Raw genomic sequence first — 144,179 nt, 5'->3', positions numbered from 1 at the left:
GATATGGGGCAAATGTCGGCTATGAGTACCATCGAAGACAAGGTAGAGGAAGCAAATATGAAGTCGATCCGTGAGTATGATTTGTATCTAGCTGAAAAATTTGCATATGTTTTCTTAGATGGGTTGAGTGAACGCCATGCATCTACTAATGAAAATATACATTGTCTGAGTTTTTCAGTAGCAATACTTTGGGAGTGTAAAACATTGTCTCCAGATCTATCAAGACTGTGTGACATTACAGTGTTCATATCTGCTCCCATCACTACTTCGAAATCTGCCATATTAATGAGATGGGTTGATAGCACAGAGGAAAAAAATGAGTCCGGACTACATGGTGCATAAACTGAGAAAAACGCTATTTTACTATTCTTTATCATAGCCTTTATATAGGTCATTCTGCTATCTGAATCACAGTGTTTGTCTAATATATAGATGTTTAAATTTCACCGTATTATTATTAAAACATTATTCGTTTTGTTATCTGCAGCAGAATAAGAAATCACCTCATAAAATTTATTGTTGCATCTGTGGACATCTTCTTTCTGTAAATGGGATTCCTGGATTAAACCATATTAGTAATTCCATAAAACTTGTACGTTTATGGGGGCCATTTAAACCATTTATATTGCAGCTTAATATGTTCAATTCATTCATTGGTGTCAAACAAATAAATAACTTGAGTAAAAGAGTCAAAGTAATACCACTGCAAATATTTTGTCATAAGTCTACCGTTAACCCACCCCTCGCCCTCAGAACAACCCCATAGCAGCCAACAAACCCACCCCACTGAATTTATGCAGGCTGGGGTAAGAACAAGCCCCAGTCCTCCACCCTCCCCTATCAAAATCCATGACATCAGCATCGGCCTGGACAACATTAAAACACTGACATTAACCTTCATTCTGAGAAAGAATAAGTGACTTAAATCACATCAGTGATAAAGCAGGGATAAAGAAAATATAAATTAAACCTTTTGATCTCCTTGTAGTGAGGGAACAAATACAGTAAATTGTACATTAATCCTGTAAGTCTTTAGGTTAGTAGAACATCACCTGTTTGCCTGCATAAAAGAGCTACCAGCAGTCATCCATCACATATTATTCACGTTACACAAGTTAACTGACTATGACGGCCTCTTCTTCCATGTCGACATTTGAAGAATGAGGTCAGGCAGTCGAATTTAGGAATTTCCGCACTTCCTCCGGGGAATACAGCAGCTTGGGCTTGCCGCGTTTCGTGACAACCTTCAGCGTGGCTGGGTATAGGAGAAAGTTCTGCATCCCTGCCTCTCTCATTTCTTTCCTTATCAAAGCAAAGGAGCTCAGTTGCTTTGCCATCACCGGAGAGAAGTTAGGGGAAAAGCTCAGCATTGCACTGTTGCTTGCTTTTATGAGGCCGTGCTGTCTTGTCGCCTTAGTGTAGGAGCTTGAAAAGAAACACTTGTGTTTAGAGTGGTCCGCTAAAGTTCTGAAGTAGATTCGGTGTGCTCGCTCCACTGCTATCTCTTTGCCCGCTAGCGATGGAATCCAGATGGGCAATGATCTCTTTAGGAAGCCGATTGGATCATCTTTCTTGACCCCTTCAGGTAGCCCTATCAGCCGAAGATTGCTGCGCCTGCTGAGGTCTTATAGATCTACCACCTGTTGTTCAAGTGTATCTATACGTCTAGCATGTTTGTTGATCACTTTTTTCTGCTCCTTCTGTTCCACAGTAAGAAAGTCAATTTTGGAGCACATGGTTAGGAGGAAAATTTGCTGCGCATTACTGCTAGTTCGGTTCTCAAAATATCCTCAAACCGAGCAATGGTAACCTGTATTAATGTTTAAGACGTCAGTCGTACTCTCCTCCACCCCCCTTTTTTAAATGAAAAGATAAACAGTTAAGCCAGTTGCATTCATGTTCCTTAAATGCAGTGATTGATTGCTACAAGGTGGCTTGTTTCTCAATGATGAAATACAGTACACTCAAAAGTTAGATGTTCCTCTTCTCAGTACGTAATTCCATTAAAAATAAGATTTTTGTGTTGCACTGTTTATATTGTGCAATTTTGTGTTGATTGATGAAATGTTAGTGCCTTGTATTCATATGCTCTCATGCATGCATTATTAATGTATACTGTAAAGGCAATAAACATGTTAACCATAATGTGTTAAGTCTTGTTACTCCTGGAGTTTTTGTATTTGTTGACCACTGGTTCCCTGTCTGTCACTCACTCGACGTTGTGTCAATGTAGTGACACAAGGGGTCACTCTTGGGAGCCCGAGACACCTCTGGTCTTTGATGAAAGGCCAATGAAAATTGGCGAGTGGTATTTGCATGCCACTCCCCCGGACATATGGGTATAAAAGGAGCTGGTATTCATCCACTCATTCAGATTTTCTCTTCAGAGCCGAACGGTCATGCTCACTGAGTTGAATTCCCATAACTGTTCATTCACCTCTGCTGGATCTGACGGTGCATTTCAGCGGCTTCTCCCTCCTCTTCACTGGTGCACTGCAGAGAAAGCCCCTGGGTGCTTCGGCAGAAAAAAAGAGTATATTTCTCTAAAAGAGTATATTTCTCTAAAAGAGCGACACACACAGAACGTCTTTTTAAAGATGCCTTTCCTTTGTTATTCCTGGTTGCACTCGTTATCTCTCACCTTCTGACGGTCATGATCACTGTCTTTCGTGTCTGGGCACTGCTCACACGGAGACAGCGTTCGTGGATGGGTCATGTACTCATTGCGAGAACATGTTCATGGCAACGATGCGGCCATGGCTTAACTTTGTAAGAAAGCAAGACACCCCAGAGGCTCCCTACCTCGGTCCTTCTACCCACGGGTATAAGGCCAGCGCAGCTAGCACTGCGGGCAATTTGGGGACGATTTGGGGACCCCAATGGGACCGCCTCTGCCGGGTATCCCCCCGCGGACCTCACATTCCCCAGCACGCTTGTCTGCCCCGATCGGGCTTCCGGATGAGTCCGCCAGCTCGTCTCACAGCGAGTTCGACCTCTTATTCGTCCAGTCGGACATGGAAGCCTCAGCTGGGCTCCTCCCTTCGGGTGCGGTTGCCCAGTCACAGGCTGACGCGGAGATGACGACATGCCTTCCCGGGCAGCCACGAGCATCAGGTTAGAGTGGAACCCTCTGCTCTCCCCTGAACCCTTGCGGCACGATGATTGGTTCCTGGGCTCGCAGCAACGCTCAAAGCCACGCCACACCCCCATTCCTTTCTTCCCGGAAGTGCATGAAGAGCTGACAAGGTCGTGGGAGGCACTTTTTACTGCCCGGTCCCAATCTTTCAGCTTCCCCGCCCTCACTACCCTCGATGGTGGGGCGGCCAAGGGCTATTCGACAATCCCCCGGTGGATAAAGGCGCTCGCGGTGCACCTATGCTCACAGAGTGCCGCCACCTGGCGCGGGCGCCCAAAGCTCCCGTCCAAGGCCTGTAGGTTTACGTTGTCTCTGATGGCCAAGGCCTACGGTGCTGCTGGACAAGCTGCCTCCGCCCTGCACACCATGGCTCTCCTGCAAGTCCGCCAAGGTACTAAAGGAACTGTACGAGGGTAGTTCCGCCCCGGGATTGATGCAGGAGCTGCGCTCAGCGACCGACCTCACTCCCCGGGCGACGAAGGTCATGGCGTGGTCTCTGGGGCGGGCGATGTCCACCTTGGTGGTCCAGGAGCGCCACCTTTGGCTCAACTTGGTCGAGATGGGAGAGGCCCACAAGGCACGGATCCTTGCTGCCCCCATTTCCCAAGTTGGCCAGTCCGGCGACACCGAGGGCTTTGCCCAGCAGTTCTCAGCAGTGAAGCAGCAGACGGAGGTTAAACGGCAAATCCTGCCCCGGCGCGGCTCAAGAACCCGCACCTCGTCTGCTCGTCGCCAAGGGCGTACTCCTGCGGTGACTGCACCGGCTCCGCTGCAGCTCGCCCCTGCGGCCCGGCCCCGGCATGGAGCCCACTGCAGGAAGCAGACGCCACCCATCTCGTGGCTGCCAGGAACCAGTGAAAGGCTTCAAAGCGCCCCTGAAACGGGCGACCCAGGGACAACGAAACCCACTGCTCTGGAGCTGGTAAGCAGACCACTCCATCCCCTGGTCAAGGGCTGGGAGGAGAATCTTTTGTTACCTTTGCATTTAATTGTGCTGCATGCCCAAGTGGCTGCAGTACCCAAGTTTCCTTGTTCCCTGTGTCACGTATCCGCTGTGCACGGCCATCATCACGACCACCGTCCACCACTCTATTTGGCAGGTTTGGCGCTCCAGCGGCGGTCTTCCCACCCCTGAGCGCCCAGCTGTGGCACAAATCCGCCCCCGATGTGACAGTCTCCACAGGTCATGAGGACAGGCCTCTTCCTCCCCCGTACCAGGCTGTTCTGGGGGTGGTCACAAGGAGTCAGGTAAGTACTTTGATGTCCCTGAACTCAGCACGGCCACGACATGGTGTGGCACCTTGAGCTCCGCCCCGCTGCGAGGCCCCACCCGCCGGTACGTACGACGAGATTGTCCCTTTGGTCCCCCTCACACGGAGCTTGGATGCGTGGCTTGCGCTTTCCAATCTGTCGCGATGGCTGATCCGGACCGTCCGACTTGGCTACGCGATTCAGTTTGCAAGGTGTCCGCTCAGGTTCAGCAGTATCCACTTCACCTTGGTGAAGGATGAAAACGCTGCTACCTTGCGCGCGGAGATCGTCACCCTCCTACGGAAGGGTGCAATAGAACCTGTCCCTCCGGCTGAGATGAAGAAGGGGTTTTACAGCCCCTACTTCATCATACCGAAAAAGGCAGTGGGTTGTGGCCTATATGCCCTAGGTTCCCACGACCCCTTTTAGGGACCAGGTGGTGAACCTGCGAGCGCTGCCCCAGGAGGAGGCAGACCCAGCCCTGTCATTGTTGTGTCCAATGTGCGCTTTACGCATCTATTTGGATCGCACACAGAGCTTTAGGATCTCTGAGCAGCTCTTTGTCTGCTTTGGTGCACAGCGGAAAGGAAGCGCTGTCTCCAAGCAGAGGATCACCCACTGGCTCATTGACGCCATAGCTATGGCATATCACGCCCAGGACGTGCCGCCCCCGGTAGGGCTATGAGCCCATTCTACCAGGGGTGTAGTGGCCTCCTGGGCCCTGGCCAGGGGTGCCTCTCTAACAGACATTTGCAGAGCAGCGGGCTGGGCAACACCCAACACCTTTGCAAGGTTCTACAACCTCCGGGTGGAACTGGTTTCGTCCCAGGTAGTGGCACGCAATACAAGAGGATTGACATCGACACAACGTCGAGTGAGCGACAGATAGGGAACATCGTGGTTACTTGCGTAACCTCCGTTCCCTGATGGAGGGAACGAGATGTTGTGTCCCTCCTGCCACAACGCTGAACTACCCGCTGAAATGGCCGGACCTTGTCTCAGCTCCTCAGCATAAAACCTGAATGAGTGGTTGCATACCAGCTCCTTTTATACCCGTATGTCCAGGGGAGTGGCATGCAAATACCACTCGCCAATTTTCATTGGCCTTTTATCAAAGACCAGAGGTGTCTCGGGCTCCCAAGAGTGACCCCTAGTGTCACTACATCCACGACGTTTTATTTAACAAATTAATTTAATTATTTTAACATTAACCCTTTCATTTATAAGGGTTAGTATAAATAAAAAGCATAAATGAAAGGGTTTTGGATCAACTGGTGCCATAAAGAACCTTTTTTTGAGTGGTTCAACAAAGAACCTTTGGTTCTTTGTAGCACCTGAAAAGGTTCTTTGTGGCACTAAGGGAAAAAATGGTTCTTCAAAGTCACAGGTTCTTCAAAGGTTCTTTGTGGAACCAAAAAAGTTTCTTCTATGGCATCGTGGCAAAACACCCTTTTTGGTTCTTGGTGGCACTTTTCTTTTTAAGAGTGAAGGGTTGTCACCATTCAGAGTGCAAAAAATATTGTGCTGGCTATGACAAAAAAAAAATTATCTCTTTCCTTTTCCTTTCTCCCTCTCTCTCTCTCTCTCTCTCTCTCTCTCTCTCTCTCTGTAAGTTACTCTTTTTTTTTCTTCTCTGCAGTTGATACAACCCATAAGGTTACTCCTTTGTACTGGGACGTGAGCTTTTGGTGTGCCTTTATATGATATTAGCAATTATGCCCAATTTATTCCTAGTATTTATCCTCATTGAAATGTGTTTAGAGGAAGTGTGTGCCGAATGAGGCTTTTAGGAAGTACAATCAGATGGATAGAAATTCATATAACATGCCCCTGACTCATGCAGTATATTGCCTGGAAATCACTTTATAGGGGCTTAAGGAATCAAGCATACATCAGCCAAAGTTTATTAGAATATGTCTTATGATATATTTTAGTTTGCAACTGATCATAAAAAGCAGTGATTAATTAATGACTGCAAATGAGCAAGTGGGGTGAGGAAAACTGTGTTGCTAAAACAGGCTGTAAGTGTATGTGTGTGTCACTTACAGGGCGCATTTTGTAATAGGTAACACATTAACTCATTAACAAAGAAAACACTTGAGGATTGTAATGAAATGCCTTGAGACACAACATTAACAGTCAGATAGATAAAGCTGTCACTGATTTTTATTTAACTTAATTAATTTCCCCAAAGGCTGCAACACATAGATTCTTTTTTTTATTTCTTTATTTTATTTTTGCTAATCTGTGGAAATAACCACAATCAACTCTGCAATATGAAGCATAATACAACAGTTAGCTGCACTCCTTTCATCTGATTGGAAAAGCAGTGATCCAAGAGTGCTAATATTTAGTATATCAGCAGTTGAATGTTTTACTGATCTAGACTTGTTGACATGGTTAAGACCTCTTTTTTTCATCGTGGTACTGCAAATTCAGGATTAGAATGGACTGACTGGACAAGTGACCAATGGTGAGTCTCCATATAACTAAATTTGTTCCACATAATTTAAACTCAAATCAATAATTCATGTAAATGTATTTATTTATCCAATAAGCAACTGTGTAATAAGCAGGATAATGTACAGTCAGCTGGTCACTGCTGCAAAATAAACCCTGTCAGAGTCATATGAGTCCTGATCACCCTCTCGGGATTATTTTGTGATAATGAACGACTGACTGTCTATTTTACTTTACTTAAATATGCTATTTGTGGACAACAGACCTCAAGTTTATTGATGGAAATGAGTTAAATGGCTTGCAGCTGCTTGCTGTTGTTTTGGGGGACTCCATTTCCCTCTGCAATAATTCTGTAATATCTCTCCATAATAAATTCAAAATATCTGTTCAACTCAGTTCAATATATGTTGAACCTTTTAGAGAGCAAAGCACAGGTGATCCTTTTTGTCCATGATACTGGGGTGAAATCATATTCGCAAGCCAAATCTTGTTTTCACTAGATGGATCAATAGCTGTAGGAAAATGTCAAGACCCGAAATGGTAGAGAGACCATTACCATAACATGCCAGTCCATAAGCTGCATCAGAATCCTTCATATTAATACATGCATTTTGATTTATTGCGATCTCTGCAATATACTGTACAGCCTTTCAACAAATGAAGATATTGTATTCTTAAAAAAGGTCTGAACAAGTAAGAAACTTCCCACATACCTTTGTCAAGAGTCCATTACATCCATTACTTTTGGCTAACTGGACTAAATTGTGATCCATGCATATGAATTTGAGGCCAAAGGTCATGTGATGATCCAGAGGGCGGATCCCACTGGGAGAACCGATAAGACGCAGCTCTTGTTTGGGGCATGATTATAACTTCCAAAGCTCTCAAACAAAAACAGAATCAATAATTAATGAGTAGATATAACAGTGCAGGGGTGAACTTGCCTCCACTTCTGACCCCAGTTAAATGTAAGATAACTTTTAAATGTGAGATAAAACTTGCTTTTCCACTGGCTAACAGTGCCATGAGGAATTTTGGATTAACAGGGCTGATAAACATGGATGATCTGGGACTAAACAACAGCCAGGGACCTATAGCAGCCCATCACAACCTTTAGCAGATAATAACCTATTGGGTTAATCACTTTTCATACAATACAAACCAGTAGCGACCCGTGCATTTTAAGTCTAGGCCTATAATGCGATTCATGCTGTTAAGAAAATACAGATTCACAATGAATAGCCCTTCGAAAAATCGAGAGTTCATGGCCAATTTGCTGCAAACTTGCTGTAAATTCACCACTGATTATTTTCAAATGTAAATGAGCTTTGCAGCAAACTTGCGGCAAATTATCCATTGTTGCCAAAGGTTTGCTGCAGCTTTACCACTACCGGTGAAGAGCTGCAAACTTCTGGAAAACATTAGCAGTGAATCACAAGTTCATTTGCATGTGAAAATAATAAGTGGCAAATTTGTTGCAAGTTTGCGGCTAGTTAAGATTATTTTGTAAGGGTGACACACTGATCCGACAAAACCCAACAGCATTTAAAATACCACAAAGGTTACTGACATTTCAAAAAATGCTCACAAACTTATACAGACATGAAAGCCAACAATAAAAACATGACATGATGCTAAATGATTAAGCCAGCTTAGTTTAAACTTCAATAAACCCACTGTAAGCAATTGACAAATTAGAAAATTAGTGAAAACCCTTTAAAAATAAAGCACAACCAATCCCTCCTAGATAAAGTAAATAGCATTTCTGCTCATTTTTAAACAGTGGCAACTTGTAGTACCTAAATTGCATAGGGCAGCCTACAGGCTAGCAGGCTAATCAGTTAGCCGTATGCTAAACTAGCAGGCTAATCAACTGGCAGCATGTTAAGATAGCAGGCAATTACACTAGTGGCATGCTAAGCTATCAGGATATTTGCTAGTGGCATGCTAAGCTAGCAGGCTTATATGTTAGCGGTGTGCTTAGCTATTATACTAACTGGCTAGCTTGTGACCTAACTGAAAAACCATTGAATGAGAAATGTTTCATTTGGACACTGGCATGACAATGTCAGAACCTTTAAATATTTATTTAGGTTGTATATTTGGTTTTGACAGCCATCCCAGAAGTCGACCAACCCACTAGGAAAAGCTCCCTTTGGCCAGTCCATCCCTGCTGATGGTCTTTTTACTGTTCTTCTGTTGTTTGCATCATGCTTGATGTTGTTCGATGGTTCTTAGGTACTTATGTTGAGATGGTGTGATTGTATTAAAGAAGTGTTAGACCATTACTTCTTGACTTAATAAGGTGCATTCCCATGCTTAGAGGGAAAAGGATAAAATACAACCTTAATTTGTGCCTTCATAATTAAACTGCATATCAGGTAAGCAATCTCTATGGGACTAGTTACAGTACAATTGTGTTTAATCTACAGTAGTCTCATTTTAATTCCTGCAGACTTGTAAAAGCTGGCCTCTGCAAATATGAGCGGAAATGTGCCTTTTTTTTATGTAATTTTGGGCACTTTTTATAGGATCATAGAGAGAAGGGAAATAATGGGGACAAGAAGGGGGGGGAAATGACGTGTCAGATTCAAACTCACGTTGCCCACATTAGAACTATGCCTCATTGAGTCAAGGCACATGAACTAATCGTGCACTAGACCACAGCTTTGACATAAAATCAGATTTTAACTATGATTGAGGGTACGTTTACATGACAACGATGTACTAAAAATGGAAAAGTTTTTCCTTTGCGTTTTTTGAAAAGTTTAGCATACAGACGACAATGATGTCAAAACGATCCCTGTTCACATGGATCCGCAAAAACGACTAAAAACGGTGTATTATGCACGCCAGGCCAGTTGTTGGTGATGTCACTTTGTAAAGAAACACCACGCGCCTGCGCACATGAGTCTTCTTCCACGGAGCGGTGAATACAAACGATGAAGATGGTGATCGCTGGTCGTAGTAGTGATGCAGTAAATCTACACTTTGCTGGAGAAGCATCAATAAACTCAAAATCTTGAGCAGCATAAACACAGTCCTGTAGTCCGCCGCTGTTTTGAATTACTCGTGCGCATGCCTATAGACTGAACTCTCATGATTATTCAATAAACTCTGCTCATTTTTACCATCACTTCGTCTCCTGCCTTCTTCTGTATTCCCCTTGCTGATTCTTGGGCTGGTAGGAGAGTAAGTTAATATAAGCTGTTGATGTTGACTGATGAGACAGAACTCTGATATATGGATATCTTCTGATGGAGAGAGGGGTCTTGTGTACACTGGATCTAACATGCATTTTCACTGCCTCATGTTTTCATATTCTAAGCATATCATTGAATACTGTACATAGCATCACATCTCTGTCAATAGGCTATATAAGCGGTGGGTGAATGAATTGCAGGGTAAAGGTACATCACATAAAATTAAGTAAATAAATAAATAACATTTAAAATACAAATACATTTTTCCCATCTGAATCCATACATTAATTTCAAGATTTTCAAATTGCAGGTTCTGCCTACTGTACAATGTTCACACTCCATACAAAACACGCCAAATTAATAAATTGTTGATTATTGTTATTTGCACAGACACCAGTATTCATATTGATAATTATACATCTCAAATTGATGCCTATCAATCCATCATTCTTTATATAACACGTAATACGTGTGCGCACAACGTCATTGTTTTCACAAATTTGCGTTTTTGTATGTTTACACGGAGACGATAATGGCATCGTTTTCAAAAACCTGCACTTTGAAACCCGTTTTCAAAAGTTTGCGTTTTCAGGCCCCAAAACACTGTTGCCGTGTAAACGAACAGCCAAAACGCATAAAAAGTTTTCCGTTTTTAGTTGAAAACTTTGTCGTGTAAACGGCCCCTAAGTCATGAGGTAGTTTCTCCACATGGAATGCATTAAATAATATTCATTAATGATGATAGTTTCTTATGTTACTAATAGATGAAGTTTTGGCTCTACATCCACTGTCAGACACAAACTCTTTTAATCTTACAATCAAAAGCCAGTCTCAACAGTAGTTTTCAGGGAAACTTTTGTACATAAGATTAATTCTGTGGAACTATTAGTTTGGTGTTTTCTAGAACATGCAGTTCATTATGAAGAAGCAAATCATATTTAATTGGGCTTAAACCTCTACCCAAAAAAAGGTGTCAATCTATCTATCTATCTATCTATCTATCTATCTATCTATCTATCTATCTATTTCTGTCTGTCTGTCTGTCTGTCTGTCTGTGAAAATGACTGTGGGATGAGTAATGTGTCACTTTGAATACATAATTTATGTATTAAGTTTCTTCTACCTCACTTTCTCAATGGTTCTGGCACCACTGATCTGACCTGACTTTAATGCTGTTGAACATGTAATTTTGAATTTGCTAAGTAAATAAATTATTCACTTTAGTTGCAAATTTTATAAGGGAGGTGGAAAGAAATGTGCTCTTCTCTCATATATTGTTCAGGCTTGGTGAAAATAAGCACTTCTCTATGTAACTTTGGCTTTGTCAGTGACTAATTTCCTGAGGACTAAAAAGACCCATTTCTAGAAAATAAAAATTAAGTTTTTGGAATTTGAAATGAAGAACAAACATTAAAGATCCTGCACTGTTTGTAGGTCATTAATCAAATAAGCAAATTTGAAACAAACTTCTTTGTACAAAAGGTCAGATTTTCTTGCCTCCACTGAAGCACACAAAATGGTCTTTGTAACATTCTCAAATCATGCTGGATAACATGGATTGTCAGGTTTTCCAAAAGGGGCACATGCCAAATACTTAAAGAAATAATATAATTCATGTACGATTATTTTTTTTATTTATTTTTTTTTATCTATCACACCAATTATTTTGCTGGTAATATAATTTGAAATACAAATAAATAAATCACTAGTGTTCCCAGACTTTTGGACCCCACAGTATGTTTGATCTGTGTTAGTTTTAGACTTGATGAATATGTTGGGTGGGATAAAAACTTTTGTCTGTAAGCACTTCATACAAATAATTGCAATTTAAAGCCATTTTTAAACATGTCAAATGCATATTTAATGCATGATAAAGCCATTTTGTAATAAAACTATGGACTACACTGACTTTGACAACCTGGTCGCATTCACAGTCTACACACTTTTCCTTTACACGTGACTTTCTGTTTCACAATCCGAACGCTGGGCTGTTTCACAATGCACACATTGTTCATTCAGACCATTTACCACAGTGGAGCAATAGACATTACACTTTCAAGTGTGTACCATTGGGTATTTCATGTGTGTGCATGTATCTCTGCATTTATGTGGGTGAGCATGCCTGTCTGTTGAGTAGTCTGGACAAAGGGCAGTTATCATTTAGAAGAATTAAGGACTGTCAGCTGCTATCTGATGGTGTGGGGAAGTCCTTAAATCTCTGTGCCGGTGCCATCTGTCTCTGTCCAGTCTCAGAGAGGGAATAAGATAGATGTGTTCAATAATCGTGGTCTTGAGAAATCTGCAGGAAATGATTAAGAGTGATGAATAGGGTACAGGGGATTTTTGCCGCGTTCCATTTGACATCTATTATGCCTTTGGTGCTACAGAAAAGGACAGAGGGGAGAGAGAGAGAGAGAGATAAAGAGAGTATGAGATGACCAGTTAGGCACAATAAAGGGAGAACAATTATCAGAGGTAACCATTAAAGCTAATCAGCTTTCAGTCAAAATATCGATGGAATAAAAGTGGAAGATCTAATGATGTGAAATACTGAAGAACCTGATCATATATATATTTTAAGATATCAGGGAGAGGATGGGAGCATAATAACGAACAAAAAACATATCGTAATAGCACTACATGATATTTAGACCCACTGCAACCTCATATTGGTTTGATCTTTCGATACTAATTTATACATTTGCCTCATCTGAAAATTCTGTCACGGACCGCAATTGACCCAAAAATGCTATCTAGTTAGGGAGCTCACTAGGTTTTGTGACACATGGTGCATTCAAGTCATGACTGAATTATCATATTTCCAAGTTGAGGGCAAATGAACGGTACCACAAAGTTGTATTTACCAAAGGGTAACTCTTTTTCGAGTTAGGGGCGTCGATTTAGCATGATCGGTAATTCGGCATGCTGTCTCACTGACAAGCAGCATCTCCTATCAGACATTTCTGCATCAGCTCCAAAACGTTTACCATGCTTTGTGGCGCGTTGCATCAGCAGGGTGAGATACCCTGGTTCGGATCCCGTATTGAAACCAGGAAGTAATTGCCTTCCCATAATTAGTGACGAGCATGATTCGGAGGTTACTTACATTACATTTTTACTTCACTGATGGTTAGGTTTAGGTTTGGGTTTGGAGGTACAATTTATAAAATATGCATTCCTCTTCACTGTATTACATCCTGAACAGCTGAAAACAACTCGCTTCACAATGCGCTTTTGGTACCCCTCTGTGGACAATACACCTGGAAAATGGGGCTCACATGTGCCCATACGCTCAACAACACTTACCATTTTGGCCACTGGGGGCAGTGTTTCGAATTTCAGTGAGCAGAGACCGATTTAAGCTAAATAAAATTCAACCTACTGTTTCCCATTTCACTGTGAGATCAGTCAGGGCTGCATTTCACAAAAGCATTGTAAGTCTAAGTAGATTGAGAAACCACTGAATGATAAAATAGATAGATAAAACATCAACTACACACCTAATGTGGGATTTTGCTCTTCATTTTGTTGTATTGTTTTTGTCAGTACGTGGGAAAAAAATAGAGAAATATGTAATAGAAAAACAAGTACATTCTTTCTGACTAAAATCAATTGAACGTACATCCCATCGTATGGGTTGATAAAATGGGTGCTTTTGTGGAAGAACTATTCACTGGGTTTGCCAAAGTTTACCAGTAAGTTGTGATATCTAATCTTTGAAGTTTTTGGTGGTTTCTTCCTGTCAAAGTGGGCATTCTTGATCAAAATAAGCAAAGTTGTCTAGAATTTACAGTGCAAATCAACCTCTAACCTTAACCTAACCCTTTCACAAATCTGTTAGCAATGTAGAACCTAACAGCTCTCGCAGTCAGTGTTATTCCATTGTTTTCTGAGAAAGAGAATTGGCTGTAAAACATCTCATCATGTTGATGGACATGTTGTCTCATATCTTCAAAAACTTTTACACACATATATATACACACACACACACACACACACACACACACACATGTGTATAAATATATATAAATATATATATATAGCTGTGTGCAAAAGTTTGCACACCCTTGGAGAATTGGTAATTGGAATATTGGAAAAAATGAAATGACCCCTGTTCAAAAGTCTGCATACCTTTAGTTCTTAATACTGTGTATTGCCCCCTTTAGCATCAATGATAGCGTGCAGTCTTTTGTAATAGTTGTCTATGAGGCCCCAAATTCTTGCAGGTGGTATAGCTGCCCATTCTTCTTGGCAAAGTCTTTGGTCGTCTTGCATGAATTGCACGTTTGAGATCTCCCCAGAGTGGCTCGATGATATTAAGGTCAGAAGACTGTGATGGCCACTCCAGAACCTTCACCTTTTTCTGCTGCAACCACTGGAGGGTCAACTTGGCCTTGTGCTTAGGGTCATTGTCATGCTGGAAAGTCCAAGAGCGTCCCATGCGCAGCTTTCGTGCAGAATGAAATTACCTGCCAGTATTTTCTGATTACATGCTGCATTCATCTTGCCATCAATTTTCACAAGATTCCCCGTGCCTTTAGAGCTCACACCCCCCAAAACACTAGTGAGCCACAACCATGCTTCACAGTGGGGATGGTATTCTTTTCACTATAGGCCTTGTTGACCCCTCTCCAAACATAGCGCTTATGGTTGTGACCATAACACTCTATTTTGGTCTCGTCACTCCAAATAACAGTGTGCCAGAAGCTGTGAGGCATGTCAAGGTGTCGTTGGGCATATTATAACTGGGCTTTTTGTGGCATTGGCGCAGTAAAGTCTTTCTGGCAACTCGACCATTCAGCTCATTTTTGTTCAAGTATCATCATATTATGCTCCTTGAAACAACCACACCATCTTTTTCCAGAGCAGCCTGTATTTCTCCTGAGGTTACCTGTGGGTTTTTCTTTGTATCCCGAACAATTCTTCTGGCAGTTGTGGCTGAAATCTTTCTTGGTCTACCTGACCTTGGCTTGGTATCAAGAGATCCCCGAATTTTCCACTTCTTAATAAGTGAATTGAACAGTACTGACTGGCATTTTCAAGGCTTTGGATATCTTTTTTTAATCCTTTTCCATCTTTATAAAGTTCCATTACCTTGTTACGCAGGTCTTTTGACAGTTCTTTTCTGCTCCCCATAGCTCAGTATCTAGCCTGCTCAGTGCATCCACGTGAGAGCTAACAAACTCATTGACTATTTATACACAGGCACTAACTGCAATTTAAAAAGCCACAAGTGTGGGAAATTAACCTTTAATTGCCATTTAAACCTGTGTGTGTCACCTTGTGTGTCTGTAACAAGGCCAAACATTCAAGGGTATGTAAACTTTTGATCAGGGCCATTTGGGTGATTTCTGTTATCATTATGATTTAAAAAGGAGCCAAACAACTGTGATGATAAATGGCTTCATATGATCACTATCCTTAAATAAAAGACAATTTCTGCCAGGGTATGCAAACTTTTGAGCACAACTGTATATATATATATATATATATATATATATATATATATATATACACACACAGGGCCATAACCACAATATACACTGAGGGGGACAATAATTTTTATCCTTGTTGCTGTTCTGCTGCAGTTCATTATGCACCTGCTGTTTAATTGTCATTAAGTTGTTGCAGAAATAACAAAATGGTTTAAAAAAGTTAGTTTTTTTTTAAGCGTGCACAGTAGTCTAACACCGCTCATCAATGTCATTTGAGATAGCCAATGAAATTGATGAAGGTGGGACTCAAATTTAAGAAGCTGAGCGGGAACCTTGTGGATTATTCCAGCGCCACGCAGTATGCACACATCCATGTCAGAAGTTCAGGTTAAGTGTTTTAGTGTCATGTAAGATGTCAGTATACAACTAAATATGCAATATTTGCCCACTATTTTATTACTGAAATGTTGTACAGACCAACAGTAATTTCCAGTGGTGCAAACTATTCACCATTTGGCGAAATTTGACATTTTTAATTAAAAAGATGTCATGTACATTACGTGATTGGTATGTCATTCATAATTTTGAATGTGAAAACATTGACAGAGACATTTCAGCATATCAGACTAAAGACAAAGGGTGAATGTGTGTATATTGTAAAGGAATTGAATGAATGTGGTTATCTGGTAAGTTTCTGAAGTAGATTTTTAGAAAATTCACTTGATATTGTCTTAGAAAATGATCTCACAAAGTAGAGAGTTATCACCTCAGATTAAAACTAGAACACGGTAAGACCTGTGACTTGTGGCTTCAATTGAGTTTTTAGGTTGTGGCAAGGACAGTGTCATATATTTTTAATGCAAATATTATTAGGTAATGATTTAAAATCTGTTTAACATTTTCTAAATGTTTTTGTCTTTAATTAATTCTGAATTTTGTATAGCATCTCATAAGAGTCTTCTTTTAAAAGAGACCATTTTATTTTGAGGATGAGCCACCAGTTAAAGGAGTAGTTCACCTAAAAATGGAAAATGTACTTTTACTCACTCATTTGTTCACCCATTTGTTGTTCAAAACCCACATGCTGTTACTTTTTCTTGGAACATAAAAAAAAATACATTTTAAGCAGCTCTATTCCATAGAAGAACAGTTTATAGTGAGCAGGAGCTGTCAAGCTTCAAAAAGGACAAATACTATAAAGCAGGTGCGAGGCCACATAAGGGCCAGAGGGCACTAGTCCACCCAATCAAAACTGCAGGAGTATAAGAACAGTTTGCAAATGGACTGAAATGTGTTGCGGCGCACTTCTTGCAGAGTCGCTCATTTTCTCTGCACTGCGCAGCTCTCTACAGTCATGCCTGTAAACAGATCCGCTTACTGCGCTTAGGACAAAGATAATGTATCCACGCTTTGTCTCACTTAATATATTATTGTTATTATTATTATTTTACGTGGGAGTGTGGTAGATGTTTCTGTAGATGACATAGCAGGGTATGAAATTAGCGACCTTTAAGACTTCCCAGAGTGTCAAATGACTAGAAACGCTGTTAGACACAAAAACGTGCGTTTGAAGAAGCACACTTGATCATATTTTGGAAAACAGATGAAAGAGAAGCCGTCGATGCGTGTTTCTGATTCGCTGTGTGTTTAGAGGTTTATTGGCGCATTAGCGTGTCTTGCGGAACACGCGTTTATGACGAGTTGTCACTATTTCTTCCCTGTTCGTAATCTAGCAACAATTTGCAGGAATAGTGTCATCTATGAGAACACTGAATATGATCTCAGACAGTCTCAGGGTGCAAGGACATTGGGACAACAGGTGAATTGTCATATGTGTCATAATTCAGTAGCTGCAACCTCATAAATGGTTCTTGAACAAGAAGTTTCTCTTCTGTGCTTGTCTACTCTTTAGCCTCCATTTGAATGTAACATTCCCCAACTCTATAGGACAGCTATAAAATAGAACATCTGATTCACCCACGTTTTTCACCAGACCTCTTATTTTACATATAGACTACTAATCAAAAGAAATTTTTTGTGACATTGCAGCAGCTCCATGAAGCCCAGAACGTAAGCCAAAGGAGAGTTGCCAGATTTTAAAGATTCGATCTTTGGGAAAATAGCCAACACTGGGTTTTCCGATAACATTGCAACTTAAGCATTTATGATCATCTTAACTGACGTTGTTCTTTATTTTACGATGGAGTAACACCTGTTTCCCAAACCAGCATGTAGATTGCTCGTTATAAAGTTGAACTTAAGTGCTTCGTTAAGGGAGCTGTACGGTCCAAAGGTGCTGATCACTTTGGCAAATATGTCCAGATGTTTGTCTTCTCAAAATGAAAATAATGTGGAAATACTAACAAATATGGAAGTTGTTTGTAACCTTGTCGAGGCGCTGAAATGTATTAATTCTATTACAGAATTAAATGAAATAAATCGTGAATGTACCCGATGAGCATCACATCATAATAAGGGGATCTCAACAGATGCACAAAGAACAGGATTAAAATGATGGACATCAGTACTGAACTACTAATACACCTTTCTAAACAGAATGAAGGGAATCTCTCATTGCACACTCACTCTAACCTCCTTTGATAAACATATTTTATTTATCTATTTAGGTCTATTTATTTAAGTTTTAAACAGCAGGGTCTCTTTACTCACATGTGTCTAAAGAAATCTTTTTAATAAGATAATCTTTCTATTGTTATTATCAAAAAAGGCCAATCAAACATTATACTGTATTATGTGTTATTTAAATGTTGATTTATCTTTAGACCTAATTTAGGCTTATCACGTTGCATGCGCAGACTGGAGACTGCCAGTTGATTTCAAAGCGATTTTTTCACACTTTTTTATCCTCTAAAACAGTGTACAATGGCTTTCCAATGATCAAAATATATTAATATAATTTATTCAATGTCCATTTGTCTCTGATAAACTGTGAAAAATGCGAGAAAGATACATTTAAGTTGCACATAATGGACTTAAGAGTGGTTCAAAGCTCTCGTTAATTTACAAACGTTTTTATTTAGATAACGATGCTTTTGGGAAATGCACCGTTAGAGAATAAGTACTACTTAAGTGCTACTAACATTCTTCTTAGTGCTTCTGGAAACCTAGCCAACACCTGTGAAAAGCAGGAGGACTGAAAATTGTCTAATAATAATGTTTATTGCAATATCTTTTATTGTAATTTATTGTATTTATTTCTATGGCCATTTCATATTTCATTGTATAACATGGTCAGAAAGGAGCTCCCACTTGCTTTACTTAATTTTGCGTATGACTCTTTAATTATATTTAAGCTGTACTCTCCACCCATTGGCTGGTGCTGTGTAGCGAACTGGTTCCAGTTGGGTCATTAAGATTTGCACCAGCCGAGAGAGTGGTTGTGGTGGGTGAGTGCTCCCACTATTTATTTTTTATCTTATTTTATCTTATTTTTGGGGGGGTTAACATCGACATGTATTTTGTTTTGTCATGTATGAAAGTGTATTGTATGCTCTCTTCTCAAGCTACCATGTTTTATGTGTAGTAATGTTTGATTTAATGTTCATCCTCATTATATAACATGCTTGAGCATGATTATTGGGACTGACCACCGCTTTTCAATGTGTTTAAACAGGTACAGCCTTTATATTTTAAATAATGTGTAATTATTGTATACCTGTACCATATTGTTCATACATAAAGATTAAGATTTGCACCAGCCGTGAGAGTGGTTGTGGTGGAACATGCATGAGCATGATTATTGGGACTGACCACCACTTTTCAATGTGTTTAAACAGAATAAAATCCACCAAATGCATGAGATGGTGTCAATTGAGTGCTTTATTCAACACAACGCAGAGACAAACCCATTACAACTGCATCAATATGACCTATTAAGGTAAATTTCTAAAAATAAACGTAATAATTGTTATATATATATTTATTTATATATATATATTTGTCTACAAAATTAATTTCAAACATTTAAGCATATGCCTTCAGATCAAAAGATTTGTAAGATCATGAGAAACATTTCAGTCAAGTGTTCCAAAACTTTTGACCGGTAGTGTATATATATTTTTATTGTACATTTAATGATTCAATTCTAAGTATTAGGTAAATGAGCGAATATTGACTCATAAAGGCTGATATATATATATATATATATATATATATATATATATATATATATATATATATATATATATATATATATTTATTATTATTATTATTATTATTATTATCTCTGTCTTGGTGCTGTATTGTTTGTGCACTGGAAGCTTCTGTCACCAAGAAAAAAATCCTTGAATGTGTAAGCATACTTGACAATAAAGCTCATTCTGATTCTGATATACTGATGCACAAGTAAATGAGGGAACACACAAATCCCTAAATAGGATGTTTTGGTGTTTCGGTAGGTCTTGATGTTTGAACCTGTGCAGGTTACCCACCTGTGCAGGTTACTCGGTAATCAGCAAAAGAGGCTGGGCCACATTATCCAACAACCTGCACTTTATCAAAATAATAGGTCTGAACCTACATTTTAATTGGACGAGTTTTGCCAATTTTGTGTGACTTTCTTTCTTCTGTAGAGCACAAAATGTGATCTAAGGCAGTATGTTAGCCGCAGTCAGCATACACTTTCCTTGCATCATTTTTTCATACATGACTTTGTCATAATTCAGTGTCGGGGGCTTATACACTTGAAAATGGTGCATAATTTAGAGTTTAGAGTATTAGAATGAGATTATTCTTGAAAATGTGCAGATTGAAAATTCGTCATTGAATCATGTCACCACTAAAAAGATTAAGTAGACTGCATGACTAGGACCCATATTAAAACCACCTGAAAATAAAGCTTGCTTTTAGGTGACGGAGATGACACACAGTAACCCAAGTTTCTTTAATAGATTATTTATCAAAAGATATCTACTCACAGCCCCATTCCCCTTTATAACTATAGTAATAGTGATGCCCACAGTAATATAGCACCCATTTTTAATTTATTAAATCCAGTATTGGCCATTAATTTTTTTATATAGGTCACTCTGGAGAACTGATAAATGGGACTGTCCAGACTGTGTTCATGTAAATGCCTCATTAAGGAGCACTCTGAGAGCTATTGATGGGCTTTGCCTAATTCATAATTTATGTCAGACATTCTTTCCCTAAGATTTTATGCCAGCTGTCTTATTCAGATTTCTAGAAGTGTGACGATCAAGTTAGGATGTACATTTGGACTGAAAGGACAGGTGTAGTAGGGTAAGGAGAAATATTTTTTCTGTTTTTGCTTTTTATTGATATTAATAAAGGACAGGGCAGGATGGGTTGAATATGTTGCAAACTCACGTCACTCTATAGCTTAATGTCTTGAGAGTACTCTAACCACTCTGCCATGCAGCCGCGGCTCATGCATTTTAGGTCTAGGCCTTCAGTGTGATTCATTCCATTAATAAAACACAGTTTCACAATGAATAAGATGCCGTATGCCCATCATACATTACGAGGCAGTCAACTAATAATACCAATTGGCATTTTAAAAACACGTCCACGCACAATCCAAGGAGGTCTAATACCAAGAAAAAGCTCTCTAATAATATTTGCGATTTAAATTTTGCTTGCAATAAATTGTGTTTCGTCAGGGTACACGATTACTTTTCAAAACTTGATCCAACACTGAATGCTCAAACTCCTGATGTTGCTATAACAATGCAAAAAGCACTTACCAATTTGCTTGAAGTGAAAATCAGTCCTCCTTTCCTGTTTAATAAATCAATCGCACGATCATGCAGAACATCTCATGTTATTTAATTCCATAAGGATCTCTTTCTCAACGGCAATACCAGCAGTGATGATAGCCAACTCGTCAGCAAGATCTTGTGCTCTTCGCTTTCAAATTACATACATCACTTAAAGTGTGATTGTGTCACTCAAGGCCAGCTACAAGGCCTGGACTGGGACATATCCTAAAGACCACACCCACAAGAACAAATAAATCAATCTGACTGGCTGATGAATCTGACAATCTGATTTTAGATGCCTATTCACTTACATCGTTGGGGGATTCTGTGGAAATTCTGAAAGCCTGACGGGGTGCAACTCTCACTGCTTCGGCTAAGGAGCATGGCTCGGGAATGTGATTTGTGAAACAGTTGTCACACTTTGCTTGTAAGCATCAAGGAATAAATTCTGATTAGATACATTTTTTTGTTTTTTGCTATTCGTTTGTAGATTAATTAGGAGTGAAAAGCGATTGAAAATACATAGGCAAAAAGGTCAATGAGAATAAAATATTTATTTATTAGGCATGTTACGCCAGCAGAGAAGGCTTTGCTGGCCCTGAGAAATTGCCACTGCTGCCATGACACTAACAAGCTTGTAGTTTTGTTGGAGTCATGCTGTTTTTTCCCTCCTATATAGGAAAAGATTTCCAGTTACTTAAAATGATTCCATATAGCTCTGTTTCATCTATCAGTGTTATTATGCTTATTATGCATTTCATGCTCTTTTGATTCAATTGTGCCTGGCAAAAAAATGACCTTTCGCCCACTAAGAGAGCTTCTTTATGTCCAGGAAGGAAGACTGTGCCTTGCAATTAATTTTGATGAAAATGCTTTTGTTGTATAGTCAGAGTGAAGGCCAAATTTCCGGCTGTGAATGCTATCTCGTGTTTCAGGGCCATATTTTTTGCCTCTGTTTATGTCTCTCTATTTCACTTTCACTTTCTCTCTCTCTCTCTCTCTCTCGTGCATCTCTCGTTCATTTCTCCTCTGTCAATCCACACTTTTGACAATTAGCTTGTTAGCAAGACAAGCTAAAAACATATCTGTGAGAAGCCTTACAACATGTTCCTGAACCTGCAGAACTAATATCTGAACATATATCCTGAACAAATCCTGTTTGCTTTGGCTGAATGATCACATTAGCTCCTAATATTGATGGGAAAATCGGATCCCCCCTCCAGCTAACAGAGGCAACTCTTTGGTCAACAAGCAGAGGTGGGTAGTAACGTGCTACATTTACTCCTATACATTTACTTGAGTAACATTTTGGAAAAAAATTACTTCTAGAGTAGGTTTAAAAGTGGGTACTTCTTACTCTCACTCAAGTAAATTTCTAATGAAAAAATGGGACTTTTACGAAAGCGGAAGTTCACACAGCTGCACGTACTGTCACAGACTGTCACTCAAGCTGAGTCCATCACTGCAGCAGCATCAAGCTCTTCAAAGTAAGTGAATCACTTTCTTCGCTCCACACAGTGAAAAAATAATTGTTTCGTCATGCAATGCATTCACTTAACACCAAGACAAGTGGATATTTCAAGATTAAAATTGCAGATCCAACTTAAGGCAGCACGCTGAGGTAAGTTGTGGATCTAATGATAACGCAGGCTTTTCTGTGTCATGGTGATGGTCATTTTTAGGGTGATTCTGTAAATATGGGCTCTTGTGACATACATTTTTAAGTGTACATTTTTAAATCAGTGCAGCAATATATCAGTGCGCTTTGTCCCACCTACCACATGTCATGAGCAGTATTTACGCATTTACTCTGCGCCCTCGCGGGGATACTGGAAACTATTGCAGCTAATTCGGGCTGATTAACTGTTTAAATCCATGTAAACATCCACGTTAAGTGTAAATGCCTTTTGCTCTACTGAACGTGTGATTGACAACTGGAGCGCGAACAGACGGCATTTCTGCGTGTGGTGCCCTACGCAGGCTGCGTACTCCGTGTTTAGGGAACGGCGGTACTGTGTACAGAACTAATGACCTAAATTCTTTCCACACTGAAAACTGTTACTACACTTAACTAACAACTAAAAGCTATGAAATAGTGAAAGTAGGCATTAATAAAACATGATCATGCTTTGGTTTATATTTCAGCATTATATATAATATCCCTGTGGGACATTGTTCACATTTTCACTGTAATAATTACTAGAAAGGTTTCCAAACCTTATTGACAAATTCATCCAGATCTGACAAGAGCCCTTAAAGGGATAGTTCACCCAAAAATGAAAATTATCTCATCATTTACTCATCCTCATGCCAGATGTGTATGACTTTCTTTCATCTGCAGAACACATATTACGATTTTTAGTAGAATTTCTCAGCTCTTTTTCAAGTCAAAGGGTCCCAACATTTTAAAGCTCAAAAAGTAATCCATAAATCTCCAGTGGTTAAATCAATATCTTTAGAAATGATATGATAGGTGTGGATGAGAAACATATATCTTTCATATTCTTCTTTTTGTTGATTCACATTCTTCTCTGCATATCGCCCTCTGCTGGGCTGGGAGAAGAATTTCTAGCAAAAAAATAACATAAATATTGATCTGTTTCTCACCCACACCTATCATATTACATCTGAAGATATGGATTTAACTACTGGAGCCGTATGGATTACTTTTATAATCCCTTTCTGTGTTTTTTGGAGCATCAAAATTTTGGCACCCATTCACTTGCATTGTACTGAACTTCAGAGCTGAAATATTCTTCTAAAAATCATAATTTGTGTTCTGCAGAAGAAAGCACATCTGGGATGACATGAGGTGAGTAAAAGATTAGAGAATTTTCATTTTTGGGTGAACTATGCCTTTAAAGTGATAGCTCAGCCATAATGTAATATTCTGTCATCATTTCCCTACCCTCATGTTGTTCTAAACCCATGTGACCTACTGTAATCTGTGGAACACAAAATATGTTAGACAGAATGTTAGAGACTGACAGTCTCAGTCACCATTCACTTTCAAAATATATAGGCAAAAAAAAAAAAAACAAAAAAAAAACACATTCACTGAAAGTAAATGGTGACCAAGGCTAACATTCTGTATAAAATCTCTTTATTGTGTTGCATGGAAGAAAGAAAGTCATACAGGTTTGGAACAACATGATGGTGAATGATGACAGAATTTCCATTAATAATAATAATAATAATAATAATAATAATAAAAATAATAATTCTGTAATAAATGTTAAATGTGTATTATGTAATGGAATATATGGGAGTTTTTGTAGCCAATATATACTGGCGGCCAAAAGTTTGGAATAATATACAGATTTTGCTCTTATGGAAAGAAATTGGTACTTTTATTCACCAAAGTGGCATTCAACTGATCACAGTGTATAGTCAGGACATTAATAACATGAAAAATAACTCATACAATTAAAAAAAAAAAAAAAAAAAAAAACTACTTCAAAGAGTTCTAATCAAAAAATCCTCCACAGGCAGTAATGGCAGCTTTGCAGATCCTTGGCATTCTAGCTGTCAGTTTGTCCAGATACTCAAGTGACATTTCACCCCACACTTCCTGTAACACTTGCCATAGATGTGTCTGTCTTGTCGGGCACTTCTCACACACCTTACAGTCTAGCTGATCTCACAAAAGCTCAATGGGGTTAAGATCCATAATACTTTTTTCCAATTATCTGTTGTCCAATGTCTGTGTTTCTTTGTCTACTCTAACCTTTTCTTTTTGTTTTTCTGTTTCAAAAGTGGCTTTTTCTTTGTAATTCTTCCCATAATGCCTGCACCCCTGAGTCTTCTCTTTACTGTTGAACATGAAACTGGTGTTGAGTGGGTAGAATTCAATGAAGCTGTCAGCTGAGGACATGTGAGGCATCTATTTCTCAAACTAGAGACACTGATGTACTTATCCTCTAGTTTAGTTGTACATCTGGTCTTCCACATCTCTTTCAGTCCTTGTTAGGTACAGTTGTCCTTTGCCTTTGAAGACCGTAGTGTACACTTTTGTACGAAATCTTCCATTTTTTGACATTTTCAAGCATTGTATAGCCTATATTCCTCAAAACAATGAGTTTCTAGAGAAAGTTGTTTCTTTTCAGCCATTTTTGACCTAATATTGACCTTAAGACATGCCAGTCTATTGCATACTGTGGCAACTTAAAAACAAACACAAAGACAATGTTAAGCTTCATTTAACGAACCAAATAGCTTTCAACTGTGTTTGATATAGTGGCAAGTGATTTTCTAGTACCGAATTAGCAATTTAAGATAAGGTGTTGGAGTGATGGCTGCTGGAAATGGGGCCTGTCTAGATTTGATCAAAAATTACTTCAAATAGTGATGGTGCTGTTTTTTACATCAATTATATTCCTGACTATACTTTGTGATCAGTTGAATACCACTTTGGTGAATTAAAGTAACAATTTCCTTCTGAAACAGCAAAATCTGTATATTATTCCAAACTTTTGACCACCAGTGTCTGCAGTGTGGTGGAGACTAAAGACAAAATAGGATTAGCGATGACATTCTTCAAAGAGGGGTTTTTGTCAGCAGAAATACAAAGGGAGCAAACAGGATTGAAGTGTTCAGCTGAGGGTTGTGAAAATCAAGGTGGTGTCCACCTCAACAAGAGAAGCAATTGTAATTTGAGCAACAGCTATCATTTTATGCTAATCGAAGTCCTTGTTTACACGTCTTCAGATATTTCTGAAAATGCTGTTTTTTGCCCTCCATTTAAGAAAATATCCAGTCCACACCAACAACATTTTAGGAAATGTCTCTGTCTACACGACAACATAAAAAGACTTTATAAAACTCACTAACCATTCCAGGCCAGGAATTGGTGGCATTATGCTGTAAAGCTTCTAAAGTATGTCAAAAACCACAGAAGAACATAATGAGCATGCATATTGAAGTTCATTTTTTCTTAACGTCAAACAACAGCAGGATGGCGAAGCAAAAAAGAGGTACAGACTCGTTTATCTGGACAGACGAACATTAGTTATAAGATAAACCAACATGATCACCCTTACGAAAATCGAGAGTTCATTGCAAATTTGCCGCAAACTTGCCGCAAGTCCGCCACTGATAATTTTCACATGCAAATGAGCTTTGCAGCAAACTTGTTGCAAACTGTACATTGTTGCCAAAGGTTTGCCAGAGGTTCACCACTAACAGCGAAGAGCTGCAAACTTCTGGCAAACGGTAGCCCACTCGTAGGTAGTGTCAGTGTGTAAACCTCACTCCCCTAGCCTCAAGAGATGCACTAGCGACCAATGCTAGGGGCTGTAGCCTTTAGCCTCCTCTTTAGCACGCCCGCCTCCCATGCCGGAGACACCGGTTCAAATCCCGCTCGAAGTGGGTTGAGCAGGACCGGTTACACGGCTAGTTTAGATTTTTTGTAAGGGCACACAGGAAATCGACATTTTGCTACTAAATGTTAAGGTACCCTGACATCAACCCCATTCTGCCGAGTTACTGACAAGCGGCATCTCTTTTCAGATATTTTTTATCCATTTAAATGTGTTTACCTTTTCCTGTGACACCAATGATATTGCATTATGCTAGCATGCAGCCTCAAAGACACAGGTTCTGGTCCCATGAAAACCAGGATGTAATCACATTCAAATAATCAATGAAAATGTAAAACTAAATTTTACTCCACCGATGGTCAGGTTAAGGATTTATTGTTAAGGCATATGGTTAATACATTATACATTCCTGTTGACTGTATTATATCAGTTACAACTAAAAATAACTCACCATACAACTTGTGTTTGCCTCCAATCTGTAGACATTTTACCCAGAAACTATGTACGTAAGTTCCACAACACTTCCAGCTTCGGCCACTAGGAGCAGTGGTTTGAATTTCAATAAATACCAGCTGATTTCAGATGAAGAACTTTCGTCCTACAGTTGCCGAATTCATAGTGAGATCCCTATATATTATACCTATGACAGCTGACCACAACAAAACGGCATCACTGTCTATCAAATTCCAGCAGGTTGCCAGTATTTAGAAACAACATTGTTAAGTGCAAATTGTGTTCATTTATGTCATTGTATTCCAAAATCTTTTTTACCGGTCCATATGCATCACAGAAAATTGTGTTTTGAAAAGTCTTCACTTTGGAATGTGTTTTAAAAAATTTCAGTTTCAGTGACTTAGAACACTGTTTATGTGTGGATGGGGGGCCAGACAGCGAAAACTCTACATTTTCAGAGATTGTATTCGTGGGGCCGAAAACCAGTTTTGTAGTTCCGCTTTATTTTACTTTAGATACGGGTGTAAATTATGAATAATGCCGCTTTATCATTGAAAAGTGTCCTTTCATGGAATATGTCATGTCTAATTGTATATTCACTGAAAAAAAAACTTCTAAATTGAGAAACTATTAATTAAATAGTTTGTATTTAAACCCATTGGCAAGATGCTGATTTCAAAACTGATATATAACACAATTTTGTTTATTTGACAGTGAAATGTATTCTTGCAGGGTCAACCTACAGTATTTTATCATGAGGAGCTAGGCCATCCACAACACAACAGAAGCTCTCCAAATCATCTCCCCAGAAGTAGTCAGCCATATCAAAGCTATTTGGCGATGTTTTTACAGCAGTGGAGCAGACTAAACCTTTTGCCAAGTTCATAGAGGAGGAGGTAATGTCATTCAGACAGAAGATTGCATTCACGTAGATGCAGATCCACTTGCATGCTGAGAGACCAATGAGAGCAAGTATCCTCACGTTGCCAAACTGGCAAAGCAATACATGTGTGTCTCAGGAACATCTTTTCCAGGAACATCCATGTGAAGTTTTCTCCACTGCGGGGTACCTTGTTACCGCAAGCAGATCTCGCCTTCCAACAGAAAGTGTTAACAGATTTATCTTCTTGCAGAAGAACATGAAGATTGTGTTACATGCCCCTCCTCTTTTGCTTCTGTTTTTCCTGTGTGAGGCTACGAGTTAAATGGGGGCGGAGACTCTAACCAGTTACACCTGAAGTCCTGCCTATTTAAGAGTTGCGGGATGCACTTCGTGGCAGCTGCTGTCCCTGGAAACATGTATTTTTTTTTTTTTTTTTTTTTTTCAGATAGCACACGGACATCTCTGAGATGTCTGTTTCAGATCTTTAATTTAGAAAGCATCTTAAAAAGATCAGATTTACAAACATTCTAAATCATAAGCATCTCAAAGACATCTCCTGAATGTCTTATTGACATCTGAGCAATACTTATTGACATGTGTCTTATAGACGTATTCTAGATAAGCAAAGAATGTGACAGATATGTCTTCCAGATGTAAACACACCCATCAAATAGACGACTGGGTGATGTTCTGTACGTGTGCTATCAGGGTTTGCTGTTTTTTTTTTTTTTTTTAACTTTTAAAAGGATGGTAAATTTGTCTTTGTTTAGTTAACACCATTTACAATAGACAGAGTTTGTAAAGAAGCTGACCCAAAAACATATTTTTTGTGTTTTCCTTTTAAACGGGAGTTAGGAGGATTTGCCAGCTCTTTAGTTAATTGATAGTTAAAATTAGTCAACTCACCTGTCATTGTTTAAGTTTAGTATATTCGTATTTACTGTTTTTTTTTTATTTTCTTCTTTGTTGTAAATAAACTCACCTTTTTACCCTTTACCTTTTTGACTTCTTCTGTTGGTCCCAAACTTGGGTAGTAACATAATTGGGGGCTCATTCGGGATTAAGCCGACTTGGATTAACTGTGTTTTGCATTGCTAATTCATTCTTTGTAGCATGCTTCATTTATGCCGCCAGCCTGCATTTGCTATTTGACTATGAACCGAGTTGCTCTCTTAATACAACTTCTGCATGTTTTTCTATGTTAAGTTGAGGTTGAATATGCACTCTATATTGTATCATGTACAGTAGTATTATAATACAGGTGTTGTTCTAGAAAGAGTTCTAGTATTTTCTTACTTATTTTATAAGGCAACCTGTTAGAGGGTTTCTTGGCAAATGTATGTAAAAAATGTAATTTGGCAAAAATGTATTTGGAACATGTATTGGAAAAGTATTTTGATCCAAAAACCAAAATAAAAAACGGAACCTAATACATACAGAAAACCTTTGTGATGTCTTTAGCCTTCTATGGATTTCTTATTGAATGGCACCCGAAATGTGTAGTTTATCTTCTACATCAAAGTCATAATAATATAAAAAGTATTATTTAACTAGCAACATTATACGGCTCCATATCTTTAATATGAACACATATGTAACAGTTCACTAGTTCTCTCTTTGAAGGAGGAAGTGGGAGCCAGATAAACAATCCACGTAATCTTTTATTCACACTCATTTCAGTCTAAACAGATAAAGCTTTCTTTTCAGCATAAAAAATGCACACACACAAGAACTCGGCTGCGTGCATCTCTCTGGCGGTCTGGGTTGCCTCTTTTATCCCTCTCCAGCTCTCACTGCAACACAGAACATCCTGGTTACTTTCGTAACCACCGTTCCCTGATGGAGGGAATGAGACGTTGTCGATGTAGTGACACTAGGGGTCACTCTTGGGAGCCCCAAACACCTCTGCTTTTTGAAAAAAGTCCAATGGGAATTGGCGAGTGGAATTTGCATGCCTCTCCTCCGGACATACGGGTATAAAAGGAGCTGGTATGCAACCACTCATTCAGGTTTTGTGCTGAGGAGCCGAGACAAGGTCCTGACCATTTCAGCGGGTAGTTCAGTGTCGTGGCACGTCTCGTTCCCTCCATCAGGGAAAGGAGGTTACGAAAGTAACCAGGATTTTCCCTATCTGTCACTCACTCGATGTTGTGTCGATGTAGTGACACTAGGGGTCCCTATAAAAAATGGCACAACTAGCTGAACTGTGTTACGTGGACTGGCGGTTTTGTGCCTCGTAGTCAACGCACCAGGCCATCACATAACCTCCCCCAACACTCTTATGAGTGTCGAATTGTCCTTCAGGAACAAGTCGACTGCCCAACAAATAGGGACAAGCTAGCCCAGCCATGGCCTCTTTTCATCTTTTTTCTCCCCAAAAAGAGTGGAATTTTTTAACCGACTGGGGGCCATAAATGTCTACATTGGGGGGTGTCACTCCCAAGAGGAAGATACCATGGAGACCACACCCCGCCTAGGTGTGTGTGTGGGGGGGGGGGGTATTTTGAGTGGAAATATGTCACGTGGTCTTACCGAGTCTTGTTGGAAGTATGTCATGTGGAGAAGTCGCATGGTAGGTCCTACCCGAGGGAGGAGGAGTTTCTACAAATAAGGTGACCGAGGGCAGAGGGGCCTCTGCCAAAGGAAGATGCAGTTTACCGACAGGTAAACGATTTAGCAGAAGATATATCACATGGGGTCACCTATGGGGAACCAGCACATGTGGAGCACCCTCCCCAGTACAGGGCTTAGTTAGCATGTGTACTGGGCTGGCAGCGAGTTTCTCTGCAAACTTGTCTGCCACAGGGCTAAGGAGGAAAGTCATCCAGGGATCACAACTTGTGAACACGACTGGGAGTCAAAAGTGCACATCTTCACCTCATGGGAGGGGAAAGGCGCTATGTGCAAGCGGTGCACCTGGCCAGCTGTCCTGGAACTTACCTGCTCGTACCTGACAACACATGGGATGAAACCGGCTCAACCTGGAGATTATAGAACCTTGCAAAGGTGTTGGGTGTTGCCCAGCCCGCTGCTCTGCAGATGTCTGTCAAAGAGGCGCCCCTGGTCAGGGCCCAGGAGGCTGCTACACTCCTAGTAGAGTGGGCTCGTAACCCCATGGGGGGCGGCACGTCCTGAGCATGATATGCCATCACGATGGCGTCAACGACCCAGTGGGCGATCCTCTGTTTAGAGACAGCGCTTCCTTTCTGCTGTCCACTAAAGCAGACAAAGAGCTGCTCTGAGCTTCTAAAGCTCTGTGTGCAATCCAAATTGATGCGTAAAGCATGCACCAGACACAGCAACGCCAAAGCTGGGTCTGCCTCCTCCTGAGGCAGCACTTGCTGGTTCACCACCTGATCCCTAAAAGGGGTCATGAGAACCTTGGGCACATAGCCCGGTCGGGGTCTCAGGATCACGTGAGAGTAACCCGAACCGAACTCCAGGCATGATTCACTGACAGAGAACACCTGCAGTTCCCCTACCCTCTTGATGGAAGTGAGCACAGTCAGGAGGGCAGTCTTCAAAGAGAGTGCCTTAAGCTCAACTGACTCCAGGGGCTCAAAGGGAGCTCCCCGTAGACCCTGAAGTACTACAGAGAGGTCCCACGAGGGGATGAGGCACGGCCTGGAGGGTTTCAACCTCCTAGCGCCTCTCAGGAACCTGATGATCAAGTCGTGCTTCCCCAAATACTTACCATCCACTGCATTGTGATGTGCCAAAATGGCGGCTACATACACCTTTAAGGTGGAGGGGGACAGCCACCCCTCCAGCCTCTCCTGCAGGAAGGAAAGCACCGATCTGACTGCGCATCTCTGGGGGTCTTCGCATCGGGAAGAACACCATTTAGCGAACAGACGCCACTTCAAGGCATACAGGCGCCTCGTAGAGGGAGCCCTAGCTTGAGTGATCGTGTCTACCACCGCGGGCTCACTGGGGGAAATGCGTATTTGCGTAGTCCCGGGGGCCAGCTGTGTGCTAGTGCGTCTGGGTCAGCCATCGCGACGGGTTGGAAAGCGCGAGCCACGCGTCCAAACTCCGGGCAAGGAGGACCATGGGGACAATCATGTCAGACGTACCGGTGGATGGGGCCTTGCGGTGGGGCGGAGCCCGAGGCGCCACATTGAGGGGGCTCGAACCCCGTGGCCGTGCTGAGTCCAAAGACATCGAAGCACTTACCTGGCTCCTGATGCCCACCATAAGATTGGTCGAGGAGGGGGAGGAGGAATATCGTCCCCGTAGTCCATCGGAACCAACCCGGTGTGGGCATGTTTGTGCCACAGCTGGGCACGCAGGGGTGGAGGGTCCGCTGCTGGAGCGCCAATCCGGCAAAAATGGAACGGTGGATGGTGGTCGTGACGAGGGGACAAGGAAACCACTCTTTTGTTGAAGTTTTGGGTACCGCAGCCCCTTGGGCATGCAGCGACAAAAAAACTCTCCTCCCGGCCCTCCACCGGGGGGTGGAGTGGTCTGTCTACCAGCTCCATAGAAGCGGGTCTCCTCGTCCCTGGGTTGCCCATCTCAGGGGCACTTCGAAGCCTTCCTTGGGTTCTTGGCAGCTGGCCGTGAGATGGGTAGCGTCTGCTTCCTGAGGTGGGCTCCACGCCGAGGCCAAGCCGTGGGGGTGGGCTGCGGCAGGGCCGGTGCTGTTGCTGCAGGAGGACCTGCAGGAGAGCCATGGCATGCAGGGCGGGGGCAGCTTGTCCAGTGGCACCGTAGGCCTTAGCCATCAGAGACAACTTAAACCTACAGGTCCTGCATGGGAGCCTCGGTTGCCCGTGCCAGGTGGTGGCGCTCTGCGGGCACAAGTGCACTGTGAATGCCTATCCACCTGGGGGATCACCGAATACCCCTTGGCCGCCCCAACATCGAGGGTAGTGAGCGCGGAGGAGCTGAAAGATCGGGATCGGTTGTAAAAGGTGCCCCCTACGATCTTGTCAGCTCCTCATACACTTCCGGGAAGAAAGGGACCGGGGCGGGGTGCGGCCGTGAGCGGCGCTCTGGGCCCAGGAACCAATCATCAAGCCGTGAGGTTTCAGGGGAGAGTGGAGGGTTCCACTCTAGCCCGACGCTCGCGGCTGCCCGGGAAAGCATGTCCATCATCTCCGCGTTGGCCTGAGACTGGGCGACCATACCCGAAGGAGAAAGCCCAGCCTAAGCCTCCATGTCAGAGCGGACAAGCCCACTCTCCGATGCTGCGCTCGATAACTCATCGTCTTCCCAGGCCCTGAATAAGAGGTCGAACTCACCCTGAGACGAGCTGGCGGTCTCATCCGAGAGCCTGACGAGGGCAAGCGAGCGTGCTGAGGAATGGGAGGTCCGTGGGGGGTTACCCGGCGGAGGTGCTCCCATTGGAGTCCCCAAATTGCCCCTAGTGCTATCCGACACGGCCTCATACCCGTAGGTAGAAGGTCCGAGGCAGGGAGCCGCTGGGGTGGCTTGCTTTCTTACGAAGGCAAGCCACGACCGCAACATTGCCATGGTCATGTTCTCGCAATGAGGACAGGACCCATCCACGAATGATGTCTCCATGTGGGCAGCGCCCAGACACATAAGACAGTGATTGTGGCTGTCAGAAGCAGAGATATAATGACCGCAACCAGAAATAACACACAAACGGAAAGGATCTTTAAAAAGATGTTCCGTGGGTGCCACTCTTTTAGAACTGAAATATACTCTTTTAGAATATACTCTTTTGTTCTACCGAAGTGCCCAGGGGCGTTCTCTGCATTTCAGCAGTTTGAGGGGATCGGTAGGGAGAAATTGAATTCAGTGCACTGAATGCAACCGCTCGGCTCCGAAGAGAAAATCTGAATGAGTGGTTGCATACCAGCTCCTTTTATACCCGTATGTCCGGGGGAGTGGCATGCAAATTCCAATCACCAATTTCTAATGGCCTTTTTTCAAAAAGCAGAGGTCTTTGGGGCTGCCAAGAGTGACCCCTAGTGTCACTACATCGACACAATGTCAAGTGAGTGACATATAGGGAACAGCTGGTAGATATAATTTCCCACAGGTGTCAATCCTTACCGTTCTCCCTCTCCCGGCCTCGCTCTCTACAGATGTCGCTCAGCCATGCCCAATCTCCAAATACCCCCATCGCCCGACTCAGGACAGGGAGCCATCCAGCCTGTCACTTACTCACCCTGTGGACCACCTCGAACTTAAAAGGCTGGAGAGCTACATACCAACAGGTGATCTGCGTATTGGTATCCTTCATGTGTTGGAGCCACTGGAGCGGGACGTGGTCCAAACAGAGGATGAAAGCACACCCCATCTGATAGTTTTGGGGAGTGAGGACCACCCACTTGATGGCCAAACACTCCTTCTTAATGGTGCTGTACTTAGACTCTCTCAGTGAGAGCTTACGACTAATGTACAGCACGGGGCGCTCCTCCCCCTCCACCATCTGGGATAGTACCACTCCCACCCCCCTGTCCAATGCATTCATCTGCAATATAAAAGGGAGAGTGAATCAGGAGAGTGCAATAACGGCCCGCCGCAAAGTGCAGCTTTCACCCGCGTGAACGCCTGCTGACATGGCTTCATCCACTGGACCGGATCTGGTGCCCCCTTTTTAGTGAGATCAGTCAGCGGGCTGGTGACAGTCGAATAATTCAGCAAAAACCTGCTATAATAGCCAGCCAGCCCCAGGAACTGTCTCACCTCCTTTTTGGTCTTAGGTCTCGGGCAGGCTGAAATCACAGCAATTTTATCAATTTGGGGCTGCACTTGCCTGTGACCCAAGTGGAAGCCCAGATACCATACTTCCATCTGCCCAATTGTGCACTTCTTTGGGTTTGACGTGAGTTCCGCAAGTGCCACTGCCAATCAACACCATAAATAATGATATCATCCAGATAGGCAGAGGTGTAAGCAGAGTGCTGTCTGAGTATTCGGTCCATGAGCCGCTGAAACGTAGCCGGGGCCACGATAAAAAAACGAATGGAAGGGTCATGAATTGGTCTAATCCAAACAGTGTGGAAAACACTGTTTTTTCACGGGACATGGAAGTTAAGGGGATCTGCCAATATCCCATCATTAAATCCAGTGTCGAATAAAAGCTTGCTGTGCCTAACAATCGAGCAGTTCATCAATCCGAGGCATCGGGAACGCATCAAAATTATACACCTCATTGACTTTTCTATACTCCACCCCGGACCGCACTGTCACTTTTCAGAACCAAAACCACTGGGCTGGTCCGGTCACTGTGGGATTCTTCTATTACCCCCATATCCAGTATAGCCTTTAATTCTTCCCAAACCACTTTTTTTTTGTGCCCGGGTAATTGATAGGGACGACTATGTACCACTACCTCTGGGGTCAACTCAATATGGTACTCAATGAGATTTGTACGGCTTAGAAGAGGCGAGAACACATCAGAGAATTCTCCTTGCAACCTGGCAACCTCTGTGATTTGGAATGGTGAGAGGAGGACTCCACAAGTGACCGGGGTGACTCAATCGGTGACTTTTAAGGTCACATCCGGTCCGAGCTCCTACCTCTCTGGAATCACTGTCGCCAAAGTCATGGGGACCACCTCTCTCCACAGTTTTAGGAGGTTGAGGTGGTAAATCTGACATGCTCCACCTCTATCCGTTCATTTCACCTCTTAATCTATTTCCCTAACTCTCCATGTGAACTCAAAGAGTCCTTGCCATTTGCGAGTAATTTAGAGCTCGATGTGGCGAGCAATACGAGACTTTATCTCCCGGTGTAAATTCAATTTTTCCTGTTTGAAGGTCCCTCCTCCCAATTTTCCGGTAGGATGTCAAGCATGCCACGGTCAACGCCCATACAATAATTAAAATGTGGAGAACCCCGTGGAGGCTTGCGGGACCTCTCATACTGCAAATAATAGGGGCTAGAGCCACTTGTCCCAATTTAGAGCATCTTCGTGCACAAACTTATGAATCATATTCTTTAGTGTCTGATTAAATAATTCGACCAAGCCATCCGTTTGGGGGTGGTAAACGCTGGTCCGAATCGATTTAACGCCCAATAATTCATACAGTTCGCATAGTGTACATGACATAAACGTAGTTCCCTGATCAGTGAGGATTTCTTTCAGAATCCCCACTCGGGAAATAATTCTGAATAGTGCCTCCTCAACACTTCATGCTGAAATGTTGCGCAGAGGCACTGCTTCCAGATATCGCATTGCATAGTCCACCAGAACCAATACAAAGTGATGTCCGTATGCCGTCCATTCTAATGGCCTGACGAGGTCCATACAACTTCTTTTGAAGGGGACCTCGAATAATGGAAGGGGCGCAATGGTGCTCTTGGGTCTGCCTGCGGATTCACCAGCTGACATTTACGGCATGCCAAACACCACCTGCGAACATCCCTGCAAATGCCCTGCCAATAGAAATGGGCCATTAAATGGTTCAGTGTCTTTTCCTGCCCTATGTCGCCCACCACCAGATTATAATGAGCTGTCTGGAATAAAATTTCCCGACGGCTCCATGGTATTAATAATTGGAATTTATCCTCCTTTGTCTGAGTGTCCTGCGTCACTCAATTCAACCTATCCTTGATCATTGAAAAATACAGATATGCAAGTGCAATGTCTGGCTGGAGGTGTTGACCATCAATAACTTTCACTTGATCAAAGGTGTGCTGAAGGGTCTCATCTTGCATCTGCTCCAGAGGGAAATCCCCTGCCGGGAATCCTTTAAGTGCTGGGGAAGCAGAGACTTCCCCCTCCCTTATGTCCTCCTGACTTGGAGCTAACATAGACAGCCCTGGTACCGCCTCCCCAGCCAGCGAATCACACACCACACACCAAAACATTTTGTTGCAGGACCCATCCACACATATTCCCCTTAATAAAGTTGTAAATGCCAGCCAATTCGTACCCAAGATTAGTGGATGGGAGAGGCAGAGACTAACCACAGCCTCAACACTATGCTTTTGTCCTCAAAATTGAATAATGACCGTCACTAACGGGTAATCGTGAATATCCCTGTGCATACACTTCACCTTCACCTGACGGCTTGTACCCAAAGCCTCATCTTGAACCGAGCATTGGTGGATGGAGGTTTGGTTACAACCTGATTCCACCAAGGCTTGGACTGTAACCCCTTTAATACTCACAGGTATCAGGCACACTCCTGCTCGATCGGGGGTGGCCTCTGGCACATTGGGGACCCGGACCAATGTCTCCACCTCCATCATGGGGCATCGGTCTTGGAAATGCCCAGGTTTCCAGCAGCTCCAGCAGACCGGCCCAGACTTCATGCCCACACCCATGGCAGCATATTCACCAGCCTGTGGGGGAGAGCATAGAGGGTTAGGGCAAACCAGCAGGTTGAACGGCCCACTGGCCTGGGAAACCCGTTTTGGGGTTGGAATTCCCCGTTTCCAGGGAATAGGAACAGGATGAGGGGAAGGGGAGGGGGAGGGAGGAGAGAGGGAGAGAGAGAGAGAGAGAGAAGAGGGCTCACTGGCCACCAAAATACACTGCCATATGGTCCTCTGCCAGCTGGATTGCCTCATCCAGCGATGCCAGGCGGTGGCACTGGACCCATTTCACCATCCCTTTCAGTAGTTGGTTAATCAGCTGCTCCAGCACCACCAGGTTGACTACGGCTGCAGCATTGCATTCTGCTTCCAGCAGCAACTGTCGGCAGGATTCACGGAGCCGAGGAGGTTGGCAACAGGTAGTTGTTGGGCTGCCAGTTGCGCTTCTCCTGACAGCAGCGGCAGCAGGCGGACCGCCACTGGGACTCTGGCCATCCCGCTGCTTCCACCACACACTCAAACAGCTCTAGGAATGCCTCTGTGTTGTCCTCTGGCCCCAACTTGGCAAGTGTTAAGTGGGACATGGCAGGGCAGCAACTGAGGTCACGCCAGTGGAAGCCCCCTGGAGTATCAAGCTTTGTAGCACCTGCCAGTCCTCTGCTTGAGCTTGAAGGAATACATGGAATTGCTGCTCCTCTTCCTGGCGCAGCTCAAGCAGAGCTTGATGTTGTGTTTGATGGATGCTGACGAGGATCTTGATCAGCTCGGCGAAGGGCGAGGACTCCATGATGGCGTAACTTCCTCCAAATCCCGGATTTCGGCACCACTGTGAAAGTTCACTAGTTCTCTCTTTGAAGGAGGAATCGGGAGCCTGATAAACAATCCACATAATCTTTTATTCAGACACTTTTCAGTGTACAACAAATAAAGCTTTGCTTTTCAGCATAACAAATGCACACACACACACACATGAACTCTGCTGCTCTCCCTCTTCTCTGGATTGCCTCTTTTATCCCCCTCCAGCTCTTACTGCAACACAGAACATCTGTTAGAGATAATTTCCCACACGTGTCAATCCTTACCATTCTTCCTCTCACTACCTCGCTCTCTACAGACGTCACTCGGCCATGCCCCCATCATTACATAATTTTGGGGTTACTTGTTAAATAATACTATCTTTATGTAGTACCAACATATTATAGATCATATGGCTTACAGCCAAAATGAGTAATGCTACATGTTCATAACTAGCTCACATTTTATGAACACATTAATTATACCACAAACACAACTGCTTATACCCAAGTGAGCTTGTTAAAAATAGTTACACATGGGGGCCTGGGTAGCTCAGCGATTAAAGACGCTGACTACCACTCCTGGAATCGCGAGTTCGAATCCAGTGCATGCTGAGTGACACCAGCCAGGTCTCCTAAGTAACCAAATTGGCCCGGTTGCTAGGGAGGGTAGTGTCACATTGGGTAACCTCCTCGTGGTCGCTATAATGTGCTTCACTTTCGGTGTGGCGCATGGTGAATAGTGCATGGATGCCACGGAGAATAGCGTGGAGCCTCCATACACGCTATGTCTCCACAGTAACACGCTCAACAAGCCACGTGATAAGATGCGTGGATTGATGGTCTCAGATGCGGAAGCAACTGAGATTCGTCCTCCGCCATATGGATTAAGGCGAGTCACTACGCCACCCCGAGGACTTAAAGTGCATTGGGAATTGGGCATTCCAAATTGGGGAGAAAAAAAATAGTTACACGCACACATGCACATGTCCAGACAAAGACATTGTTTACAACAAGGATTTCTAATATAACCAGAGAGAACTATCCATTAGCATTCCCATTCATTTCAATGCCAGTTGCTCAGCTTGGACTTGCGGTCCCTGGTACACACCATATTCCTGTATGAGGGGTGAAAAGATGGGGAGAAAGACTTGGACTTGCGGTCCCTGGTACACACCATATTCCTGTATGAGGGGTGAAAAGATGGGGAGAAAGAGCCTCAGAGATTTTGGAGCTTCTAAGTGTCTTAAGTATGAAGCATATTTTTTGTCTTGGTAGAGGTCTACTTGCACTCCAACATGAAGTCACTGATGCTTCATTACCAGCAATAGAACAGCAAAAACTTGATAGTCTAACTTAAAAATGTGTCACCTTTATTTTAAACTATGACTTATTTGGGGTGCAGAGGATTGAGATTGATCAGAAAGGTTACGGCTAAGACCGAGGGTTGTTGACATGCACATGAATGTGTGTGAAAAACTGTTGGAGATGACCTGACTAAGCAACATTTAATTAAACAACTGAGAGGTACATGAGTTAGGTTGGCCTTTAATCATTATAGAAAAGGTAAATTGAGTTACCATTTACTGACAAAAGTATAGTTCACATGTTGGGTCATTGTGAAAAATGTAATATTTCCAACTGGCTGCCTCTTGAAATTGGAGCGCTAGAGAAATGAAGTTGCAGTACATCCAGAAAATACAATAGGTATGGTTTAATAGCAAGAGAGTGATACAGACTCATAGATGGATATACTAAAAGAGATTTTAGAGAGAGAAATAAAGATCAGTGTTGATCTCTTTGAAAAGTTTTTAATATATTTTAGAAATACTGCCACCCTTGGAGGGATCAGAACCTTATAATGCCACATATCAATGACGATAATGGTTCTCACTTGACTGCGGCAAGCTTGATGATTGAGATTAGGCCATCGTGAGTCCACTGAGCCTGATTCTGACTAGAGCTACTTCCATAACACTGTTGAGAAAAAGAGGGCTGTGAAATTAAAAAGAGAGTTCCAAAGGGCATGCGAGTAAACATTTGAGTCCAAAGTGTCATAGAAACACCACAAAAGGATATTGTTGCTTCAGCAATTGCATTTGGGAGTGGACATTTCACCTCGGAACTGTCACGATAAGTGTAAGGAGCCACATGTCACAACAGTCAGGTCATTTTCATGAGATCAGGCTCTCTAAAACACACCAACAACAAAAAAGGACAGGACCGCTTCAATCCTTTCAACATGACAGTGGTCCATATCCATCAAGTCAGCTGATTAGCTAGAGTAAATACCCTTCTGTCAGAGTACGTCCAGATACAGTCACACATCTCTGCATTCACTGATCTCAAATAGACTGTGTCTGTGTGTTTGCCCGAGATTCAGCCAGAAGCCTCGAAGCCTTGAAGAGCTTAAGGACTCCACAGGGACAAGTTTTCTTTTAATAAGACAAGAAAGATGCCAATTATAGACCCTTTGGTTCCTGGTAACCCTCCAAGCTCTGCCTTAAATTGGATACTTTCAGCTACATCTCACTGGGCTGCTCTCTCCTGGCCACGAGTTATGGAGTCTCCTCTTTGCTGTTCCTAACAATCAGCACTTTTCTGAAAAAAATGAGAGGATGATGGATGTAAATAGTTAATCGTGCAGACCAAGTTGTTTACATCAGCCTTTGACTGGGTTCATTCATTGCATAAAGTTAGCATATATTAGTTAGCGTGTTAAAATTTATAGAATTAACGAGTGGTCCAGCATGCTTGATGTACATTTTGTAACTGTTTGTGACTGTGCAAGCTGTGCTTCTCCAATTTAAAGGGATAGTTCACCCAAAAATGAAAATTCTCTCATCATTTACTCACCCCTCATGCCATCCCAGATGTGTATGATGTTCTAACTTCTGCTGAGAAAAAGCTAATATTTTTAGAAGAATATATTAGCTCTGTAGGTCCATACATTGCAAGTGAATGGTGGCCAGAATTTGAAGGCCCAAAAAGCATATCATGGCAGCATAAAAGTAATTAATTAGTTAAATACATGTCTTCAGAAGCGATATAAAAAGTGATGGTGAGAAACAGATCAATATTTAAATATTTTTTACTATAAATCTCCACTTTCATTTTCACATTGTTGTTCTTTTGTTTTTGGCGATTCACATTCTTTGTGCATATTCCCACCTACTGGGCAGGGAGGAAAGTTTACAGTAAAAATGGACTTAAATATCAATCTGTTTCTCACCTACACCTATCATATCACTTCTGAAGATATGGATTAATCACTGGAGTCGTATGGATTTTTTTTCTTTTCTTTTTCTTCTTCTTTATATGCTTTTTGGAGCTTCAAAGTTCTGGCCACCATTTACTTGCATTGTATGGACCTACAGAGCAGATATATTCTTCTAATAATCTTCGTTTGTGTTCACACACACCTGGGATGTTATGAGTGTTTAACAAGTCTATTTCTTTAATTTTCATTTTAGAACTGCATAAAAAGGCAGCATTCTAATGCTGATTTTTGGAGTTTGTTGACTGGGAGCCAGTTTTCTTTAAGTTTGGACATTTTGTTCCATTGAGAACAAATGTAAAATGTAAACCTCACAGTCTATCAGAGTCTAAACCTCAAGGTGAATGATAAAATAAATGTAATTTAAAGCAATTGGCATTTTGGAATTTTGAATGAATGAGAAGAATGGAATTTATTTACAGGTTAAACGAGGATAGCTTGAAATATTTTAAAACTTCAGACTTTACTGAAGGTTATAACTAAAAAAAAAAAATAAAAAAAAATGTGTCCATTATGATGACTGATTCTGTTCACTGTCTTTCGTGGCCAGATTGAAGAGAAAGAGTCTGGATAATGAAATAAGCATTGTTTGGGTCTTTTGGAGTTTGAGACTTTTTGACTAAATTGAATGACTTTGAACAAGTACTGCTTTGAGGATAATGTTTGGTCATGACACCGTATTCTAACCAGGCACAATGCAACAAGTTAACAACAAAATGAGAATTCTGTTATTTTCTTACCCTCATGTCATTCCAATCATCCTCTCTGATTTCAATCAGAGAGGGAACACTTGTACTAAGATGAATGGGAGAAATTGAAACACCCAATATGGCAGAAGTCCTGCTTTTCAGGTAAAAGAGACAATCACCTTTTATATACATACATCACCTGTCAGTTAACTCGAGAACTGGTATGCGCAGTAGCTGGAACAGCCTGAAAAATATTTTTTTTTTAGCGTGATCTGAGCCAAAGGAACACAATTTATGCTACCATTGATGCCAGATTTTACTGCTGTTTTTAGAATGCTATTTGATCATGATCTTGACCAACTGCTTTAGAGATTTCAGTCTTTCCCATACAAATTGCTGCCCAGGAGCATTCCCAAGATGGCGGCCGAGTGGACTGAATTCCCTGGAAACTTTTTTGATGTTCCTTTTTTCAGTTCAGTAGCAGTTGATAATGACTCATTTTAAAGCTTAAAAAAGCACCCAAAAGCATCATAAATGTAGTCCATGTGACCCATGCGCCATTTTACAAGTCTTCTGAAGGCATAAAATGACTTTGTCTGATGAAATGTTGGTGTCCCAGCTTTGTTCTAGAGTCTGCATTGCCCTAAAAGTCATTCAGTATGTGGTATTTCTGTTTGTCTCTCTCTCACATTGTCTGTCTCTCTATGCCTTACTTTATATCTGATTGTAAGACATAAGTCCTTTGCTCTGTCTGTCCATGTCAGCATGCACCCTTCTGACTTCTCACCTATATGCCTCTATTCTGTTTAAACCCACACACAAACACGGGTGAAAAGAGGTGAAGGCGAGGGTGACAAGTTGGTAGCGCTCTGAAAAGTGTGCTGGATGCTGAATAACTGCATTTTCAGAGAATAAGCTTTGAAGGCTGTAAATGTATGAATATTTGAAGCTAATTATATAATGAATGACATCTCTGGTTGCTTTGAAAGGTTCTGAATAAATAGAATAATATTAGTGTAGATGCCATTACATTTTTTGCAGAGTTATAGATCATGATCATTTTGCCTTTTGTGTTCTCCAGAACAAATAAAATCAAACAAATGATGTGGAATGATATGAAGGTATGTAAATAATGGAAAAAAGTTTGGGTGAATTATTCCTTTTATTTAATTTGAATGAACCAAAATTTTAATGAATACATCTTTTTGGAATGACACAGAATATTAAATCTGCAGTGCCAACTCCATACCGTATCTGTCTGTCTTCCAGCACTAAACTGTCTGCTCACTTTAGCCCACTGGCATATTTCAGTCAGAAGACTCTTTCATCTCTGCATCTCCCCCTTTCTCTCTCTACACTCACTGAAACTCAATTTCATAGAAGTATGAGATATTGATTCCATAGGCAATGCTTTTGTGTCCAAGCTGTTACATTAGTCATAGCCCTAATCAGGACTACATAGGAGGCTGAATGTGTGGGGTTCAGTCATAAATCTCTCTATTTTGCTCTCTCTCCTTCTCCAATCCCTGGAAAAGACCCTTTCATTGTGATGTATTAAAGCCAAGTGGTTCTAAATATCCCTCGACAGGCCCTACAAACACAAATCAAAGTGCTGGGTGGGAGCAATATGTAAAAACCATAGGCTTTGTGACTTTTGAGGGAAATCCTGCTGCGTTAGAGGGGGGGAAAACATAATGTCTCCCTTGTCAGCCAGGCGCAAATTAAATAAAACACAGTTTAGCAGGGCAAAGAGTTGTAGGTCTGACTTTGGAAATTCAGCATTGTTGCAATGGGAGGGATGAGGCTACGGGCGATTAAGTTTGGGGCCTATACTTTCCTCCAGAGGACATTTCTCTGACACACAAAATCATCTAGTCAGGCTCATCACAGTGAATCTAGATCAGTGTTTCCCAACATTTTTTGCCATAAATACCCCCATAGCACCATCAGTAAGGCTCAAATGGAAATATACTGTACATTTTAGTTTTTCATCATTTTGGTCATTTTCATAGACAGTATATTAATAAGTAAACACAATAAACATTTAGGCCAGTCGGTCAGTCTGTCTGTCTGTCTGTCAATCTATCTAACTATCTATATAAATATGTTATTAATATAATTTTATAAAAGCACTTACATTTACATATTCTGTTAAAAATTTTGCATTATTTGAGCAGTAAAGTTGTTTAAAATGTCATTTTTTACAGGGGTTTTAGGGTTTAGTGTCACTTCGTCATGGCAACAAAGTTATAAAATTGGATATAACTTTACACAGAACAGGTTAGTAAGCGATTTAGTCACACTAAAATCATGTTAACATGCATATTGTTTACTGTACGTCTTGTGGCTATACTTTTGAAACAGTGAGAATTGTAATGTTTATGGAATGGCCCCATTCACTTCCATTGTAAGTGCCTCACTCTAACCCAGATTTTTGCTTGTTTTTTTTTATTAATTTTTTTTAAGAAATGTCAGGTGTTATTTATTTATTTGTTTATTTATTTATTCTCTAATCAAAATATTTCAAATAAAACATGTTTTCTTAGGAATAGTGTTATAATTGGAAATCAATTCATAGGGTTTTCCTCAGCCTTCTATAAAATTTTTTATTCTTTTAGTCTGTAATATCCTTTTAAGTTTCTAAAGCCACTTTCTGAATGACATCATCCTTCAGGAAGTGACATAATTTTGTTCGGATAACAACAGCATAAACATCAGCGAGTATTAACAGTGGATTTTATGAATTCTCTTATGTTTTTTGGTATTAGTTGGTTTGTCTCTAAAACATTCCACCCTGTTCGATTAAAATGACTGAAATCCGTAAGATAATACACAAATTTCAAAAGATGACTGAAAATATACATATCAATTGTCTTCAAGTTGACACCCTCGTGTAAGCTAACTCTCAATCCCCTATGAGCAATGGCTCACTTTAGTTCTTTATTTTCATCCTATTATGCATCCTGTTAATTGTCTTGCCATTGTGTTAATAATCAAGTTATAATTATTGAAGTTTAAGTGCCTGTGCTTGACCATAGCATATTTCTAAAAGCCGAGTATAAACTTTTGTAGATACGTTTCTTAAGTTATTGCTGTTACACACACCTGGCTCTTGGTGGGCAACATGAAGAAAAGGCAATTCTCCAATTAGCATAAAGAAATACATTTATTTAAAGGAAAGAAAATAAGGTTTTTAAATCCCCCAAGAAGTACTGGAAGCAAGGGGAGAGAGCTAGCACTGGCAGGAACCAATCTTTTGTCCTTGTGCGCATTAGCATAGCAATCAAGGAACACGCACATCCTGATTTTACCAAGTTAGAGGTGTTCCTGGGTCAACAAGGGAGGTGCTTAAGGTAATACTTATCAACCAATCAGAGCTGACTATGTGACATAATCCTGTTTCTGCTGAATGTGCGCCCTTTTTGAGTTCCAACAAACTGCAATCAACATCTGAAATCGTTCAACTGGTAAAGGTAAGGACATTTATTTTAAATATTTACTTACATGTCGCTTTGGAGCATAAATTACTTTAATTTTACCATAACATAATGAATAAAGAGATTATTAGCAAACATACTCACATGTACAGATTTTGCCAACTTGCTGTCACCCAATGCTAGCATGCTTAATGTCATTTGATAGGTATGCTACATTGTTATTTTGCCTAACAACCATAACTATTTTCATGAAGGGAAAGTTAAGATAAAATTAAACTGGATATACTTTTGCTTGCTTCAGGCTGTCTGTACTGGATGCATCAAAGTGAATGTTATAAACAGGTCCATCTGTAGGACCGGTGCAGTGCGAAATAGAGCGTTTATTGTCTGTGCTCCGCAACGCGCTGCAGTGGACGCTTCATTGGTTATAATGGGGGTTTATTGCTTTTAACGCAACGCGACGCTTGCGTCCATTGTTGACAGGCTGTCAGGAACATGTGGCATTGTTGACCTAGGGACATCATACAATTGTGTTGTGTTATTCAGTTGTCCACTCAGTCCACTCAGGTGCTTTATGGTGGACAAGGATATGAGTGAGATCAATGCTTTGAGGAAAGTCTTCCCAGAGTCAGATATTCTGCTGTGTTGGAATCATGTTATGCAAGTATGTACATTCCTTATTAATTTATCATCTGAATATTCTAATACTTGAATATTTTACCAACTTTAGGAGACAAGTGACAACATATTGAGGTTTGCTACTTTGTCTAGTTTTTGTTTGATTTCTTTGTTTTCAGGCCGTCGTCCGTTGGCTCTCAAAGACTGCTTCTGGAGTCAGTGGCTCATCTAACTGATGTTCAGACAGAAGTAATTTCCTTTTTCAAAAGGTTGAAGACTTGTTCAACAGTATGTACAGTTAATTAACCAGTTTTGTTTTCTTGATTCTAAAATTAATTGAAATACAAACTAAAGGACCATTTTTTCCCCAAAATAGAGACATGATTTTGCATCTACTTCTGAACAATTCTTCAAGAGATTTGAATATTTCCCAGCTCTTTGCTCATATTTTAAAGACCACTGGCTGAAAATAGGAAACAAATTGTCTGACTTTGGACAATGCTACAACCATGCTGACTCCGAAACAACCGATCTTGTAGAAAGGTAATTTTTGTAAAACATATGCAACTCAATTATCAGTTAACAATACACAACTGTCTTAATGTTTTGAATGTAGCAGATTCACAAACATTCATTTAGCTTTATTTAGGAATTTAGCTATACAATAAAAAAAATAAAATAAAAAAATAACACAACCACATTCAAGTACATCTCTGTTTTTCTTTTTTACCAATTAGATTTTTCCATCACCTAAAATATCAGTTTTTGGGTGGCATTAGGAACCATAAGCTGGATGACCTCATCATTATTCTCCTCAAGAAGACAGATGGGCACTTCCTGGTCATTCATGATCTGCAGGCAGTTGGGAGAGTGAAAAATTCCTCGTTGAAGACTGGAGAAATTCTTCAGTCAGCCTCTAGACTGGTAAAGAAAGGTTGGATGGATAGCATCAGTCTCATATCCCAGGACATGTACTTGTATGAAGTTCCTTCAGAACAAACCGCTGGAGTATCCTACAAACTTTGTTCTTGTGAAAGTTATTGTAGCTGCCCAATGGGAATCCGAGGAAATCTCTGTAAACACCTTGTACTTTTTGATTTGCTGAGTGACCATAATACTCTTACGTTTCCTGCTTTAACGTCTCAAATTAATGCACATGTTTGTGTAATTAAGCAAAAGCAGTTTTACTCAATTCTGTGTTCCGACACAAAAGAGGTAGATGTGCAGAGTTTATGACAGAATGTACCACGCTTCTGCCACAACTTTCCAATGTACATGCTGTACATTTTCATACAAAAGCAAATGTGCTTGTCTTCTTCTGGCTTGGGAACTGTTTGAGGTCACATTAATATCAGAGGCACCTACTCATCATGTCTGTCACAAAAACACTTCTCAGCAGTTAAATGTGAAAACAGAAGCAATCGGACCATCAGAAGCACAGAAATTAAAGGAAATATTGCAAACTATGCAGAAATGGACATCAATTCTTCAGACCATTACACAACAAATTGATGCCCTGCATGATGCAGTAACAAATGTCAGCATGACTGCATGTACATTTCCAACAGCAAGACCTGATTTCACTAGATATACACAGCCATTGTTTCCACACAGAGCAAAAAATGTGAAAAGAGTATATAGAAAGCATTTTAAAAGACGACTGACTGAAAACCAATTCATAAATGCAGTCTGGATTTAAAAACACCACCCAAACCACCACCCAAAGTTAACTTCCTACATGTGAGTGTAAGTGCACAAAAGAGAGAGTGAATGAAAGAAAATGCTATTTTAGTTTGTATATAGGTAGTTTTTTTTCATTCAAATACTACAATACAGCAATAAACAGGCCTCTTTGCACAACCACAAAAGATCAGTCTGAGCAGCAGAGTGACCATATTACACTGATCCTACATATGCAGTTGTGCTCAGAAGTTTGCATACCCTTGGAGAATTGGTAATATATGTACCATTTTTAAAGAAAACATGAGTGAGCAGGCAAAACACATTTCTTTTATTTCTTATGGGATTCATATTCAACTGTAGGTTATAACAGAATGGCACAATCATAAAACAAAACATGGCAACAAAGAAAAAAATTAAATGACCCCTGTTCAAATGTCTGCATACCCTTAGTTCTTAATACTGTGTATTGCCCCCTTTAGCATCAATGACAGCGTGCAGTCTTTTGTAATAGTTGTCTATGAGGCCCCAAATTCTTGCAGGTGGTATAGCTGCCCATTCGTCTTTGGTCATCTTGCATGAACCGCATGTTTGAGATCTCCCCAGAGTGGCTCGATGATATTAAGGTCAGGAGACTGTGATGGCCACTCCAGAACCTTCACCTTTTTCTGCTGTAACCACTGGAGGGTCAACTTGGCCTTGTGCTTAGGGTCATTGTCGTGCTGGAAAGTCCAAGAGCTTCCCATGTGCAGCTTTCGTGCAGAAGAATGCAAATTGTCTGCCAGTATTTTCTGATAACATGCCGCATTCATCTTGCCATCAATTTTCACAAGATTCCCCGTGCCTTTAGAGCTCACATAAACCCCCAAAACATCAGTGAGCCACCACCATGTTTCACAGTGGGGATGGTATTCTTTTCACTATAGGCCTTGTTGACCCCTCTCCAAACATAGCGCTTATGGTTGTGACCATAAAGCTCTATTTTGGTCTCGTCACTCCAAATTACAGTGTGCCAGAAGCTGTGAGGCGTGTCAAGGTGTTTTTTGTGGCACTGGCGCAGTAAAGGCTTCTTTCTGGCAACTTGACCATGAAGCTCATTTTTGTTCAAGTATCGTCATATTATGCTCCTTGAAACAACCACACCGTCTTTTTCCAGAGCAGCCTGTATTTCTCCTGAGGTTACCTGTGGGTTTTTCTTTGTATCCCGAACAATTCTTCTGGCAGTTGTGGCAGAAATATTTCTTGGTCTACCTGACCTTGGCTTGGTATCAAGAGATTCCCGATTTTTCCACTTCTTAATAAGTGATTGAACAGTACTGACTGGCATTTTCAAGGCTTTGGATATCTTTTTATATCTTTTCCATCTTTATAAAGTTCCATTACCTTGTTATGCAGGTCTTTTGACAGTTCTTTTCTGCTCCCCATGGCTCAGTATCTAGCCTGCTCAATGCATCCACGTGAGAGCTAACAAACTCATTGACTATTTATAAACAGACACTAATTGCAATTTAAAAAGCCACAGGTGTGGGAAATTAACCTTTAATTGCCATTTAAACCTGTGTGTGTGTCACCTTGTGTGTCTATAACAAGGCCAAACATTCAAGGGTATGTAAACTTTTGATCAGGGCTATTTGGGTGATTTCTGTTATCATTATGATTTAAAAGGAGCCAAACAACTATGTGATGATAAATGGCTTCATATGATCACTATCCTTAAATAAAAGACAGTTTTTTTGCATGATCAGTCATATTTTCAAAATCAATGCCAAAATGTCACAATTTCTGCCAGGGTATGCAAACTTTTGAGCACAACTGTACACTTACTCATTCTTTTTTTTTTTTTTTTTCCCACATTTTAGAATAATAGTAAAGTCATCAAAACTATGGAATAATAGAAATGGAACTATGGGAATTATGTTGTGACTAAACAAAATCCAAAATAAATCAAAACTGTGTTATATTTTAGCATCTTCAGAGTAGTCACAATTTGCAGACATGTACTCTTGAAATTTTCTCAACCAACTTCTTGAGGTATCACCCTGGGATGCTTTTTAAACAGTATTAAAGGAGTTCCCATCTATGTTGGGCACTTAGTGGCTGCTTTTCTTAATTATTCGGTCCAAGTCATCAATTTCAAAAATGTTTTATTTATTTTTATTACATTTTAGTTTTATAATTAAATAAATTAATATGGTTGCACAATTATATTTTTGTCTACAACACAAAATTTAAAACATTTGTGCATACGCCTTTAGATCAAAAGGTTTTTAAGATCATGAGAAACATTTCAGGCAAGTGACCCCAAACTTTTGAACGGTAGTGTATGTTGAAAACAATTACTTCAACTCAATGTCAGTGACCTTGTCATCCAACCACTGCCCATCATCTAATATTTCCAGTGATTCCTTTGTCAACAAAGGAAAACCAAAAGACTTTATGGGGAAAAAGCGGCACAGATTTTGTCACAGATTAGAATCATTGCATTTTTTTTTTTTTATAAACACTCTTTTTCTGTCTCCATAGAAGATTACTGTGGAAGGAACAAAGCAAAGAAAACAAAATTATGTAAAACAATATTATTTATAGTTTACTTGTATGACTAACCTAAAACAAAGCTTATTTTTTAGTTAATATTTAATTTAATGCTTAGGTTTTATACATTTATCATGGAAATATGACAGCAAAAATAACACTTAAGTAGACTGATTATTGATACATTGACATCTGTGAATTAATAACTAGTTTGCCTTTTTCCCTATGCCTAAACAAATGACATTAAGCATGCTAGCATTGGGTGACAGCAAGTTGGCAAAATCTGTACATGTGAGCATGTTTGCTAATAATCTATTTATTCATTATGTTATGGTAAAATTAAAGTAGTTTATGCTCCAAAGCGACATGTAAGTAAATATTTAAAATAAATGTCCTTACCTTTACCAGTTGAACGATTTCAGATGTTGATTGCAGTCTGTTGGAACTCAAAATGGGTGCACATTCAGCAGAAACAGGATGATGTCATATAGTCAGCTCTGATTGGTTGATAAGTATTACCTTAAGCACCTCCCTTGTTGACCCAGGAACACCTCTAACTCGGTAAAATCAGGATGTGCTAGGGAACACTCCCACACCTGATTCCACACTGCGGCGGAGAACATCAGACAGGGCCGTCACACAGCATAAGCAGATTTATTTTTGTAAATCTTACAGAGTTTTAAAGGTACTCCATAACATGAATAACCACTTAACCATTTGATTCTTTGTGGTATTACCTTGAGGATAAGGTACTTTTTACCCTGTAAATCCTGGCATATGAAACAAATGTCCGAAAATTCAAATATTTTGACATTAAACTGTTTTTAGAGCCATTACACAAACTATAAAAAAGTATTAAATATATAATAAAAAAATAAGTTAAAATAAATAAACAATAAATAGTAATAATCTTTTTATGCATCATATTTGATACATTTGGCTTTAAAGGTCATTATCCTCCAGAGGCCCAGCCATTCATTCTCGTGTAGGACATTTGTTATTTACGTTTTTCTTAGCCCATACATGCTACAGTGGTAAATCTTTGGCAATTATCAGAGCACTCCCTGGGCTTTTCAGAGATAATAAATGTTTGAGAGTTTGGCCATGACAACTTCATGTCCTTGGTCTATAAATATGGATTGAATTGTTTCACAGTTCAATTCAGAACATCAAATACAATATGAATCAAATATAATTTTTTTTCAATATTTTTTTTTTAATCTTATGTATATTTTATGCACCAAACACTATATTGACATTTCACCAAACACTATATTGACATTTATGAAAGGGAAATTGTACAACTTTTTTCGCTGCAGGTCTCAGGAACTTATCGTAAGATGACATCATAATAGCTTATAATGTAAAATAATGCGATCTTTATAATGTCAAAGCAGGCTGCATGTATGAAAATACATAGAAATATTAGTTCACACTTTTAAATATATCTTATAAAATGTATGTGTCAGAATTTTCAAAGCTCTGTGATTTGTTTTGTGGTAGGCATGAATGGAATGTATTGGTGAATGAGAGATATACCTCAAAAGCCTGTTGTATCGTATTTGATACATGGATGTCAAAGGGGGGTTTTCAGTAAAATAATATTCAAAATCTTAACCAAGCTCAAGTTGCTTATATTCAGCAAATACTCATTTTAAAATTTATCCCAACATAACAGTCACTTTTCACGTAAGTCTGCAAACATTTTAAATACATCGATATAAACATTGAAACCACTTTTTTCACACATAACCACTACATGGTGCCATAATCATGTGAAACTTACATACCATAGGTTTTTTGGCTCATCAGCTTGAACAGAGAGTGAAACAGGAGTCGTCAAACGTTGTATATCATATTTGACGCAAATGTCTTTAAGTAACAAGATTGCCTTACAGTAATCTATCAATCAAAATACTCACCTCTATCTTTCTCTCGCGCTTTTTTTCTGTCTCTCACATAGCACACTGGGCTTACAATAATTTGGCCTATGGCTAAAAAACCTGAGCTTCAGTGTAGGACATTGTATGACACTAAAAAAGTGCCCCTGGCTGGAACATTAGGTGCCTCCATGAACAGAAAGATCTCATGTATAAGTGTAATATTGAGTGAATTGGTGCAGGCTGATTTACTTTGACCCTCCAAAGATGTCAGAGATCTTGGATATGACAATTCCAACAGTCAGGTGACATATTTCCTCTCTGACCGTCAATTGTGTAATCTTTTGTAACTGGCAGGTATAGAAAATTCTGTGTGGAAATTCTCTCCTGTTACAGGTGGCATGAGTCAAAAATGTCTTGGGGTATGTGACTTTGCCACACAGCGTTGTGTCATTAGTGTGACTTGTCATGGAATTGTGAATTTTGCAGTTTGCTCATTAAAAATCTCTGCTGCTTTCTCCAATGCCAGATCAGCTGGAACTTAATCAGTGATTCTTATGCAAGTTTTCTTTTTTATTTTCTTTTTTCTTCAAACACACCACTGAATAATTAGGAGAAATGAGTACTGGGGAAATTATTTGAATAGGAAATTCTCATTAGTATTTTTAAGGGTTAAGATATAACACTTTGGGGCAACATGTTAGAGAAATTACTGGTTCCAGTCAAGTTTTGGGTTTTTCTGATAAAATCTTAGATTTAGTAATAACTTAAATGGATAGTTCACCCAAAACTGAAAATACTGTCATAATTTACTCACTATCATGTTGTTTCAAAACCATTTTACTTACTGTGGAACACAAAATTAGGTGTTAGCCAGTCACCATTCACTTTCATTGTATTGAAACAAAATATGCAATGAAAGTGAATGGTGACTGAGGCTAACACTCTCAGCTAAAATCTGCTTTTGTGTTCCACAGAAGAAAGAATGTCATACAGATTTGGAAAAACATGAGAGTGAGTAAACAATTATACAATTTGTATTTTATGGAGAACTATCCCTTTAAGAATCCTTGTATAACCTGAAAAATATCTAGCTAATGATCATAATATACAGCAGTCCCTAAGTCCCATTCTATGTGTAAATAGCTGGCTTATCTGACTGGTTTGTAATTACAGTATTGATCAGAGTCCACAACAAGTACGAGAGTGTATTGGCTCTGATATTCCTGTTTTGAAGGATGGTTTGGGGGGTGTATTACTGTAGCTGTAGATGGGAAACACTCCAGTCTTTAGCTAGACTCTCAAAAAGGTTCATGGAAAAGTATGTCTGATTTGTGATCTCACTTAATAACACACTGAAGGAATTACCCCAAATTTATAATTAGACTACTTATCATCAACTTTTGCAGAAAATCTGATATCTTCTACAAACTGGTAAAGAGTGAAAAGATATGGAAGGTTAAGATGCCAAAAAAAATGTAAGCTGCAGATACTTACTGTCTTTCTGCTGTTCATTAAGCAGATTTGGAACCATTCTTTAAAACAGAGGGAGAGGAGAGAGAGAGAGATGCAGAGAATCAATAGACTAATTATAAAGTTTCAAGAAAGTTCATAACTTGTGAGCACCTAAACCAATGGCCATTTACTCTGTTAATTGGTTCTCTGTATTAGACTCAACCACACAAGAAGGTCTGGGTTTGGGCTGACCCAACATGCGTTGGGACTTATGTCAACTGCAATTTGCTTAATTGCTGACCTGGCTGAGTCAGAGATTGTGCATTATTTTTGGGATTTCATCCAAGCATCTTATATTTGCTCTCCATTTCAGACTAAACATGAGGGCTTTTTTGCTTTTAAAACTTTATAATGATGTCTCAGAGGATTTATGGTAAACAAGCAGTGATTTTGTTTTTACAAAATGTTATCTGACTAATCAGGATTATAAATACATATGTCAGTGTGCAGTTTGTAGAGGAAGACAGTGAAAAAAATCTAAATCATATGACTTTTTATTCAGGTCAGAAATGCTTTCATCAAGGCATACTTGAGACTGCAAGTGGTAAAAATGCATGAAACTGTAAATCAGAAACAAGGTTTTCACCTCAGAGGTTTGATTTGATGACTTCATGAGTTGCTTTCAAGGATGAACAGCACACAATAAACATATTTTCACTTACAAGATAAAAATATCAGTAAAGAATGGGAAAGAGAAAATAATGTTGGAAATTAATGTAATAATACAACTATGAATAACAACTATATTCCTATATTGACTATATGCATAGTCAATAAAACATAAATATTGCCACTGGCTCTGCAACACTGGGTATAAATCAGTATAAATACAGTATATAATACAAAAGGCAGCACAGGACGCCAAAAGTAGTGTTTGATGCTCATATTCAAATACCATTTTAAGAAGGTTGCTCAGTTTTGGATAAGATATGCTGGTTCCAGGAAGACACTGTTCTTATATCTGGTTCTTTTTGTTTTCTTTTTTTCTGAATCACTTTTTAAAAGGTAGTGCTTTGAGGAATTGATCAGCATGATGTGAGGAATCAGTGACTTTTCTAAGCCTACTTTCTGGACATCAAGTCATCATAAGCTCTGAGGAAGTGCACTTTGGGCTATGTGTGTGATGGACTGAGTGATCGCTGTGTAGAGCATGATCATCAAGCCCCATGGCACATTGAATTTCTTCAATTGCTATAGGATGTACAACTCTCTGGTATCCTTTTTTTTAAACAGCTTTCATTTTACTTCAGATCCAGTAAAATTGTAGTTTCCAGGAAAATCGTAGACTGACAGTGTCCTAGGTGACACAGAGTTTTCTTCCTCAGGGAAGACACTTTTATTTTAACTGATAACTCCAAAGATTCATACCTGTGAATGAAAATACGCCTCAGCAGTATCCATAAAAACATTTTAAAATTTGTCATACATTAATAATAAATTATCCATGTGAATGGCCCAACAGGTACCACCTGACAGCACTATCTAAGCGCTTCTTCGGTAGTGGTCTGGACCTCAAGACAATAATTTACATCTGTTTAATAATACTGAAAATTGGAACCATTGAAATAAAAATAGACCTAAGCAATTTTTTAAAATGCTGTCACGTGGTGCTCCCCTGGATGTGGTGCCCCTGGGCATATGCCCAGTTGCCCATATTGTTAATCCAGCCCTGACTGGGCAAACAGGATTCTCTTAGGACTAAAAATTAGGACAAAATGCAATGACGTTTTTGCCCTGCAAACACTGTGGGTGTGGTTTAAATGTGACATTTTTTTTATTTATAGTTATGTGTGCCAGCTGACGAGATTATAGCTAGCTACGTTACCATCTTAACCTTTAGTGATCCCAGGTACACATGCGTGGATGTTGTATTTTGGCTTCGCTATACACAATAGATCATTTAAATTCATTTAAACTGACTAATCTCAGTTCAGGAGACTCTGGGCTGTCAGTAAAGGGTTAAACGTTCAACGCACTGAGTCATGTGACCAAACAACATGGTGCTGACCAGAGTTTGTCTTTGGGAGAAACGCCAACAAAGCTACATTTGTTAAGAAACCTAATTAAGTTTTTACATTGAAACCAGTTTGAGTCAAAAGATTATAATCTGTATTTTCATCTGATGTGCCAATTTATTTATTTTTTTACATTTGAGCGATTTATCTGGAAACGCCAGGCTGATAAACAATGTACACTAATACTTTAGTGCATCTTTTCCTTAGAAATCCTATATTTAATGTGCATTATCACATTGAGAATAAATGGGTTCATCCAATATCTGAAAATTGTTGCTTTCAGAGGCTTTATAGCTGAATATTGCATTTCAAATTGTTCTGAGACCAGTGCAGACAGAAAGCACACTGGAGGTTAAGTCATTCACTAAATAGTGAGCAAGGGAGTTTCCCTATAGATTTCCTGTGCAGCTAAGTGCATTAACTCCTGAAATCCGACCAAAGGTTCAGTTTCAGGCTGTAGATGATGTTTGAACCTTTCAACATGTTTGGCAGACATGGGACAATGGTAATCAGTACACAGATTTATAATGTATAATTTTATTTTAACATGGTTGGCAGTGATTGGATGATGCTGGCCATTACTTTGCATCATTTCTGATGTAAAGTCTGTAGCGTCTCAAAAACATGAATAAACAACACTTCTAGAAACAATTTGATAAAACTAATCTGACATTCTATAGCTGGGAATTTTTTAAAAATTTCACAACTTAGTCCCGCTGTCCACATATGTTGCCATCAATTTATAGGAAAACTATTTGCTCTTATTTTATTTATTTATTTTTTTTTTTTTTTGCATGTTTATTAGGTGCTACTAGTTACAAATCATAAAGGGAAATAGAAAATACACTCACACGGGTCTCAGGAGGTTAACGCTAAAAATTGTTACATTTAAAGCTTTGAGGTTCTTCAAAAGTACACCTTTTTTTATATAAGACAGTGTTGGGTTATTCAAAGAAAGTAATCCACTACAAGTTAATATTTACTTCTATAACAGTTATAATCAGTTTACTTTACTGATTACTTCAGCTAAAAATGTTTTAGAAAGTAACTTAAATATATAGTCATTGGTAATGTGATAACCTTTTTTCCATGAAGTAAGAAGTAGCATAATATTATTACGGCTGAGTAACGGCAGGTAGCATTTTGCATCTGATTGATTTAAAAAAACAATTCGTAGTCTGTAGTGGATTACTTTTTTGAGAAACTTACCTAACGCTATCTCCAGGTTGTTGCTAGAGCCATTCACCAGAAGTAACACTTCCTGTCTGAAAGCCAATAACACCAAAAGTGTCAAACTTCCAGAGTTTACAGAAGAGTCTTGGGACATGAAATAATTTGTGTTAAAGATCAAGGACAGAAAAGATCTGTGGTGTGGAGTCATACTCCTCTACCATGGGTCAGTGTGTCTCAAATATAATTTCATGGCCTATTTGCCCTGTTGGCAAATTGCACAGGATCCAGTAGGGAGTCAATTATGGTTTTGAGTTGGTTAGCACAAGTCACTCAAACATCTTTATGACCCCAAAAGCCAAGGAGACAGGTTTGTAGTTATATCAATGGTGGGAATACATTGGACCTTTTGGTGACTGAAACAATGGCTTTTGTTTCAGTCAGAGTTTTTGAAGCAGGCAGGTCCAGTGACTTTTAAAATGTCAGTGAAAACTGAAGTGAAAGCTACAGTGCTTCAGGGATAATGGAGAGTGACAGTATCTAGGCTGGAAGCCTTTTTGGTTGTCTGTCCCCTGAGGAATCTGTTCTGCTCATTGATTATTATTGGAGTTGGGGGTCCAGGGGGCTGTTATAATCATAGAAGGATACTCATGTTTGGTTGGGTGGTGTATGGTTGGATAAGGATAGTTTGACTTTAAATCTACCCTTGTTAGAGTTGTTTGATGCTGAATGTCACTTGTAGTATGGGGAGGCATTTAATCTATTTGCAGGTGGTATATTCCTACAGGCACGTCCATACTGTAGATGGGTCATTGGCTAAAAACCTCTTCCAGCTTTTCAGAGTAACTTCACTTACTACTTTGTTCTTGGCTGCCTTGTAGAGATTTTTATGCCCACTTCTCTAGGCCTATTTTTTTCTGCCTGCAAAGATGTTCCATTTTAAATCAAGGCTCGTTTTCTGCAGAATTGGAGAAAGCCAATCAGCCATAGCACATTGTTTGAAACTGTCTCACATAGTCAGGGCTCAATAAACCGGAGGGCAAATGAAAAGTCCTTATTTGTTTTGATAACTCCTTTATACAGTTTGTTGCATTAGGAGTGTATAATAGGAAATAAGGGCCCTGGTGTTTACACATTATTACCCCTCCTACTGAGTCTCAAGGTCAGCAATACAACTGCTGCATTAGGTCAAGATACATAATAAATCCAATGACAAGGAGACTATTGTAATCACCTCTGTTGGCACCACAGTCCATGTAGCAAAACCATTCCTCATTTTGCTACAGTTCTCTCTTAAAAAGTTATTAGATGTTGTTCAACAGAGAGAATTAAAAGTGCTCTAAGCAATTTTTTTTTCATGGAAAGGTATGCAAAAGGTTTTCAAATCAAATCAAATCAAATCACTTTATTGTCACACAGCCATATACACAAGTGCAATGGTGTGTGAAATTCTTGGGTGCAGTTCCGATCAACATAGCAGTCATGACAGTGATGAGACATATACCAATTTACAATTACATCAAATTAACACAACACAATTTAAACATCTGTTATACACATAATTACACTCAACAATATACAAATAATAACATACACTGTACAGTATACAATACGCTGTTTTTGTTTTTGTTTTTTTTTTGTTTGTTTGTTTTTTTTTTACTATATAGATACACATTATTCAATAAAAATTAAAAATTTAAATATATAAAAAAAAAAAAAAAAAAGATATATATATATATATATATATATATATATATATATATATATATATATATATATATATATATAGAATGTACAGTATTGTACTGTATTGACATTCAGGCTATCGGTTGATAGTCAGTTGTTAAGAGAGACATAATATAATAATAATAATATAATTTATGACAGTCCGGTGTGAGATATAAGAGTAAGGGTAATAAAGTGCAGTGCTGATGTATATTGATCATGAGAAATCAAGAGTTCAGAAGTCTGATTGCTTGGGGGAAGAAGCTATCATGGAGTCGGCTGGTGCGGGTCCTGATGCTGCGATACCGCCTACCTGATGGTAGCAGTGAGAACAGCCCATGGCTCGGGTGGCTGGAGTCTCTGATGATCCTCCGAGCTTTTTTCACACACCGCCTTGTATATATTTCCTGGAGGGAGGGAAGCTCACCTCCGATGATGTGTTTGGCAGTTCGCACCACCCTTTGCAGTGCTTTGCGGTTGTGGGCGGTGCTATTGCCGTACCAGGCGGAGATACAGCCAGTCAGGATGCTCTCTACAGTGCAGGTGTAGAACCGTGTGAGGATGTGGCGGTTCATTCCAAACTTCCTCAGCCGTCTCAGGAAGAAGAGGCGCTGATGAGCCTTCTTCACAACGACTTCAGTGTGGACGGACCATGTGAGTTCCTCAGTGATGTGGACACCCAGGAACTTGAAGCTGCTGACTCTCTCCACTGGTGCTCCATTGATGGTGATGGGACTGTGTTCTCTGTCTTTTCTTCTGAAGTCCACCACAAGCTCCTTTGTCTTACTGACGTTGAGGGAGAGGTTGTGCTCCTGACACCAGTGTGTCAGAGTGTGCACCTCCTCTCTGTAGGCTGTTTCATCATTGTCAGACCTACCACCGTCGTATCATCAGCAAACTTAATGATGGCATTGGAGCTATGTGTTGCCACACAGTCATGTGTGTACAAGGAATACAGTAGTGGGCTGAGAACACAGCCCTGTGGGGCTCCAGTGTTGAGGATCAGTGATGAGGAGATGTTGCTGCCTATTCTAACCACCTGGTGTCTGCTTGACAGGAAGTCCAGGATCCAGCTGCACAGCGAGCTGTTTAAGCCCAGAGCCCGGAGTTTCTCATCTAGCTTGGAGGGCACTATGGTGTTGAATGCTGAGCTGTAGTCTACAAACAACATTCTCACATAAGTGTTCTTTTTTTCCAGGTGGGAGAGAGCAGTGTGTATTGTAGATGCAATGGCATCATCAGTGGAGCGGTTGTTGCGGTAAGCAAACTGCAGCGGGTCAAGATTGAGTGGCAAGACAGAGCAGATGTAATCTCTGATTAGTCTCTCAAAACATTTGCTGATGATGGGGGTCAGAGCAACAGGACGCCAGTCATTTAAACAAGTTATTTTTGATTGTTTTGGAACAGGCACAATGGTGGATGTTTTAAAGCATGTGGGGACTACAGACAAAGAGAGGGAAAGGTTGAAAATGTCCGTAAAAACACCAGCCAGCTGGTTCGCGCACACTCTGATGACGCGGCCCGGAATGCCGTCTGGGCCTGCGGCTTTGCGGATATTCACCCGTTGGAAGGATCGGGTTACATCCGCTACAGAGACGGAGAGTGAACTGACCTCTGTAGCTTCAGCCGCGAGAGCTCTCTCCGCGAGGGCGGTGTTATTTCCCTCGAAACGAGCATAAAAAGTATTTAGCTCATCCGGTAGAGAGGCAGCGGTGTTCATCCGTGATGATGTTAATTCCCTGCCACATGCTTCTAGAGTTGGTGGTGTTAAACTGTCCTTCAATCTTGTCCCTGTACTGGCATTTTGCTGTTTTGATAGTTTTTCGGAGGGCATAACTGGCTTGTTTATGCTCCTCCGCGTTCCCGGAATTAAAAGCGGAGGTCCGCACATTAAGTGCCGCGCGAACATCGCTATTGATCCACAGCTTCTGATTCGGATAGATTCGTACAGTTCTGGTCGGAATCACTTCCTCTACGCACGTTCTGATGAAACACATTACGCTATCAGCGTAAAGCTAGATGTCGTCATCAGAGGCGGACCGGAACATCTCCCAGTCCGTGTGATCAAAACAGTCTTGTAGAGTAGAGTCTGATTGGTCTGACCAGCACTGGATCGTTCTGAGGGTGGGTGCTTCGTGTTTCAGTTTCTGCCTGTAAGCGGGCAGAAGCAGAATGGAAGAGTGGTCCGATTTGCCAAATGGTGGGCGGGGGAGGGATTTGTAGCCATCCCAGAACGGAGAGTAGCAATGATCCAAAACCCGGTCCCCTCGTGTGTTGAAACTAATGTGCTGGTGATATTTTGGTGCGACTGATTTTAAACTGGCTTTATTAAAGACCCCGGTCACAATGAACGCGGCCTCAGGGTGCGCGGTTTCTTGCTCACTTATACTCCCATACAGTTCCTTGAGTGCCCGGTCTGTGTCGGCTTGTGGGGGAATGTACACAGCAGTGATAATGACCGCTGTGAATTCCCTCGGTAGCCAGAATGGTCGACACAGAAGCATAAGAAATTCCAGATCAGGAGAACAGAAAGACTTGATGGAATGTACGTTCCTCTGATCACACCAGGATTTGTTGATCATAAAACATACACCACCTCCTCTAGTTTTACCTGAGAGGTCTTTCGCTCTGTCCGCTCGGTGCATGGAGAACCCCGCGGGTTCAATGGCTGAGTCTGGAATCTCCGCAGACATCCAAGTTTCTGTTAGGCAGATAATGCAGCAGTCCCTCGTCTCTCGTTGGAAAGAGATCCGCGCTTTCAGCTCGCAGAGCTTGTTATCCAGAGACTGAACATTTGCCAGTAGAATAGTGGGTAGCGGGGGTCGATTTGCACGGCGTCTTACTCTGATGAGAACGCCGGCTCTGTTTCCCCTTTTCCTCCTGCGTTTCCGCGGCCGTGCTGCCCAGACAAAGGGCTCCGCTTGCGTGTTTGTAAACAGCGGGTCGGCATTGAGGAATGTGAAGTCCGGTTTTCGGTGTGAGATCGCTGAACCAATGTCCAAAAGTGTTTGTCTGTCGTAGACAATAAGGCAGACAACATCCAAGACAAAAAACATAAGAATTGTAAACAAAACAAACAAAACATTGCTATGTTGTGTCGGAGCTCGCAACACAGCAGCCATACTCGGTGCCATCTTGAGTCCTACTCCCTGAAAGATATTAATGAAATAAATGTCCTGAGATATTTCACCTGTCTCTGTGACAGCTCTAGACTCTGTAAACAGCAAACAAAAATGTGTCCGCGGGCCACGGTCAATTACGTTTTCTGCCTGTCAATAATTTTTTGCGTTCTCATAGTATTGTATTTGCAGCTAATTATTGATTCTTAATTCCATTTGTATGCCATGTTGCTCAAAACAGTTGTCAGTTGAGGGCACTACTTTGCTGCTATTGTTTTTGAAAACCATTTCTGTTCAATATTGGTCTCAATAAAGCTCATTTGCTGTCTTTGGAGTGTGGGATTTTGGAAAGGGGGTGTGGCTAAATATGCATTCCTTTTGACTGTATTACAGCATTTACAACTAAAAATATAACTCGCTTTTAGTGCCACTCTGTGGATATTTTACCCAGAAAATGGAGCTGACACATGCCCATAGGTTCAACAACACTTCCAGCTTTGGCCGCTGCGGGCAGTTGTTTCAATTGCAGTGAGCAAATCGCTGATTTCAGCAGCAAAACTTTCAACCTACTGTTGCCGAATTCACAGTGTGATCAGTCACTAATATATTGTGTCTCCTGATCATCATTTATTTGCACATCAAATAAATTATGCAAAACAGACAATGTGCAAGCACTCCAAAAATATTTTTCCCAACGCAACTTGCAGAGCACATTTCCCCTTCTTGCAGGCTAGTTCTGAGTGCTAAGTTGTGGAGGATGCAGAAAACTAGCACAAACTAGCATACTTCGCAGGAACATAAATAGTGCCGACTTTTGGGAATAAGGCACTCCATGAAAAGCCTAGTTTACATAAAAAGAGGCATGTTTGTACTACAAAGAATGACATTGACTTAAATACTTGCTGTTTTTCTATAGCTCAACTTGTAAAGCATGTTACTAGCAATGCCAAGGTCAAGGGTTTGAATCCCTGGGAACATACATTCTGATAAAAAAGTATACCTTAAATGCACAGTAAGTCGCTTTGGATAAAAGTGCCAAATGCATTAACATAAATGAAGTGCTTTGAGGCATGCACACAGAACATTTTTTCTCCATTCTAAATCCTTTTTATTGTCTGCCAGTGTAAGGAACACACATCATCATCTTTTCCATCAATAATCTCTTTTTTTTTTCTTTGACCTATAAGTCCATCACTTTTCTGTAACCTTATTAGCAACCCCCATGGACTTTTATTTGAGAGAACGTGCTAAAAAGGGGGAACTAATCAGATCTCAGAGCTGGTAGTGGAGCGACAGCAATCAAGCGTAATGGAACAAGCCTGTGAATCAATAGTGCATTTGTAATCGTACATTGACAAAGGTTGTTCGGTAGTCAGCTAATTGAAATCAATGGGTTATCTGATGACAGTTCTTCACCTGTATTCCATTGAGGATTCAAACGATAGGTGAAGATTATTGTATTGGGCGCGCAAACAGATTGGTTAAACCTTTTGCTGATTCGCAATTTAGAGGGCTAATCTGTTCAGTGGATAATAACTAGGATCGATAAGAGCAGTAATATGGATTTAATAGTGATTTCTTTACACCCACGCAGGTTTGTCAATATAATATTAAACACCTAACAACATGACTCTTCACTAGTAATGAATCTAGTAAGACACAACTTGTCTTTGACTTTGTGAGTTAAGCTCCTCAAGGCGGATTTAGTGTGCGCATAGATTTAACATTCATCTTTATGTGTGAGTCATAACCAATTAAGTATTCTTGAAAACTTGACTTATATCCTTAACAATTACATCACTCACAGCTGCCATCCATTAATTAGTGCTACTTCCTAAGACAAACATCACTATTACTATTGCTTATACTTATGTTAGAGGCCCAGGACATATCTGGGGAGTGTGCTTTTTTGGGCCAGCACACCAAAATACCCTAGCAATGTTTTAGCACCCTTACAAAAATCGAGAGTCCTGGCAAACTTGCTTCTAACTTGCTGCAAATTTTCACATGCAGATGAGCTTTGCTGCAGACTCTTCATTGTCACCAAAGATTTGCTGCAGGTTCACCACTACCAGTGAAGTGCTGCAAACTTCTGGCAAACATTTGTGGTGAATCGCAAATTCATTTGCATGTGAAAATAATGAGCTGGAAATTTTCAGAAATTTTGCAGCAAGTTTGCCAAAAGTCAAGATTTTTTGCAAGGGCAATCATCCAGAACACTGTAAAAACATGCTAACCACTACAAACACCTGACGACACCCCACAACACCCTTGCATAGTGGTGAGGTACTTACATTTCCTTAAAAAAACAAATAAAAAAAAGAAAATAGATATGTTTATTACTGACATATTATTTGACCTATCCCCTTACAAAAACTAAGAGTTCATGGCAAATTTGTTGCAAACTTGCCGCAAATTCTCCACTGATTATTTTTACATGTAAATCAGTTTTGCAGCAAACTTGCAGCAAATTTCCCATTGTTGCCAAAGGCTTGCTGCATGTTTACCGCTACCGGTGAAGAGCTGCAAACTTCTGGCAAACATTTGTAGCAAATCACAAGCTCATTTGCATGTGAAAATAATGAGTGGCAAATTTGTGCCAAGTTTGCCCGTACTAACATAATTTTTTGAAAGGGTCATGCTAAAAAAAAAAAAAAAAAAAAAATTAATGACCATACATGGATTCTTACATGGATTCAACATAAAATACAGTAACAGATGGTAACGTGTGCTTGTTATGGCCACATATAGCATGTTAGCGTTAGCATTAGCACCATGAATGCAGAATGTAAACATGACAAATAACACATTATCTCTTGTATAGATATTAAAATCATCATCAAGTGATTATAACTGCTTTTACTGATTTCACTTGAATTTAATTCATAGAATGAGGTGTGTAGTCATTGATAACACATTTTATTGTCACAATTGTTAATGTTTTACATGTACTTTTTTTACAGGACAGACTGTGTCTCATATTGGCTATTGTCTCTTCCAATGTCATTTTCATCAAAAGATTCAAGATTTGTCAAATGGGAATAAAATTACAAAGGCAAGGTCAAGAAGTGGCATATTAATGATTCGGTAAAAGCAAATTTCCTTGCAGAGCATTTAGTGCAGCTCTCTAAGCTCACAGCCTCCACTGGGAAAAGTCTCTTGAAGTGTCGACAGTCAAGGGCGCTATTAGTGAGATTATGTGGAGTGCAGTGTTTGATTTAATTAAACTATCAGGAGAAACACCCGTTCAGATTTACTTACATCTGTTTTCTTAATTTTACTTTGTCTATACCCTACGCATACCTAAATAAACCCATAAAAATGAATGCAAACGTGTTCCCTGGAATCTTGCTGATATGATGAAAGCGGTGATAAGATGTCTTTGAGCTACGTGTTGTATCACTTTGTATGGGCCGCATACATAACAATACGTGTATTTTTCGTGGTCTTGGGGGTTGGCGATCAAATTAAGAAGAAACTGTCAGTGGTTCGTAGAGTTTCATGACATTTGGTCCAACAGGAAGGTTGTTGAAATGCAAAGCGCAATGAATAAAAAACAAAATGGACCTGCTTTATCAATGCATGGGCTGCTTCTGCCATTCGGCTCATTTGAAATCCAAGCACTGCGGCTGTATTTGTCCAGTGCTTTGATACATGCGTGTGCACACACTGTTATCCCTAAGCTTAAGTCTTCAATTGGCATGGACAAGGACACTGTGACAATTTAAGACCGGCTCTCTATCCCCACGCCTTGCGTATTCATCCTGACCTATTCAAGTTCCACATCTTCAGGCTTTAAACTCCAGACTTGATTAATCAAGATGTTAGATGATGTGATTGAATAGCTCTGACTGAAAATTGTGATTCTATGAAAGAAAAAAAAATTCTAACTACCTAACTACTTTTTTCAGAGTTGAAGAAACTGGTTTGAGGGATTGTTTTTTATTTTTTTTATTAGCATAAATATACAGCTTTGATATCTCTGTATTGAACCAATTGAGCATGCTTTAATTAAGCAATAGCTGAGATAAGTGTTAATGAGATTCCGACATTACATCACAGTTAGTTAATATGAGTGGCTAAATACTTGAGCATCAATTCAACCATATATGCAGCTACAAATGCAGATTGCAGATTTGTAATGTTCTTGAGCCTAAACCTTTTACATGCTGCGTTCTATGTTTCACCTCAGTTTGCTGCTGAAATTAACACTAGAGGCGCTACAACTGTGTGTTTTATTCACTTTCACACAAATCACTACTACAACGGCTGATTATGACTTTATTTTTAATTTTTTTTAAATTATTATTCATACACTGCTATCTTATGATATTGAAACACTTTTACTCTAACGCATCACTTGTAAAATGATACATTTTTGACCCACCTACATTTACACACTTATTTGAATGTGGTTAGCTTTTCCGGTAGCTCACCTGATAGAGTGTTGGACTTTGAACTTGGAAGACTGTGATTCAAGACCACTTAAGCACACAAGCTGATATGTGAGATGACAGTGTCATTGAAGTGACTCAAGATGACATGGTTGTTACAGAAAATGTGCTTTTCATTTCTCATTTTGTTTTTGGACACGATCGATAAGGTTTAGGCATTGCTTAAAGGTGCACTCAGTAACTTCTGTCTTTGTGACATCATGTACTTACACTGACACCTAGCAGCTTGAATGCAGCGTAATTTAAAATCAATAGTTTTCAGTTTCAGATGCTATTGTAGAAATTTAGTATTCACAGTCAGCCATGATTACTTTAATCAATGAGTGAAAGTGTCAAGTAACAGGACGGTTACTGAGATTAAGCGAGTAGAATCGGCTGGTCATGTGATCCTAAAATGGCATCCCCCATGTGCGGAGGCTCTCCACGTGGAATAAACAGCTTTTATAAGGTTACTGATATGAATGGAGCCTTCATTTTAATGTGAGTGGACATGGTTTCCTACACATATTGCAAAATTACAATTCATGTCTTTAGGAGTTAAACTTTTTTTTGAGGAAAAAATTACTGAGTGCAACTTTAAGGGTAATGGTGTGTGTTTGGTGCCTACGTCTAATTTCATTTTAGATCACTATTTTTGTTTTAGGTTAGGGAGGTACATTTTACTTTAGCCGAAATCGGTATACGTTGACTGAATTTGAAAACACTACCTCCAGAGGCTAAAGCGGTAAGTGTTTCAAAGCATATAAACAATTGTGACATCCATTTATATCCAGGAGAGGTCGCCAGAAGCCAGTTGTAAAAATAATTGTTTTCAGCTGAACAGGGTGAAAAACAGTGAAGAGAAATGCTTATTTTATTTAATCTACCCCCCAACCAAGACCCAAATCTAACCCTAACCATTAGAAGAAACAAAATGCAATGTAAGGGACAAAAATGTAAACTCCTTATTATGCTCGTGATTGATTATACAAACATGATTACTTTTTCATTTGTTTGGGGATTGAACTGTGGTCTTCCATGCAATTAATGCAATGTGCTACCAGTCGAGCCACAAGGGTAAAGTAACTGTTGTTGAGCCTGTCAAAATATGTCCGATGGGAGATAGGGCATGTCAGTGAGTCAGCATACTGTCGGCATAGGGTAACGGAACTTTCGGAAACAGCATGCTGACTTCCCATGTGATCATGTTGTTATTAAAACCTCCATCTAATATTCACCTTAAAAGCCTTGTCTGATAACGACACCATTTCACTGGCCTTTGGTACCCCCGCTGTACAATTCACTGGGAAACTGCAGCCAAACATGTTATAAAGCATGTAATTTCGTTTTGCAAAAATGTTGCCACTGTCACGTAATTTTCATGGGATAAAAATCACAATAGACAATTCTGCAAAGTGATATAGTTCACTGACCCAATGCTGCCTTCACGCTCATCAGAATTATCATAAATACAAGTTTCCTACTCTGAAGTTGCACACGAATGCCCCCTCAAGTCGTTATTATGACTGGGAAACTCATAGTATATATGATAATTTTGATACCCGAGTTTTCGAATTGGGAGTAGCCATAAACTGTCAACATGGCAGAGGATTGTATGGTTTCTGTAGTGAATAACAGGTGTTATTCATTTTTTCTAATTGCAGCTACCTTGTTAGCGCGTGCCGTTTCGGTCATATATCAGTAACCATTTGATGCGCATTGTACTTTTTTTTTACTCGTTAAAAAAATGTGTATTTGCCCAAAATTCTATTATTATCACCAAGCTCACTAACATTTATTAGGGTGTCAAAATAAGAGTTCCCTAAAAAATATGCAAGAATGAACCTGTCGTCCGCCATGTTTCCTATTCTTTCCGACAGCAAAGCATTTGAACTTGACACTCGTATTTACAACTTTTTTCATTTTTCATTAATGTAGAATTTGTTATGAGAGGTGTGTGTTTGGGGGGGGGGTGTATGGGTGGTTTACGAGGACATTTTTAAGGTTACAATCTGGTATTGCAAAGGTATTATGCTATAAATGTGGTTTATGAGGATATTTCTAGTGTCCCCATAATTCAAATCGCTTAAAAAACACACTAAACGATGTTTGAAAATGTAAAAATGCAGAAAGTTTTTGTGAGGGTTAGGTTTAGGTGTAGGGTTAGGGGATAGAATCTGTAGTTTGTACAGTATAAAAATCATTATGTCTATGAAGAGAGAGAGAGAGAGAGAGAGAGAGAGAGAGAGAGAGAGAGAGAGAGTGTGTGTGTGTGTGTGTGTGTGTGTGTTTATTTGCATTTTACAAAGGCTTCAAAGATGGCTCATCCAATTATAATTTAGAGTCAAAACTTAGAAAAGTCTGTTGTATATAGTAATGCAGAAAACTATATTGAAGGCATGCTGAGAGCAGTATCTCTCTTAATATTTTTTATCTAAATATCCTTCGAAAGTTATTGGTTGTGTAAAGAAGTAAACAAAAAAGCCTGTTCGTAAATTATAATGTATAGCAGCCATGGAGGGCATGTCTCCGTTGTAGTAGACGGTTTAAGTGACTTTTGACTTCAAGTCATGATGCAAAGGTCCCCTTTAGTATGGAAGTACCTTAGGGCCTTAGAATTTTTTTTTTTTATCCAAAGATACAAGTTCTCACTTCGTATCTGAAATATACACTTTTTTTTCTGTTATAGCTATAATGACAAAACTTTTGTCACTGTGTACATTTTTGTGGTCAAGGATTCCAATTAAATAGGTTTCAAGGCAAAAATAAATAAATAAATAAATAAAATAAATTCTCCTTACCATGACAATTGGGGGTAAAATGTGCACATTTCATTAAAATTTAAGTGTCATCAGGGTGACTTTCAATATCTTTTTTTTTTTTTTATTTTTTTTTTTTGTGAATGCTTGTTATCTATTATATTATTTATCTCATGATATTCAAGCAAGTTTATTTCTCATTTCAGTTTAGTACTTGGATTTTCCTTCCAATATAAGCAACTCCAAAAGCACAACTGCCATCATGGACACTCTTGACTGGAGTTTATGCTTCATATGTCAGTTACAGAAAAGGAAAGAAAAAGTTTTAGATCCCTCATCATCTGTAAAACTGAGAAACAATCCTGAAAAACTTTATGCATGTTACAAAGAAGTTACAGATAACATCCAGGAGCTGAAGGAATTAGGTGATTTGCCTGATTTTATAGTATTGTATAGCATTAGTGTTGGTGGTGGCAATGGTGGTGGTGCTGAGGTTGTAGTGCAGCTTATGATGTTGAATCCAGTAGTGTGGCAATCAAAAAGCTGAGAGAGCAAGAAAAAAAGCATGACGAGTCCATGAGCCCAGTAAAAACACGACACATGAAGAGTGGTGCCAAGCCCACCACACAGGCTTTACCCACACCCTCAACATCATCATGTGAACCAGTCAACACACCGTGTCTCTTCTGTGGTGAAGTAGTGAACAAGAACTGAGGAGGGTTGCCACCCATGGCTTGGATAGAAAAGTGAAAGAATGTGCTCAGGTGATGGGTGACAAGCATCTATTGGCTCAACTAGCTGCTGGTGACATGGCTATTGATGCTGTTTATCATCGTGCGTGCCTGACTAGGCTCTATAGAAAAGCAAAATCTGTTGGATGTTACATGACTGAAAGTAATGCAACTCAGGTCATCATAGCACATGTCCTAATGAGTTGCTTGAATTCATCGTTTTTGATGACCTGAGCAAAGCTGTTGTTGACATGAAAAACAACACATCTACTGATGTCTCCATCATCCAAAAAGCAGCCAAAATTGGGATTGTGTAAGTTCACCAGCTGGCATGGACATTGATGCATTGGCCCCTTGTACACATGAGGAAGCTGATATTCAGGTATTTCTGCATGTGGCTGCAGCTACCCTTGTTGGAAATCATCGAGTGATTGTCCGCAGTAGTGATAGTGATGTTGTAGTGCTGGGCATTGCCACTTTTGTGGCCCTCGGACAGAGGATCGACAAACTCTGGATTGCCTTTGGAGCACGTAGCCACTTCAGGTAGTTATTTCAGTAAGGTGTGTTTATGTTATTTTCTCTTAAATCATTAGGCCAATGAATAACTATTTTTTCCCTTACCAGGTACATTCCAGCACATGCCATTGCTAACAGTCTTGGACCACCCAAGGCAATGGCACTGCCAGTGTTTTATGCACTTACGGGGTGCGACACTACCTCAGCATTCTTTGGCAAAGGTAAGAAGACAGCCTGGTCCGTGTGGCAGTCTCTTCAGCTGCTCTCTGGCCCTAACCCCACCATTGATATGATCAGAACCCACACACCCATGCTCCAGATATTTGTCATGAACTCTATGGTGTATACGGGGACAACATCACAACTGTGGATGCTGCTCGACTCTCCCTCTTCCTTCACAAACGAAGAAATTTTGACCACATTCTGCCAAGCAGTGATGCATTCCATCAGCACCTCCTTCGAGTAGTTTATCAGGTAAGACAGCTTTGCATAGTAGGGGCATAATATAACTAATTCTGAGAATAATGTAGGCCGTGCATTTCACATTGTATATCACTAATCATGTGTTTCTCTTCAGAGTGGACATGTGTGGGGCAATATGCTTGTCAAAGACCATGCTACAGTCTCACCCTTTCAATGGGGATGGCAGCAGGATTTCCCAGACAATGCACCAACTCCTGTCTACACTACAACTGCACTATTTCAAGGGACTTGCCATAACTTGTCATTTGCAAGTGTAAGACAGACTGTAAGGCACCTTGCAAATGCTGCATGCAGAGGCAGCCCTGCATGTCTCTCAAGGGTGTAAAGGTTCATGCTCCCGCAGTGGTGCAGACATCTACATGCAAAATCTGCTTAGCGATGTACGAACACTATAAACTATTACTTTTCACCACTACAACATTGTAGGTGTGACATTGCATACTTCTGACAATTTTTCTGTCAAGCATTATGTCACAATAAAACTGTGAGCATAGTTACAAACTTGTTGTCTCACTACTCAGTACCTAGAACTTGCATCCATGTAACAATACACATATAGAAAAAATGTTAAGTTGTTATTTCAGTGAGAGGACCTTTGAAAGCATGCATTTTTAATGGCTTCAGGGACCTCAGATCATATCTATAAAACTTGTATCACAATACATGGACTTTTTTATTATAGTCAGTTTCCAAGGTATGAGTTGCCCATGTTTTAAATGTGGCCAATTTACATAGAAATTGTAACTAATTTAGCATATTTTACCAATAATAGTTAGGTAAACGGAAAACTGTTGTTTTTTTTGTTTTTTTTTTTAACTATCTCACCTTTTTTTTTGGGGGGGGGGGATTCCTTGATCCCAAAAATGTAAATTTTGACACCAATTTTGTCATTATATAACAGAAGTAAAGATATGGGGTCTGGTGTATTGTTTAAAAAAAAACAAAAAAAAAAAACGTATTTTTAAGATATGTCTTTGGATAACAATTTTTCTATGGCCCTAAGGTACTTCTATACTAAAGGGGACCTTTGCATCATGACTTGAAGTCAACACCCTATTTTTTGCACTGAAGTCTTCCGTTTTGAGGGTCATATGAATCTTGGTCTGGCCAATGCTGATATCAGTGCCTTTAGACTTCTGTACACAACATGGTCTCATAGAATCACGTTACTATTAAAAAAAATTGTTTTTATTATTTTGATTAGTTTTACATGGCTCGAGCTACATATCGCTGCATGAAATAAACACTAGAGTCACTACAAAAACTTCCACACAAATTACGAGTAAAACGGCTTATTATTAGTTCATAAAAACATATTTTTTGCTCTGTTCCTCACACAATGTTATCTTATGACATTAAAGGAATAGTTCACACAAAAATGAAAATTCTATCATAATTTATTCACCCTTATGTGTATGGCTTTCTTTCTTCAACAGAACACAAATGAAGACTTTTAGAAGAATTTCTCAGTTCTTTTTGTCCATACAATGCAAGTAAATGTGTGGCAAATTCTTTAAGCTCCAAAAATCACATAAATCAGCATAAAAGTAATCCATATGACTCCAGTGGTTAAATCCATATCTTCAGAAGGGATATGATGTGGGTGAGAAACAGATCAATATTTTTTTTTATTTTTTTTTATTTATTTTTTTAACCACAAATTCTCTTCCCTGCTCATTCAGTCTCCACGTTAACTTTCACATTCTTCTTCTTGTGTTCTCCTGTTTTTGGTGATTCCCATTTTTCATGCATATCGTCATCTACTGTGCAGGGAGAATCATTTCTAACAAAAATTAAGTTATCATGAAATACTCTTTTTTTATAATCTCATTATCTTCCCTGAGGTCCAAAACACCCTGTTTTTGGCCCTCAGTCTGAAACGTTCAGTTTTGGCCTAAGTGCCTCGACAAAACTTCATCATAAACACCCACTGTTATGACTGGCTAACAGCATGCAGCCCCTCGAAATCAGCCATTTCTGAAACTCATTCGGAAGAGAATGAACAAGCACAAAAACATTATAAATCTCACAGTTTACATATAACACACATCCAACACATTGCATCCTAATATATTAAACTGTTCATCTCAAGCACAACTGTTAACACTCCCACCCTGTCTACACCAGACGCGAGAGGCGTGTCGCATCAAAAGCAGTAGAAGAACACATTATAATCAATGATGCTGTCTACCATGGAAGTGTCTGTTGCGGCGTGTCAAGGCAACAGTAAACAGATGTCCCATTCCATTTTGCACTGGTGCTACTACTGCCGTTGCCAACAACACAAAGAAACATTTTAGAAAGTTTGTGTCGACACGCCCGGTGAAGACAGCCTCAAGCCATTGCGTCAGGTCCTTCTCTCTGTCTCTCTGTTTACAAAGTGAGGACCAGTGGGCGGGGCCATGGGTGCAATGATTTTAAAGTAGGTGTTGATTTTGTTGCTGTAGAGGTGGTCATGAATTAATGAGTACCCTTTGGATCATCAATAATATACAGAAGTAGAGAACGAGGCATTTTGGCAGTTTGGTTTCAATAAATGCTTTTAGTGCACTGGGGATTACGTTTAGAGTTCTGGAATGCACAGTATGTTTTTTATAGTAGAAAACCTCTTATGTCAAAATATCAAGGAAAATTAATTTCCTCATGGCATGACCCCTTTAAATATTGATCTGTTCCTCACCCACACCTATCTTATCACTTCTGAAGACATGGATTTAACCACTGGAATCGTGTGGATTACTTTTATGCTGCATTTATGTGCTTTTTGGAGCATACAAATTTTGGCAACCATTCACTTGCATTGTATGGACCTACAGAGCTGAGATATTATTATAACAATTTTAATTTGAAAGTCATACACATCTGGAATGGCATGAGGGTGAGTGTATGATGAGAGAATTAAAACAATTTTGGTGAACTATTACTTTCAAACACTTTTACTGTAGTGCATGATTTGAATGGCGATACATTACATCGACTGCATTATCAACTACATTTACAAGCTTATTTCAACATGATTAGGTTGTGCAGTAGCTTATCAGAGCGTTGTACTTGCAATGCGAAAGACTGGGTTACGTGTCCAGCAAAGCACACGAGTCGACACAGGAGCTGAAAGTGTCATAGAAGTACCACAAAATTACATGGTTGCTTCAGAAATTACGTTGTCCATCTCTCATGCTTTTTTGACATTATCGGTTAGGTTTTAGGTGTAGGGTATGGTTTAGGGTAGGGATGTCTGTTTTGTTTATTTCAAACTCGATAGACCATTTGGGAGAACATTTTACTCGCTTCAGTGGACATTTCACCTCAAAACTGCCAGGATATGTGTTATGCACCACACAATTTTATTTAGCAAAAATGTTGCCACAGTCACATCATTTTCATGAGATCAGGCTGTCTGTACAGTATGATGTCAGTATAATATTTTTCATTAATATCTTTTGGTTATTTATATAAACTTCACGAAACAAAACATGACAATTTTTAACACTGGCAAATGTCAAGGTATTCCCCATGCTTGAACTCTTAATAAAAACCCTTCAGAATGGAATTACAACATTGTCTATAGTAAGATCTGTGATTGCAGATCTTTTTATCTAGTAATTTTATACATTTCTAATTTGATTTTGTTTTTAGAAATAACCTTAAACATTTCTCAGATTCTGCTTTTTCATAGCTCAACTGACTTAACGTATATCTTAGTGATATTTCATATAAGTATCATCAGCTTTGTCTTACTGTAGATGTTTCTCCTAAAATTCCTTAGGAGACATAACAGACACAAATGAGACAATAGTTGATATACACTGAAAGTATAAATTTATGAAATGAATGTGAATAGCATAGTTCAGATAATTTGGTCAGAGTTTCCGTTTGCTCTCCATTTAATTCCATTGCTGTCTTGGAGAAACAATAGAAATATTAAAGATATACTATTTGTAATTTTTCTTATATGTGCCATCTTTCAGTAAGTTCAAGATTTGTTCCTGTTTGAAGCACGCATGGAGCTCCACAGAAGCAGTCTGTCACTTTGGTAACTGTCACATTGCTGAATGATGTGAGGCAGAGATAAGTAGAGTGAGATTTGTGATGCTGTGCAAAATCATGTTTCGTGAGTTGCGATGCCATTAAGTTGTTATACACTGGGGCAGGGAGACATGCTACATGCCATCCCCTAACCAAAGAAAAAGGCCCAGTATGACTCCTCCATCCCTCAAAGAGGTTTTTTTCCCCATACCTTTTCCATTGTTCAACCTCGATTTCAGAAAATATCACAATTACCGAACCCCCATCAGCAACCCTGCTAAAAAATACAGTACTCACAAGTACTCAGTCTACTCTCTTCAGATGGTATAGATGAAGATAATACAGAGCCAAGGACGGTTTATTCTAGCATGGAAAATAACAGGCCTGAAATTAGGTAGATAGCAATGACACTTCCCTTGGGGTAAAAATGTGTTGCAAACAGCCTTTCACTGATGCTGCTTTCCAGGCATTTTGAACCAGACAGCCCTAGTCTGGAACATTCAATGGCCCTAAAATTCAGCCCACTGTTTCTTTTAATAAGGCCTGTGACTGAAAAGGGGAATACAATTCAATGTATGCCCTTATTTGTGCACTAGACAGCATCAGTTTTGACTTGCATGTTTTGACTCACATCTAGAACCATAATGTCCAGACAAACTCAGATGTAACTTATGTAACTATGTTAGTGTTTGTGTGTGTCCATTTGTATAAATTGCTCAAGTGTGTCTATCTCTCTGTGTGTATAACAGATATGGTGTAAAAAAGGCACTGCATACCAACATGAAAACATCATCCCAACGGTGAAGTACGGTGGAGGGAGCATTATGATTTGGGGCCATCATCCAGGGAAACATGAATTCCCAAGTTTATCAAGATATCCTACAGGATAATGTCAGGGTGGCTAGGTGCCAGCTGAAGCTCAATAGATGTTGAGAGGTGCAGCAGGACAATGACCATAAACATCCACTACAGAATGGCTTCTGTGGTGATGGGGGTGTGGTCATGTGTCTGTCTGCGGGAGAGAGAGAGCGGTAAGGCTCGTCACCTGGGTGACGACCTGGGTTTAATTATCTCTAACACCTGTCTCTTGTTATAGCGATGGCAGAGGGAGACTTGAAAAGCCGCACCAACGCATCAGTTTGGGGAGAGAGAGAGTGACCCAAGAGCATGATGTCGACGTGTATTGAGTGCATTAAAAAGTTTATGTTATCTTACTGAGTGTTGTGAAGAATCTACGTGAATTGAGTGCTGAAAAATACAAAACGCTTAAGGCAGAAAATAAAAGACTTGCCTGCACTGCTTTGTTGTCTCCTGACTCCTCCACTGCCCAAAGAACCGAACTTTCTACAGCTTCAAAAAAAAGAAAATCAACCTTTTGGAGTGACCCAGTCAGAGCCCAGATCCCAATAGAGATGCTGTGGAATGACCTCATGAGAGCCCTTCACGCCATTACATTTTCCACAGCACTGTTGTTCAATGTTTAATGGGATGTGTTCAATAAAGACATGAAAGATTATAATTGTTTGTGTGTTGTTAGCTTAAGCACATTTTGTTTGTCTATACTTGTGACTTTGATGAAAATAAGATCAAATTTTAGAACCAATTATTGTAGAAAACCAACTAATTCCAAAGAGTTCCCATACTTTTTTTTTGCCACTATAAATTTAACTAAATAAAAAAACAAAACAAAAAATCGATAATTGAAAACCTTTTTTCTGGGTCCCAGGAGGTTATACACACACACACACACACACACACACACACACACACACACACACACACACACACACACACTGTATATTTGATATTATTTTTAAAATTAAAATGCATCAGGGACATTCCTTCAGCAATCTGAGGATTATTTCTTTTTTATTCCAGCCTGTGTACTTATTTTCTCTGATATAACTGTACTTTAAACTGAACCGTTAAGTGTCTTCAGCAAATCGCACTGCTCCTTCCTTTCTTGTTTTGTAAGCAGACATTCTACAAAACAGTCTCATCCCCTCCTGGCATTGCTTATTCTATCCCATTCTGTTTAAATTTCCATCTCCTATTCATCACTGGACAGATAAGACCAGGCAGATAGTGTCTGCCCACAATATCAACAGTGACAAGCAATGTTTATAATATAATCTGATGTGCAGTGTATTTATAACATGTGCACTGTGCAGCTTGCTATTTGTATTCCTGATTCAACATCACATCTGTGGATTTTGTTTTAATGCATCAACATGAAACCAGCAATGCCTTCTGGACAATGCATTTTGTGCAGCTGCCTCGAGGAACTGACTATCCTTAGAAGTGCAGTTGTTTGCCTTAGGATATAGATTATTTACATGGCATGTAATAGATGGGCTGAAAATATACATAGAATCAGCATACCAAAGCAACACATGTCTGCTACAATGAGAAACATCTGTTCCAAAATGGAGACTATTCAAATAAAGTGGAATACCACCCTCAGGCTTAAACTGTATTTTATGTGTGCTTGCATGTGTGTGCGAGTGTGCGAAGTGCACGTTCTGCTCACTACAAGACTTCAAAATGAACTCTGGAAGCTGATGCAATGATTAATTTATCTTAGAGATTTATATCACAGAGAGTAAGCTGGGTATTTTTTTTGTCTGTTTTGCTTCTGGAATGGGGAGTGATTTGTGTTTTGGTGTAGGGAAACTGGTTTTTATCTGTCTAGACTATATATATATATATATATATATATATATATATATATATATATATATATATATATATATATACATTTTAAAAACACCTACCATTGTGTGTGCACATTAAAATTCTCTGCCAGGTTCTCATGTGTAAAACATGTTAGGATTTATCAAGGGTAATGCAGTTTTGAAATGTAGTAACTTGCAGTTAATTAGATCATGTATTGTCTGTCTGATGGTGGAGAGGGCAACACATCTGAACAGTTACAGTATGTACAGTAGCCCAATTAAATTACAGCCCAATTAAATGATAGTAAATAACATAAATAATATAAATCAATAGTGAAAATGATATCAGGGGAGACTCAGGGACAAAAAGCAAATTGCAGTGCAAATTGGTACTTAATACACTTAAAATTAGATTTTCATCAAAACATACAATAAGCAATCAGATAAGCATAAGTCATCCAAACGTTTAGATTACCTAAACAGTGTTATCTAAAAGATTTTTACTGATTACAGTTTTAGTTGTGTATTTTTAATACAGTAAAATATTACATTTCAGCTAACTTTAGTCAGACTTTATGATTCTAGAGGATTACAAGCTATAATCGTATCGCTTGGTTTATTTGCTGCAGGGAACAGACAGAGCAAAATGCAAAACTTTAATATGAAAATTTCTTATATACTTCAAATGTACACTTTCCTGAGGCAAAACTCCTCTACAGTAATGCTTGTAATTGAATTAAGGGAGGAGTAAATTCAGCCCATGGATCTGTTGCAGTATAACCTGGAGCTGGACACAAATGCTAGTTAGCATGGATTTACATGTGTTCTCTCACAGAACAGAGTGAGTCACCAAAAGCAAGTGAAATGGTGTCGTAATCAGACGAGGTTTTTAAGGTGAATAATAGATGAATGTTTTAATGCACCTCCCTTACCAAAACGTTAACCTAAACCTAACCGATAGCAAATAGGGGTGAACAAAACGGCTCGGTTACTGTCGTAACCTCCGTTCCCTGATGGAGGGAACGAGACGTTGTGTCGATGTAGTGACACTAGGGGTCGCTCTTGAGAGCCCCGAACACCTCAGATCTTTGAGAAAAGGCCAATGAGAATTGGCGAGTGGAATTTGCATGCCACTCCCCCGGACATACGGGTATAAAAGGAGCTGGCTCGCAACCACTCATTCAGGTTTTGTGCTGAGGAGCCGAGACAGGGTCCCGGTCATTTCAGCGGGTAGTACAGCATTGTTGCAGGGGGGAACGTTCCCCATCAGGGAATGGAGGTTACGACAGTAACCGAGATGTTCCCCTTCTGTCACTCACTGAACGTTATGTCGATGTAGTGACACTAGGGGTCCCTATATGAAACGCCATAACTAGCTGAACTGTGTTACGTGGACTGCCGGTGCAGGTGCAAGATGTGTTGTATATCCTCTGTCTGCTTCCTCACCACCGAGAACTGCTGGGCGGAGTCCTCGACAGTGTCGCCGAATAGGCCGATCTGGGAGATGGGGGTGTTGAGAAAACGAACCTTGTCCGCATCCCTCATCTCCACCAGATTCAGCCACAGGTGCCGTTCCTGGACCACAAGGGTGGACATCGCCTGCCCAAGTGCTCGCGCCGTGACCTTCGTCGCCCGGACGATGAGGTTGGTCGCCGAGCACAGCTCCTGCATCACATCAGGATCAGGACTACCCATGTGCAGTTCCTTTAGTGCCTTGGCCTGGTGTACTTGTAGGAGGGCCATGGCATGCAGGGCAGAGGCAGCCTGACCAGCGGCACTGTAGGCTTTGGCCATCAGAGACGACGTCATCCTACAGGCCTTGGAAGGGAGTGCCGGGCGATCCCACCAGGTGGCTGCGCTTTGCGGGCACAGGTGCACCGCAACCGCCTTATCCACCTGAAGGACCTCCGTATACCCATGGGCCGCCCCGCCATCGAGGATAGTGGGAGCAGACAGAAAAAGGTGCCCTCCACGACCTCGTCAGCTCGTTGTGCACTTCCGGGAAGAAAGGGACCGGGGGGACCAATCATCTAGCCGCGAGGACTCAGGGGAGGGTGGAAGGTTCCACTCCAACCCGACACACGCGGCGGCCCGGGCAAGCATGGCGGTCAGCCGTAGACTGGGCGGGCCGACTCGAAGGTGGCAGCTCAGTCGAGTCCTCGGTGTCTGACATCGCCAGTACGCTCTCTGATGCAGCGATCAAGCACTCATCCCACTCCGGCGCTCTGAAAGGGACACTAAGCTGGCCCTGGGGCGAGCTGGTCTCCTCTCGGAACTCGCCGGGGGCAAACAAGCATGCTGGAGAATGGGAGGTCCGCGGGGATTTACCCAGCGGAGCCGCACCCATTGAAGCCCCCAAATCGCCTCCAGCGCCAGCCGGGCCGGCCTCGTACCCGGAGGTAAAAGGCGAGGCACGGGGGGCGGCTAGAGTGGCTTTCCCCCGGAAGAAGGAAAGCCGCGACCGCAACGTTGCCATGGTCATATTCTCGCAATGAGAACATGAACCATCCACGAACGCTGCCTCAGTGTGATCGCTGCCCAGACACGTGAGGCAGCACCCGTGGCCGTCGGAAGCAGAGAGATAGCGACCGCATCCAGGAATCACACAAAGATGGAAAGGCATATTTATAAAGACACGTCTTTATAATGTGTGTGCTCTAATAGAGAAAATATACTCTTTAGCAGAAATATACACTCTTTTAGCTCTGTCGAAGCGCCCAGGGGTGAAATCTGCACTCGTCGTGCAGAAGCAGAGAAAGCCGCTGGAAATGTGCCATATATCCAACAGCATACGCTTCTTTAGAGGTGAATGGAACAGCAGTAGTATTCAGCTCGCTGGTAGTACAACCACTCGGCTCTGACAAAAAAAATCTGTGGTTTTTCACAGAGTGGTTGCGATCCAGCTCCTTTTATACCCGTATGTCCAGGGGATTGGCATGCAAATTCCACTCGCCAATACTCATTGGCCTTTTCTCAAAGATCTGAGGTGTTCGGGCTCTCAAGAGTGACCCCTAGTGTCACTACATCGACACAACGTCGAGTGAGGGACAGAAGGGGAACAGACATCCTTACCCTAATTCAACAACTAAACCTAACCGATAGTGTCCTAAAAATAAACACAACATGAAAAGCACATTTTCTGAACCACATCATTTCATGTCACTTCTATGACATGACCTCGGCTCACGTGTCAGCTTTTGTGCTTGGCTAAGCTTGAACCTCAGTCTTCCGAGTCCAAAGTCCAACACTCTATTGGTGAGCTACCGCCGCACGTTAATCACATTGGAATAAGTGTGTAAATTTAGGTGGGTCTGTAATAGAAGCATTAAAATGTGTCGTTTTTTAAATGATGCGTTATTGTAAAAGTGTTTCGATATCATAACATATCAGTATGTGAGTAACAGTGCGAAAAGACATGTTTATAAAGTCATAATCAGCTGTTGTACTCGCTACTTGTTGTAGCGCCTCTACTGTTAATTTCACATGCAGTGAAACATTGAACTGCTGCATGTAAAAGTCAGTTTGCAAAAATGTAGTTGTAGTAACGTTCATTCTATGAGACTAGGTTGTTGAAATTCACAATTCACAGTCATTCCTGATTAATTTAATCCAGTACTGAAAGTGTCTAAAAACAGGGCGGTTACTTAGATAAAGTGAGTATTCGGGTGGTCATGTGATCCTAACATGGCAGCCCTAATTATGGGGAACCTGTCCATGTAGAATAAGGTTACTGATATGATTGGAGTCTTCATCTCATGTATGTTCACGATTTTATAAATTTCAAAATTACGTTTCATTTCTTAAGTACAACTTTATTAATTAGGAAAAAATTACTGAGTGCACCTTTAATCCAAAAATGGAAACAAAAAAAAGCACTATTAAAAGTAGTTCATCCGACTCACATGCCACCCGATCTCATGATATAAGTCTCATAATAATAGTACAAGATGGCGAACTCATAATAAAACATATGAGTTTGCTTGCACAAAATAGTGCAACTTTTACTCTTATAGAGAAAAATAAATGAACCAATGAACAATGTTACTATTTTCCTAAATTTAACCCCTAACCCAAACCTAATCCTAACCATGATTTTAATTAGAAAATTACTATTGTGTAACATGGAAGAAAGAAAACATCAGAGTTTGTAGTTAACGAGACGAGGGAAGCATTTGTATTGCATAAATAAATATGGAATGAGTAACCAAATTTGTTGTCAGACATTTCATAAAATAAAGTGTTGGATAGGCTAGCTAAAAATTTTATGCGTGCATTGTATCGATTTGAAGTTCTGTTTGTTGATAGGTTGGTCTCTATGGGAATAAAAGATGCAGCTTTTTGTATAAGAAAAGTTGTATGGAATTTTACGATTTTGCCACCTTGTACCGAACGAATAATTACAAGTTTTCATGAAATGTTGGCTAAATTCAAAGTGTAAATAAGCCAAATGATAACTTTGTGTGAGAAACAGACTGAAATAAACAAACTTAACAAAATTTTACTTTTTTTTTTTTTCTCAAAAAATCCTCAAATCTAATAAAAAAGATACATTCAAACTTTTTTCATACTGGTCACCAAAAATTTGCTTGAGTGTTGTTTCTTTGAGCATGTCTTGGTTCGTTGATTTGTTCCAGTGTGCCTAATACACCAATGCCATGGTCTGTTTTACACTCACAGACAAAACAAATGTCTCCCATGTCTAGAGATGTTTTGAAGTAGCAGTCTCCTTGGTTTAATGTCGGTATTTTGACATTTAAAACATTGCACTGATCTTTTCAGTGTCAGTTGTTGAGATGGTAATTGCTGGTAGTATCAAAGTTGAAGCCTCTCCACCCGGACACATGGAGCTCTGGTGGACAATGTCACGTGTAGGGGGCCGTTTTTGACCTTGTGAATGACCTCTGAATCTTTTATCTTGGCCAACAGAATTTGCAAACTCCAACCGCTCTCCAGTTGCTGTCTTGTTCTGCTGTAGGGGAGTGAAAGTATGTATGTGTATGTTTTCAATGTCAGTTCTCCCCAGGGGCTGTTCTTTAATTACATAATTTGGTGACAGGGTTACGTTAGCAGTCTGTTACAGTCAGTGCATGTGACATGTCCCAAATAACTGTATCTACAAACAGTGACTCCTTGAATCCTGCCTGATTCATGCTTCAGTGCTATTCACATAAACCTCTTTACATTTTTGAAGCTCATCTATTCAAAATATCAAAGATGACAATTTATTTTAATGCTTTCACAAGGTGATAGATGAGGTTGGATTACACATGATGGTAGAATATTTTATTAAAAGAAAAGAAGACCAAGTATGTCTATTCATTTCTTGGTGATTTGCATTTGCTAAAATGGATCCGAGGAAGGTTTGTTCCAAAATACCAAAATAAAAAAAGCAATTTCGCCATCCTCATCAATCAAAAGTCCTGGATCCTTTGCCAGCCTGTTCCTCGTCTAGAATAAACATTGGCTGGTGTGGTGGCTCCACAGCTGAATGCTTCAGAATCTGTGATTGACTGGCTACAGGCCCAAACAATTGGGCTTGTTCTGTTATGAAAGAGCAACAGACTTTGATTGTGCCCGATACTATATAAAGGGTTGTCTTTAAACAAATGTAACATGTGTTTGGCCAACAGTTGATAAAGATGTATCAGAAGCAAATGTTTAGATTTGGCACTGCTGGAATAAGTTCAAAATTCATAATGTAATGAATAATGTAGTAAATAGAGAAAGGACAAAGTGGACAATGTTGGCGTTTCTGTTTCACACTGAACAGGTTCAGTTTTGATACAGATAAGTAATAGGTTATAGTCAATAGTTATAATTATACTTTCAGAGAGAGCACACTATCATGTGAAGTATACATTCTAAAAGTCTGAAACCCAACTGTAGTTGACTCAGTATAATTGTGCTACCTACTGTTTGGAATATTCTTCTTGTTGGGAGCGCAAAGATGTTGAGGCCTAAAAATGTTGCCTAGGCGGGCAGCTCACTAACTTTGGAACAGAGTTCATGATGGGCACATCTTTTGCTGTGTTAATTCTCTATATTAGTTTGAATTAAAAGTGAAGGGTCTCTATAAACTGGGCTACTGTGTCATCCATATTAATTAAAAGTTTGTCCCATTGTAAAGATGATGGATTGCCTATGGGGAAATTATGCCTGGCTTACCTGAATTACCTTTTTGCAGTTCTAATGAAATATCTTCAAAGTTTCCAGACCAACATAAATAAATAACACTAATAATATGTTTGCTCTTTCATCATTTGCATGAAATATACACTGATTAGCCAAAACATTATGACCACTCACAGGTGAAGAGAATAATGTTGATCGTCTCCTAACAAGGCCACATGTTAAGGTCTGGGTAGATTAGATGGTAAGCGAACAATCAGTTCTCATAGTCAACGTGCTGAATGCAGGAGAAATCGGAAGGAGTAAAGACCTGAGCGTCTTTGACAAGGGCCAATGACTAGGTCAGAGCACCTCTGAAACAGCAAGGCTTGTGGGGTGCTCCCAGTCAGCAGTGGTGAGTACCTACAGACAGTGGTCCGATGAGGGACAAATACACAGTACATCGCAACCTGCTGCGTATGGGGCTGTGTAGTCTGCGTGACCCCTGTTCACTGTAGAAAGCGCCTACAATGGGCACGCAACCATCGGAACTGGACCTTGGAGCAGTGAAAGAAGGTCATCTGGTCCAATGAGTCCTATTTTCTTTTACACTATGTGGACGTGTACGTGTACACCGTTTACTTGGGGAAGTGATGGCACCAGGATGCACTGTGGGACGATGGCAAGCCAGTGGAGGGAGTGTGATGCTCTGGGCAATGTTCTGCTGGGAAACCCTGGGTCCAGCCATTAATGTGGACATCAATTTGATATGTGCCACCTACCTAAACTTCGTTGCAGACCAGGTACACCCGTTAATGGCAGTGGTATACCCTGATAGCAGTGGCCTCTTTCAGCAGGATAATGTGCCCTGCCACACTGCACACAATGTTTGGGAATGGTTTGAGGAACATGATGAAGAGTTCAAGGTGTTGCCCTGGCCTCCAAATTCCCCAGATCTCAATCCGATTGAGCATCTGTAGGATGTTCTGGACCAACAAGTCCGATCCATGGTGGCTCCACCTTGTAACTTATAGGACTTGAAGGATCTGCTGCTAATGTCTTATAGTTACCACAGGACAGCTTCAGGAGTAGAGACCACCTGTAGAGTCCATGCCTTGGTGGATTGGCGCTGTTTTGGCGGCATGCGGAGGACCGACAGCATATTAGTCAGGCGGTCATAATGTTTTGGATCATTGGTGTACATCTACATGTAGATAGTTAAATGGCAAGTAATTAAAAATATACCCCAGACCAGTTACACAGAAATTGACAGTTAATAATATAATTTAAAGGGAAGTTCCAAACAATGTCGACATGAAAAGTACAGAAGGTACTATAAAGGTCAAATATTTTCTATTTTCTAAAGCCATGCAGCCAAGACACCAACTAAGTATGAAATTTAAAGAATAAAATAAACCATGAAATAAAATGTTTTATGACTAAATGTCACCATGTTTCAAAGGATTGTTTTCATGGACAACAGCGATTGCACTACAAATCACATTAAAACAAATAACAGCTCTCCGGTCTTCTCCAAGGATGCGTCAAGGACTTGTTATCATTCTGCTCAACCCCTTTAGCTTGACATTTCACCCTCACCAAGCTTTTGCCACAATTTATATTTAATTCTCAACATCAGCAAACTGTGCTGTCTCGGTGCTGCTGATCAAGCAATCAATCTGTATGGATGTTGGTGGTTTTAATATCAATAATAGAAGTATAGATATTAGATGAATATCTAAGGATGGTAGGCCTAATGTGTTATTGATATAATGCTGGAATTGTTCCATTATCTTACTGCTGATAAAACAATGACAGTATTTCTAAACATGATGGCACATAAACTCTTCAGGCTGCAGTAGGTTTAGTTTACAACATGGCTCACTTTAAGTGATTTAGCAGCTTTTAGAATTTTCTCTGACATTTTCAGGGTATGCATTTATTGTATATTAATTTATGTGTGTTTGTATGCATCATTCGGTCCACTTAAAACGTCAGTAAAAGAGTTGGGAAACTTAAAAATATGAGTGTCAACACTTTTATTATTAAACGGATTCATTCGTTTTTATCGAATCATATACAGTATGTGAAGGTGAACAATACATTGTCTGAACCAAAACCCATTAATACAGGTGCTCCCCAGGGTTGTGTGAGTTCTCCTGTTCTCTTCACATTGTATAATAATGATTGTGTAAGTGGAAAAATAATTATATTATTAAGCACTCTGATGTTACAGCTATAATAAGTATGTTGTATGAAGAATAGGATACATTTAACCATTCTGAAATAGCAGATTTTGTAAAGTTGTGTTGAAAATCAACTTATTTTGAATGTGAATAAAACAGAGGAAATCATATTCAATCCTAGGGGAGTAGGTAACCACAGACCTGTAATTATTCATGATTCTTCTATCAAACAAGTCTGTTCTTATAAGTATTTGGGTGTTTTTATAGATAGTGCATTCACCTGGAGATCCCATATTGAATACCTCTGCTCTAGATTACAGCAAAGATTATATTTTTTAAGAAGACTCAGGGTTTTTGGTGTGAAACAAGAAATAATGGTTTTATTTTATCAAGCAACTATGGGTAGTTTAATACAATATGTTATGCAAGCATGGTACGGGAATCTGGCAGTTCAGTTAAGGTCCCAGCTTGCACATTTGATAAAAATAGCAAGGAAAACTATGAGAGTTAATGAATACACACCCCTTCAATCTGTGTGTAAGCAAATGGTTTTTAATAGTGCACAGAAAATAACAGCTAACCCAAATCACGTTCTCCATTATGAGTATAAGGTCTTACCTTCAGGAAGACGTTAAAAGCAATCGCTATAAAAAATAAAAAAAATCCTTTGTGCCAGTATCCATTAATATCTTAAATGGTAGAGCACTTATCATTTCAAAGGAAGTGAAGTCTAGGATTTTATATATATATTTTATACAGTAGACGTAAAGTTTTTTTAAGTATGTGGAATTGTATGTCTCTCTTTTGGGAATTGTTTTTGTATGCTGATGCTGTGTATGTTATAAAAAAAGTAAAGTAAATTTAGGGCCTCTTTACACTTGATGAGCCTCATTCATGAAACTTTCGTAAATATGTCAGTAAACTGGCAGTAATTAACATGTAAAATGGACCTTCCTGAAAAATTTCCTCCGGATTCACAAATTCTGCGTACACCAATTTGTAAATAGTGTGCATGTGCGTGCTCATGCAAAGTTATCATAATCCATACCTATGAAAATGGCATATAAGAAAGGCACCAGACTCACTAGTTAATGAGAATAGGAAGCTTTTAACATCTATGCTGAATAGTAAAGTTTTTTTTTTTTTTTTTTTTTTTTTTTAAATGAAGTGCATTTAAATTGTAAAATATTGATTTAGCAAACACTGGTGTCTGATCGCAAAGAAAGTGAGGAACTTACAGTCATCGCATGTTCTTGCTGTCATTGGAGGTTCTTTTGTGAGTCCAAGAGGTCAAGACAAAATTATTTGGCATGAAGTTTCAGTGATACAAAATGTACCAGCTGAAGAGGTCAACCACCATTACCTTTATTTGGTATTTATAACTCAGTTGTGCACATTGCATGCATCATTGGTGAAACTTCTCTGGTAAATCATGATGGTAACAGCGATATACATGCCTTGTAACTGGATAAATCTTCAGAGAAATGAACAGAATGCCTAAATTAGTGAATATCAAATTGTAGATATCATTTTAAATGAAGAAATTCAAACCAGTCACGTTAGAGGGTATTAATTTTTTTAGAGAAAATCAAACACAAACTGCGTCTTCCCATGAAATTTTCGCCCCATGCAAAGCTCTTCTGCTGGAAAAAAAACAATATACAATTTATGAAGCAGAGTTGGAAACACACTATACTTTGAAGAAAATAACGCAAGCATTAAAGAAACATTTTTTTATAAAAAAAACAGAAAGAAAACAAATCGCTTTTTCATTATTAATTTGTTATTTATTTAGGTTAATTTTACTCATTCAATTGTTAGTTGTTGTTTTTGTAATTTCATATTATATTTAACTTCTATTAAAATATAGTCCTGGCAGTTTGCACATGATTTACACATGGTCAGGAGCAGGTGAAAGTTTGGTTCATACCAATTAACATTTTGAAAATTCGAAAACTTTCATGAATACTCTTCAAAAACATATTAACACCACTTCTGCATTAAGATAAACACATAAAAGCCATGTTCTCCGATAGAAACCGTGTGTGATAAAGCGCTTTCACTTTTAATCCTTTAAATGCATGTAAATGTGGTCAAAGTCTTGACAGGATGAAAGATATATATGGAATAAAAGATATAGAAGCCTCAGCGAAGTCAAATGATGTTCACACAGCAAACTAACAAGGAGCTATATTTCTTACCACAGGTGGAGAGCTGTAGTTCCAATTACACAACTTTGCGATGCTGTTTGTGAATGTTCGTTGGAACTACGGTTTCAGGAAACACTAAATCGTTGAACTATGTTGGTAACGATGGAACTTGCAACCATAGTTGGCCAATGATGCTTTTGGGAAACGCACCCCTGATTGGCAGGAAGAAAGCAGATAAAGGGATAGTTCCCAAAAAATAAAAATAAAAGTCAAAGCAGTAAAAAAATGTCAAAATATACTCACCTTCATGTGTTCCAAACCCATATGACTGTCTTTCTTCTGTGGAATACAAAAGGAGATGTTGAGAAGAAAGACATTCTCAGTCACCTTTCACTTTTACTTTATAGAAAAAAGTTAATGAATGTCAAAGGTGATGAGACAAACATGCTGCCTAACTTCTTCTTTTGTGTTTCATGGGGGGGGGGAGAAATTCATACGGGTATGGAAGGACGCGATGGTGAGTATATGATGACAAAATTGTCATTTCTGGGTAAACTATCTTTTTAATCTTTCTGTATGTTTCTGCACAGGGCAACAGTCTGTCAATGACCTTGATTGCTCCATAGAACTGTGAAAATCCCTTTATTATTTCCCACAACATCCCCAGCTGAGAAGAAGAGCCATTTGCACATACTAGAGTGTAAGAGCTTCTCATGTTCATGTGTACTGATGGATTAAGGACCTGAAGGACTCAACTTGAAGTCATGTTACCCCTTGTCCTTCAACTAACAAATACTTGGAGTCTCTCCTTGTCTTAAAGAAATAGTTCACCAAAAACCATCATTTCATTTTAAACCCATATGATTTTTGATTTTTTTATTGTGGAACAAAAATGTCCATACTTTGAAGAAACTTTAGAAGAACACATCATTCCTTCGAGCCGGTTATTTTCAATGAACAGGTCGATCTGCTCACAAATAGGACTGCATGATTTGTTATCAAATCGGACTGATCTGGTTCTAGACTCTGACTTATTAACTTCATTATCCAATCATAGTGGTTCTTGAGTTATCGGTTTACTGGATGGGCAATGACTACAGTTTCCTCACATAATGCTATCATATGACTTAAGAAGTCTTAAAGCTGGGTTGAATGAAATGCTTTTATAGTTCTTTTTGGATTTTTTTTTTTTTTTTTTTAACTGCCATAGCATGAAAATGTCCTTCGTGAAGATTCTTCAAATGATCACATACTGTATATTGTTCCACAGAAGAAAAAAGGTCATACCAGTTTGGAACGACTTTGGTGAGTAAATAATGGCAGAATTTTCATTTTAGGGTGAACAGTTCCATTAACATGAAGAAAAATATTTGAATACACTCTGAATGAGATAATTACCACAACATACACTCATCCTCTATAGAGTCCTCACTAATGTTAGGGATGACAAGAATCATCAGTTTCTGTGCAAAGAAAATGTCTTTTCACACCTTGTTTTGTTAAGACAGTGATAATTATCATGCCGGCCTTGATGGAAATCATTAAAACTCCTTCACTCAACTGCTTTTGTTGTTCTCTGCTTTGAAGGCTCTGTCAGCTATTTTTAGTGTCTGCTGTATCTTCTCATCACTGAAGTTACATGTTGGGCAATTACCCCATGCTCTGAACGGAATAGGGTGGCTCTAAAATGAACCCACACCTTTTTTTTTTTTTTTTTTTTTTTTTTTTGAGCAAATGCGCCTCCGGGTTGTCTGATAACCAGGGAGAATCAAGAGCAATGAGAGTTTATAAAAGAGCCAAAAGAATTGAGGACAGTGGTAGAAAGAGTACTACTCCATGAACTCACAGCTGAAATATTAATGAATAAGTGGAATATGAGCTGAAGCGCAAAGAGAGGAATATTTAAGAGTGAAGATCCCCAGTTACATGACTATAATGAGCACATCAGCAGGGATTGAACATTTTAAATGAGATTTAGACTGTGTCTGGAGAAAGCTGGCCACACAGCTGTAAACAAAAGTTAAATGCAGTGGCTACTACAGTATACAGCTACGCAGCAAACAGCAAATAAATTGCTATGGATTGTTTAATCCAATTAATCATTGGATTTTGTTTCTGTGCACTATTTGCTATTATGTACCAACTAGATAAAGAAAAGTAGATGCTCAGACATTATGGCTAAGTTGCTAAGGCATTGCTAAGCTGTTGCCATGCAGTTGCTAAGGTGTTCCATGTGGGTTTTATGCTATTGCAAAGGTGTTCTGAGTGGTTGCTATGTGGTTGGTATTGTTAAGCATTGCCAGATGGTTAGCAATTAAGCATTGGATTTATTTCTGTGCACTATTTGCTATTATGTACAAACTAGAAAAGAAAAGTGGATTCTTAGATGGTGGATGCTAAGACCTTTTTGCTAAGTTGCTAAGACAATGCTAGGCTGTTGCCATGCAGTTGCTAAGGTGTTGCATGTGGTTTTTACACTATTGCAAAGGTGTTATGAGTTATTGCTAGGCAGTTGCTATTGGTAAGGATTGCTAAATAATTAGCAATTAAGCATTGACTTTGCTAAGTGGTTGCTAAAGTGTTTTGAGTGATTTCTGGACAGTCATAGATAGATAGGTAGGTAGGTAGGTAGATAGGTAGATGATGGATGGATGGATGGATGGATGGATGGATAGTAGATAGATAGATCGATAGATAGACTTGAGACTTATTATTCTCTGGTTTTGATGTCGAAATATAAACGGATATGAGCACAACACCTGCACACATGTTATTAGCAGGTAACATGCAAAGTGAAACGAGGAAGAGGCCAAAAAAAAATGACGTGTGCTGATCGGTTTTTCTCAAGCCGCAGAATAATATTGGATTATGTACATATATTGTAAAACCAGAGGTCAGGTTCCTCACAAGTTTTTTTTTTTTTTTTTTTTTTTTTCAATACTAAATAACATTGAAATAAATTATTTCCTTGCTACAGTCAATACAGCTTGATCACTGGGGGTTTTAAAACATTAAAGCATGATTTTCTATAAAACTGCTTTGAAACGACGTGTATTGTGAAAAGTGATATTCAAATATAAATTACTTGAGTGTAGACAAACAGTTTTTTCTCAAGAAAAACATTAAAATTGTGAGTTCATATTAGTTTTTCTCATTACAGTCAAACAGAATAAATGCAGTGCTATTGTTTAAGTTACTTTATTATGGAGCTCTTCTTTTTGTTGCCAATGTCAGATGCTGTTGTGTCATTTATGATTTGAAAGACATTTAAATTTAAATCCTTGAATAAGTTTGAGAGAAACATTTGTGGGCACTGTTTTTTTATTTAATTAATTAATTGTATTGTATCGTATCGTATCGTATCGTATCGTGAGGCTTTGTATCGTATCGTGAAATTTGAGTATCGTTACATGCTTAATGATAGATAGATAGATAGATAGATAGATAGATAGATAGATAGATGATCTTGCCGCATATTTGCCATTCGTTATTTTCGCATGCAAATGAGCTTTTGATTCACCGCAAGTTTGCCGCAAAACTCATTTGCATATGAAAATTATCAGTGCCGATTTTGCGGCAAGTTTGCGGCAAATTTGCCATGAACTCTCGATTATCATAAGATTTTCCTAATTGTTTACGCCTCTTGTCTCGTGTTTGATATTTTTACACCTTAATGGTCTTCATTTTATGAATAACACATGAGCTATATGATTCCAAAATAATAATCCTTTTAGGGACAAAGGGCAACAGTATTCTTGTATTGATGCAATTTGTGAAAAGAAGTGTTACTAGGAGACTGTACCACCATTGTGCCCTTTACTAAGACACAAGCCCTGGATACTCAAGGAAAAATGTTCCAGCAATTAGTGAATTAGTGGGAAAAATGTTGTAATTAGTTCCTGCAATTAGTTCCAATTAGTGAATAAAATGTTGAATAAAAAATTCTGCTAAGTGACAATTATGCAAATTAACATTTTATTTGTGCTAATTAGTGTTGTCAAAAGTACCGGTACTTACCAAGTCGGTACTAAAATAAAAAAGATACCAGTGTTTCTGCAGTACCGGTAGTACAGAGCACTGACTCTATCCGATACCTGCATCTTATCTGACTAACACAAGACTGCTTTCAAATGCTCACAAATTTATTTGAGCGTTTGCTCTGTTACTCCTTTTAAACAGAAATGCACATTTAATCAAATTAAAATTGTGTTAGGTCCTAACGTGATTATTAAAACATGAGAGGCTGCAATCTTAGTCTGCATGTGCTTTAAATGTGTGAAGCAGACCGTTCATACACTGGAAACTCCGACTGATAATGATTTGTGTTGTATGAGATGACAAAGCAGAGCACTAATCTACTGTGATGCGCGCAGCACATGTAGACTTTATATTTATATAATTAAATCACAGCATTTGCATTTTAACACTCACACCGGGCCATGTTGCAAACTGCTTATCTCTCAGAAGAAGTGAAAAAAGTCCAAATAAAAGCTCACATCAAATTAAAAGCACAATTAAAAGCTAGACACCTGAAATTGAAGAAATTGCACAGAAATATATTAAAACTGTTTATTAAAATGTAATATTCACTGTAGTAATATTAATAATAATAAATAATAATTAATAATAATAATAATAATAATAATAATAATAATAATAATAATAATTAGACAACATACTACAAGCAAGAGTGCTGTTGTACTGAATAAAAGTTTTATAAATGCATCGGTACGTTGAAAATTTTACTCATTAAAAGTTTTTAAAAGTTTTAAGAATTAATTTGATTAGACAACATTTTGATAATGAAGTTAAATTAAACTTTAAAACATGTAATTCTGGGAAAATAATAAAAAAAAAGGGAAAAAAGGATTTTGGAAAAAATAAAAACAGATTTCAGTAGGGCCCTACTTAAAAACACATATGCAATGCATGCTTGATTGAGAAACACTTGAAGAAAACATGCATTTATTTTAATATATTATTTACATTGAAATTGAACTTTAAATAGACTAAAGGAGTGCGTTCAATAGCACATTACCATATTAGCATATTTTTTGCTGTGGTATCAAAATTGGTACCGAGAACCGTGAAATTTCACTGGTATCGGTACCGACTACTGAAATTTTGGTATCGTGACAACACTAGTGTTGATATGTTGCTAATCACTGGAGCTCAGTTAAGTTTATGGGTTGTCTAATGGAATTTTTTTTTTTTTTTTTTTTTTTTTTATTATTTACAAAATGAACTTGGGTCACCTGCACTCAACCTCAACATGCCAGAACAAATGTCCTACCCACCAGGCCACATCTTCGACAAAGGTTGTTGATTCTTAAAGAATCCATAAAATGGTTTGAGGAACACAATTTTCTTTAAAGTTTTGACATATTTCCTGACACATATAATCAATGTTTTGTTTTTTTTCAAGATGAGAAAACTGTAATTTTGAAATGTGTATATCTGCTAAAAGTTAATTTTGTCTACTATTAGGAATACACTAGCATCTATCAGCCTTAAATCTAGTATGGACTAAAGGGCACAAGTTAAATTCTGATTCATGGTGTCTTCAAAGCGCAGTTGGTTTTAATGTCGAGAGTTGTTAAGTGTACTTCAATACTCTTATTGAAGCATTTTCCAACCTGGTCTTATAGAATAATGTTACTATACCTACATTTTTGCAAAATAATTTTTACATGGCTCATTCTACGCATCAAAGCAGTTTTCTGCTACAACAACGACTTTCTTTACACTTTCACACAAATCCCGAGTAAAACGGCAGATTATCAGTTCATAGACACTTTTCACTCTTTTTCCTCACACAATGCCACAATATATGTAATGAACCACGTAATTTCCTTAGCTAAAATGTTGCCACAGTTATGTAATTTTAATGAGATCAGCCTGACATGTTTACTCCAATACAATCATAAAACTGCATCTAAGAACCAACTAGAAAAAACAATATTTTATTTAATTATTCACCACTGCATGCCCCTTTAACCCAGCTAGTGTACAGACCATCCACATATTTAGTGTCAACACAGATATAAGATGAAGCCTGCAATTTTTGCTGCCAGCTCATCAATTGAGAGATAAAATACATGAGCCTTCAGGTATTATAAATTACTGAGATCTGTTCTCTTCTCAGGAGGCAGTAATAGAATAACCCTAAGGACACATTGCCAAGTTGAGTCGTATAATCTAGTCTAGGGTCACAGCAGCTGTTTTATGATAAAGTATGTGTGTGCTGCACTGCAGCTTGTTAAATTTAATGTTCAAAGAGTAACAAACAAGAGGCCGTGCCCCTATCCAGATCTGCATTGTCAACACCAATGCACACCACGATATCTAACTGATTCAGTCAGATAAAAGACCCCACGCCATTGAATAATTTAAGGTTGTGTATTAATTTCATGGTCCAATAAGATCTAGGACTGTGGGCGGTGAGAAAAGTCTGGGAAAATGTCTCCTGCGCTCAGAGAGATGTGAAAACCACAAGAGTTGACTGCAAAAAGGCTTGTAGCTCTCGCCAGTGTAATTGCGTTGTTTGTCTGCTCGTAATTTCCTCAATGTTCTGGATATGGCTATTTATAAAATTTCTTGTTAATTCTGACATGACTAATTAAGTCAGGTTGTTGATTTGTTAATTTCCAGCTTTATTATGCTGGAATTAATTTAAGTCAGTTTGATTAACTCTTACTGTAGCCCAGTTGCTTTTAAACCATTGGGTATGTGTCCATGAATGCTCATCCTATATATTTAAGTTTGAAATAAGACTGAAAACATACAACACCAACTTATTCACAGCATCTACATAAACTCTTTCATGTATGTACAACTTTAGAAGAGTACCAGTCTTAATTAATCCTCATTTTCCCTGTAAGTATGGCTGAATATAATTACCATCAAAGCTCAACAAAGTATGAAATGAAGAAAGTGAAAAATGGTAAATGATACAGTGTATCATATGTTAATATTTCATGTATCAATGCCTATCCAAACTTTAAAAATTGCATGCTAGAACTTTACTACGTACAAGTACCTATACGAATACTACTGAGATCACATTGGATATTCTTTATTGTTTGGCCTCCAGTGACATCAAATAAACCTCTACAGTAGTGAAATATTATAGTACCTTTTCCAGATGAGCCACTCTGCTCATAATCAGAGCCTTGCAAGATTTAACACTATTTGAGTTGGTGTGGGTGCCCAGACAAAGTGAATTAGGACAGTCACCTGCATATGCCAGCCCATATTTTTTAATTCACACCAATTTTGGGCTTATTTACAGCCTGTGGACCAGCTGCAGTAAATTATGTTTTCCTGAGGAGCAGTATGTCATAATACATGACATCACGATTCACGACTTTCAAGTCCAAACTAGTCATGTGACATAACATTTTCATGTCACAATAATAGCTAAAGCTTTGAAATGGCCTTTTAAATGAACAGATATAAAAAAAAATTTTTTTTTTTTTTAAAAACCCATTGAACATTTAAATGATTACACAAACAATAATAATGATGATAATTACCCTACAGCCTACAAATTTTATCAAGCCAGCTACTAGGCTACAATAATAATATGCATGTTTTTTTCTGGATCGCAAGTCAGTTGCTAATTTATAGCTAGGTGCTAGCTAAAAAATTATTAACTGCAAGTTTACACACTGTATGGCAGCATACAATTGTGTGGCTTTCCAATTTGAACTCATCATTGTGCCCCATTGCCATTATTAATTACAGGACTTAGTATTAGCTGATTACAATTGTATTTTAGTTGTTTCTACAAGACACAAATGTTACTGTGTAGCTAGATGAGTTTAGCAAACTACTCTCCAGCCACTTGAAAGCAAGCTACACATTATCTGCAAATGGCAACAACATTTTACATTTACATTTATGCATTTGGCAGACACTTTTATCCAAAGCAACTTACAGTGCCCTTATTACAAGGACAATCCCCCTGGAGCAATCTGGAGTTAAGTGCCTTGCTCAAGGACACAATGGTGGTGGCTGTGGGGATGGAACCAACTAGTTTTGCTTACTAGTTCAGTGCTTTAGTCCACTACGCCACCACCACTGAACAACAGTTCACTTTCTTTGTCGTCTTATGTGTCACTTAGCTAGTTGTCTCTTAGAGTGTTGTCTCTCAGTTTGGAAAAACGAGCAGAACTGTCACAACTTACCTGTCCCGCAGATGAGCGAACATGTTGGAGGTGTTCCCGTGTTTTGCTTTCAATTTCAGCCACGTTATACACAAAGGGAAGCCATCTCCAAGCAACAATCCCTCTGCATTTTTATGTAACCCAAAAAACTTCCACAAGGGTTGTCTACGTTCCTCCTTCAGCCATGCTTCTCGTCCTTGCATGCTTTTGTTTACATCAGAGTGCTCATGACCCTTAAGAAAATCGAGAGTTCATGGCAAATTTGCCACAAACTTGCCACAAATTCACCACTGATCATTTTCACATGCAAATGAGCTTTGAGACAAATTGTCTATTGTTGCCAAAGGTTTGCCAGGGGTTCACCACTACCGGCGAAGAGCTGCAAATTTTTGGCAAACATTTGTGGCGAATCAAAAGCTCATTTGCATGTGAAAATAACGAGCAGCAGATTTGCTGCAAATTTGCGGCAGGTTTGCGGCTAGTTTAGATTTTTTTGTAAGGGGTGTCATTTGTATGGCATGCACGCAGTGTTGTGAATCTTGATTCGTTGATGGAAAAAAACTACTGTGCAATCAGAAAAATCTAAACAATTTGGCTAAAAGATTATCTAGATTATTTACAGTATTTTGAAGTGACCACAATAACAAAATCATGCATGTTATTTACCGTGATATACTGTATTACTGAATACCTTCACATGCTTAGTCCAAACTGGTCTCAAAGGATCACGCTACTATACATTACCTACATTTTTGCTAAACTATTTTTAAATGGCACATTGTATTGTGACAGTTCCCTGGTGAACTGAACAGGCACTTCAACAACAATGACTTTTATTCACTATCACATAAATCGCAAGTAAAAGCACAGATTATCAGTTCATATAAACTTTTCGCTCTGTTCCTCTCACAATGCTATCTTATGACATCAAATCACTTTTACTATAGTGCACGACTTGTAAGGCGATACATTTTAAAGTTTGCACCAAATAGCATTACTAAATTTACAAGCTTGTTCAAGTGCAGTGAAACTGTGCTGTAGCTCAACTGATGGATCGTTGCACTTATGCTGCAAAGGATCAGGGGTACAAATCCTGAAAAGCATGCAAGTCGACAGGTGAGTCAAAAGTGCACCACAAAATGACGTGGTTGATTTCTGTCACAGTTGCTTTTATAACACTATTGGTTAGGTTTAAGGTTTAGGGGAGAGAGGAAGGTTTTGTTTTATTTCAAACTCGATAGAGCATTAACCTTCTGACTGAATCCATACAATTCAAGCTGTTTAAAGCCTACACTTTGAGGTGTAAATTAGAATGCATGACCATCAAGTTTGGACTAGTCCTCAATAGCTCATTTCTCATTCCCATTTTATAAATGATGCAACATAACCTCTTCACAAGCAAAACTTATTCAGTTGAACATATTCCTCAGGTTTTAAATCAGGGTTTAAAGCGCCCTTTTAAGCCTTTGCTCTGGGTTCAGGGACCTTTGCCAGTCAATCTTACACAATACCAATGAGGTTGGATCTGATTCCTGGTGCTTACATCTAATTCCATTAATGTTTTTGTCCCACAGTTAAATAATAACTCCATTTGGCCTTCAAATGCTTCTAAAACACAGCTGAGACTGATTTTAATTCTGCAGTTCTAAGTGAGCATGAAAATTCAGGCATTCAGGACCTAATCCATGTCTCCCGTCTTTGCTTCATGACACAAATTTGTAATTATTATTATTTTTTATTATTATTTTTTTTTGTGTGTGTGTGCAAATAACATCACAAGGCAAGTTCGCAATGTTGTGCTATGCAAATGCTCTTTTGTCAGTGGGTTTTAAGCCTTAAATAAAGACTTTCATCAAATAGAAAAGTTTTGTTTGTTTGTAATAAAGAAATACTGTACCACCACAACCTCTTCAACTCTGGGGCATTTTTTGGCTACCATCTGCAATTGTTCACACTCAAATTTAAAGCTCACCATTGTGGACCACCCACCCCCCCACCTTACATCACAAAATGCCGATCTGAAATGTAGATGGCACTCTAATGCATTTTAGCTCTCACAGATGTGCTCGTCCATAGACATTTAGTCAAATTTTCAGTTCACACACCACCCTCAATGTTTCAATGAATATATCGGCCTCTGAGTGGACTAGAAGCTCATTAGAGAGTAATTAGAAAGCTGAGATCCTCCCCTTTGCGATGATGTATCATTCATTTAATCATTTATAGTCGATGACATATATTTCCAATGATTTGTTTAGCAAGCTTTTCCTGCTGGACCACATATATTGTTCTGGAAATCTAATATATAACATTGGATTATTTCCACAAGCAAGCTCACAGACAAGTAAACAATGACTCATTTTTTTAGAGAACTTCCTAAGGTAAAAGCAGATATAAAGTTTTTAGCTATTTGGGGCTTACAGCAGCAGTGATCGGCGCATAAAAGAGACATTTGTATTTGATGTCTTACAGAAATCATAGTTCACTTTGTGATACTTTTGAAAATCTTTCGAACTGTGGTATTAGGCCAACAAAATGTACTGCACAGTCAAAAAGTTCACACTTTATATTAGGTGACCTTAATTACTATGTACTAACATTAAATACATATAAGAATATGTATTTATTGTGTAACTACATGTTGTTCTGCAAAATTCCCACATTTGCTGCTACTGAGGTTGAGGTAATGGTAGGGTTATGGTTAGAGGTTAGAGTTAGGTTTTGGGGTAAGGGTTGGGTTAGAGTTAGGGGTAAAGTTAACAGTGTAACTACAAGTGTAATTAAATGCAAGTACTTTCAATTTAATTACAATGCAACAACATTATGTACATAATAATTACATTGTATCAAATGGTTAAGTACATATTAGTTAAGGCCACCTAATATAAAGTGGGTCCATCAAAAAAAAATGAGAGCTTTCATTTAATATATTATTTGTCTATTTACATGCTATTTGAAAGACTTATGTATTCAGATTAAAATTTCTACCACATGACCTCTAGGTGGCGCTGATTTGAGTCACGGATGTTTTAAGGCCTTATTCTGTTATTTTATGTAACATAAACGCAGAAGTGATGGTTATCTATGAGAAATTTAGATTATATGCTTTCAAATGATGCCACATATGCCTGACTTATGTATTCGTACACTGAACATTGTAAGTGTAAACTTTTATCGTGGCATAGCGCCCCCTTTGGACCCACCCACTTTGGGTCCACAGTTGAATTTTTTTTTAGGTAACACTGAGAAAGTACACATCATACACTGTACATTAACCACATATTCATTTTTATGTAAAAATGTTGTTCTAGCACACGTGTTTGGATAGACACTAAAACGTACAATATTAATTTATTGACAGCTTCTAAAATGTAAACACTTTTAATCTCTTTTAAACATTTTTTTTTCAAACTTATTATAAAAAAAAATTATAATTTATAAATATTATTATTAAATTAATAATTAACTTTTCAATTTATTATAAATAAATTTGCTATTACAGTGTAGACAATGTGTCTTCACAAATCAACCTGTCTTTGGATTTGTAAACTTTTGTACATTTTTTGTACTCAAAAGTTTTATATACATAAATACGTTAAACATTTTAGATGTTATTAATAGGTTAAAATTGTACATTCCAGTGACTGCCTAAATGCACAAAAATGTGAGTACACTTCACATACGAATACAAATAAGATCAATCTGTGTACACAGACATTTTAAATAATAGTTTTATAGTGTGGCACTTTTTTTTAAAAAATTTTTTTATTAGATAGCAGCATGCTTTTAATAACTCAGGCGGCACAACTGCTGTTTTGTATGTATTATTCTGATTATGTGAAGTCACAAGACTTTAATCACAAAAAAAAAAAAAAAAAAATGCACCTGACAGGCAAAATTATAGATTTGTATGTAACATAAACCGTTATTGGGATGCATCCTTTTGTTCTGAGTCACCTCGAAATATCAAGACTGAACGTCTGTGGGCAGATTTGAGCCATTCTCAGTCTTCAGACCTGTAAGCATTTTACGTGTAATCGACATTCTAGTCTAGATGACCTTTCGCCAGATTCAGACATACTTGTGAATGACAAGCACATTGATTCTTTACAAGAACACTTTGTCTCCCATTAGGAGAAAAAAACACCCTGCACAGGTGATAATGAAAGAATACATTCTCACTCTGATTTAACAGAGATGGATCACCCTGTTGCAGCAGAAACTCAAATGTGCTTTTGTGTTTGACTCACTCAGGTGGCTAAACATATTTACAGTATGTAGCACCTGTGTTATCATATGGAATTGTAATTCTACACATTAGAATCAGTCAACAGACAACATGAGGCTCAGCAAATGATGACAGAATTTCATTTTTGAGAAGTATTTCTTTCAAGGTTTTGCGTTTTCCGCATTAGTCAGCACTGGGTGGCTGCTAATACTATTTGAGTTGCCTGTAAATTAAATACAATTCCCTCCACTCTCAATACAACACTACCTTTTGCAGAATATGTGCAATTATAACCCAAAAAGAGTCCACAATAGTGAAAAAGTCACTCTGAGTTGTCATGTAGATTGTGCTATATTTGATTTAGTTACTTATAATTTTGAATGCAATGAAATCAAAAGCATAAAATAAAATGAAAACACATAATATTAATTTATTATTGGTTGAGTCTGAATCTGCACTGTGATCACAGACCATTTTGACTCAATATAAAGTCAAATGACTATTACATTTCATTGAATGAAAAAGAGTGTATAGGGTGTAGATTCCTCTAACATACTAATAGAAAAATAACAGTATACAAGTTTGCAGGAACGGTTCTAGACATTAAGAGGCTCTAGGCAAAATTAATGTTGTAGGCTCCCCCTTACCAAAGCATATTTCTGATTTGGAAACTAAAAGAAAGTATTATGTTAAAGCAGTAATGTAAACATAAGTTTTACTTTGAAATAGTTCACCCAGTTAACTGATGATACAATAGGTGTGTTTGACTTTATTCAGACCTGCCCAGACTGTAACGCATATTGGTTAGACATTTTTTGTGGTGGATTTATTTATTAATTACTGTGGTATGACATGCAACAAAGTGGTGGCTCATTCAAATAATTACTTAATCACATAATCTGTCCAAACAGTAGCCTATAATTTCTTTTGAAAGATTTAATGTAATAAACTTTGCAAGCGTTGGCAAATCTAATAAAAAAAAAAAAATAGTTTTTGACTTGTTCTACCTTTAAGGTTCTTATTGTAGCAGTAGTAACTTCTAAATAAAACTTTGTTACCTGATAAACTCATAAAAACATGTGCACCCCTGTCTTAAAAGAGTTGCATTGCAGCCAGTCAATCAAAACGGATTTTCTTCCAGCTCTTGCCATTTTTGCTGCGTCATTTTTTTGCATCATGCTTGCTGTGAATGGTCTGTGTGTATTCCATGGGCAAGCTGTCTGAGGGTTTTTTTAGTACAGCACCTTAAACATAAGGGAGTGCAAAATAATCAATTCCATATCCATTAAACTTTGATAGAATTACATACTTTTATTATTACTAATATTCATGTTACGATAAATTATATCCATTTCTAAAACTCCAACACATCAAAGAATAGGCATTTTCTTATTTCCTGCTTTGTAATAAATAATAATATTATATTTATTAATATTACATTTATTTATTATTATATTATAGTATCTAGATGCTTAATTTATAGAGAACGAATCTAAAAACGGTGAGCTTTTGACTCTGAAACAATGAATTCAGTATGTGATGCATTCCTCTTATAGGCTATTCACATTAATGGTAGACAAAGAAGGGGTATATATATATATATATATATATATATATATATATATATATATATATATAAAATAACTCACTTTCTACAGCTCTTTTGTTTTTTTTTTGTTTTGTTTTTTGCTTGCAGAGGATAAAATAGTGGTTCGTGGCTCTTGTGTGCGGCCACACAGGCAGGGCAGAGTAAACATTACCTCGAACCTGAAAACATGTCCATGACCATGTGTAGCATGTCTGGATCGGACACCCTCACACACAAAGAACACAACCACTTGATGAGATCTAGTGCTTTTGTTTAATCTGTAACAAAGAAAGATCATCAGTGGATCAACGGGGCATCGGCTTCTCTCTCTCTCTCTCTCTCTCTCGAGTACACAGAGATTCACGGAGAAAAGCAACAGTGCAAATGCTCATCAGCCTCGCGCATAGGTAGACTGAGGCTATCGCATAATTTAACAAAAAAAAAAAGAAAAACACATAAATAAAGAAATAACTATAATATAGCAATATATATATATATATATCAGAATCAAAATCAGCTTTATTGCCAAGTATGCTTACACATACAGTGAATTTGTCTTGGTGACAGGAGCTTCCAGTGTACAACAATACAAAAACAATACAAAAACAGGAGCAAGACATAGATAATAATCAAAAAAAAAAAAAAATAAAACAATTATATTCTAGATTATATTAACATATGCATTAATTCAAATACTTATACATTATAACATACTATAATTAAACAAATAAACAATAATAATACTATTCATATAAATAAATCCAAATATTTAACACCATTCCACATGCAGGCCGCACCACGTGCGTCACGCACAGCATGAATCATTAAATCGAATTCTTTCCCCTTATAACACTCTACGTACAATACACGTTCATTAACATTCAACCAGATCTCTTTCTTTTATAAAACATAACTAATTAAACAACTTACCTGTAACAAAGGAAGATCATCAGTGGATCAATGGGGCATCAGCTTCTCTCTCTCTCTACACACTGAGCATAAGATGCTAATTAGTTAGCGCTATGATGAATTTCGTAAAAATCAAATTACAATTAAACACACATCACCACTAACGTGATCAAATGCTGCCATCACTTAAATCACACTTATTGAGCGATAGATATACATTTAGATAATAAACATCATCTTACCAGAGATTCACGGAGAAAAGCAACAGTGCATATGCTCATCAGCCTCGCGCATAGGTAGACTGAGGCTATCGCATGTCGCACAAGGAAAACCCCGGAGGTGTTCCAACGATGATGCTCCCTCCCCAAACAAACACCCAAAGAAAAGTTCCGCTATTATAACATTTTCTTTTAACTTATAAACAATAACGGGAACAAAATTTCATGAAGTTCAATAAATCCTTCTAATAACAAGACATAACCGAGATTGAACATTAATATAGACAATACATTTGAAAAATAATACAAATACAGAAGAAAAAAAAAGAAAAAAAAAACAAACACAAAAGTCAAAACAAATCAGTGAATAAATTACACCAGTTACACATGCAGTAAAGTATGAGTGCTCAAGATTTCATGATAACAAAATAGACATCTGACTCATTTTACATGTTATTTGTTGCAGCACTGATAATGAGCATCATTTGTGGATTTTCCAAGCACTAGTGAAACTTATCACGCACATCCCTGGCTAACTTCCAAGTTCACATCTCTTTTGGAGGCCCCCCGGCAATGCAGAGGCCCTAGGCAATTGCCTTTTCTGCCTATAGCAGAACTTTTTCTTTAACAGACATGTGACTAGACCAGCTCTACCACACATTTCTTAAACCATTGGAAAGAGCAGCAAGTGTCCCGTCTCTACATCCTCTCTTAGTTCATACCCCCATTAGTGCATAGCAGACCCTTTTAAGGTACTCTGCAATCATTTTTATTTTCAGTTCCTCACATAGCAAGGTCTTGATTTAAGTAGGCATAAGTCTGTTCTACACAAGCTTAAAAATAAATGTCTACTCTGATTCTTAAGAGACATTTTCCAGGAAATCTTGTGAGCTCTGATGACTATAAAAATGTCTCCTTTTGAGATTACTACAGGTAGTAATTGAAGTCATCCTCTGGTGCAACCAATAGCTTGTAAGTGTTCTTCCCAGATACCAATTTCTCTTTTTCTTACTTGCCGGAAATAAATGAACCTCAAAATCTGACAAATATGCACAGGGTAAAAGAATAACAACCATGTTGCAGAATGCTGTATCACAGCAACATGGTGTGAAGATCTGCTACAATATGGTTTATTGACTATGTAATTACGTAGTAGTAGCATGCTAATAACTATAAACTTGCTGAATAAATTGGTTGAGCCAGAAAATTTATTGCATTAATCTTTTTGGGTATGTCAGTTCCTTTCCATTCTTTCTAATTTAGTTGAGTGCTAGCTTTGCAGGTTGCAGCCATATGCTTGAACTAATGAGGTCAGAAAAGTCTTTTGGAGTAGCACAGCTGCCACTTAATTAATCTTTTTGTTTGTGTGTGAAAATGACCCAGTGTTAATAAGCCCATTTACACTTCTCTCACAGCCTCTCTCTTTTTTGTCTGGCTCTTTTTGTTTTTCTTCAATGTCCCTGACTTGTTGGATTTCAGTGTAGATGATCAGATGTTAGGTGAGGTTTTGTAGATCTTATACTGTGTTCACATTGTGTCAGAATTACCGTAATTGTTAGATGACAACTTGAAGATTCTATTTGGAGCTGATCACATCTTGGGCCTTGGAAGTTTTAACGAATTGCATGGTCTGCCATATTAATCACAATTAATCGCATATATAAATATTGGCTGAGAAAGCCTCTTAGATAACAATATTTCAATATATAATGATTAAATAATTGTATATATATATATATATATATATATATATATATATATATATATATATATATATATATATATATATATATATAAAGATAATTAGATAATTAAAATTCATTACATTATTGTGGCAGATTATCGTAGCATTGATAAGACAATACAAAAAGAGGCTTTAGCATCCAATGTATTGTTTATTTGCATATTATTGAACATAAGCCAATCATTGTCCGTCAGTTCACAGCAATCCATTTTGTAACTGAATTTGCCAGTCAGTCCGAGATTTATTATGAGGGCTTGTCTAAGGACCCGTTAATGTATACCTGCATCAGATGGATGCTTTTGGAGCATCTAAGTTTGGTTGGGTCGTGACATAAACATACAATTAAATTGCTGTGTCAGGTTAAATGTAGTTTAATACTTAGAAAAACAAGTCTTGAGATCCCTAACATTTTTTCCACTCCAACAAGCTGTGTTTTGAATTCAAGAACGCATCCTCATGTTGTGCTGCCTGCTGAAGGGTTGGTTTGTTCTCTGTATAAGCTGTGCATTGCCTATACAGCTGAAGGTTCGCTTACTGCCCCCTGGAGAAAAAAGGTGGTACTTCAAGCTTGAATTGCTCAGGAATCTTCCTTTTTAAGGTTCGGGATATGATTAATTGCATAAATTATTTTAAAGCATTATTTTTTATATAAAAAATAAATTAAATAAAATAAACAATCGCACTGAAATAACATGTTAAATCGACAGCCCTACTTGTAATTACAAGTTCTAAGGCGTAAACGATTTGTAGTGATTTCTACTCAATTCACCGATGACGTAGTGATTTTTGATCACGTGTCACTTAAGGTGTGGTTATGAGTGTATCAGGTGACCCCTCCCCCTTTGCAATACGGGGCACCAGTTAAGAATACTATCTTAACAATTTAAGAACACTCCCAAAAGAGCTGTTCGATAATTTAGAATTAATGTAAAGTAGAGGGAGTTGGTCAGCTGATTTATCTGAAGGATTTGTGAGAGTCTGGACAACTAGTAGAGTCTTTGATCATCAACAAATGCAGAAAGACACAGTTGTAATACAATTATTTTTTTATTTATTAACAGTAGATATGCAAGAGTAAATACCACAACGATTAATAATGCTAATAATGAATATGCACTGCTAAATGATAATAAACTAATAACCAAAAAGGAAAGTACTGAATTAAACAATAAAACAAATAAATGATTTGAACGCAGAGTGGATAAATGCAATGCTGTTGAACTGAATGTAGCAATGGGAGAGAATTGTATGGGAATGCTCCTTATGGGAAACCACCTAATGGCTCTGGCAAAATGGTGATAAATAATGCTTATTCATCATTAAACAAATAATATACCTATTATTTGTAACAAGCTGACCCCAGGTAACTGTTATCTAAGCAAGTTAGAAAAACATATGCTGCAGGTATAAACTAATGCCAAGGACTCTAGAAAGAGTTTGGTAAGTTTATATTTACGTTCCACACAGTCGGGTGATCAGTCCGGCAATAGAGACGTCTTCCACTGGTGATGCGGGTAGCGTGCAGTGGGAAGGGCATAGAGTTGTGATCCAGTAGTCGTTGCCATGCTGGGCTGGAGGATAATGAACTTCGGTTGTGCCAAGAGGGTCCTTAAAGAGTGGACTGGGCAGCTTGGTCAGTTGAATCTACACAGGGTCCTTTGCAGGCTGGCTGCATCACTGAGGAGCCGTGTGGGACAGGCAATGTCTGCCGATGCAGAGGTCCTTTGTGGACTGGGCTGCGCTGCTGGAGGAGCCGTAAGGGTCAGATAAGGTCCCTCAATGATTGGGCTCTTTTTCAGCTAGAGTGCAGCCGAAAGCAATATAAAAGGTTTTGCTTGCAAAAGCTTAACCTCAACTATCTTGTAGCCTCTTTCCTCATCAGGTCAGAAACTCAGGACATGGTGTGTCTGCTAGTGTCTCCTTCCCCGTTGAGTTGGAAATGCAGGACAAGGGTGTGTATACCCAGGGGACATATTTATCCCTTTCTGATGAGGAGGAGATTGAAATCTGGTGCCTTTCCGATCCTTGAGTGTGATTGGCCACTGGTGTCTGAAGTAGCTACGGTGTTGCCCACACTAGTGTGGAACTCATTTGCATAGCATAAAGTACAGTGTTAAAACAGTGTCTTTAACATTTTACCCATGCAAAATTTCTTTACCAAACCTCTTTCAAATTATTAAAAGGCATCGTATGGAACAGATAGAGACCAAACACGATAAGAAACGGTTAAGTCATCGTCCATGCATTTGTTTATCTGTTAATAGGTCTGTCCCATGAACTGTTGTGTTAACAGTCAATAACCATTAACATAAACTGTGCTTTGCATGAAGGTGGAGTGGATGTGTTGCAGTTTATATTAATTTAAGGCCTCCAAACCTAGGTATGAATAGATGTCTGTGGCCCTCCACTGCTGCTGCATCCAGGAGGTCCTGAAGGAATTTATGGCAGTTCTTGACTAAACCTTATGAATGAGTTTGGTGGGTGCAGAAGGTTCCCCTTCCTGCCCTGTAAGAGGTGTCTGGCAGTTGTCTTAGCATCTTATCTGATGTTGCTGAACATTTGTTTATGTTCATTCACCAAGGATCCAATCACAGTGAGGTACATCTTCTTCCACACCGGCAGTTAGAGAGGGGCCCTGCCATAAACTGGTCCCTGGAATGCCATCTTAACTGATGTTCACCACAGAGTTTTTACAAGTTGGAATCCTGCATCATTAGAGCTAGATGCGTCATGCCCATTCCAACAGAAGAGGCACGTGCAAGTGGATTTTGAATGGATTATTTGAACTTCCAAAGATGTACAGGTGCATCTCAATAAATTAGAATGTCGTGGAAAAGTTCATTTATTTCAGTAATTCAACTCAAATTGTGAAACTCGTGTATTAAATAAATTCAATGTACACAGACTGAAGTAGTTTAAGTCTTTGGTTCTTTTAACTGTGATGATTTTGGCTCACATTTAACAAAAACCCACCAATTCACTATCTCAAAAAATTAGAATATGGTGACATGCCAATCAGCTAATCAACTCAAAACACCTGCAAAGGTTTCCTGAGCCTTCAAAATGGTCTCTCAGTTTAGTTCACTAGGCTACACAATCATGGGGAAGACTGCTGATCTGACAGTTGTCCAGAAGACAATCATTGACACCCTTCACAAGGAGGGTAAGCCACAAACATTCATTGCCAAAGAAGCTGGCTGTTCACAGAGTGCTGTATCCAAGCATGTTAACAGAAAGTTGAGTGGAAGGAAAAAGTGTGGAAGAAAAAGATGCACAACCAACCGAGAGAACCGCAGCCTTATGAGGATTGTCAAGCAAAATCGATTCAAGAATTTGGGTGAACTTCACAAGGAATGGACTGAGGCTGGGGTCAAGGCATCAAGAGCCACCACACACAGACATGTCAAGGAATTTGGCTACAGTTGTCGTATTCCTCTTGTCAAGCCACTCCTGAACCACAGACAACGTCAGAGGCGTCTTACCTGGGCTAAGGAGAAGAAGAACTGGACTGTTGCCCAGTGTTCCAAAGTCCTCTTTTCAGATGAGAGAAAGTTTTGTATTTCATTTGGAAACCAAGGTCCTAGAGTCTGGAGGAAGGGTGGAGAAGCTCATAGCCCAAGCTGCTTGAAGTCCAGTGTTAAGTTTCCATAGTCTGTGATGATTTGGGGTGCAGTGTCATCTGCTGGTGTTGGTCCATTGTGTTTTTTGAAAACCAAAGTCACTGCACCTGTTTACCAAGAAATTTTGGAGCACTTCAGGCTTCCTTCTGCTGACCAGCTTTTTAAAGATGCTGATTTCATTTTCCAGCAGGATTTGGCACCTGCCCACACTGCCAAAAGCACCAAAAGTTGGTTAAATGACCATGGTGTTGGTGTGCTTGACTGGCCAGCAAACTCACCAGACCTGAAGCCCATAGAGAATCTATGGGGTATTGTCAAGAGGAAAATGAGAAACAAGAGACCAAAAAATGCAGATGAGCTGAAGGCCACTGTCAAAGAAACCTGGGCTTCCATACCACCTCAGCAGTGCCACAAACTGATCATCTCCATGCCACGCCGAATTGAGGCAGTAATTAAAGCAAAAGGAGCCCCTACCAAGTATTGAGTACATATACAGTAAATGAACATACTTTCCAGAAGGCCAACAATTCACTAAAAATGTTTTTTTTATTGGTCTTATGATGTATTCTAATTTTTTTGAGATAGTGAATTGGTGGGTTTTTGTTAAATGTGAGCCAAAATCATCACAATTAAAAGAACCAAAGACTTAAACTACTTCAGTCTGTGTGCATTGAATTTATTTAATACACGAGTTTCACAATTTGAGTTGAATTACTGAAATAAATGAACTTTTCCACGACATTCTAATTTATTGAGATGCACCTGTATATGTTCCTTCGATTATTCAATTGAATAATTATTGCATGTAAAAAAGAATGCCAGTGACAGAAATCTTTATTCTCGTATCTAAATTTGGTCAGTCTAATCAAGTCACACATTCCGATACAGGCGGTATCCCGTACGTTCTCATGAGTTCGCGCTTACAGGAAAGGTCAAGCACCCATAGTGTTTAACAGGTAGTGACACTGGTGCCCCCTCAAAAAACAAAACAGGTGCAGAAGGCCCCCTGCTAGAGCTGCCAATTTAAGGTCAAGACCCTTACTTTCTTAATAGACATTCCTGGTCTTTTTGTGAAACATCAGTGCATGTTATTAAATGTTTGAGTTCCTTTAAGCCTGCAACCTTTGGATAGCAGACCACTAGCGCCCCCTCTTTGATTTGGCTGTTCCTCTGTATAATTACATATTGCTCTCTTGAACTAGTTAGTACAATATTGGCATTTGAGGCCTAAAACTACAATCTTGGTCATAGAATTTAGTGATGTCACTCCATGCCTCCATTCTCCATCACCTCTGCCCCCAATATTGTATGCCATATTGATAAAATAATAGCAATTTGTAAAACTCATTGGAGTGAACATATGTTGCATAAATGATGAACATATGTTGCATAAATTGTGAGATCCCATTTCACCTTGTGGTAAGGTTGTTTAGTTTAAGCTGGAAACTTCCAAATGCAGAGATAAGGTGTAGTGTATCCTTGCTGAGTTCAATATTCATTTGCCACTGTAGATAAGCCACAGAATATGTGGAATATAGAATACAAGTAGGACTTAATAGGAATAGCAACAGTTTACATAGCTGTTTAGACCACACCATCTTGCTTCAAATAATAATTCAGAATTAGCCTTAATATAATTGGGCCTGTAATATGCATTACTTATGTTTTAAACTTTTCAAAACCTTTTCACTTTTCTTAGGTCTATTTGTCAGAGCCAACCAAATCTTCCAAGCATCCTGTAACAGAATGCAGAAAACATGACACAACTAATATTATTATTATTATTGTATGTGAGGTTGGATGGGATAGCTCAGGCTATGTCACTGTTTCTTTGTTATACTTTTTATTATTCAATAGCATGGTATCCAGTCTGAATTTCTAACATCCATGTGTATACGGTAGTGCCCTTGTTTCCATGGTGATAAACTTAGATGGCATGACAGGATATTAAAGAAAGGCTTCTGTCTTGATCATTTGTTCTCCATAGCAAAGTACTTTTTACATAATTTACATTTTAGACATTAGGCTTGAAATCGATGCCTTTTTCATGCATCAGTAATCGTAAGATTTTCCAGATGATTATTGATAAATAGCTGCATTTTTTTTTTTTTTTTTTTCAGATATAAATAGGGCTACTCAATAGTCTTCGTCTTTTCAAACATATTTCTCAACACAACTTTGGTAAAGTGTGAGCAGCAGGGTAAATTAAAGGGGGGGGGGTCGTCGCACACAGGACACGTCTAGCAGATGACATGGCATGTTCTAAAATTCGAAACAATTATTTTCTATGATCTTTTATATAGTATACACAATGTATTTTCAGTTACAAGTATGCATTTTTGTGGTTTGACAGCTTGATCAAAAGACCTATTCAAGTTACACCAGTTTCATACACTAACCCGCAAACTCATCAGTATCACTTTGTTCATTCTTGTAGTACAAAACCTTCATAACTTCGGACTGCCATCTGCTCCAACGACAGTGCCTTCCCTACCCACGAACGGCTTCATTAAATGTCATCACCCTCGTGGACTCCCAATGTTATTACACCAAACAGAAGCTCAACTGAGTAAATTGGAAAGCATGCTAATTAAGCTTATTTAAATGTTGGCTAAAGTATATATATATCTCTCTCTCTATCTCGATGTCTCAAATACATAGATAAAATAACATGCTGATCAATAATCGATATATCTATATATTATGACATCCCTATTATACGTTCACTAGTGGCACAAGATTGTGTTAACGGACAGCAGCATTTTTGCAGCTAACGTAGGGCTTTTTGGTCAGCCGTGACCTAGGTCGTACATTGACTGGGTCTAGTGATCTACGCAGTCTCATTTTAAAAAGATCTATATTTTATCATCAGACCACTACGGTTCTCACAATTTGTCAATAGCCATCATCATGCCATTCTTCCATCCTAATAACAGAAGGCAAACATGTCATAAATCCACTATCAAATCCATTTAACCTGAAAATCTCACCTCCCTGGAGTACCTTTTGAGCTCCATATTGCAATTTTGTTTGCCCCGAGAACGGTTTTAGCCATATAAGGATGAAAACCTGAATACACAGGCAGCTGACAATGCAGTTTTAAGAGGTCAGACACAAGTAATTGACAGTCAACTCTTAAACCGCTCAATAAGTGTAAGAACCAAGGTTAGAACTAGACTGTGAATGTCGAATGTAGGAGAAGGCGGAGGACCCAGTTGCAGAAATGAGAACTCAGTCAGGGAATACACTAAATAGCTTTTTAGTGATAACTGAAACTCCAAAACGTTCCAAGAGTCAATAGAAAAAAGCAAAAGAGGGTTTAGAACCTCAAAGGGGAAATGAGTGTTTCCCAAAAAGGTAAATAAAAAAAAAAAAAACTTCAAGGGAAAAAAACTTGGACAACAAAATGCAAAAGTCAGAAAATCAAACAGAGCAAAAGAATCCAGAGACACCCACAAGCAGGATTTAAAACCTACACCCACACCCACACCCACACCCACACCCACACCCACACCCACACCCACACCCACACCCACACCCACACCCACACCCACACCCACACCCACACCCACACCCACACCCAGCAAGGTCAGTCTCAATCTATCAAACACTGAGCATAGAACAAAGGAACAGAGCACCTTAAATACACTCCCAGAAAATGAGGCACAGGTGAGAACAATAACACATGATACAATGGCGGGAAACTAAAATGAAACACAATGAGGGTCTCTAGTGGCCAAAACTAGTCCATAAACCTAACAATAAGAGCATATGGGAAGAAATTTAGTTACTGAAATATACTTGCTGGACATGAACTCAGCATGTTTTGACATTTCTGTTTGCTAAAGTAAACATCATTAAGAACATACAAAAAATTAAGAATTCTTACCAATTTTATGTAAGCCTGAAAAGAGGCTATTCAGAAATCAATTAAATGTGAGTTAAGAATGTTAATGAGTTAATAATGTGCTTTTTGGTTCAGTGTTTTGTTTATAACTGACAAGTTTTGCTGAAACATAGAAAACATGTAGAGACATATGGAGAAAATTACAGTGGCAAGAAAAAAGTATGTGAACCCTTTGGAATTAGCTGGTTTTTTGCATTAATTGGTCATAAAATGTGATGTCATCTTCATCAAAGTCACAAGTATAGACATACACAATGTGCTTATGCTAACAACACACAAACAATTAATATCTTTCATTTCTTTATTGAACACATCCCATTAAACATTCACAGTGCTGTGGAAAAGTAAATGAACCCTTGGATTTTGAACTGCTTCAGCTCAGTCATATTCTTAGGATGTCTGGTGTGAATGGCTCTCCTGAGGTCATTTAACAGCATCTCTATTGGGTTAAGGTCTGGGCTCTGACTGGGCCACTCCAAAAGGTAAATCTTTTTTATTTTTTTAAGCCATTCTGTTGTGGATTTACTTTGATGTTTAGGGTCATTGTCCTGCTGCATCACCCAACTTCTACTGAGCTTCAGCTGGGGCACAGCCACCCTAACATTATCCTGTATGATATCTTGATAAGCTTGGGAATTCACGTTTCCCTTGATGATGACAAGCGGTCCAGGCCCGAAGCAGCAGAGCATCCCCAAATCATGATGCTCCCTCCACCGTACTTCACTGTTGGGATGATGTTTTCACGTTGGTATGCGGTGCCTTTTTTACACCATACGTAGGTCTGTGTGTTTTTCACAGACAATTCAACCTTAGTTTCATCAGTCCAGAAAACATTTTCCCAGTAGCATTGTGGAGTGTCAATGTGGTTTTTGGCAAACTTCAGGCACACAGCAATGTTTTTTTTGTTGTTAGTTTGTTTTTTGTTTTTGTTTTTTTTGGAAAGCAGCTGCTTCCTTCATGGTGTCCTGCCATGGACACCATGCCTGTTTAATGTTTTCCATGTAGTAGACTCATGATCAGAGACGTTAACCAGTTCCAATGATTCTTTCAAGTTTTAAGCTGTCAATCTAGGGTTCTTATTTACCTCAATGAGCATTCTGTGGTGTGCCCTTTTTGTCATCTTGTCTAGACAGCCACTTCTAGGGAGAGTAGCCACAGTACTAAAGTGCGTTTTATTAGTCAAAGTACCTCTAATCTCATTTCATTAATTGGATGCCAGATTTGCCAGTTCTTGAATCTCACTAACATTTGTTGACATCATTAGCCTAGGGGTTCACATACTTTTTCCAACCTACACTGTGAATGTTTGAATGATATATTCAATATGTACAAGAACAATACAATAATGTATGTGTTATTAGTTAAAACAGATTGTGTTTGTTCATTATTGTAACTTAAATGAAGATCAAACCAGATTTTAAGACAAGTTTATACATAAATGCAGGTAATTCCAGTGGGTTAATTTTAACTATTTTAATTTGTAGGGCTGCAAAAAATGTACAGACATCAGATTTATTGTCAGTAATGACACTGTGTTAAATACAAAGATAGCCCTTGTTCTAATAAATCTTTTTTTAAGATTTAAGATTTTTCTCATTTTAAACTAAAAAAAAAAAAAAAAAAAAAAAAAAAAAAAAAAACTTTTTGGTCCTCTTTGATTCCTTCTGCTGTATTTTCTCCATTTCCTGGAGAAATGCTTTCACCCCTCAATAGTTAAAGGCATGTAACTACATTACTTTGACAACAATTGTATTGACATTTCTTGGTGTAGCACACAATAAAGTGATTTAAAAAAGTAGTCCTGTAAGCAAGTTTTATGTCTTGTCCTTACGGGCTGGAAAAGTCACACAAATCATGCTGCATAAGATGAAGGAAAAAGTTACCTAAATGGCTGAATCAGTGAAAAACACTGAACACTGGACCTTACCAATCACTGTGTTTTACAAGAGACAAAGTATGACCTTGCATGTTTGTTACAGCAAGCTACAGGTGCAAAAGCTCTGCCCTCTGAAAATGTCATGCACAACTGGGTAACATCTTTCTTTTATAATAAAATCAAGGAAAAACCTTTAGAAGCATCACAGAAAGATGAGAATGAGAATTGGCTACAGCCAATCCATTTTTCCAATTTCACATTATTACTCACACTGCATTGCTTTCAGTGATATATTTGCTACATACGTTGCATGAAATTTCTTGCGCTCCCATTATGCTAAATTCCAAACAAAGACAGAAATGACCTCTTGGGAGCCATTAAACTAGCCATGATTGGTGGGTTTCCATTTCATGTGCCCTCAACAAGAGATACTGAGTACTCCATAATTCAGCTCCATCCTGCACACTCCCTGTGCTTTATTGCATCTTACGAGTGACACACAGCAGGTTATTATTCACTGTGTCTTCTCCCAAGCGTACTACACCTCTGCATTGTCACAAGAAGCCTTGGAAGTGTGTATGGCCATGGGCCAGGTAATACTCCAATGACTTCTTGCAAGTAATCATCCGGCAAGGTGGCCCCTTGGGCAATTTGTGTAAGGGCACTACATCCACACCAGATGTGCTCTGGAAACTCACAGTGCTGTCCTCCTCCTCTACATCTGGGGCTAGTCAAAAAGCTCAGTGTTGGCCAATTAGTGCAAGTATGACTACATTTTGTCACACGGTACGCTCATTAGTTGGACTGACATGCAATGATATTATAGAGTGTAAATGCTTCACAAAACACATCTTGTTTTAGATGTCACTCACTTGACATAAAAGTATCCATATGAAAGCATCCGAAGCACAAAATCACTTTCCCAAACCGTCACATTCACTGTCCCTCGATGGTGGAATTGTCTTCCCTCTTCCGTGAGCACTTATTCTTCTTACTAAAAAAAACTCTAGACTGTCAAGACAAATTCAACCCACTAAAATTGACACTGATAGGGTCCATGAAACTGCTTGATGAGCACAGTTTTCTTTCCTGTGTTGACGTGTCTTTTTGAAACAGGAAGTTGGGGTGGACATAACAATGTGATCTTGTGATTATTTGTATGTATTCTAACATAAATTGTGGTTTTAGCAAACAGCTTACATTCTAGCTTGACCTATTGACAGCACATAATATGTTATCATTTTACGTATGAACAACTTAAAGAGACGTATAAATGTTTATGAATCCTTATTAAATCCTTTAATGTTCAATTAATGGATTTAATTTCTTAATTTTAATTAATGAGATTTAATGTTCAATTAATGAAATGTTCAAAGGCATCACATTTATTTAACGCTTTTGACACATTTACCTAATTTGACATTATAATGGTTTTAACCTGTTCTGTGTGATTTCTGGTGCCGTATTCAACTCGCTTCAAAGAATTATATCACTTTAACCAAGACTAAACTTTAAATGTTAAAACGAGTAAAAATTCTGTAATCGTCTAATCAATAGTTAATTTAATTATCAATCTTTTATTTTTATTTAGTTTGCTGTGGGACACAAAAGGAGTTTTCAGAATATGCTATGTCTGAAAAAAAAAAAAAAAAATTAAATGCAACACAGAAGAACCATAAAACAATCATAAAAGTTATCCATTCTATTTGTGTGCTATTGCTTCCCACTTCTGAACTGGTAATTACGAGTACGTTGAGTTCAAGTGCTTTGTTGTTGGAAAGAACAGAAAAATGGACAACGCCAGGTTTATTCATACATATTTCTTGAGGAACTTTTATTTTGAAATCAGTCACATCATAATACATACTACTTAATTAGCTTGCTGATGATAATGGAATTTTGGTCAAATACAAACTATTTTCACAGTGTGGAAATGTACAACATGCATCAAATGGTTGCTGATATACGTAATTGTATATGACTATACAGGTGCATCTCAGTAAATTAGAATGTCATGGAAAAGTTCATTTATTTCAGTAATTCAACTCAAATTGTGAAACTCGTGTATTAAATAAATTCAATGCACACAGACTGAAGTAGTTTAAGTCTTTGGATCTTTTAATTGTGATGATTTTGGCTCACATTTAACAAAACCCACCAATTCACTATCTCAAAAAATTAGAATATGGTGACATGCCAATCAGCTAATCAACTCAAAACACCTGCAAAGGTTTCCTGAGCCTTCAAAATGGTCTCTCAGTTTGGTTCACTAGGCTACACAATTATCGGGAAGACTGCTGATCTGACAGTTGTCCAGAAGATAATCATTGACACCCTTCACAAGGAGGGTAAGCCACAAACATTCATTGCCAAAGAAGCTGGCTGTTCACAGAGTGCTGCATCCAAGCATGTTAACAGAAAGTTGAGTGGAAGGAAAAAGTGTGGAAGAAAAAGGATGCACAACCAACCAAGAGAACCGCAGCCATATGATTGTCAAGCAAAATCGATTCAAGAATTTGGGTGAACTTCACAAGACTGAGGCTGGGGTCAAGGCATCAAGAGCCACCACACACACAGACATGTCAAGGAATTTGGCTACAGTTATTGTATTCCTCTTGTTAAGCCACTCCTGAACCACAGACAACGTCAGAGGCGTCTTACCTGGGCTAAGGAGAAGAACTGGACTGTTGCCCAGTGTTCCAAAGTCCTCTTTTCAGATGAGAGCAAGTTTTTGTATTTCATTTGGAAACCAAGGTCCTAGAGTCTGGAGGAAGGGTGGAGAAGCTCATAGCCCAAGTTGCTTGAAGTCCAGTGTTAAGTTTCCACAGTCTGTGATGATTTGGGGTGCAATGTCATCTGCTGGTGTTGGCCCATTGTGTTTTTTTGAAAACCAAAGTCACTGCACCCGTTTACCAAGAAATTTTGGAGCACTTCAGGCTTCCTTCTGCTGACCAGCTTTTTAAAGATGCTGATTTCATTTTCCAGCAGGATTTGGCACCTGCCCACACTGCCAAAAGCACCAAAAGTTGGTTAAATGACCATGGTGTTGGTGTGCTTGACTGGCCAGCAAACTCACCAGACCTGAATCCCATAGAGAATCTATGGGGTATTGTCAAGAGGAAAATGAGAAACAAGAGACCAAAAAATGCAGATGAGCTGAAGGCCACTTCTCAAAGAAACCTGGGCTTCCATACCACCTCAGCAGTGCCACAAACTGATCACCTCGATGCCACGCCGAATTGAGGCAGTAATTTAAAGCAAAAGGAGCCCCTACCAAGTATTGAGTACATATACAGTAAATGAACATACTTTCCAGAAGGCCAACAATTCACTAAAAATGTTTTTGTTTTTATTGGTCTTATGTATTTTAATTTGAGAGTGAATTGGTGGGTTTTTGTTAAATGTGAGCCAAAATCACAATTAAAAGAACCAAAGACTTAAACTACTTCAGTCTGGTGCATTGAATTTATTTAATACGAGTTTCACAATTTGAGTTGAATTACTGAAATAAATGAACTCTTCCACGACATTCTAATTTATTGAGATGCACCTGTATATAGATGTATATGAAACTGCAACTACAAACGATTATCTGTATTTATTTATTTTTTTTAAGTAACAAATTTATAAAGCCTGTCATTCACTACAGAAACCATATTCTCCTCCACCATGTTTGAAGTTTACTTTTCCTCCCAACTCGGGTATCAAAATTATCTCGGAGTTTCCTAGTCATAATTACGACTTCAGGTCATGTAGTCATGGCAGTTTGTCTGAAAGAACACAGCAAATCTGGATGTCTTACGCACGATTTACACATGGTCAGGACCAGGTGTACATTTTGTTCGTACCGACTAACATTTTGAAAATACGAAAACTTTCATGAATCTTAAAATTTTGTTAGTTTCTCGAAGCACTAAGTAGAACGTAAGTAACACTTTCTGTAAGTAGTGCTTAATTTGTATGGTGCGTTTCCCAAAAGCATCCTTATCTAAGTAGTATGTAAAAGTATTTGTAATTTAACATGAGCTTTGAACTGCTCTTAAGTCCACTGAGTGCAACTTAAACGTATCTTTCTCTCATCTTCACAGTTTATCAGAGACAAAGGGACATCGAATACATTTTAGTAATATATTTTGATAATTCAAAAGCCATTGTACACTAGGTTTAAATTTACATGACACTTAATACAGTATTAATTTATATAGGCGTTCTTTTATATGCGTGACTAGAATGGCAATAGAAATATGATATATTTGTATTGAACAGATTTCTTAACAAGACATGTGTGTGTAAAGTGACCATGGAGTTTAAAACTTAAAGGTGCTATAAGCGATTTTGGCCACTCTACTTCCACGAGACTGAGCCGTTGCCTGTTGGATTATCCACTCCCCATCTTTCCAGCACTCCAAATATACCAAATGAGCTTTGTTGAGGCTGACATCATGCAGAAATGGATGTTAAAAACAACAGCATCAAAATAGCCCCCTCAAATGACAACTGTTATGAAGTGGACACAGGAGTGGTGGTGGTGTAGTAAAGTGCTGAACTGGCAAGCCAAAGGTTGTTAGTTCAATCCCCACAGCCACCACCATTGTGTTCTTGAGCAAGGCACTTAACTCCAGGTTGCTCCAGGGGGATTGTCCCTGTAATAAGGGCACTGTAAGTCGCTTTGGTTAAAAGTGTCTGCCAAATGCGTAAATGTATGAACAGCATAAATATGGCATTATGTCTCAAAATGTAATTTGCTACAACTAACACTATGAGAATGCACAAAATGATTGACAGGCAGAAAGCATCAGAGTCCGCAGTCTGTGGACACATTTTTGTTTGCTGTTTACAGAGTCTAGAGCTGTCACAGTGACGGGTGAGATATCTCATGACATTTATTTCAGAAATATTTTCAGGGAGTAGTACATGTTTTTTAATACCTTTCCATGAAAAAAATCGCTTGCAGCACATTTAAATAATTACACCAAAAATAAATAATTTCAATATGTTTAACAAAGGAGATTAATGTGAAAGTGTGCAATGAGCGATTCTCTCTTGCTCTTCATTCTCCTCGTTTTTCCTTCCTCCAATGGCTGGTTCAGATTGGCTCCAGTCGCCTACAGTCTGTTTACAGTCACAAATTTGCAGTAAGTCTACAAGTACACAGTGCTTCGAACTCTAACCAGACGATCTATAAATAGTATATTGACAGGACTATGAGTAGTTCATTACTAATGTCTGTCATTTTAATCCTGTTCTGAAACAAAACAGGCTACGTGAAGTCGATACATTTAAAACCCTGTCTTACCAAAGTTATCATTATTTGTGTAAATAAATTTGGTAATAGTTAATAACTTTCAGCATCTCAACAAGGTTGCATACAATTTCCATGTTTGTCAGCATTTCCACATTATTTCCATGCTGAGAATACAAACTCCTGGACATACTGGCCAATGTTTCAGCACTTTTGGACCAGACAGCTCCCTTAACTAAGTACTTAAGTTCTACTTTATAACAAGCAATCTACGTGCTGGTTTGTGAAACAGGCGTTACTCCATCGTATAATAATGAGCGACGTTAGTTAAGATGATCATGAAAGCTTATCGGGAAACCCAGCCATGGGCTAAAATTCACAAAACTCAGATTTAAAGACAAAACACAGATCTACAAGGTATCATTCTTTTTCTGTTGTGTCAGTGTCTCATTTACATCTCTACATTACCTCATACTACTGTTCTCTTCTGAGTATTTCTGAAACTTTGTATTGCAGCACTACGCATACAGTCTCTTTGCAATGAACTGCTTTTGTTGTAGTATTCCCCATTTGCAAGTCTCTTTGGATAAAAGTGTCTGCTAAATGAAGTTAATTAGAATAAAACAGAAGGTAGTTAGCAGGGAAATTTGTATACATTTATTTCAATTGAGTCAGCAGTACTATGAGATACAGATAGAAAATAATTGCTTAAACAGAACATTTGTAGACTGCAATTACTCAGTCAGCACTATAATGAATGTGTCATTAAATGATCTGCTGCTGTATGGACAGCGACTGTAAGCATGCAAGATGAGCCAAGTCCTCTGAAGGACATTGGGTCAGATTCAAACAGCGTTGAAATGGTGAACATGTCCCATACCTCTACAAGAGAAACATTACTATAAGCCCTTGGGGACAAATATCATTGTGGAGTTGTTTACACCTTTATGATAGTTGGTTAGATGATTATTTATTATATCATATTGTTGTGATCGCCTGCATTTTTTCCTGTATGTAACCCTCAATAAATGCAACATAGAATAACTTAATGCATAATGCACTCATCTGGACAGATGAAATTAACTTCTCGACCTCCTCCCAAAATAACGTCAGTTTCTGTAATAACAGACTCGGATATAAAAAATAAATAAAAAATTCCAGCGAATTAAGGAAAAATGTCTTTCATCATTTTAGATTTTAGAGTTATAATTGTATTTACAATAGATTAAATCATTTTAAACTGTTATCACTCCTTCAAATGTTACATATTTTGTTTACTGGTCACAATATTACAAAAATCTGTTATGATCCTGTCAGTATGGAAATGGGGGTCCAGGACATTAAATGAACATAACTGTTTTTCACTGATGTTCCAATGCATTTAAAAGTGGCTCTTTGCAGTTTAAAGTTTATTTAAAAATCCATTTTCCACTTCCAACTTGATCGTCTTGTTTGCTGTGTGTTTACATATTTGAGTAGTCTAAAGGTTTGCAAATACAGCCTTTAGTTTATAACGTGAGGATGTGTCTAATGTTTGAGGATGTGCTGCCTGTATACTGATGTTATATATATATACTGTACACATTGTATGTATGCACATGCGCATTTTACTATTTTTATATTTACTATTATATAGCCTGGTTTGATTAATGTGAGATCAGCATCTGCAAACTTCTAGGACTCTATTTTTGTGCCAGTGCAAGGCGCAGAGCTAAGCGCAATGACCGTGGGCTACATTTTATCCAATTTTCGTGCAAGCGCTAATTCTAAGCACAACTTTTGTGCCAGCACAAGTAGCCATGGGTGGGAGTGTTTGCGCTATCTGTGGGTGTATGTGCGCAAACGCTGTACAGAAAATAAACATAGAAACATATAACAAATATACATTACAAAACAACTGACAATGGGAGAGAAGCAAATATTATAAAAGCAGGTGGGACACGGGTGAGCAGGATGACAGCCATCAGTCCCAGAGAGGCCAATAGAGAACATACAACACATATTGTACATCATGGTCCGGAGCAGCACAGGCGACAGACAGAGCAGGAGATGCATTGCATATAGCTTATTTACACTACCAAATTCTGGGCTGTCTCCATTTATATCAACGTTGCTTGACAGGGAATGGAATAGATAATAGGGCACAGATGTTGCAATAATCAGAAAAGAACCTCAGAATTAAATTGCACTTGACCCAGCCCATTAGCACTTTGCCCGCACGATTTTGCCCAGCTAATTTTGCCTAGACTTAGCGCATGCTTGCACGAAAATATCCAGCCTGGTCTCATGAAATTTACATGAAAATTTACTTAAAATAGGGCCCCTAGTGTAATTGTATCTGACTTGATTGCCATAAATTTAATTGACATGACTAATGACTGCTGACCCCTCCACAATATTTGAGATAAAATCTCAACGTTTTACTCTAAACATTTTCTAAATAAATCAGCAAAAACCAAACCATGTTACAATTATCCCTGCTCTCTCCTACCTACCCTGAAGTCCCCCCAACTGACCCACACCAAATGTGTGAGAAGTCCAATCAAACAGCAGTAGAATTCAGTGGCACTCACTTTGCAACACTGTAAGCAGCACAGCTGTGGCCTGTTACTCTACAGAGTTAATGTGATTTCCTTTCCAAACAGACAATATTGCAACATGTACGGTGGAGCCATTATGAGGGCATTCTCATATTGCTGTGTCAAAAGTAGGCCAGTACACTTCTAAAAATTTGTCATGACACCTGTGTTGGTGTCTGGAGATGTGTTGATTTAACAATACAAAGTCATTAGACTGGAAGGTGCAAGAATGTGATTCTCAGAAAACCTGGAGAAGTAACACTGCAGTTTTTTTGGGACACTTGTATATGTAGGAATCGTTCAGCGAAAAATGAAAATTCTGTCATTTACTCACCCTCATGTTGTTCCAGACATGTATGCTGTTCTTCTCTCTCTCTCTCTCTCTCTCTCTCTCTCTCTCTCTCTCTCTCTCTCTCTCTCTCTGTGGAACACAAAAGGTGACATTTTGAAGAATCTTCACACATCTCTTTTCTATATGACAACAGTCCATATTTAAGACATTACATTACAGCATCATTTTCTGTACAGCTGCTTTGAAACGATGTGTATTGTGAAAAGCACTATGTGAATAAAAATGACATGACTGGACATAAAGGGATAGTTTACCCAAAAAATTCTCTCATTGTTTTCTCACCCTAATGCCATCCCAGATGTGTATGATTTTCTTTCTTCTGCAGAACACAAAAAATATATATAATGTAAGGAGAATATTTTAGCTTTGTAGGTCCATGTTATGCAAGTGAATGGTGACCAGATATTTCAAGCTTCAAAAATCACATAAAGGCAGCATAAAAGTAATCCATAAAACTCCAGTGGTTAAATCTGTCTTCTGAAGCAATATGATAGGTGTGGGTGAGAAACAGACCAGTATTTATGTCCTTTTTACTATAAATATCCACTTTCACTTTCACATTCTTTCACATTCTGAAAGTGAAAGTGAAAGTGGAGATTTATAGTTAAAAAATTTTTTAAAAAAAAAGGACTGAAATAATGATCTGTGTCTCTCCCAAAGTGAATGTATTGCTTAATAAGACATGTAGAAAACCACTGGAATCGTATGGATTACTTTTATGCTGACTTTATGTGTTTTTTGGAGCTTAAAAGGTCTGGTCACAATTCACTTGCATTGAAAGGACCGACAAAGATGAGATATTCTTTTAAAAATCTTAATTTTTGTTCTGCAGCAGAAAGAAAGTCATACACATCTGGGATGGCATGAAAGTGAATAAATGATTAGAGAATTTTCATTTTTGGGTGAACTAACCCTTTAATGATCTGTCAAGTGCCAAAAAGAACAAACAAGCTCCATAAAAGTACCATTTAAAAAGTCCATATGACTTGTGCACTATATTCAGTTTTCTGAAGACATCTGATAGCTTTGTGTGAGGAACAAAATTGTTGATATTTACTGAAAATCTCCATCCCACCGTAGTGACTCTGCGTATTTCATCATCAGACATTTGATTTGAGAGCTTCAGACTCTCATTACACTAAGCTATCATATGGTTTCAGAAGACTTGGAATATATCACACAATTCGAACTGACTACTTTAATCAAGTTTTTTTATTTTATTTTTTGGAGCTTGACAGACATGGTCCCTGTTGTTTATGGAACAGAGCTGTGTGAAGATAAAAAAAAAATGTGTTACGGAAAAAATAACAACATATGGGTTTGGAACGACATGAAAATGAGCAAATAATGACAGAACTTTCATTTCTAGGTGTATTCCTTTAAGTTTGTGCACACAAAACATACTAAGGAACTCATTGAGCTTTTATGCAGATAACTATAACTACAAGTTTGCATAGGAAAAATGTTATGTTGCCTTGTAAATGCTTGAGGTTGACTTATGAAAAATGTTTTTGCTTTTCTGCTTTATTATATATTTTCCAGACTTTGACACCCCGTATTTTCTAAATCATTTTGCCGTCAAACCTGAGCCAGTCTCTCCATCAAAATTTACATGATTTGCCCGATGCCTAGTGAAACTGAATCTAAGTTTGAAAAAAAAATGTTTCTTTTCACATTACACTTGCTGTGGCGTTCCATCATGTGGGTTTGGATTGCCTCTTAAACTGCCCATAAAACAGCTGCATAAGAAACTGCACAATTATGGAAGCCATCTGGAATAATAACGCCACAGAATGAATATGATTAACGAAAAAAAAAAAAAAAACAGATGGCAAAGTGTTAGATTGCTGTTTGACAAGCACATAATGAGAGGCAACCTTAAGCCCAATTATACAAGCAGGACTCCGTGAGAGAAGGGCTGTGGAATGGTAGGCTGCTAATAGAAGCCATTACTGCAGGGCAAGTGCAAAACTAGATTCACTGAACGGCAAAGACCGGGCAACCGGGCATCGTTCAGCCTCCCAAGAGAGAAAAAAATATTGCCGTTGAGATGTTGTTTAAAGGTTCCTAGATAAGGTGTCAAAGTGCACAACAGCTTATGAGTATCATACCGTAATGAGCTGTCAGGATCGGGAACCATCATGAAATTAGATTAAAAACATTTTGTCCTTCAAAAGTGGTGGAAGAAGTCTCAACAATAGCGTAGGACATTCAGGGTTTGTTTCTCAGGAGACTTTGCACACTATCTATCATGAGATCAGTGTGGGATCACATTCTTACAGTTTTATTCTCTCGGTTTTGACACATTCAAATTATTGCAAGACATGTCAGACACTCCAAAATCCTTAGAAGAAGGTATACAAAGATGATCTGGAATTATTTGTAAAGGTGGTTGAGGTACTGGATCAGGTTAGTAATTCACCTGTGTGGGATAGCGAGGGTAGTGCCGTGGATGAATTCTTTCTGCTCCGAGACCAAAGAACGTGTTGCCTTTTCTTCCCGAGAACATAAATAACAACTGAAGAGAAGAAACTGTATCTGGCAGAACTGGTCTAATCTTTGTAAAAAAGCCCAGCCATCTGTTCATCTAGCACCCACGCAAACTCTACACCTTTTATATTATTTTCTACTCACCTTCTTCTACAATCTTGAGTCAGTCTGCCCTTGCTAATGGAGGTTGCTTTATCATTGAATGTGAGCAAGGAAAATATCTTAACAATGTTTTTTTGGAGTGGGTTTTCATTTATCAGTTGATGAATGTGAAAACATTAGTACAGTACTGTATGTCATACCAGTCAAACTTTTTTGGAATGGATGAACTGGAACGGATAGTGAAGGAAAAGTAGCCAATATGTGCCCAGCAGTATACACTGGAACCTATATTGTTTTAAAAGCAGGTAGCTCCTCATGAAGTTGGTTGAGAGAATGCCCAGGGTGTCCTGTAATGCGGTGGCTATGCTGAAGAAGCGTTTTGAAGAATACCGTTTTTATTTGTTTTTGGTAATTACATTAGCTTGACAAAGCAAACATACTGTTATTGTACTGGCCTGATTTAGGGTTCTTCAAAATCATTAAACCAAGATGAAAATATCTGTCTGTAGACATCCATTAAATTTGGCACATACCTTCAGACTGTTCTCACTCGGGTTGCTATTACTCTTTAAACTGATTGGATTTACAGTTTTCCCGTTACGGACATTCGGAGTGGCCAAATTTTGCATATACTTACATTGACGGACAGTTCAAATGAGCCAAGAGTCTGAAAAGGAATGTTCATGAATTCAAACTCAAACTGTCAAAAAATTTGAATGTAAACAGACAGAAACAATGTCTATAACCTCCTGAGACCCGGGCATGACTGCTGTGTGCATTTTCCATTTCCCTTTTTGATTTGTAACTAGTAGCACCTAATAAACAAAAATAGTAATAATAGATTCTAGAGCAAATAGTTTTCCTAAAAATGTATGTCTTCATATGTGGACAGCAGGACTAAGTCATGACATTTTAAATAATACTAAGCTATAGAAAGTCAGATTTTTTATTTTTATTATTATTTTTTTTTTTTATCAAATTGTCTATGTTTCCAGGAGTGTTCATGTTTTTGAGATGTTACAGACATTACAGCTGATTTTCTGTAAAACTGCTTTGGAACATTGTGTTTTAGGAAAAGCACAAATAAAAAACTATACAAATAAAAATTATTTGACTTGATTTGACTTTTATGTTACAATGTTTTTTTGTTTGTTTGTTTGTTTGTTTTTTTTTTTCTACTTTGGAAACAAAATCTCAATGTTCTCTATTTGCACTGTCAAACAAACAAGTGATAGCCAGTGCTGAAGCAAGTTAAAATAAATTTATACAGTATAAATTCTGAATCTAAGTACTGAATACCATTGTCCCATGTCTGCCAAACATGTTGAGTGGTTCAAACATCATCTTTAGCCTAAAACTGAACTTTTGAAAGGAAGTTTGGATTGAATGCACTTGGCTTCATAGGAAAGCTATAGGATGCTCCCTTGCTCCCTATTTAGTGAATGACTTAACATCCAGTGTGCTGTCTGTCTGCACTGGTCTCAGAACAGTTCGATATGCACCATAGTTTCATCATTATTCCATATAAAGCCTTTTTTATCTACATATGGGATTTCAAATGAAAACCTTGAGCTATTGTACACATTAGTGTACATTCTGTTTAGCAGCGTGGCGTTTTGCGATAAACGCTCAAATTGTAAAAATGGCATATCGAATGAAACTAGAGACTCTAATCTTTTGACTCAAACAGGTTTCAATATAAAAACTTAAATAGATTTCTTACCAGTTGTAGTTATGTTGCCGTTTCTCCCAAAGACAAACTCTGCTGTGATCGGCGCCATGTTGTTTTGTCACATGACTCTGAGCATCAAACGTTTAACCCTTTACTGAAAGCACAAAGTCTCCTGAAATAAGATCAGTCAGTTTAAATTAAATGAAATTATGCATATATGTGGTATATTCTAAAATACTAAAAATAAAGAATGTCTAGATGTGTTCAAACTTTTAAATTATACTGTATTTTAAATCCTCCTATGTTGTTTTCTCAATAACTGATTCTCAATAAAGCAAATTGATACTTATGGTAAACAGGATCAGCAAAATTTTGTATGAAATCACTGGCCAGCTGGTTGAGAAACACGAAACCATTCTTTTATAATGTTTGTTTCTCTATCTTTTTAATCAACATGCAAATTAGTATTATTTTGGCCTGACTCCAACGTTATTGCCACAAGCTGACATTAACTGATGCTTGGCTAATATTTTTTTTCCCCAAGTAATCCATCAAAGTACTTAAGTATTCGCAATAGCAACACAGAAAGTGTTCTTTGTATTCTCCTCCTCAGTCCCAGATCCAGTGATGTGCTTGCATAAATCTTCTTGATTGAACACTGGAGACAGCCAGATAGGCATTGGCTTCAAAGCCTTAGTTGCATGTATTGTTTATGAGAACGTAGGCAGCCAAAAAAGCCAAAGCATTCTAGCCAGTGCCCACCTTTGTGTTGTCATTCTGAGCCCATCATAGACATGGCAGAGGCAGATTTGCTGTTGTTATTCAGTAGGTGGAAGGTATTCACAATATGTTAGACTAGGGAAGCTAAAAAATAAAGGTCCAATTAGAGCCAAAATGGTTTTAGAGTCTGTTGTCATAGGAGAACCTTTTTTTCCCCACAAGTTCCACAAAGAGTTTTTTTATCAACTACCTATATAACATCATATAAAAAAAAAAAAAAAACATTAACCTCGTGCGACCCTGCGGCCTCATGCGAGGACTTGCTATTTTGGATTCACTATACGCAACACATAGTTTAAATTAATTTAAACACATTGCATACTTTTCAGGACACTCTAAGAAATAATTTAAGAGTTCAACTTCTGACGCACGGAGTCACGTGACCAAACACCATGCCGTTGATTTCCGTGAACTGCTTCTATGGGTGCAGCGCAAGCAAAAGTGCCTCTGGTTTTCACATTTTTTTCACTGAAACCTGTTTGGTTGTAAAGAGTAGTGACTCTAGTTTAGTTTTATATGCTGTTTTAAATATTTTGCTCATTTTACACACTTCAGCCTGCTGATAACATTTATGCATTTGGCAGACACTTTTATCCAAAGCAACCTACAGTGCACTTATTACAGGAACAGTCCCCCTGGAGCAACCTGGAGTTAAGTGCCTTGCTCAAGGACACAATGGTGGTGGCTGTGGGGATCAAACCAACAACCTTCTGCTTACTAGTTCAGTGCTTTAGTCTACCACACCACACCTGATAAACAGTACTTGCAGTACTTGGATGAGTGCTGTGGAGTGGTTTTCTGACAGACGTTCAAATAACAAATCTGTGGGTCATTTTGCTTCATTTTAATCTAAATTTGGATGTATTTTTGTTTGTTAACGATGTACAATAATGTGCTATTCATTAACATTAGTAAATGCATTCCTATATGTTTACTCTGCATTTTCACATTCAGAATAAATTTATTCATCCAACAGCTGAAAAATGTTGCTTTCAGAGGCTTTATATGGAGTTAGGATGAAAATAAGGTGCATTTCAAACTGTTCTGAGACCAGTGCAGACAGACAGCACACTGAAGTTTAAGTCATTCACTAAACAGGGAGCAAGGGTGCATCCTATAGCTTTCCTGTGCAGCCAATTGCATTCACTCCTAAAATAAAACCCAAAGTTCAGTTTTCAGGCTGCAGATAATGTTTAGACCACTCAACATGTTTGGCAGACATGGGACAATGATAATCAGTACATAAATTCAGAATTTTATAATTATAAATGTAATTTTAACATGATTGGCAGTGATTTGATTTGCTGGCCATTACTTTTAATCAGAATTTTGTTTTCATCTTTCTAGAAAATCAGCTGTAATGTCTTTAACGTCTCAAAAACATGAATAACCAACAGTCCTGGACACATAATAAACTATTTGATGAAAAAAATCTGACTTTCTATAGCTTGGTATTTCTTAAAATTTCACAACATAGTCTCGCTGTCCACATATGAGGACATACATTTTTAGGAAAACTATTATATATATATATATATATATATATATATATATATATATATATATATATATATATATATATATATATATATATATATATTGCTTGTTTATTAGGTGCTACTAGTTACAAATCAAAAAATGCAATGGAAAATGCACACAGCAGTCATGCGGGGGTCTCAGGAGGATAACCAATGGATCCATTTTACAGACTGTGAATATACATTTCTGCTGTAAATCTACATACTTTTTTTATTTTTTATTATTATTATTCTTTGTTATTTATTACCTTGACATTAATTAAAAAAAAAATAAAGAAATAGTGTGCGCTGCTACTATGGGGTTTTAAACAAAGCTGATAAGGGATTGACAGTAAATTTTCTCTCTTTTGATGTCGTAATCAATCTTGTTCTATTCTGTCCTCTTTTAGAAAGTCATGGAAACATAATAGTGAATATACTGTACTCTTTTGCTGTTGAAATAAAGATGGAGCTTGTTAAAGAAAGACATTTGTGCTGGTCTGGATTTGATCTATTGTGACATAACAGAGAACATGGCATTTAAATTCCATTGTATTTTTTATTTGTATTTTTAATAAGAAAGCTGATATTTGAGGCCTTATGAGTGAGAACCAAAGGGCTGAAAACATTATATGCACTGTATGGAACGCATAGGGGTGCCACAAAGGGGGGTGTCAACCCGCAAGGGGGCAGTCAAGATGGTTGAACGTCGAACCATTCAAGGGGGACTCCAATCTAAAGCCTCTACAAAATGTCAGGGAGGAATTTAACAGTTCTATAACAACATTTTGACATGTCATTGTCAATGCATAAAAACTGCTTTGCAATAACACTATCAGATGAACACCATGTCCCTTTGTTAATATGATTGTCTGAAATTAAATTGTCTAATCTTTCCATGTTGTTTATTGTTGAGACCTGATATGAAAATGTGTCGCATTTCTTACATTCTCAGTTGACAGAAATGACCTTTCATCCATTAACTGATTGTTTTATTATTCATGTCTTTACGCAGTTCACATGTCTAATTATTAGCACATGAAGCATCAACAGGTATGTGATCATTAAGATATGTAATCACACAGGAATCTGTGTCTAGACTTTTCACTGGAGACAATGATCTCAGATTAATCCAATTCCAAATGAATAGTGCCATCCAACTGTGAAATACACAAACACCTAGTAAAACCTCAACAGAGCAGGAGAGAGAAGGAGAAAATGAGAGGAGATGGCAAGAATCCTTCTCACAGAAGTCTCCCATAGTTCATATTCTCATTAATTATTAATCACAGCATGAACCGGCGTGTCAGAGATGAAAAACCATGAGCTGAGCCGAACTGATTAATAACATGGATGTTTTGTCTGGGAGTAAAAATGCAATTGAAACATTTATGGGGCAATGGGTGGATATTTAAAACAGATTATATTTAGCTTTGTAAGTAAATCGTAAAAACGACTGTACGAATCATCTTAGAATTGCAGGCTGTTTCCCAAAAGTATCATAAACAAAAAAAGAAAAAAGGAAAAAAAAAAGAAAGAAAGTCATATGGGTTTATAACAATACAGGGGTGAGTAAATAATGCATTTATTTTCATTTTAGTGTGAACTATCCCTTGAAGTAGTATTTGAAAATTGTCGTAGAGCTATGAGTTCTCTAAAGTAATCGTAGAGCGCTTTAAATTGCACTCAATAATTTTTTTAAGTATGTCAAAGTGTCTTACCTTGGCTTACACTGACACCTAGTGGCTTGGATGCTGTTTTATTCAAACACAGTAGTTTCCAGTTACCAATACCATTGTAGAAATTCACTATGCACAGTAAACCAGGATTCATTTAATCAATGAATGAAAGTGTTAAATAACAGGGGCAGTTACTGAGATTAAGTGAGTAGTATTCAGCTGGAAGCCCCCATGAGGTGCCCCTTGCCCCATGTAAAATATAAGAGCTTTTATAAGGTTACTGATATGACTGAACTCTTCATCTCACATGAGTGGTCATGATTTTATACATATGTTTCAAAATTACTATTTATTTCCTTAGAAGTAAATCTTTTTTAAAAGAGGAAAAACCTACTGAGTGGACCTTAAAGAGCATCGCAAGGACATCTGCAGGACAATTGCGAAATTACACTTCATACAGTTTAATACAGTTAATATTGAGATTATTACACTTTATGCAGTAGTATACACTGTGACCAAGATTCTTATATTTTACATTTTGTTTATTTGTATTTACATAGAATATATTTATATAGGTCTGTCATTGTTTTACAGATTAAATTCATATGGAAAGGAGATATATATTATATTTAAGGGTAAAAGGGATGTCTCTCTTGGCTTGTCAAAAACTTCCATCTTCCTCCTCTTCTACAACTTCCTCATCTTCCTCTCAGATGCTCTAGCACACTCTTCAGTGTGCAACATTGGCCATTATCACTTCTGGGAGCAAAGACCAACCTTCGTTTAATTGGTGAATGTTCCTAAAGTGCAGCCTTCAGCTCTCTACTGTGCACTCCACTGACAACGCAGTGTACATCGTTACATACAGTATATTCAGTGTGTGCTTAATCACTGATAAGATCATTCACATGGACTCAGTGGCTGACCACAGTCCATTAACATATGTCTTCACTTACCCTGGAGGCAACTGCACCTCTACCCACAGAATTTGTGAAAACAAAACATTGGAAACGCACATCTGATGAACGAAGCAGGGATTGTCTAAAGGTAATATTGTAGATAGATAATTCTGATCAAAATGACCACAAAACTACATTTATTTATGTATTAATAAGGTTGAGAATTTTAACAAATAAATGTAGACATTTCCCAGCTAGGTAAATTATAAGCATTTTGATAAAATGCATAGTTCCGGTCCTTTATGCTGATTGGTCAACAGCGTGCTTTATTCATGATAAAGCACAGCTCTGACCTCTTCACAGAACTTCTATTTGTATCACTCCGCAGCACCCATAGCTGACAGTTATTCTTGTTGCCTAGCAATGGTCTGTTTACTCTTTACTATCAGGGAATATTTCTTCTACCGAAAGGATGGTATTTAATGACTTTAATAAAAAAAAAATTTAAAAAAAGTTTTAATGAACACAATGAAGAAATGAAAATTTTGATCATGTGATAACCATTTTATAAAAGCAACAAGGCACTCAAAGCTGAAGGGGTTGCAGGCACTCCACTTCGTGTCGTGCCTAACAACGCCCTTCAGCTGTGACTATATTCCCAATATAGCACAGCCTCGAGTGCCTCATTGATTAAATAAAGTTATGCACAAATATAATGAAGTTTCAGTGACGAGCAACACAACAATGTCACATTTCAGCACTTCAAATACGGACAGCGACTCTTGTAGGAAATGCTCTTAACTGTTAAGATCAATTGTTATTGGGAAACGAGGTTCAGATTTGTTCAGAAATCATTTTATTTAACTGTATATATACTGTATATAATTTATTTTAAGAATTATTTAAAAAGAAACAACATTTTAACACGAACTGAGTTCAAAATTCTCGGAGCTGGTTGGTCTATATTATCGGCAGATGCATCACTAAATTATGTCATATATCTTACTTTTCACTATCCAATCCTAGTGGATTAAAATCAAGTTCTGCAACACTTTATTTCCTGCTGATTATTCTGTTTCATTTACGGTACTTAAATGTATTGCAAACTGAGTTTATATTGTCTTGAGAAAACTGTCCTCTGACTTTTTAAGTATGGAGCCTCCCTTTTTGTTATTTTAAATATCTAGTTTGACATTTTCTTAGTTTGTCATTTAGATGGAAGAGAGGTTGGCAGGTCCCCTGGAACCTATTAAATTAAATTATCTGATCTCAGGTATATAGCGGCAAGACTTGGAGAACTGTGGTACAGAAAGGGGCTTGAATCTGTTCATAAGCACTACTATTAAGCCTCTGTACACAATCAGTCAGCAATCACTATGGCTGGATCACTCCTGCATTTTCTTCAACCTTCTGTGAAGTTTAGGCAGTCTGACAGGTGTGAATAATCCTTCCCTTATTCAGACAGACCCTTAATTCTTAACTTTACACTCTGGCTTTGGACGATCACTTGTCTGCACTTAATCTGAGTTTCCTAGAACCACTGAATGAATCAAGAGAAAAGACCTTAGCAGTGACACCCATCTGCTTTTGAAAAGAGGTTGCCCTCCTCTTGATTTGAACATACCAGAGCTGCATTACTGGCAAAATTACAAGATTCTACTTTCTGCCTTTTTCCTTTTTCTATTTGTTTCCAAATACCTTGCTTTTCACATATGCCTCCTTCTTTGACCTTGATTTAATTAACTGCAAACAAATTGGTAAGGTAAGGACTTGTGGAATGGTATATAAGTAAATGAAATATGGTGTTATAACTTACTTTACATAAACAATTTTCAGGTTGGCAATGTTGGGTCTTGTAAGGTCTTCAAGGAATAATACACCTGAAATTGAAAATCTGTCATTATTTACTCAGCCCCATGATTTTCCAACCGCATATTGTTATGTTGGCTTGACAAAGACTTACTGTATATTGATTGAAAACACTCTCCAAAATGCATACTTTGGGATCTATCTATCTATCTATCTATCTATTCATTCACCTATCTACATATCCATCCTTCCATCCACCCATGCATCTGACTTTAAAGTTTGTCTTGACAAACTTTATCAATCTAGTTCTGTTTATTTTTCTTCATGTTTGGGTCGACTATTGCTTTAAAAACTTTTGATGATATAAGTTGCAATGTAGGCTTGGCTATAAGTGTTGTCTTAAGGGTCAAAAATGACCTGCCACTATGTTTACCAGCAGAGAAAACCAGCTAAATGATTGTTTTTCAACTTGAAATTTGATGACTTTTCCTGGAGTGACCCCAACATTAGAAAAAGTGAAACATTGCCTTTGTTCATATTTCCATTAAAGCTGTACACCACCAGGGTACAAATATTGTCTTAGGGTCATTTTTGACCCAGCAGTTATAAAATAATTTACACACCACAAAAACCACAAAGAGAAACACACACACACACACAATGATAAATTGAGATTATGTGTGCTACTGATTGAAATCAGACAAAACTAAAACTTTCTTGTGCATGTGCAGCATCTCCCCTCCATGACCCCACACATGACTCAAGTTCACAGACAAAATTCAACAATTTCTTGAAAGCATTGTTTACTAATGGGGAATGCAGTCAGAGGCTATAAAGGCGCTGCAAATGACAGTACCCCCAGTTCTCTCTTTGCTGAAGCCATGAGTGCACATTTCAGTGCCCAACAGGTCATAGATCAGATTTTTTCAGATGTCCAGGAGGAACAAGATAACAATGATTTAGAAGAGGAGGAGGTATCTGAAGAAGAAGATGGGAAAGAATACAACCCAGAGCATGATGCATCATCTTCAGATGAAGAAGAAATCCCCCAAGCTGAAAGAGAGACATTTGTTCAAAGAACAGCAAAATAACATGGTCCTTGTCACCATATGACAACCAGGGCAAGATGGCAGCACAAAATGTCATAAGGATGACCCCAGGGCCCACAAGACATGCAGTTGCCCATGCCCAGGACATCACCTCAACATTCTACATGTTCATCACACCAGCCATCGAAAAAATAATCCTAGAGATGACAAATTTGGAGGATTTCCGTAAATATGGAGAAAACTGGAAAAGGATGGATGAGATTGACCTGCGTGCCTACATAGGGCTGCTAATCTTAGCGGGTGTGTATAGGTCCCAAGGCGAGGCTACATGTAGTCTCTGGGATGCAGAGAGTGGAAGGGCGATTTTCTGTGCCACGATGCCACTGAAAGTCTTTCACACTTTCTCAAGAATGCTACGATTTGATAACCATGAGTCAAGACCTGCAAGACGTGTGAAAGACAAACTGGCGGCCATAAGAGAGGTCTGGGAGAAGTGGGTGGAGCGTCTGCCATACCTCTACAACCCTGGGCCTGAAGTAACAGTGGATGAGCAATTGGTTCCATTCAGAGGTACATTTTTATTTTCATATCTGTAATGTAAGTGATTTTCACTGTTAATTTTATTATGTATTGCTGTAATATCATTGATTTATGTGATTGTTTTCTGTGACACTGATACTAATTACTGATAGTAATCTCTTTTGTCAAAAGGTCGCTGTCCTTTCCGGCAGTATATTCCCAGCAAGCCAGCAAAGTATAGCATCAAGATATGGGTAGCCTGTGATGCACAATCCAGCTATGCTTGGAAGATGCAAGTCTACACAGGGAAGCCGACCAGTGGAGGCCCGGAGAAGAACCAGGGGATGTGGGTTGTGCTTGATGTGACAGATGGACTGAGGGGGCACAATGTCACGTGTGACAATTTCTTCACCTCTTATGAACTCAGCCAGCAGCTCCTGAAGAGGAAGATCACCATGGTTGGCACAGTTAGAAAGAACAAGCCTGAGCTCCCCCCTGCACTCCTCGCAACAAGGGGGAGAGAGGTTTCTTACCTTCCAAAGAGGAACAATAATGTGGTCCTCCTGAGCACACTGCAAAAAATGGCTGAGATCAGTGATCGTGAGGACAGGAAGCCAGCCACCATCCTGGACTACAACCACAACAAAGGAGGCGTGGACAACCTGGACAAGGTGATTGGAACTTACAGCTGCAGGAGGATGACTGCCCGCTGGCCCCTGGTCATCTTCCATAACATCATTGATGTGTCCTCATACAATGCCTTCATGATATGGAACAAGATCAACCCTACCTGGATGCCTGATAAGCGGAACAAGAGGAGGATGTTCCTGGAGCAGCTGGGAAAGGCACTTGTAACCCCACACAGTCAAAGAAGGGAGCGCCTCACCCACACAGCAGCCTCTGCAGCGCTTGTGAAAGCTGTTCAGGGGGCTGAATCTTGTCCTGATCCACCTGAGTCTGCAGCTGGGGCAGGCAAGAGGAGGAGATGCCAATTTTTCCCCTCAAAGAAAGACTGTAAAACAAATACTATGTGCTGCACATGTGAGAAATACATCTGCAAAGTCCATGCGCACACACTTGCATACTGTCCTACATGTGCTAATTAGAGTTGATTGATTTATGTTATTCACGTTTTTGTTTTTGTATCTATTATCTTATTTTATTCTTATTTATTGTTGTTGTTTATACACCTTGTGGTGGGGGCAATGGTTCGAAAAATGGGAGAAGACTAGTATTTTGTAGTTGAATTCCTCATTGTACTGTATATAAGAATATATCACTGTGTTGCCAAAAAAGTTCAAAACTGTTATTGTTTCCCTTCAATAAAATGCATTCAAAACTACTTTCTGCACATTTCTGCTACTTTCTTAGGCTACACAAGTGCTATCTCTTGCTAAACAATTAATGTTTACACCAATGCAGTACCTTTGGCAATAATAATAATAATAATAATAATAATAATAACAATAATAATAATAATAGTAAACCTCTACTTTAGTAAAGAAAACAATTATGACAGGTGTGTTGTAATAAAAACGAGTGGTGTCCACTGATTAAATGGAGTCTTTCTGCACTGTGAAGAGGTAAAACCCACATATTCACAAAGTTTGTGATGAATGACAGGTTGTTTCTTCATGCGAAATAGATTTGGGGTTTAAAATTCAATTAAGCTGCTTTATTTTAGGGATTTGGTGAAGGTGGGTCATTTTTGACCCTTAGGACAAGGGGAGTATACAGAATGTTAAGACTACACTATACAACATGTTGCCACAAATAGAAGATGAGGGTATTTGATTGGACACTGGTGCCTATTTGCTTCTCTTGAAATCACAGCAAGGGCCAGTTCTTGCTGTGCAAGAGACTTTATAAACTAAGAAGTATGAGCTATAAAGAAGGCCTGCTGAGTCAGTAAGTGATTTGCCCAATTCCTAGTTTCGAATCAATCGAGATCCCACAGAAACACACAACCAGCAGCACGTGTCCACTAGAGCTTGCCCAGCTACAATTTTTTTCTAGTTCATTAGTCAGTGTGTCAGTGTTTACCTTATATAAATGACTCAGTATATGTCATGCAGCTCCAATGTTGTGTTAACAGAGAGTGTGTGAGTGGAGAGAATGTCCACACAGCTGATATGATGCGGGTGAGAAAGCGCGCATATCTACATTATCACATTCATGCCGCTTGTGTCATGCTGTAGATTCAAAAGAACTGACTCAAAAGAGTCATTCGTTCAGGAATCGGACTACACTGGTCATGCTGTATGTTACGTGCTGTAGATTCAAAAGAACCAACTCAGGAGAGTTAATTGTTCAGGAATCGGACTGCACTGGTGGCACTGTATGATTTGTGCAATAGATTCAAAAGAACCAGCTCTTAAGAGACATTCTAATGGGAATCTGACTACACTGGTCGTGCTGGGTTTCATTCTGTAGATTCAAAGCAATCGACTCATAAGCACCATTTGTTCTGGAATCAGACTGTTCTGGTAATGCTGTATGTTTCGCACTGTAGATTCAAAAGAACCAGCTCATGAGAGTAATTCATTCGGGAATCAGACTACACTGGTCGCGCTGTATGTGTCGCGCTGTAGATTCAAAAGAACCGGCTCATAAGAGTAATTCGTTCAGGAATCGGAGTACACTGGTCACGCTGTTTGTCCACACTGTAAATTCAAAAGAACTGACTCATAAGAGTCACTTGTGAGGCAATCGGACTACACTTGTCACTCTGTATGTTTCGCTCAGTAGATTCAAAACAAGCGACTCATGAGAGTCATTCATTCAGTAATCAGACTACACTGCTAATGCTGTATATTTTGCGCTGTAGATTCAAAACAACCGACTCATTAGAGTCATTTGTTCAGGAAACGGACGACACTGGTCACGCTGTATGTTTCGCACTGTAGATTCAAAACAACCAACACATAAGATGCTTTCTTTTAGGATTCGGACTATACTGGTTGCGTTGTATGTTTTGCGCTGTACATTTAAAAGAACCGGCTCATAAGAGTCATTCCACTGGGAATCGAACTACACTCATCAGTTGTATGTTTTGCGCTTCTGATTGTGTAGCAGTGTTGCAGTATCGCTGAATGGTAGTGCAGGAAACACTGTAGTTTAGTGCTGTGTGCAATCTGCATTAGTGGAAGAATGCATGTTTGAGATCCATTAATGCAACTGAAAGTCATGAAAACCATTTGATTCCAGTATTTATTTATTTGTAATATAACCGGTTCTGAATAAGAATTGGTTCTTTGTTCCCAACCATAAGAATGACATGATGGCAAGTGAACTTACTAAATAATTGAATAATCAGTGCAGATATTAGTCCTTATATTTACTTTCGACATCCAGAAATTAATGGTCTTTCATTTTCTCACAAACATGCACAAAACCCATGTTGCTCACAAAATTATGGTGGGGGGAGCATTGCACTGGTTCTCTCCTCTTCACCTCTTCTTCAATTTTTCACTAATCTCATTGGTTGCTCTGCTAGCACAGCTCGTCGTTGTGCCCCCACTGCACTGCGACTCATTTGTCCACAGACACTGACAGTGTGAGATGAGGTCACCCAGACAGCCTCCTGACCAGCGCTCTGATAAAGATGATTTGGCATAATTGTGTTATCACCTGCTGAGCAAAGGGCACAGCATTCTAAGACAGCAGTATTGGATTTCTGCAAACCTTTAGTCTGCCTATGTCAATGTGCTGTAGTTTCCATGAAAACTCATTGGGAGGCGGGGATATGTTTGATTTATAATCCCAGAACTGGAGTTGCCACTGCTGACACAAGAAATCAGGGGGATTCATTATGAAGAAATATAGATGCACTCTTTTTTGCTGAGAAAAATGTTTCTATACTCACCACACAACCGTATAACACAGTTCAATGGATGTTTAAACTGTTAAAAGATTAACTAGTGGATTTTAAAAGATGACCTGCCATAATTATTCATTATAGGCAAACCAGACAGGTCAAAGCTCATTTACTTACTTATTGCCCCTGTCAGCTTCTCCCTCGTCACCACAGTCCTTGGGGTTCAGAAATGACTATTTACAGGTCTGTGATAATTATCAATGAAGTTCCATACAGTGTCTTTGGTTGATCCTAATTTTAGACTGAATTAGGGATTCATTAATTGGTTTCTGGCTGAGTTTGGTCCTGCACCTCGTGGCAGAGCTCTTTGGGTCATATACTTATTTTATTGTTAAAGGAGTAGTTCAACCATTAGATGAACATTCTGTCATTACACACGCTCAGAAAAAAAAAAGTAAAAAAGTACCTTTTAGGGTACAAGTGCCCTTCACTGGGGTGATACCTTTAAGGGGACCTTTTTTGTACCTCTAATTGAGGAACAAATTTGTACCTTATAACTTTGTACCATTTAAGAGGCAATTTTGTACCATAAGGTACAATCGTGCACTCTATGTTCTTAAAATGGACCTTATTAAAACGTACAACTTTGTATCTGTAGGGTACCAACCCAGTGACAGAGCCATTTTGATTTTGCCATTTTGGCAAAAAAGTACCTTACTGACACAGGTTTACAGATATTCAATTTTATTTATAAATCTCTTTTTTACAAAAAGAACTACATTAAGTTCATAACTTTGCACATCTCTCAACAGCAGGTGTGGATCAATAAGTATTATAACATACATTAAACAGCAAATACACTACAATATAATATAATATATAATATAATACAATATAAAGCAGTCATTTAAAATGGGCATTAAATGACAAACATTAAAACATTGTAAGAGTTGTTGAAATGTGAAGAACACAAAGTAATATAATTCATATAATTCATCCAAGTCCATAAAGTCAAATTCAAAATTCAATCTCAAACATACAAAAATAAAAACCAATGTTTAACATTGACATACATATAGCTTATTAAAAAGGCTACATTGGGGGCCTGGGTAGCTCAACAAGTAAAGACACTGACTGCCACACCTGTAATCACAAGTTCAAATCCAGGGCGTGTTGAGTGACTCCAGTCAGGCTTCCTAAGCAACCAATTGGCCCGGTTGCTAGGGTGGGTAGAGTCACATTGGGGTAACCTCCTCGTGGTCACTATAATGTGGTTCTCACTCTCGGTGGGGCGCGTGGTTGTGCGTGGATGCCATGGAGAACAGCGTGAAGCCTCCACATGTGCTATGTCTCCACGGTAACACGCTCAACAAGCCACATGATAAAAAAAGCCTACATTAATACATGTATTGCACCTTTTTAGGGTTACAGTATAGTGCAATTTTTTCTTCAGCAGGAATACCAAGTGCTAACAAACAATTTGTCATCAGCAACATATGTATCTAGTGCCTGGTAATCAGCCTCCTCACCTGGTGAGAGGACAGTCCAGTCTTCCTCACATTTCACACAGTATGAAAAATAATTACTGAAAATTTTGCTTCATGTGCATGAACGAGACCTATGTGTTGGATAAATTTAACAAGTGTGAATGTTCTCTGAGAACATTTTGGTCAACAGAATGGGCAAGGCATTTTTGGTGGATGTTATTATAAGCGGTTAATGACTCTGGTCACAGGGGTAGGCAGAGGCTTGTCACCATCCACAGCAAGTTTCAGAACATACTGCTGAACATATGCCAGGTTGAAGACAAAGTAAGAACAAAATGCAGCAAGAGCCTCTTCATCCACACCGCTAGACCTGCAGATCTCCAACCCATCAGCTCTGACCACTGCAGTGACTCTTCTTGTAAACACAGACTTCCAGTCGGTGACCTCTGGTAGCTGAACAGTTGGATATGGTGATGATGGTTCATTCTAAATGACAGAGCACACATAAGAATTTCTCTGTCAATTTTTTACTAAAGGTTACTTAACAAATTATGGACAGACACAATATATATGCTTGAATAGTAATTAATATACACCTTGTATAAATGTGGCACAACTCTAAATGCAGTTTTTAATTATATTTACTTTATAATTATTGTAACGCTGTCACTGGCAATGACAAAGACGATGAAGATGATGATGTGTGATGAACCCAAGTGCAGTTTTATTTACAAACGTGATATCCAAAAAATAACTCCAAATGGAAACAAAAACAAAAACATGAACTTGACATAACATAAACTTGGCTTGGCATAAACTAGACTAGACATGAACTTGAACTAACAACCAAAGTTACATTCAGCAATCAATACCTGACAATGGACAAAGGAAAACATGAAGCTTAAATACATTACATATCTCCCCCACTAAGGGGCAGCTCCCGACGCCCCAACACATGAACAAAATACATTAAACGTGGCATAAACCCAAAGTTCTGTAGGGAGCTGGGGGGGTCTTGAAGCATGGCTAGGCAAGACATGGTGTGGGGCGTGGCCTGGCAGAGTCAATGGAAAGTGGGGCCCTGAGAGGCTCGAGGGGCGGAGCCATGGAAGGTGAACTTGGTGCCTGGGAACTTGGTGCCTGGAGAGTAGCTGATGGCTCGAAGGACCATGGTGGAGCTGGAGGTTCGGAGAACCGAGGTAGCGCCCAAGGCTTGGAGGACCGAGGTGGAGCTGGGGGATCAGAGGAGAGAGGTGGAGCCGGTGGGATTAAGGACCAAGGCGGAGCCTTAGGGAAGGAGGTCCCCGGTGAAGCCGCAGGCTCGGATTGACAAAGCGTAGTTGTGGGATTGGAGAGCTCAGGCGAAGCCAGGTGACCAACTGACCAAGGCGGAGCCGGAGGGACAAGGGACCCCGGAGAAGCCGATTGGCCGAAGGACCACAGTGGAGCCGAAGGGACATACAGCCAAGGTGAAACTGAGGGCTCGGAGAACCATGGCGGAGTCCAGGGCTCGGAGGGTCTAGGCGAATTCGGAGGGTCGGAAGTTCCCCTTGTCTGATCCTGAGGAAACATCCATAGGGTCGGTACAAGTGCGGGAACCATCTCCAGGTCCAATAGCTCATATGTGGCTATGACATGGCATGGAGCAGGCTCAGGCGTGGCTGTGACATGGCATGAAGCAGGCTGAGGCGTTGCTGTGGCATGGCATGAAGCTGACTCAGGATCCGAGGCAAAAGATAGTGCTAGCTCAGCGACCATGATGAGGAACTCTGGCTTGGTGGCCATTAGTGCCAGATCGATATATCGATCAGCCGATATTAGCCTTTCACCGATATATCGGTATCGGCGTATATTTTACCGATATGCGCAGATATGAAAACTTTTTTTCAGAACATATAATGCAGAAAACAATGCTTTAGAATTGGTGTCATAGCGTAGTTTGTCCAGCAGAGTGCGCTCTGACTCCATTGTTTCAGCGGTTCAGCGGTGTCATCACGGTAAGTTGTTAACTAGTCTGTTAAATACATACTGGAAACTTTATAAAAAATGACCCCATCATTTTCCCTTTTCAATGTAACTAATATAACGTTAACCTTGTCCCTGACAACCATGTCACTCATGTCTGTTTGCTGTTAGCCAGCTATAGTTTGTCAGTGCAGTCAGTAATGTAGCAGATTGAAAGGTAAACATCAGAGCATCTTTTTGCAGCTCAGCAGACAATGGTGCGGTGGTGGATTTTGTCTGTTGAGTGTTGATTTCACGCTATGTTATTACCTAGTTGGTGAGACACAATACTGGAAAGTAAAATAAACAATGTTCTTCTTTTACTCTCCATGAAAACGAGCTTATAGCTTACTGGCTAATCACGTAGCTACTCTCATTGTTGTCAGCTGTGTGGAAGCTAATGAGTAAACATGTATTCACCAAACTGTTTTGTTTAGGATTCACAGTTTGGTACCCCTTTCAACTGAACAATTCCAGTTATGTCATTTATAAAATGTAATATTTAAAAGTATTGTTTTCCACCGTTGAAAGTTTCCCCTGAACTTGTATAGCAGAATATGGTGTAACACCGCTACCACTGTTTATCTTGACTCGGCAGTATTAATATAGTCAGCATTTGACTGATACTAAAAATACAGTACTGATGTTTATTTAGCCATTTACTGTATTTTTATTTATTCTTTATTTAAATGGTCAGCAATTGACATACTAAACATACAGTACTGATGTTTATTAAGCTATTTATTGTATATTTATTCATTTCTAGAATTTGTTGACAATGTATAATAATAATGTCAAATATTCTTTGATAAAAGAATTAAGAAAGCAGCCTTCTGAATACCTTTGCATAGTCATATCGGTGCAAAATCGGTGAAAAATCCACATAGAAAAGGTTTTCAAGGTTTTCATTCCAGCTCAAAAATTAAATATATCGGCCACCATATCATTAATCGGTGAATTTTCCCTCTCTAAAAGGTATCGGTCTCAAAAATCCCATATCGGTCGCGTTCTAGCAGCCATGACGTGGAACTCTGGCTTGGCGGCCATGACGTGGAACTCTGGCTCGGCGGCCATGACGTGGATCTCTGGCTCGGCGGCCATGACATGGATCTCTGGCTTGGCAGCCATGACGTGGAACTCTGGCTCGATGGCCATGACATGGAACTCTGGCTCGGCGGCCATGACATGAAACTCTGGCTCGGCAGCCATGATGTGGAACTCTGGCTCGGGATCTGACTCCCCCACAGTGAACATGGAACCAATAATCTGCAGGGCGAGGTCGATATATTGAGCCAGGCTGTGGGTACTCTGACTGCCTGGCATCAGCAAAGAGATAGACTCTTTGTCTTTGAGGGCAACCTCATTAAAGTCCACCTGGCATGCCAGAGCACAAAAGTCCTCCACATAATCCTCCAGGGGATGATTCCCCTGACGTAGGCATAGGAGTTGGATTGCTGGGTTCATCTTTGTGGCGGTCAGGTATTCTGTAACGCTGTCGCTGGCAATGACAAAGACGATGGAGACGATGATGTGTGATGAACCCAAGTGCAGTTTTATTTACAAACATGATATCCAAAAAAACACAACTCCAAACATGAACAAAAACATGAACTTGACATAACATAAACTTGGCTTGGCATAAACTAGACTAGACATGAACTTGAACTAACAACCAAAGTTACATTCAACAATCAATACCTGACAATGGACAAAGGAAAACGTGAGGCTTAAATACATGACAATTATCACATACATAAAATTAATAAACAAACAGAGGACCATATACGCATCTCCCCAAGCACGATTACATTTTCAAGTTTCTCCCTGAACAAGGATGGCAACGTCAGGAGAGCTGCTTTGAAATCAATAACTAAAACATAAGACTCATATAAACATGTATGAATCCATCCAAAGAAAGACTAGAATTAATTAAGAGAATAAAGACTGAGGTCAATAGCCAATTACCGGAATCAATTATCAATAATCAGAATCAATTACCAGAATGATCTTCAGTGAGAGATTCTTCTCTATTCTCCTTGTGCAGCTTTGCTAAGGGAGATTTCTCTTGAGCAAGCCGAAGCACACTAGATGCAATGTTTCCAAAACCTTCTCGAAAGCAGCGGCACACATTAAGAGATTTATACAGGACACCAATTTCTTGATAAAGCTGAAAATAGTTAAGAAAGACACAAAAAGCATAAGCAATTTCCTGTCATATTATGTAATTTTATACAGTTTCAATGTCCCATAAGTTAATGCAAAGGCTACGTCTACATTATAGGA

The sequence above is a fragment of the Myxocyprinus asiaticus genome, chromosome 7 (genome assembly GCF_019703515.2).
Source record: "Myxocyprinus asiaticus isolate MX2 ecotype Aquarium Trade chromosome 7, UBuf_Myxa_2, whole genome shotgun sequence".
NCBI lineage: Eukaryota > Metazoa > Chordata > Actinopteri > Cypriniformes > Catostomidae > Myxocyprinus > Myxocyprinus asiaticus.
This window is presented reverse-complemented; position numbering follows the sequence as displayed.